The sequence below is a fragment of the Anabrus simplex genome, chromosome 13 (assembly GCF_040414725.1).
Source record: "Anabrus simplex isolate iqAnaSimp1 chromosome 13, ASM4041472v1, whole genome shotgun sequence".
NCBI lineage: Eukaryota > Metazoa > Arthropoda > Insecta > Orthoptera > Tettigoniidae > Anabrus > Anabrus simplex.
Genome location: NC_090277.1, coordinates 77,843,114 through 77,987,292, shown reverse-complemented (window position 1 = coordinate 77,987,292; position 144,179 = coordinate 77,843,114). Strand labels below are relative to the sequence as shown.

At 39.3% G+C, this 144,179-nt stretch overlaps 2 long non-coding RNA genes across 2 annotated transcripts; one reads left to right on the top strand and one right to left on the bottom strand.

Moving 5' to 3' along the window:
- The first annotated feature begins 40,868 nt into the window (after positions 1–40,868).
- Positions 40,869–100,430, top strand: LOC137502895 (uncharacterized). Its single transcript, XR_011018905.1, has 4 exons — positions 40,869–40,992; positions 43,362–43,433; positions 47,107–47,228; positions 100,078–100,430. It is a non-coding gene; the product is annotated as an uncharacterized lncRNA (long non-coding RNA).
- Positions 100,431–100,435: 5 nt separating this feature from the next.
- LOC137502894 (uncharacterized) lies at positions 100,436–142,333 on the bottom strand. Its single transcript, XR_011018904.1, has 3 exons — positions 142,257–142,333; positions 124,973–125,187; positions 100,436–101,742 (listed from the first exon to the last, which is right to left on the bottom strand). It is a non-coding gene; the product is annotated as an uncharacterized lncRNA (long non-coding RNA).
- Positions 142,334–144,179: the final 1,846 nt, after the last annotated feature.

Below are 144,179 nucleotides of genomic sequence, written 5' to 3'. Positions count from 1 at the left end.
AGCCTGTGTAGCACATAATTGAATCATATGTATCTACGGGCTTATACTGAATACAATATTTTGAACAGTATTTAAAAATATGCAAACAAACTCTATTTTACGGCATCACTCTGATTATAACCCTTATTATAGTAACAATTCACAAGACTACATACAGTAGTGAAACAAGAACTGTTAACCTTTCCTCCCTTCACTTTGAAACTTCTCGTCAATACCACGCAGTCGAAATTCGTAAATGGAGCTTGTCATCCGCGACTTCCCGGTTTGCTTTCGTACGTGACCGGTAATGAATTCACACCCGAGAAACAGCGAGGCTTCGCCGGTTTTCCAATCACTAGAAGGTCCCAGCATCACAGTAACTCTTTCTGTACTTGTTAACTGTTCCTCACGAACCACAAATTCTGTATTGCTCAGTTAATGTTGCACAAAATTCCAAAATTCCAAAATGTTTTTGCTTCAAGAGAGAAATATTTGCTTCGAGAAACCAACAAAATTTGTAACAGGACAAATGGCCGGGAAATTTAAGTTACTTCGAGATACTGAAAATGCAGACTAGCACAAGCAAGGAAGAAATTTGCTCACTTCGAATACCGATATAGGAATTAGAAAGACGTTTTTGAAGACTTTCGTCTGGAGCCTGGCATTGTATGGAAGTGCAACATGGACGATAACTAGCTCAGAAATAAAGGGAGCAAAAGCTTTTGAAATGTGGTGTTACAGAAAAATACTGAAGGTGTGTTGGGTAGATCGAATCATGAACGAAGAGATACTGAATCTAATTGGTGAGTGGAGATCGATTTGGCTTAATGTGACGAGAAGAAAATATAGAGTGATAAAACACATCTTAAGACACCCAGGATTTGTTCAGTTGGTTTTTGAGCGAATGGTAAGGATATGAATATGATATACAGATTACAGCGGAAGTAATAGTGACGTAGAAATGAAAAGATTAGCATAGGATAGGGAGCTGCATCAAACCAGTCTATGGGCTGATGACTCAAACAACAACATACAGAGATAAAAAATTATTTATATTTACCTAACTTTCGATGCCCCCTCTCCCCATCCTTCCTTGTCATGGGCCCCTGTACCTGGACTCAATTTGCTGCTGCTGCTGATGCTGATGATGATGATGATGATGATGAAAATGATCGTCAAATAAAACAATCAGTTGATCCAATTCGCAATTCCTTCATTACCGAGATGATGCTTATTGTCTAAAGGAGTCCAAAATCCAGGTCACTGGCCCCTCGTATTGGAACTAATCACTAGTAAAGCAGAACCATGGTGTTCCTCCCACACTGGTATGAAGCACAAAATAACGTAGTATCATGGTGTTTCTCGCATGGTGCTACTAATCACAGATAATGTAGACCTATGGTACGTCACACACAACGGCAGCACTCAGAAGTAACACAAACCTATGGTGTTTCGCAAATAAGGGTACTACTCACAATCAACGCAGTCCCGTGGTGTTCCTCACGTAGTGGAACAAATCAATGGCCACAGATACTCATGGTGTTGCTCACATAGTGCAACTAATCATATGCAATGTTGTCCCACGGTGTATCACACATTATGGCAATGCCCACAGGCAACACAAACCCATGGTGTTTCTTACATAATGGTACTACTACTTTCACGCAACGTAGACCTATGGTGTTCCTCATAAAGTGGTACTATTCATAGGTAACGCAGACCCATTCTGAACACAGTGGAACCGACCGGTGGATTGTACACGACAGGGTGCGAAATCGCGGGGGAGAAGGGAGGGATTCCCCCACCCCCACCGACGATTTTATCTCAAAGGTTCCCCTCCACTAAAATTGCCCGGGGGGATACTTTCATTATAAAATAATGAGGAAAATGTAGAACACATACACTTTATTACTGAAATTAATGATTTTACTGCCCATATTTTCATAAAAACATCAGCAGTAATTCAAGTGACTGCTAGACCTTGAGCAATAAAACAAGGCAGCTGTGGCAACTCCGCACCTGCAGCCTATTCTTCATGTTTCGCTCTGGCAAGTCCATCTGAAATCCGGGCAAAAATGTAACTTGAAGCTTTCCTCCCTTGTCATTGCTCGAGCTTACACCACTCTTGTACTTCTTGGAGAGGGTGTGATTCCGGTAGGTATCAATAGGACAATATTCACTTCAGGTGTGTACAAACCGACAAATTTGTTCAGTCAAGACTTAGCCCTGGTAGAGAAGGATTCTACTAATAAAGCAATAAATCAGAACAAATCTCGCCTCGCCTGGCCCTTCTTAAGAAAGGGACAGTCTGTCGTAAACTTCTCAGCTGATTGGAATAACTTTCTAATATTTATCAGTCTTGTTATAACAACAAAATTCAAACAAAAACATCTAAAATTTACATTTTTCTGAGGATTGGGGTAATTTACTTGCAGGGGATTGTTATACCCCCTCCCCCGCCGGATACTGCCCGAAATAGACACTAGTATTTAAGTCCTATGTTCCTTCCCCCCCCCCTATTTTTTCTGATTTCGCACCCTGGTACACGATGACATCACAAACGACGTCCAGGCCCGTAATGTTTCTCGGACAATGGTACTGCTCCTATGCAACGTAGACCCATGGTTTTTATCCCAAGGTGGTTCTAGTCACAAGTAGCATCGACCCACATTGTTCCGCAAGGAATGGTACTCTTCTAATTTCATCATCCCTTGGTCGCCCCTTTAGTCGCCTCTTACAACAGGCAGCAGATAACGCGGGTGTATTCTTCGTCCGCGTCTCCCACCCACAGGGGTCCCAATTTGGACAAGCATATTCCAGTAATTTTCAAACACAAAATAAATTTCCATTCCTGCAGAGTTGTTGGAAGATGTAGCACAGTTCCCTGGACTGTTCCTCTTAGTTTTATCACAGGCTGCGTCAGTTAGGAAGAAGCTCTTCTCCCCGAACGATAATCGCACATCTGTTTTACATGGCGAAGGGTAACCAAGAGCTTATAACTCCCCAACTTTCAACATCATCACAAGTTTACATGCGTCTTAAAACTTCGCTCCTGCCTGTAATAACTTGATAGAACAGAATGAACTTCACTGGATTTTAAAAATCCTCTCATTATAATCTGTAACATGAAAGAGTTACACTTCAGATTCATTAATGTGTACTCATTCACATGAAATAAAGGCCTGACTTGCTTGACGTAAAACAGATGTGTCTAGACCGTCCGTGTTAAATAGGGTCTGGTTTTTAATGGTAAAATCATTTCTTAGAAACTCTGCATTGACCCACATTAGCGCTCGTAGTTGTAGAAAAATGAATAATACTAATCTAATCAGCCAGATAACGATGATTAAGAAAAGGATTGTATTTTTAGGAGATGCTCGGAGAAGGTGAGGGAGTTGGCGGCCGTGGCCTATACGAGGAACTGTCCCGATATTCGCTCGCCTTAGTTCAGGAGAATGGAAAACCACGGAAAACCATTCTCAGGACAGCCGACAGTTGGGGCCAGCCGGGAGGTCCAGCACTGTCCCGTCTCCCGAATGCAGAGGCGTAGAGCTATCATATTCGCAAAGACACACACACACGAGATGCAGTCAATCGTGTGCAACGATTTTATTCACAAATTATATACACACATTAATGAACAGCCATCTTGACAAACACTTGACTGCTACATTAGCATGTCAACCGATTACCAACACAACAGAATCATAACGTGAATTCACACACTCGACTAACGACTTCCACTAACAAGTCAACTAACTACCCAAGACAGTCTCTTTATATACCTTGCCTGGCCAGGCTTCTAGAAAAGTATGACACAACATGTTTTCTTGTATTTTGTCGGGTCTCCAATAACCTATGTACGAATGAATAGAACAGTCTATAAAGCTCTAGTGACAAAGATGTGTTGTTCTGGACTATTACCCTGTGTTTCACAACACTACATTGGATTTACACATCATATTTACAGGTAATAATAAATTATATACTATTAATTACGTGCTCTTACATCAAATAAAGTCTCATTAATATATGTACATACAGCAGATATATCGTGACATAACCTCACATGTTTTGTTACACAAGACAGATCATACAACGCATAAATAATAAATGATACGACAACGATTTTTACCAAATAAAGTCTGTACAGAAGTACGCAAATAATAATAATAAAAATAATAATAATAATAATAATAATAATAATAATAATAATAATAATAATAATAATAATAATAATAATAACACCTACTTATCGAGTTCGATATTTTTACTATTTACCCATGGGTTTAGAGAATTGTTTCCGAGTTATACTAGTCTATTACACTTGCATCACAGCCACGGTAGAGCCGTGACCACCGCTCCTCTGCTGGTTGGTCGGTTAGAGTGCAGAGGTTTTGGACCACGGACCAGCCGTAGCCACTTATGGCCCGAGAAAGAAGTAGTAGAAATAATAATAATAAAAATAATAATAATAATAATAATAATAATAATAATAATAATAAAAACAAGAAAATGAAGGAATAGCGGCGCCAAATAAAACTGAAATCATAAGGAGTTACTAACGTGGTGCAAAGTTGGCCAAAATCGATTATGAATGAATAATAATAATATGCCAAGATCGTCATAAATCGATCATAGTTGACAGTGTTTACTTATAGAGTATCGCATGGTAATAGACATGAAAGCTGTCCGCTTGCTTGAGATATTGCCCTTGCAATCTTATCGTACTCTGCCATTGTACTCTACAGAGTGCACTGTATATAGGCAGGGGTGTGCCTCATACTTAGCAAACAATACAAACACACAACACCGCTCGGTCATGAAGACTAAGAAGAAGCCATTTTTGTTGTTTTGATTCCCGCCCGTCCCAGCATGCCTAGTGGCATAGCGCGCACCATTAATACTCGAATTCCATGGGTGAATTCTGTCAAAGACTTGTCAATTCTTTGATCGATTATAACATGTTCTTCTTCACTTTCTAGAACTTTGAGGACTTCTCAAGACTTGTCAAGTATTGCAAGCGATTTGACAAGTAAATTTGTGAAGTCTTCAACATTACAGAAATGTCTTTGTATACAAGAGGCTTTAGATGTTTCAAGAGGAAGTACCGTACAACTGGGCAACTATCCTTTATTAACAGTAATCAGAAAAGAAGAACTCCGATATTTCCCCAAGATTGAAGGTATCTGCTAAAGAAGAATTAAAGGGCCACGGAGGCTTCGCAACCTAATACCATCGGTATCGGAAAAGAACAAGAGTTGGCTATAATTTCTCAATCATTATCTGTCACCAATGATTTGCAAGAAAGACTTCCAAGAATATGTAGTAACTACTTAACGTGGTCTCTAGTCTGACAACCCTAAACATATTTTGAAATATACCAGAAAAAAATTCTTTTTCTTTTACACTATCAGCCGGAAGTAACACAGAAAGAGAAATGCTAGAAATTACACTGTTCTACAAAAAACTGTCCTATTTCTGGAGGAAACTGTGTGATACTTATGGACGTTTTAACGCTGAATTCAAATCTGGTTTTAGTTTTCATACATCAGGGATAGATTAAGAGTAATCCGATTTTTAATTTATTTTAATACGTTCATATCATTATGTATTGCACCCGCTCACTCACCCGGGTACAGTATATATGTTGAAATGAAGAAGTTAGCAAGGATAGGGTGGCATGGGATGCTGTATCAAACCCGTCTATGAACTGATGACTCAAACACACACCAACCAAAAATGCTATTTTTCATTTTATATTCTTCATTTGAAATTGAACTTTTTATTTATTTTTTAATAAAAGTACCAAATTTGCCGCAAACAATGATACCACACATGATATATCAGGTGCCAGGTTTTGTGTTAAAGATAACAAGTTATTTTCAAGGGAAATTCCTTGTTTGTTTTTTTTTTTGTTTTTTTTTTTAATATTGGCCATCGGCTTCTACACACTTCGTCCATCTTTCAGGTAAGTTATGAATACCATGCCAGAAAAACTGCTTGTCTTTTGCAGCAGAGCCATTTTCCAACTTCCTCGAAATTGCTGAAGTGCTGCTCTGCGAGCGCTTGCCTCATTGTTGCAAAGAGGTGACAGTCACATGGCGCCAGGTCGTCGAAGCAGGCAGGTGCGGAGGATGTCCCATCCAAACAATTTTAAGATGTCTTTCACTGGTTTTGCTGTGTGTAACGGCGCATTGTCGTGTAACAAAATCACTTTGCCATGTCTTCTGGCTCATTAAGGTCGTCTTTTGATCAATGCGTGATTTAAATTAATCATTTGTTGGTGATAGCGTTGTGCATTACCGGGTTCGCCGGGCTTCAGGAGTTCATAATACACAATACCGCTCTGGTCCCACTAGACACAAAGCATGGTCTTCTTGCCGAAGCGATTTGGCTTTGGTGTTGAAGGACCGGCTTCGCCAGGTGACAGCCACAATTTTCTCTGCTTCGGATTTTCAAAATAAATCCATTTTTCTTCACCCATCACAATTCGGTACAGAAATGAGTTTCTTTCGCAACATTGAAGCAGCATTTCACAATTGACTTTGCGATTTTCCATTTGCCGGTCATTCGGGATTCATTTACCGAGTTTATTGATCTTCACCATTGCTCGTGAACGTCTGCTGATTGTTTCTTGTGACACATTTAATGCTTGTGCCAATCGCTGTTGAGTTTGAGTTGGGTCATCATCCAGTAATGCCACGTTGAAATCACCACATTTAAACTGTCGAAACCATGTCTCACATGTTCTAATCGATGGAGTGTGTTCACCACATGTTCCTACCAGCAAACGATGACTTTCCACAGCCTTTTTCTTTTGATTAAATAGGAAAAGCAATGCGTGCAGCAAATGTTCTTTTCCTGGCACAAACGCCGACATGATCACTGAACGATACAACACAAGCGCTAGTGTCTGGCGGACTCGACTTGTGTGTGTTGGTAGGTTAATGTTAGGCGAACAATCTGACGTAATGTATGTGTCAAATTCATACACTGCGTACTGTTCGCTGGCGCCATCTCTTACTGAAACTGGAAAAGACTAATGCATACACCTAGTATGTGTTCAGATCGTTGCCTACGCTATAATACAAGGCCTTGAAATGCACTCGTGGAAACGGGTTGCTTCCTAGTTCACCATTCAGCCGCTAGGATCGCGGTGTTGCCCCCTTGTATTCGCATGGCCGTATATGTCAATAAGTAAAGTACAGCCTATCCTAAATAAAAAAAAACTGAATGGTTTTGCGAGTATTGACAGTATTTTATTTATAGAGCGGTGCTGCATTGGTTTGGATATGTCATTGAAGTTTCAAAACTTTCCTTCTGAGGAGCTTCTTATCAAGTTTCAAAACTTTCTCTCTTCTACTTGAGTGGCTCAAAGCAATGTTGTCTAACAGAGGTCTCAGAAATGTTCATAGTAGAAAAAGAGGTGGTTTGTCGCCTTTACACTTTCCACACTTAATTTCACTGTTGAACATGTCTTTCGAAAAAATAAACGTACACCTTTTAATAACTTTCTTTGCGACAAGTACTGCGTAGCGGAAGTGACAAATTCCGTCGTTCACTGCAGAAGTGCCACAGACGATGATTTTTGGTATCTGAGGGCTCCTCGATCTTGAAAACGAATAAGAGACAATGTTGGACTTTGAGTAGCTGGAGAACAGATATGTTCTAAACAGCCTTTACAGTCTGTTTTTTTCTTTTGCCACACGAACCATAATGTCATTGTATTCTGCTTGGCGTCTTAGGTAGCTGAAGAAGAGTTCGATGTCATAGCTCGTTAGGTTCCTCGTCAATGCATAATGCAAATGTATACTTACGAGGTATTTTACGCAGGCCACAGTGGCCTGGGTAGTCAAGATCTATGCCTTATACATTTCTCTCATGATTATTTTTTACTTACTCTGAATGCATTTTAAGTTTCTTAATATATGACAGGAAATCATTCATTAACCAACTGAGGAGTTCATCTTCAGTACTAAAATATATATATTTTTTTTTTTTGCTAGTGGCTTTGCATCGCACCGACACAGTTAGGTATTATGGCGACGATGGGATAGGCAAGGCCTAGGAGTTGGTCGTGGCCTTAATTAAGGTACAGCCCCAGCATTTGCCTGGTGTCAAAATGGGAAAGCACGGAAAACCATCTTCAGGGCTGCCGACAGTGGGATTCGAACCCACTATCTCCCTGATGGAAGCTCACAGCCGCGCGCCCCTAACCGTACGACCAACTCGCCCGGTTAAAAGATGCTCGTTTGTTCTCGTTCCTGAATATGTCCCATGTGAGGTGTTGCAGACGTTATGCGCATTGAACAATTTAATAAAATGCTCCATAAAACAAATGGCTTATTTTAAACTGTATTTTATGCTCTCGGGACAAAACTACCTCCATACTTTTCAAACCAGAGATTGTTTCAGGGGAAAATACAATATTTTTAGCTCTTGCTACATTCATTTTCGTGAAATTTGTTGAGCAAATTATTTTCCTCGTTGGTTTCCTAATTTAAGATTTCTGAGTTTGAAGCAGTGGCGGTTCGTGCATGAAGGGCTTTCGGGCGCCGCCCCGCCGCCTTTACTAAAACACGTAACATAATTTCACTCCGTAGCTGATTATATAAAGAGATGGACAATGTAGCAAAGTCTAACTTATGGTACTGTGTTATTCAGTTATTCAATGTTATCTTTATTGTTTTGGCTGTAAACGTTTCACTTTTTTTATTTTCAAAGACAAGGCAAAGGCTGTCTGACCGTGGCATCCGTTCAGCAAGCACGATGTTTTCTCTTTGGTCCAGCACAATGTTTTCTCTTTAGACATTAGGCGGTCGGGTGCTGGCAGGAGAGCCCCCAGTAAGCTCCTAGAGTTTAACAAGAGTGAGGGGTGCGGGAGGAGCCTTGGAAGACGATTTGGGCTTGTCAGGGGAAGGAAGAGTGCAGGCGGGGTGTATGCTTAGAGCATTTAATACTTGAAGGTTATATGGGCTGTCCGGCAGAGCCCGTAGCAATGTCGCCAACCACTTTACAATGTACCTAGGCCTTTTCCCACACGTCTTACGTTAACTGTTGTTAGAGGTTAATTCCAAAACTGCTTACAAAACAATGGATTCCATTAGACTGACTATTTAAACAATTCAGCTCTAAAAATAAGCTAAAATAAATATTTAAAATCTAATCATAAGGCGACGGCACTATTTGTATGTTAGTCACATTTCTTTGAGATTTGAGGAAGCCGAAAGGAATTCTGGCGTGCATTGTTTATTTGTTCTCGTGAATGTCATTGTCGTTTGTGATCAGTGAAACAGGAGTAGCCGTGATTGCAGTAGCTGTTAGCCGGCTAATGTGTGTGTGTTTAAATGCCATTGTAGTGTAGTGTTGCTGTGCAAGTGTCCAGTAGATAAAACTACGGTACCATAATAGTTTAAATAACATTGTAAATTCTTCCTTCAGTTTTAAGTGTCGTTTTAATATCTTCATTCGTGTGTTTAGTACTTACCTGCCCATTTGAAAACTAAATGTTACAGTCTTAATTTAGGAAGACAAGGAAGATGAATTCTGAAAATAGTATTTTAAGTAGTGATGGGAATTTAAGTTTTGAACATAGGATAGAATTGAAGAAATTAGGGTCTTCTCGGCCGAATTTAAATATTGCACAAGAACAAAAATGCATATAGGCCTACTAGGAAGTTCAGTCCGTCACTTTATAAGCAGGCTGACTGGCTGTGCGGATGTCAGATAAAGAATGCGTTCTTCTGTTACTCTTGTTTAGCAATGAATGTCGTTGACGCTCCATGGACATCATTCGGGGTATCAGACATAAAACACCTAGGTGAAAAAGTGAAAAAGCATAAAATGAGCGAGAAACATATAAACGCTAGTATTGAATTTGCTATGCTTGGTAGAGTAGATATTCGATGCGAATTAGACAGCGCATACAGATTTAAAATTAAACAATCAAATGAACAGGTTTCGAAGAATCGATACATTCTTAGTAAATTAATTGATGCTATTAAGTTCTGTGGGAAGTTTGAACTAGCGCTCAGGGACCACGTCTGTCTGATAAACCGGGCATTTTTCGAGGTTTAGTCAATTTAATGTCAGAGCTAGATAGCACACTGAAAGAACATATCGAAAGAGCAAATAACAGAGTATTTGTTGGGTCATCTGATACCATACAGAACGAGCTTCTGAATTCAATCTATGCCGTGTGCCATCAAACGATTTCGGAAGAAATCTCTCAGACAAATTTTGTGGCAATTCAAGTTGATGAAACCACCGATTGTTCCACCTTATCTTAACTCGTTTTTGTTGTACGGTACGAGCTGGGTAGCAAAATAAATGAAAAATTCATAAGTTTTGTGTTGCCTGATAATCACTCAGCAGAAGTATTCTGCAGTATTCCAGGAGTTGGAAAAACTTAAGCTGGACCAAACTCCGGACAAAGTCATTGCGTAGACGTACGACGGCCATTCAGTAATGAGTGGAAGGCAGACTGGCGTTCAAGCAAGGGTCAAGGTCGTTTACAAAAACGCTCATTTTGTGCACTGCTACGCGCATCAATTAAATTTAATTGTTGAGCGATGCGCTACTCAGAATAAGCAGGTCAGGATCCTTTTTTAGTAATTTAGAAGGGTTTTCATAATTTTTTTCAAAATCTGCGAAACGAACTGCTGTTTTGGACGAAGTGGTAAAAAGGCGCATCCCAAGAAATGCCACCAGAAGGTGGAACTTCAAGGCACGATGTGTAAGTACGGTTTTTATGTACAGAAATCTGATTTTCGCTACGTGATCGTTCTGCATCGGAAGAAGATACATACAGTGTTTAGCCAGTGTCATCGGATTATTATTATTATTATTATTATCATTATTATTATTATATTTCATCTACTACTATCGTGGTGCTGGACAGTGAAAACTGGGCCGTTGGAAAGGGGGGGGGGGGAGATGACGGCACAGCCCTGCCAGAGTAAAATGTCACGAACCGCCACTGGTTTGAAGATGCCTCTCAAATGATTGCCGGTCACGGTAGCATAGTTTAAAAAAGGTCAAGTGACAAATTTTGGGATCGCCCGATTCTTATGACGTAACTCGGATTAAAACTTAGGAACAGAGGCCTACTTCGATCAGCTTGAATTCGTATCTCATGCGTAATACTTCCTCTGTATAATGTTTCGAACATTGAACATTCACTGGGAATTGTGAAACGAAATTCCACTACCTTTAATTTCTCGTGAATAAACCATGACTGGAACTGCGAATGCTCAACATCAGACAAATACATAATACATTCACAACCAACTCAGTTAATGAACACGTTTAAAGGCGCGAGCCTGGTAGACAGGGGGCAAGATAGCGATCCTAGCGGCCCAGCATTGAACTTCAGTGTAACCACTTCCATAGCGTTTTACGGGCTCTAAATTTCCAGGCCTTGTTTTATAACGTAGGCAACGGTTCAGATTAATGGAAAACTATCCCTGATAGCACATTTCTGATTTCAGATTTGAATTTAGCAATGTAAATTCCTTTATAATCACGTATTTTCATCCCAGAGATAGAACTTTTGTAGAACAGTATTATATTAAAAAACCAAACCAAATATTATTGTATACATTTCTGTGATAAATTGCAGAAAGAACAATATCTCCCAGTAATGACAGGAAATCGATAAAGTAAATTGAAACTAGATAAACAGTACAGAGGCAATCGAAGAGTTTAAAGAAGTTGAATCAACAGTGCTTGAGGAAGTAGGCCAAGACAGGGAAGACGTATCAGATATCCGGCTGGTGGGATGAGATGGCTCCTACTGCTACAGTCACTAATAAGGAACGAAACCGAGTTTCAACAACTGAACAAAATTATATTAGGCAGGTTTCTCCCTAAAATCCCATGTCTAAATGATTTCTAACTAGTCAAATCTCTATATGAGTGAAGTACAGGATAACTCAAAATTCCCTTAACATTTAATAATACTTTTATTGCAGCCAAATGGCCAGACAAAAAGAATAACGCACAAATATAAATTATTCAAGTAATTTCAAGTTTGCCCTCTGGCGCCTTGGTTTGCATAGTCTTTAATTGATTTATTTATTTTGCTGCACAGTTCTATGTTGTAACGTTCACATGTTTTTCTCAGCTGGCTCATGGTATGATGTGTTCTTACAGATGAGATGATGAAAACCGTGCACCGCCAGTCTAGTAAACACGTGCCTCATCTCAAAATTCGATGTCGTCCATGTCCGGTCTATCATGGGCCCCGCTCCATAGAACTCTTGAGGTTTTTCTTCTCTTTTTGCTTTTAAAGTTGATAGAAGATTTTTCCGAGGCTCTAGTGTTGGGTAGAGTCAAAAGTGTCCTTAAATCCTCGATAAGGAATGTTTCTCTTGCGAGGAGGTAGGCGAGTCTTTGACACTCCTAGTGCTCTTTTGATGTATACTACTTTTACCCTTTCTAGTACGGAGAGGTTCTTTCCGGTGCGATGTGACCATATAACTTCTATCCCATACGTTAGTATTGGCATTATTTTAGCTCTCAATAGCATCATTGCTGTCCTTAAGTTGAGGGTTCTAATGTTGCCTATCTCGTGCATCGCCCTTGTTGCTCGCGTTGCTTTCTCAGTTATATGCTTAGTGAGACATTTAGCGCTTGTTTGCAGCGTGATGCCTAGATATGTGACGTATTTTTAGATTGTAGTTATTGTTCATCATCATCATCATCATCTGTTTACCCTCCAGGTTCGGTTTTTCCCTCGGACTTAGCGAGGGATCCCACCTCTACCGCCTCAAGGGCAGTGTCCTGGAGCTTCAGACTCTTGGTCGGGGGATACAACTGGGGAGTATGACCAGTACCTCGCCCAGGCGGCCTCACCTGCTATGCTGAACAGGGGCCTTGTGGAGGGATGGGAAGATTGGAAGGGATAGGCAAGGAAGAGGGAAGGAAGCGGGCCGTGGCCTTAAGTTAGGTACCATCCCGGCATTCGCCTGGAGGAGAAGTGGGAAACCACGGAAAACCACTTCCAGGATGGCTGAGGTGGGAATCGAACCCACCTCTACTCAGTTGACCTCCCGAGGCTGAGTGGACCCCGTTCCAGCCCTCGTACCACTTTTCAAATTTCGTGGCAGAGCCGGAAATCGAACCCGGTCCTCCGGGGGTGGCAGCTAATCACGCTAACCACTACACCACAGAGGCGGACTGTAGTTATTGTTGATATACAAAAAATAAGGCTTATGGTCGATTACACTTGCTCACAATTATGTACTCAGATAAGTAAAAATTGAAATAACAATTTAGAATAGAATTATACTCCAAAATTGAGACACCAGTCTGACTAGTGTAGTTGGCAAAGGCGATATGAGCAAAGAACTGCAGTTTGGCGATGTAAACAGTAAAAGACCGTAGACACCTCTACACTGTGAGTGACCAGCATTTAACAAGATGCTTCATTAACAGAAGACTAATCAAGTTTCAAATTCCAAATCGCATCTAGTGAGCAGAGTTTTGCGCGAAGCGTTCTGCTGAGACCTTTCCAGAAGTCTTGCGTGGTAAATACAGATTGGCAAGAGAACAGGGAAAGGTGAAACGACAATCAGGAAAATATAACCACTTGAATTTGCACACCACTTGTATATTAAAAATACCAATAAAAATATGGTTACAAACCAAGAAACTAGAAATGAAATGTCGTATGGCTTTTAGTGCCGGGATATCCCAGGGCGGGTTCGGCTCGCCAAGGTGCAGGTCTTTCTATTTGACGCCTGTAGGCGTCGTGATGAGGATGAAATGATGATGAAGACAACACATACACCCAGCCCCCGCGCCGTAGAAATTAACCAATTAAGGTTAAAATCCCCGACCCGGCCGGGAATCGAACCCGGGACCCTCTGAACCGAAGGCCAGTACGCTGAAATTTTAACACCATAAAAAGGGGCAGTCCGCCTCTGTGGTGTAGTGGTTAGCGTGATTAGCTGCCACCCCCGGAGGTCCGGGTTCGATTCCCGGCTCTGCCACGAAATTTGAAAAGTAGTACGAGGGCTGGAACGGGGTCCACTCAGCCTCGGGAGGTCAACTGAGTAGAGGTGGGTTCGATTCCCACCTCAGCCATCCTGGAAGTGGCTTTCCGTGGTTTCCCACTTCTCCTCCAGGCGAATGCCGGGATGGTACCTAACTCAAGGCCACGGCCGCTTCCTTCCCTCTTCCTTGCCTATCCCTTCCAATCTTCCCATCCCTCCACAAGGCCCCTGTTCCGCATAGCAGGTGAGGCCGCCTGGGCGAGGTACTGGTCATACTCCCCAGTTGTATCCCCGACCAAGAGTCTGAAGCTCCAGGACACTGCCCTTGAGGCGGTAGAGGTGGGATCCCTCGCTAAGTCCGAGGGAAAAACCGAACCTGGAGGGTAAACAGATGATGATGATGATGATGATGATGATGAAAAAGGGGCAAATTCGTAACAGTATAGATTCAATCTGGAAGAGAAGGGAATAATAACTAACACTATTTTAAGAAAAAAAAAGCACTATATTTAGAAGGATATATAAAACATGAAAGCCACAGTACAATAAGAAAACCCGCAGGGTCACCTAGAAAGAGAATAAGGAGCAATAGGGTGTAACGGTGTAATCTACAGCCACATTAAAAAGCAGTGGCCTGGCCATTTTCACACCAGGCAAATGCCGGGGCTGTACCTTAAGGCCACGGCCGCTTCCTTCCAATTCCTAGGCCTTTCCAATCCCATCGTCGCCATAAGATATATCTGTGTCGGTGCGACGTAAAGCAAATAGCAACACAAAAAAACAGCAGTGGACCGAGCTCGATAGCTGCAGTCGCTTAAGTGCGGTCAGTATCCAGTATTCGGGAGATAGTGGGTTCGAACCCCACTGTCGGCAGATTGCCTGAGGCCTGTATTTATTGTAAAAGCATTTGACATTTCTTCCATGAACTTTACTTTTAAAATTGTGTTGATTAAAGTTAGTTCAATAATTTCCGTTAATTTAGGATGAAGGCCATAATGATCTGAGGATTTTTAAAAGTGGGTCTGTGTATACTATCATAAGCCTTTTTGAAATATACGAATGAAATAAACTGCTGTTTATATCTGTATTTGTAACATTCCATTATTAGTCTCAGGTATTTGATTATTACTACAGTAAATAGCATTTATTTTGTCCCAGACGTTAACAATGCTATATATTCTAGGACAGCAAATATCTTCCCCTTCCTTAGCTTATTTAATGCTTACATTTGTGTCACAAGTCTTTTGGAGTTATCCTACCATTAATATCATGCCTTATGACTGAATTGAATGAGTGGATGACTGCATGAATTTCCCTGACTGCCTAAATAAATGAATACGTGGATGAATGACTGAGTGCATGAATGAATGGACTGAATTCCAAGTCCCTTCTACCAGTCGCGGGTAACTACACCTGCCGAGAGAGTTTCATGAATGCATGAATTAATGAATTAATAGAGGAAGGGAAGTTCTCATTCAATTCACCTGTACTTAACGAGTGAATTAAGAATAGAAGATAATGACATGACAATACAACAAATTTATATATTACTACATTTGATGTAATATTTAACCCACTAGTAATTACATTAATTATTCTAGGACAAGCGGGCCACTTATCCTTCATTGTTCTCATTTGTATTTGTTGAACAAAAGTACATAACACTTCAACAATCAACACTTCTGTTATAGTTTAGTAGGACTACAGCAACATGAAAATGAAAACCTACAACCTGTTTTCCAGTCAGTGACCGGGTCGGGGATGGAATAAATGAAGCCCCATCTTACGGCGAGGATAGGAATTGTGCCGGCTGCCGAAGCCTGTCGCACTCCTCTGGGGCAATGATTAATGACTGACAGATGAAATGATAGTGGAGAGTGTTGCCGGAATGAAAGATGACAGGGAAAACCGGAGTACCCGGAGAAAAACCTGGCCCGGCTCCGCTTTGTCCAGCACAAATCTCACATGGAGTAACCGGGATTTGAACCACGGAACCCAGCGGTGAGAGGCCAACACGCTGCCGTCTGAGCCACGGAGTCTCTGCAACAACATACAGTAGTATAGTGAAATGTCTAACAGTCGAACACTCAAACACAATTCTGAAATGGACTAGAAACAGAGTACAGTGTAATCTTCTAGGGCGTCACGTTGCCTTAAGATCACTCAGCCAATGCCAACTATAAAACTAGAACGAACAAAATCAATGATATTATCAACCATCTGCGTTAGAAATGACCATCGATATATTTCAATGGCTGCCTGGTGAGTCGCATAGCAACAGCAGTTAAGACGTTATCGGAGTTGGAAAGTGTTCTAATGCGTCGAGTTAAATGATAAACAACCTGAGAGATTAGAGGATAGGAGACCCAGACACGAACACGGATAAAACATATCAATAAACAAGGGATACGATATCCAAAGAATTCCCTTACCAACCAAACTAAGAAAAACTTTTAGTACTCAGAATAACATTTCTCGTGCATAGAGGATCGTTGTCTACTTGTAGTTCTTCTTAAAACAGTAATTACCACCACCACTGTCGTAAATTTTTCTTTCTTTCTTAATCCGTTTATCCTCCAGGGCTGGTCTTTCCCTCGGAGTCAGTGAGGTATCCCATCTCTACCGCCTCAAGGGCAGTAACTTGGAGCCTGAGACTTTGCACTTCGCCCAGGCTGTCTCACCTGCTATGCTGAACGGTGGGGGAGGGGGCGGGGGGGGAGAAGATTGGAGTGGATAGACAAGGAAGGGGGAAGGAAGTGGCCACGACCTTAAGTTAGGTAGCATCCCGGCATTTGCCTGGATGAGAAGTGGGGAAACAATGGGAAACTACTTGGAGTATGACTGAGTAGGGAATCGAACCCACCTCTACTCAGTTGACCTCCCGGGGGTGAATGAACCCCGTTCGAGTCATCGTACCACATTTCAAATTTCGTGACAGAGCCTGCACGGTTGCTAGGTAATATTTTCTGGTCATCCATCCATATTTTACTTCACAGCCTGCACGGTTGCTAGGTAACATTGTCTGGTCATCCATCCATACCTTACATCACAGCCTGCACGGTTGCTTGGTAACATTGTCTGGTCATCCATCCATACCTTACATCACAGCCTGCACGGTTGCTAGGTAACATTGTCTGGTCATCCATCCATACTTCACATCACAGCTTGCACGATTGCTGGGTAATATTGTCTGGTCATCCATCCACACTTTACTTCACAGCCTGCACGGTTGCTGGGTAATATTGTCTGGTCATCCATCCATACTTTACTTCACAGCCTGCACGGTTGCTAGGTAACATTGTCTGGTCATCCATCCATACCTTAGTTCACCGCCTGTATGGTTGCTAGGTAACATTGTCTGGTCATCCATCCATACTTTACTTCACAGCCTGCTCGGTTGCTAGGTAACATTGTCTGGTCATCCATCCATACTTTACTTCACAGCCTGCACGGTTGCTAGGTAATATTGTCTGGTCATCCGTCCATACCTTAGTTTACAGCCTGTGCGGCTGCTTGGTAACATTGTCTGGTCATCCATCCATCCCTTACATCACAGCCTGCACGGTTGGTAACATTTTCTGACCATCCATCCATAGCTTACATCACAGCCTGCACTGTTGGTAACATTGTCTGACCATCCGTCCATAGCTTACATCACATCCATACTTTACTTGACAGCCTGTACAGTTGCTAGGTAATATTGTCTGGTCATCCATCCATACCTTGGTTCACAGCCTGCACGGTTGCTAGGTAATATTGTCTGGTCCTCCATCCGTACCGTACCTTAGTACACAGCCTGCACTGTTGGTAATATCGTCTGGTCATCCATCCATACCTTAGTTCACAGCCTGCACGGTTGCTAGGTAATATTGTCTGGTCAACCGTCCATACTTCACTTCACAGCCTGCACGGTTGCTAGGTAATATTTTCTGGTCATCCATGCATATCTTAGTTCACAGCCTGCACGGTTGCTTGGTAACATTGTCTGGTCATCCATCCATACCTTACATCACAGCTTGCACGGTTGCTGGGTAATATTGTCTGGTCATCCATCCATACCTTACATCACAGCCTGCACGGTTGCTAGGTAACATTGTCTGGTCATCCATCCATACTTTACATCACAGCCTCCACGGTTGCTAGGTAACATTGTCTGGTCATCCATCCATACCTTACATCACAGCCTGCACGGTTGCTAGGTAACATTGTCTGGCCATCCATCCATACTTTACATCACAGTCTGCACGGTTGCTTCGTAACATTGTCTGGTCATCCATCCATACTTTACATCACAGCCTGCACGGTTGCTTCGTAACATTGTCTGGTCATCCATCCATACTTTACATCACAGCCTGCACGGTTGCTTCGTAACATTGTCTGGTCATCCATCTATACTTTACATCACAGCCTGTACGGTTGCTTCGTAACATTGTCTGGTCATCCATCCATACTTTACATCACAGCCTCCACGGTTGCTAGGTAACATTGTCTGGTCATCCATCCATACCTTACATCACAGCCTGCACGGTTGCTAGGTAACATTGTCTGGTCATCCATCCATACCTTACATCACAGCCTGGAGGGTTGCTAGGTAACATTGTCTGGCCATCCTTCCATACCTTACATCACAGCCTGCACTGTTGCTATGGTAACAGTTCCGTCGCAAATTTTGTGACGCTAACTTCCGTAAAGCAAATTTTAGAGATATGAAGTCAGGGTACATCCAATATCCATCAGACAGTTATGGCATAACACAGAACAGGGCACTGCCCACGTTTTTACTTGTATTAATTAATGAATGTGGTGGTAGTGGTAATGTCGTGGGTTTAACACCTAACACAACCTAGACTTAACGCCTAATGCTCTGGAACGGTCCAACTATTTATTTAAATTTAGAACAGACATGCGGGTGGGAGCCCACTTCCAAACTCTCCTCCTTTTAGGCCTTAAAGTGGTCACAGGACTGTGATGGGTGGGAGAACGTTGGACTACTTCCAGTAGCATCATGTACTTGCTATCATATGATAATAAACACGACAGTGCCATTACCAGGGTGAATGACAAGATTGAATGGATCGAATAAAGGGAGAAGTGCCTAGTTCCGGGTGTACAACAAAAATATTATTGTTGTTTTTTTTCTTACCATTTCTGTATTCTCTATACGTAAACGAGCCACACTATGAAAGACTCGCAAAGCTGGCTTTACATTTTTCGAGTAACTATGATACGAGCTTACCAACCCACACATATAAGGAGCACACATTCGAAATTCCGAACAACATCTCATTCGAAGAAGGAACCGACACCGGCGTAATTCAAAATTCCAGCCCATATCCTTGCATGTGCTATCTACAAAATGTCAGGTTTTACATGTAGGCATCTTTCTATTTCCGCCTATGTGGTTTTGTCCTGACCCTTATTGCCCGATTACACCGGTATTTGATACCCATCACCACATCTGGCCTGGTTCCATGCTGAGCATGGGGACAGGCAGATACTCCTGTAATATCACACTCCCACTCCTCCCTGCTATCTTTCTCTTCTTAGAACTAATAGCATGTCGGAGGCAAAGTAGAATAGGACGATTGCCACGCGGGGGGAGCGGGCTTCGGCACCCACCCCCACCTCCCGAAAAAGTTTATCTTTTTCTTGCCCCTATCAAGCAACAGAAAACTACCTCACTCCGCATTTCCCTAGTACACCTCGAGTACTATGATACGAGCGTACCAACCCACACATATAAGGAGCACACATTCGAAATTCCGAACAACGTCTCATTCGAAGAATGATGCCTAGGTCATTTATGACAGCTGATTGCAGAGCTGTTGAGGATCCAACCAGCCTTAGGGCTGAAGACTGAGCATATCAACCATCATCTGATGCGGTAAGCGGGTAAGCCATTGGATGTTCATGATGATAGCGTAAGCAACGATGATGACATAGCATGAACGGCCTTTGGCCACAGGGGTCCCGGATTCGATTCCCGGCACGGTCGGGAATTTTATCCATCATTGGTTAAATTCGCTGGCACGGGGGCTGCGTGTATGTGTTGTCTTCATCATCATTTCATCCTCATCACGTCGCGCAGGTCGCCTACGGGTGTCAATTCAAAAGACCTGCACCTGGCGAGCCGAACATGTCCTCAGGCACTCCCGGCACCAGAAGCCATACTCCATTTCATTTCACTTCATGAACGAACTACTTGAATTTGAACGATTCACAGAAAAGAGTGAAGTAGTTCATACGAATGAACTGGTTCGACAACGAGCTAGGTGTGATACACACACACACACACACACACAAAAGAAGTAACTTGAATGAAATTACAAAAGAGTTAAAATGATGCAAATCTTACGAGCAATTTATTTTAAAGAAGAGATAGCCAGGAACTCACCAGCTCGCCCGTTATTACAAGTACAGTACGTAAAATAATTTGGAACAACTTGTGGGTAGGGAAATGTAATTACGTTATTCCTATTGCGATGCTTGTTTGTTTTGATTTGATGATGTTGGTATCCTTGGTGGTAATATTTACATCGTGACCTAGCGGTACTGGAAATTTGTGATCTGTTTACACACGTGTATTACAGTTTATTTATTTAGAAAAAGGTGTTAATATCGTTGGTATGATTATTTAGTAATGAATGTGAGTAGTATTCTTAACCCTAAATACTCCTGCGGGCTGAAGACTTATGGGAGTTATGGGATATGACTTTGTGCATGCAAGAAACATCAAGCATCCGCTATGGACTTTCTTGCATCGAATAATAATTGCTGCTGTAAGTACCCGTGCTATGTTACAATATATTTTACTAATGAATAACCATGCGTGCGTCATTAAGCATTTTTATTTATCATTCTCTTGTAAACAAAGTATGAGATCACTGGTAAGCTTAATGGTGAAGGAAAGCGACTTTAGATATAACGATGCAGTATTAAAGATCGCATATGATTTATTTTACAACTGCTTCTCACTTGAGGTAGCTGTAAGAATTCGGCATACTCCTCCATAATGTTGCTCTAATTATATGTTATGTATAGTTTTGAGGTTACACTTAATTCCGGTTTATATGTAGGCCTACATTTAAATTTCACCATAAGTCGAGGTGGATAGTTTCCAGTGAATGACAGTGACATCGGTAAAACGCTACAGAAGTGCTACAATGGCACCGAACTGTTCAAGAGTTTTAATGTAGTATCTAAATACAGTATGTGAGAAATGAAGAGTGTATAGGTCAGCAACCTGTTGCTTATGAGAAAGCTGGTCAGAATTTTATGAGGCTCTCATCAGTATGAATAACGTAATAATTATGGCTGGCGCCAGTAGACTCTGCCATTGGCTGAAAATTTGCCCAACTTAATGTCACTCATATAATTCAACCACTGCCGTCTCAATCCTATATACTGCCTGCACTATGCTATGCGATTAACATGCTTCTCAGCGTGAGCTCTTATTGTCACGAACCTCCGCTAGGGGCGCCAGCTAACGCACCCAACTTATCTCAGTAACAACGTTATTGTGTTCCAGTGTGTTCCATTTATGTGTGTGTCTCTGTTTGTAAAATGATGAATTTGTGTTCCGCTCTTTATATCAAAGCAGAAAATCGAAATTCTTCAGGTGTGAGGATTCCTGTTATCCCCCCAAGTAAAGAACTTTGGGAAAATTGGCTTAACGATATATCAAGGCAGGGATCCTCCAAGGGTAATCAATGGATTTCATTTGATTATACTTGTGTTTGTAGCCTGAATGTTAGAGATGGAGATAAAAGATAAAACTGAAAGAAAAATATATTGAAGCCAGAGAGCGTGGCTAGCCGGTCTTCGAATTATCCCCATTACCTTCAAACCAGAAAAATAGCTCCACGAAAGACCAGACAGCGACAAGATATTTCTTCGGAAGAAATCTGTGATGAAACAAGCTCTTCAACCGCATTGGATGACGAGTACAAAATTCATTTGAACAACGATGTATCAATCCAAGTCAATATTCCAACGAGTAAGAATGACGGCTGTGATCAGAAAATCAGACATTAGAAATTCCGACCAAGAATTCTGAGATTGCGATAATAGCTGATGACTACCGGGCGAGTTGGCTGTGTGCGTAGAGGCACGCGGCTATGAGCTTGCATCCGAGAGATAGTAGGTTCGAATCCCACTGTTGGCAGCCCTGAAGATGGTTTTTCGTGGTTTCCCATTTTCACACCAGGCAAATGCTGGGGCTGTACCTTAATTAAGGCCACGGCCGCTTCCTTCTGACTCCTAGGCCTTTCCTATTCCATCGTCGCCATAAGACCTATCTGTGTCGGTGCGACGTAAAGCCCCTAGCAAAAACAATAGCTGATGACTAAACATAATGAAGTTAAAAGACTACAGAGGCAATTCGAAGGAAACCCAGAAATTGATCGTCTGAATAAAATAAAGGAAGCAGCCAAATATGAAGGTAAACAACCGTTTTTAAAAATCAAATCCATAATTTTCGCATGAAATAAACCGGGCAGTCAGAACAAATCACGCGGTACTATGTGGCGTGGGGAATAGTATCCCAAATGGTCACGAATATGGCAGGACTCCTGGTCTAGTGTCAGTCCGTCACAAAGTACACTGGACAGGTAGCCTAAATGGAAAGTGTTGATAGTGTTTGTCGAGATTTCCCAATTAGTGAAGGAAAGACTTAGAGCTGAAGGAACAGAAAACTCTCAGACCAACAGAGAGGAGTGTAACAGTGATCGCCCATTAAGTGCCTAATTACGTACGGCTCCTCTATGACCGAACCAGTGACAAGTTCGTTTGCGTGGTCAATGTTGAAGGTGTATGCGGCACAGATATAGTAAAATCTCCTGCTCTCGCGAATAAACTATTGTGTTTTCTTGTAATCTGCCTTTCAAAGAAGTTCTCTTGTCCTGCTGCCTACTTCCCCGTTAAAGGCTTAGAAGCTTTGATCTAACCCTTTTAGTTCAGAAATGATTACTGTAATGCCTTTCGGCAAAACAATCCAAATTGTGTACATTTCTATTCACCAGCAGATAAAATACTTACAATGGTTGAACAATGATTTCATCGAGTACGTTAAAATAAATTGGTTGGACTCAAAACGTGAAAAACTGAAGTGTCTGACTAATGAGACGGCAGATGCTGTCTCGCTAACTGTGAAATCTATAGTGGAATGTGTGTCTTATCTGTTACAAAATCGGTTCTTTTATGTTCTCACTAGATTATTTTCTGGAGACGCAATAGAAGCTCTATTTAGTTCAGTGAGATTGGGTGGTGGATTTAAAGGCATGACAAATGCACGCATTGCGTTATGTGCCATAAAACATATTATGAAAACTGGTCATGAACGAAGGGTCAGCGAAATAGTGATAGAAATATTTTTGCGTCCACTGCTGGTAAATAACAGTAAGAAAAGGACTGAAAAGGTGCTCCGTTACTCGGGCCGAGAAAATTCTGAAATTTGTATGTAGGGCCTACCTTGCAGCATGGGGTGATCCTATAATATATCTGCTGTAGGCCTAACTGATATATTTTACGTTTCTATATCGTAAGCCAAGCTCAAATGTGCACATACATACATACATACATACATACATACATACATGTAAGTTTATTTATGTGCATTATCTTCTCAGTTGGTAATATGTTAAGGATTATTTTTCATTTTATATAGGTGTTACCAACGAACTCTCATTTAACCAACGTGTGCTCTGGGTGCGGTAAGTGCTGCCATCTGCAATGTCGCTGTAAACACAATTCTCGCAGCACAAAGCAGGCAGTATATAGAGATTGAGACGACGGTGAATTCAACACATCGAGATGTTATCACCAACTGCGGCACAATAAAAAGTCCTAAACCAATCAGGCTATATGGCTGACATACTCATCATTTGTGACAGGAAAAAATACAATCAAATGAATTATTATACAAGTAGAGATAAAATGTGTGGATTACTGTAGTCATGACCTAGTTCGTAACCATGGGCAACGGCTGAGTGGCCTAGTAAGTGGTCCTGAGAATCAGTAAAAATAAAAATGTTATTTTCTTTACATCCCACTAACTACTTTACGGTTTTCGGAGACGCCGATGTGCCGGAATTTAGTCCCGCAGGAGTTATTTTACGAGCCAGTTAATCTTCCGACACGAGGCTGACGTATTTGAGCACCTTCAAATACCACCAGACTGAGCGAGGATCGACTCTGTCACTTTGGGGTTAGAAGGGCAGCGCTCTACCATCTGAGCCACTCAGCCTGGCACGGTCCTGAGAATCAGAATACCAGTTGCTATGGAATTATAAGAAATACAAATACAATTGTGCTCAGGTGGCTAGGACTATACAATCCATTGTAATCCTTAACACATTAGAGGAGAGATCCTCACTGGGACTACGTGTGAGTAAATTAGCATCCTACTTCACAGAATTTACTGAGTTTAGAAAGTTTCAGGCAAGCCTTGGACCTATGGGAGTAACAAGATCCTACTTCCATTTGACAGTCGAGGGACTCCTTCAAAACATCTTGGCAAACAAAATTAAATTCGATGGGGGGTTGGGACTATCAGTATTAATGGGGCTTATGGGAGAAAGAAAGTAGAACTGGTTATGTCAGCAAAGAGGATGCGACGGGATGTGTTAGGAGTTAATGATATTTGGGTAAGGAGAGTAACGAGGAAGAGATAGAAGATCATAAAGTGTTCTTGGTGGGTGTAAGAAAGGGAACAGCAGAGTTCATCAGGAATACTATTGCATACAAGATAGTTTCTGTTAGGCATGTAAATGAGTGAAGGATGTGGATAGTTTTGGCATTAATGTATTCACCATGTTATGGTGCAGATAAGGTGGAAGTTGATCAGTTTTATTATTTACTGAATGACATCGTCGTCAGGGTCACAGCAAGGATAGGATGGGTAGAGCTAATGGGCGATTTCAATGCGAGTCTTGAAAATAGAACTGAAGGATATGAGGTGATGAGTAAATGTGGAGACAATATGGAAGCTAATAGGAATGGGAAGTGTTTACTGGATTTCTGTGCTAGTATGGTATTAGCAGTTACAAATACATTCTTCAAGCATGAGGCTGTTCCCTGCTACACATCAGAGGGTAGGGGCGCTAGGTCCATAATGGACTCTATCCTAACTGATCTTGAATTCAGGAAATCTGTTAAGAATGTGTGGGTATTCACGGAGTGGTTGCGTGAATGATGTTGATCCACGAAATATCACTGTAATATTTGTCTCAAGTGGAAGATAGTAATTGGTTTTTCTCAAATAAAGTCTCAAATCCCAGGTTGATTAAGAAATAATACGAAATATTTTATTTTAGAGAATACATACTTTACTGCCTTACAACAACTATTTCTGCTACGACGCAGTATTTCCGTAAGTGTTTTGTTTGTCCAACACTGTCGTCTGTGATGTCTTTGCTCACTGAATTCCTTTGGTATCGTTTTATTGATTTTTCTCATTCGATGTAATTTGATGGGCTGTCACTTCATATGCATTAACTGATTCATTAAACGATTTATTGGTCCAGGGATCATGCTATTTTTCCTTTTTAATATATATATGTTAATTACTTGCTTAGCCTTCGCAGATGACCTCACGCTCTTAGCTTCAAGTATGGAAGAAGCTACGTACCAGCTATCCTCCCTAGAACGCATAGCAGCTAAAGCAGGGCTAAAGATCGCTGTCAGTAAAACAGAATTTCTGACCAACATCAGAGAAGCACCCAACTTCATTTCTTTGGGGGACAAAATAATACACAAGGCCAACTCATTCAAATATCTTGGAGAGTGGATAACCCCAAATGTTAATGAGGATCTTGCAATGAAGAGTAGATGCACTAAATTAGAAAGAGCTTATCATCTTTGTAAGAACATATACAAGTCTAAATCCCTCTCCTTGAATCTTAAACTTTGACACTACAACACCATAGTAAGACCATCTGTACTGTACGCCTCAGAATGCCTAAACATGACCCGGAAAGGACAACTCAGAAAACTAGAACTGAAAGAGCTAAAGATCCTCAGAAGGATTATGGGTCCCATTAAAGAAGGAGATGGCTACAGAATCAGGCACAACAAGGAACTGTGCAGTAAAATAGAGAGCATTACAACAGCTATGAGAAGAGAAGACTAATCTTCTGTGGTCACGTAGTCAGGATAGACAGCCAGAGACTCACTTCAAGAATCTTCAACACTGTATCTAGAGGGAAAGCAACAAATGCCAAATGGACATATTTAGTGTGGAAAGACCTACAATACCTAAACATTGATCACATTGACATTTACAACTGAGATAAATTGAGAAAGTTAGTCAAGACATCTGACTCTCTCCAGTCACTAACAACTAAATCACTGCGTCCAGGAGGAGTGAAATGGATTCAAGAAAGAAAAGACATCCATAGCGCTAGAATGAAGGAATACTGGGCTAAGAGGAAGAAAAGAGCTCACCAGAGTTAAGAACCACGTGGTCCATCGTAGGCCTAAACGAAGAAGAAGAAGAAGAAGAAGAAGAAAGAATCTTAGGAAGGGAGGGAAAAAGGTAATGAATAGTTTTATGGTAAATCAGGTGAACTCATAATAGATCCCATGGAATCATTGGAGAGGTGTCCGGCTCCATGGCTAAATGGTTAGCGTGCTGGCCTTTGGTCACAGGGGTCCCGGGTTCGATTTCTGGCAGGGTCAGAAATTTTAACCACTATTGGTTAATTTCCCTGGCACGTGGGCTGGGTGTATGTGTTGTCTTCATCATCATTCCATCCTCATCACAACGCACAGGTCGCCTACGGGTGTCAGATCAAAAGACCTGCACCTGGTGAGCCGAACCCGTCCTGGGATCTTCCGGCACTAAAAGTTATACACCATTTCAATTTCATTGGAGAGGTGAAAGTAATATGTTGAAAATCTTCTCAATGTAAAAGTAAATATTTCTGCTAATGTCGCTAACAACTGAGCTCATGGGGAGGAGGGCAATGATGTAGGTGAAATTAAGCTCGAGGAAGAGGAAACGATGGTAAATAAATTCCATTTTCATAAAGCAGCAGGAATAGATAAACTAGATGTGAAATGGTGAAATAAAGTGGAAAGACAGGAATGAAATGGCTTCACAGGGTAATAAAATTACCGTATAATTCTGAATACCACCCGCACTTTTTCCCCAAAACATCTAAATCTTGGGTGCGGGTCGTATTCAAGCCGTTCATTCTTGTATTTACTATGTTTACATGGAGTATTGAAATAGATTTGAATACGGTTACCATACTCAATATACCACATGTAAATGGGCATTCAGGTCTTATTGTGTTTTAGTTGCGTTCTAGAAAATAAGATTGATTTTTTCTCAATACGGTTACAGTGGCATGTAAACGCAAAATGTAAAGTATTGAAGTACCGTAAATCAAAGAATATGGGTAAATATGAAAGCCGCTGCTGTGAATGTTCGATCATTATTTGTTTCACAAGAGTTGCTGGCATGCTGGGTGCGCGAATAGCTGATCTCACTTGATATCGTACTCTGTGAGAGTCGAGACTGTTGGTTACGGAAGTCTACCTCACTCACATTCGAGTTCCGTATCTGTTACAAGTTACTATTCTCATTTTGGTTCCGTATTGAAGATGACGTATATTACAAATATTATTATTATATTTTATATTGAACAGGTGGATCTATAAATATTATAATAATATTTGTGATATTCCGTATCTCTCCCGTGAAAGTGCTGTCTCGATAGTAAGCGATGGATTCAAAACTGCGTCTACGGTCATTTACTGTGCGTGAGAAACTTAAAGTTGTAAGCGAAGCTGAAATATACGGAAATCGTGCCGTTAGCAGAAAGTACGATATTGATGAATCGTGTATTCGTGATTGGCGAAAGAAGAAGAAAAACTTCTAAAAAGTAGCAGCGATCACAGAGCATTCCGTGGGCGGAGTACAATGTTTCTGGAAGTTGAAGAACGACTCTACAAATTTGTGATAGAAAAACTTGAGTTTGGATATGGTGTTTCTAGTGAAATGTGTCAGTTGAAGGCACTAGAGATCTCAAAAGAACTCAAAACACAGGGTTTTACTGCAAGCCGCGGATGGATCCGAAACTTTTATCGGAGAAAGGGATTGTGCATTCGGAGACGTACATGTATTTCACGTCTCCCTGGGGCATATGAAGAAAAATTAAGGGCCTTTCAGCGTCACATTATTCATTTGAGGAAGCAAAAATCTTTTTTGCTGTCACAAATTGGGAATGCTGACCAGACACCCGTCTATTTTGAAATGCCATTGGAAAATACAGTGGATACAAAGGATTCTAAAAGTGTAACCATCAGAACAGGTGGTAACGAATAGCAGTGATGCATGATAATATTGTGCATATTAGCAGATGGAACCAAACTCCCTCCATATGTGGTTCTGAAAAGGAAAACACTTCCAAAAGGAAACTTGCCGTCTGGTGTTATTGTTAGAACACATGAGTCCGACTGGACGGACAGTGCGTTAGTTCGGCAATGTCGCCCGGGAGCTTTGTTACAAAAACGAAACATGCTTGTGTTGGACAGTTACAACTGACACTCTAAAAGATGTGATGAGGAAAGGAAAAAAACGATCTTGCGATAATTCCCGGAGGACTTGCTTCTATTCTACAGCCGTTGGATGTGTGCGTGAACTGGCCTTTCAAAACGGCAATAAAACAGTTGTACACCGAATGGATGTCTGATGGTGATCACGCGTTAACACCAACCGGATGAGTGAAGAGGCCTGAAGTGGAACTAATATGCAGCATGGGCGCACATTCCCAACAATCTAGTGTCCAAAAGCTTTAAGAAATGTGGAATTTCAAATTCAGTGGACGGTAGTGAGGACAACTATTTGTGGAAAGATGCCAGCGACGAAAGTTCCTATGGTGGAACTTCAGATGACGACGGTAAATTGTAAATGATCTGAGTATTGGACCAATTTTATTTATAATTTTTGTGATGATTTTATTAATTGTAGGCTGTTTGAATTTATATTTGTGGTATATTTGAAGAAAATTAAATAGCTATGTAAGTTATTTTATTTTTTATTTTTTTCCGTATTTTGCCGTCTGAAATTTAGGATGCGGGTCTTATTTCGGTGGCAGGTGGTATTCGTGAGAAGAGCCATGGGTAGTTAAGGGCAGAGTAGCAGGACTGGCGGAATCTGGAACTATTTTTCGATAATGAGATATTGCATACAATTACGAACGAGACAAATCACTATGCCAATGACTTTCTGAATTCAAATTCAAATAATGATGACCTAACACTGTGGTCCAGAGTTCATGACTGGAAAAACGTGGATATTGATGAACTGTATGTTTATTTTGGATTACACATGCTCATGGGAATTATTCAGAAGCACTGATAACTAGATTTTTTTATTTTGTTGATAATTCACAACTTGAAAACTATGAAGGCAACAAATATAATTTTATGGAAGGCTTCTGAATAATGTGTTGGTTTATTTCCTAGGTTTAGTATTATCAGATCTGATCTAATAATAAACTCTAGTAAAGACTCATCCCTTGCATTGCAAGCTTACCTTACCTCCAGATTCCGCCAGTCCTGCTACTCTGCCTTTAACTACCCATGGTTCTTGTATAAGAGCCATGTCAATAGCTTCGGACTTGAACTTCCTGACGAAATTGGCAACAGCTGCTTTTTTAATGTTGAAATTTGGCCTGAAGAACTTTCAGCACCATCCTTGGCAACACTAGGTTTTGTTTTTCTCTTAATTACTTGAAATCTGATCTGCTCAAGTCCAAGCTTGGCCTTAAGGCCTCTCTTCTCGAGCTCTTCAAAATCTCTTTCAATAATGGCCAAAACAATTGTCCTTCTTGTGTCATCGGTAGTTAATGGTTATGAATTTCATGTTTTTGGTCCGTATTGAACTGAGAATAATATATAAGTAATAATAATAACAACGTAAACGTTTCCACCTTTTCAATACTAAAATATATTCACAAAATTATAAATTACACGGTACTAGTTTCGACCCATCTAGGGGTCATCATCAGCCATATTGAAGCAAAGATCACTTTTGGCGAAATCCTAAGAAAATGTTATTTTAAAGAATAACAAGTGAATGTGGTAGATGAAATGAGATGTTATTATGGTAATCTATATATATAAAATAAGAGTTTTGTCTGTACATTGCTCAGAATTTGAAAATAATGGTATTTCTGTATCGGTCATGTCCATAGTAACAAGAAAATGCACTTTTTACTTTTCCGTAATGTCTGTCTGTCTGTCTGTCTGTCTGTATGTACACGCATCACGAGAAAACGGTTGAAGAGAATTTAATGAAAATCGGTATGTGAAGTCGGAAGATGAGCCTCTACAATCTAGGCTATAAATCATTTTACTCACGCTGAGTGAAATGGTAGTTTAGGGGAAGGCCTAAAATTGAATTCTCAACTATTTATGTTATTAGTGGTCTAATGAAAATCGGTATGTGAAGTCGGGGGATGAGCCGCTATAATCTAGGCTATAAATCATTTTACTCACGCTGAGTGAAATGGTAGTTTAGGGGAAGGCCTAAAATTGAATTCTCAACTATTTATGTTATTAGTGGTCGTATTTTAAAGAAAATGGGTATGCAAAGTTGGGGAATAAATTGCTAAAATCTAGGCTATCAATAATTGCATTCACGCTGAGAAAAATTGTAGTTTAGGGGAAGGCCTAAAATGTATTTCTCAAATATTTCTTATTAGAAGTGTAGTCGATGAATGCTAGATAACTAAGGTTATATAGTATTAAATTTCCTATTATTCATGTCTTATACATTGTTACCGTACTGGCTATGATCACAAAGATATTCATGAATTTGAATTTTTGTTACTAAGTCCATATCAGCGCCGAGTAACGAGAAAATGGGTAATCAGTATTTAATGAAAATCGGTATGTAAAGTCGGAGAATAAGAAACTACAGTTTACGGTATTAAATATTTTACAAATCACAGAGTCGAAACAAAACTAAATGTGTAGGCCTACAATATAGAAAGCTCATAACACTCATCAACAATAACATTACATTGACCATTGTTTGTCGTGATGTGCTTTGTGTCTTCTGTTGCCCCTCATCTCCGGTAGATAGGATTACTGCTGCGTACAGAGTATTTTTATTTGATTTCCGTCGCACCGACATAGATAGGTTTTATGGCGACGATGGGATAGGAAAGGGCTAGGAGTGACTTAGGACTTAATTAAGGTACACACCCGACATTTGACTGATGTGAAAGTGGGAAACCACGGAATACCATCTTCAGCGCTGCCGACAATGGGGTTCGAATCCCCTATCTCTCGGATGCAAGCTCACAGCTGCACACCGCTAACCACACGGTCAACTCGCCCAGTCGGACAGAGTGTAACAGCCTGCCTGAATATTGATGGGAAGTAGCTGGTGAGTTAGATAACTTTCTTCTTTAGCATGCCATTCGCCTGGTTTATAAATTTTCTGATACTACTGGTACGTAACACACTGGATCATCATAGCATTCGGGCTATTCAATCCCTACTCTGAGATACTGATTGGAATGAACAGTGTGCATATTTAGCGGAATAATGACAGATGAGTGTTCATGGCAATCTGTGGCCTGGTCTTCCCAGCTCTGGAACTTTGGACTATTAGATTGGCACCGCAATCTAACCGCAGCCCTGTTCGTTAAAAGTGATAAAACGTGCGGCTTTCCATTTGATCGAGTATTTTATATGATAGCACTGCTTTTAATCGCTACATTCATACTTACGTTTTTGTAATGACCTATGTTGATTTCTGTTAGGAAAACCCACAAAGTCAGTCTTTCTGAGAATCCCGTAGCGAAGCACGGGTACATCAGCTAGTAGTTAATAATACAAGGAATATACATACTAAGAGGTTTTTAACAAAGAATAAAGTATAAATGGGGTGTTGTAAAAATTATAATCATGGAAATCAGTAAGTTCTTGTATTGAAATGACATATATAAAATTATATATGGCTTAGGAAGAGGGCTTAAGGTGGGGCTGAAGGGTGCGGGAGAAAGTGTAATTGTCTCGGAAAAGTACCTTTGATTAAATTTAGGATTGAGTTTAGGTTGGCTGCATTATTGTTTCTGAGGAAAGTGATAAATAGATCGAAGAGTATGTTGGGTTTCTCTGAGATTTCATTGAGATTGTGACTGGTGTTAAAGTATTGGTCTAGGTGTATGTAGTAATTTTCCATTATGTTGAGTAAAGGGCCCTTGTTTGCTAATACGAGGATGTCAGTGTCTTGTTCAATATTGGTGAAATTATGGTTATAATCTTGCATGTGTTGGCCGATGGCTGAAAACCTGTTGTATTTTATTGCGTTAGTGTGCTCGTGGTATCTGATAATGAAGTTTCTTCCGGTTTGCCCGATGTAGGTTTTTTTACAGGTGGTACATTTGATCCTATAAACTCCTGATTTTAAAAAACTGCTGGTCTTGTTGATGTGTGAAGTATTGTATAAAACTTTCATGTTCTTATTGTTGGTTTTGAAGGCTATTTTAACGCCTTGTTTCTTAAAGATGTTGGTTAACTTGTGGATATCATTGTTGAACGTGAAGGTGGAAAATGTTAGAGGTTTGGTTATTTCTTTTTTGAGGGTAGTTTTTGCGTGATGTTTGTGTTTATTGATTATCCTTTCTATAAAATGATTGCTGAAGCCGTTGAATTTTGCGATTCCGCGGATTGTGTTGAGTTCGTTTTTTAGATCTTTATTGGACATAGATATGCTGAAGGCTCGGTGAACTAGGCTGTTGTATGTGGCTCGTTTGTGGGACTGGGGGTGCACTGAATCTTGGCGAATGGTGGAGGCTGTTTGATTGGGTTTTCTGAAAATTTTATAACTGAAAGAATCTGAGTTTCTAGTGAAGGTTAAATCTAGAAAGTTGATTTTTTGATTTGATTCGGATTCTAGTGTGAATCTGATATGAGGATCAATATTGTTGAGTCTTAAGAGGGTGGTGGGTGCGTTAATTGATTTCTCATTCATGATTACAAAGACATCGTCAACATATCTGGCCCAAAAGAGAATGTTTTCGAATTCGTTGTCAATTCTGGTGTAGGCCTATTCGAGGAAGTCCAGGTATATTTCTGCTAAGATACCTGAGGCCGGTGACCCCATTGCCAAACCATTTTGTTGATATATGACATTGTCAAAAGTGAAGAAGTTATTGTCGATGATAAGTTTTAATATTGTGATAAAGTCTTGTATCTCTAGTTTGCTTAAGTGGCTGTTTTTGTTTAAATTGTTTATAATTATCGGAATTAATTTTGATACTTGTATGCTTGAGTACATGTTTACAATATCGAAAGAGTCGATGGAGTGATCCGGTTGCAAATTGAACTTGTTTAGTTTTTCTACTAGCTCAGATGTGTTTTTAATAGACTTTTTGGATAAAAATTGATAATTTTTTCTTAAGAAACATTGGATGAATTGTGATATTTTGTATAAGGGGCTCGGTCTATAGTTGATAATTGGGCGGATGGGAATTCCGGTTTTGTGAATTTTGGGAAGAGCTTTAGCAGTGGGGAGTCCTGGGTTCATATGTATGAGTTTGGATTTTTCCTGTTCGGTAAAAAAAATGAAGTGTTTTTAAGAGTTTGTTTAAGTAGTTTTTGAATTTTTTGGGTGGGGTCTTTTTTGATTATGGAAAATGAGCTGTCTGTGAAAAAGTTTTTTGTTTTTTCAATATATACTTTTTTATCCATGATAACTGTTGCATTGCCTTTGTCAGCTTTGGTTACGATGAGTTCGTTGTCTTTAATTTTCTTCTTGAGGGCGTATATGCGCTTTTGTTCAGCAAAATATCACAATTCATCCAATGTTTCTTAAGAAAAAAAATTATCAATTTTTATCCAAAAAGTCTATTAAAAACACATCTGAGCTAGTAGAAAAACTAAACAAGTTCAATTTGCAACCGGATCACTCCATCGACTCTTTCGATATTGTAAACATGTACCCAAGCATACAAGTATCAAAATTAATTCCGATAATTATAAACAATTTAAACAAAAACAGCCACTTAAGCAAACTAGAGATACAAGACTTTATCACAATATTAAAACTTATCATCGACAGTAACTTCTTCACTTTTGACAATGTCATATATCAACAAAATGGTTTGGCAATGGGGTCACCGGCCTCAGGTATCTTAGCAGAAATATACCTGGACTTCCTCGAATAGGCCTACACCAGAATTGACAACGAATTCGAAAACATTCTCTTTTGGGCCAGATATGTTGACGATGTCTTTGTAATCATGAATGAGAAATCAATTAACGCACCCACCACCCTCTTAAGACTCAACAATATTGATCCTCATATCAGATTCACACTAGAATCCAAATCAAATCAAAAAAATCAACTTTCTAGATTTAACCTTCACTAGAAACTCAGATTCTTTCAGTTATAAAATTTTCAGAAAACCCACTCAAACAGCCTCCACCATTCGCCAAGATTCAGTGCACCCCCAGTCCCACAAACGAGCCACATACAACAGCCTAGTTCACCGAGCCTTCAGCATACCTATGTCCAATAAAGATTTAAAAAACGAACTCAACACAATCCGCGGAATCGCAAAATTCAACGGCTTCAGCAATCATTTTATAGAAAGGATAATCAATAAACACAAACATCGCCCAAAAACTACCCTCAAAAAAGAAATAACCAAACCTCTAACATTTTCCACCTTCACGTTCAACAATGATATCTACAAGTTAACCAACATCTTTAAGAAACAAGGCGTTAAAATAGCCTTCAAAACCAACAATAAGAACATGAAAGTTTTATACAATACTTCACACATCAACAAGACCAGCAGTTTTTTAAAATCAGGAGTTTATAGGATCAAATGTACCACCTGTAAAAAAACCTACATCGGGCAAACCGGAAGAAACTTCATTATCAGATACCACGAGCACACTAACGCAATAAAATACAACAGGTTTTCAGCCATTGGCCAACACATGCAAGATTAAAACCATAATTTCACCAATATTGAACAAGACATGGTCATCCTTGTATTAGCAAACAAGGGCCCTTTACTCAACATAATGGAAAATTACTACATACACCTAGACCAATACTTTAACACCAGTCACAATCTCAATGAAATCTCAGAGAAACCCAACATACTCTTCGATCTATTTATCACTTTCCTCAGAAACAATAATGCAGCCAACCTAAACTCAATCCTAAATTTAATCAAAGGTACTTTTCCGAGACAATTACACTTTCTCCCGTACCCTTCAGCCCCTCCTTAAGCCCTCTTCCTAAGCCATATATAATTTTATATATGTCATTTCAATACAAGAACTTACTGATTTCCATGATTATAATTTTTACAACACCCCATTTATACTTTATTCTTTGTTAAAAACCTCTTAGTATGTATATTCCTTGTATTATTAACTATTACCATAATAACATCTCATTTCATCTACCACATTCACTTGTTATTCTTTAAAATAACATTTTCTTAGGATTTCGCCAAAAGTGATCTTTGCTTCAATACAGCTGATGATGACCCCTAGATGGGTCGAAACTAGTACCGTGTAATTTATAATTTTGTGAATATATTTTAGTATTGAAAAGGTGGAAACGTTTACGTTGTTATTGTTATTACTTATATATCATCGGTAGTTGTCGCATTCAGCACTCTCCACTCTTTCGTCGGAAGTTTGGTGTCATGCTGATGTATTCTGACAAGAAGTATAGTAGTATAGTAAGAGAGATTGAAGCAAGGTGCAGTAAAGGTAATGCAGGTGAGAACAATGGCAGGAGGGTACTCAGAGTAAGGAGATAAAGACCAAGTTAGGAATAAACTCAATTGATGAAGCTGTACGCATAAACTTGCTTCAATGATGTCCTTAAATTCTGTTTAAATCCTTAAAAACTTGGAATATGAATCTTATCTTAGTGAAGTACTCACTTCTCTCCACTCTAGCATTCTTGATTGAGAATCTATAGGGTCGATGCATAAGTTCGTGCAGTATTCTTTTGGGTTTGCAACAATGCGGCGTGAAGGGATTGCTTATCGTTTTCCATTGTTCTAGCTGAGTTTGGAGTTTGTGTGCTGTGAAACACAGGTTTCCTTGATTGTGAATGTATTATTTGTGTATATTTCAAACGAACAGATATGGAATGTCGAGTTGAGAAAAGTGAGCATTTTCGACACATTCACATAGGACTTACCTGTCTCGGTGCAGCGTAAAGTAAATTGTATAAAAAATAATATAATAATAAAAGTTCCTTACATCAATTTTTTTCATAACTATTTTTATTTTATTATAGGAGAGCAGATCTTCTCTCAGGTGCCAGGAGAATGGACTTGGAAGCTCCGGATCGGTAACTTTTAATATTATCGTGAGTACTTGTAAGTAGTATTTTATAAAACACTAGCTGTAGTACCCAGCTTTTAGTAGAGTGTAACCAAGGATCCAGTGCAGCAGGAGCTGCGAGAACAATTTGTGGAAGTGTACGGGAATGAAGCGATTGCTGAAAAAGAAGAGCACAAAAATGGTTTCCCCCGCTTTCGAGCAGGGCGGTTTGACTTGTCTGATGATCCGTGTTCTGGAAGACCATCAGATTTAGACGAAAATAGCTTGAATGAGTTGCTTCATGAGAATCCTCGTGAAACAGTGTGGGAAATGGCGCAAGTTTTTTTAATATGATCAGTCACCTATTGTACGCCATTTGTATTCGATGGGTAAGGTACAGATTGGGTATATGGGTACCGCATGTGCTAACTGACAGTAACAGAAATCAACGAGTAAACATCTGTTTGTCATTGCTTGCCCAGCACCGATTGGCTTGTAATAGGCACGAAGCATTCCTTTCGAACATTGCCACCAATGACGAGAAATGGTGCCTGTGTGTCAACATGAAGAAGAGGAAAGAGTGGCTCAGCCTATCAAAGAAAAGCAACTCCCCGTGCCAAGGATAGTGGCCATCCACAGAAAATCATGCTACGTGTTCGGTGGAACAAAGATGTGTCACCTTGAAATTCTTCCAAAGAACATAACGATTACCTCTGCTGTGTATAGTGACCAGCCAAAGACGACTTGCCGTTGCTATTGACAACAAAAGACAAAGACAACAACCAGTCTTATTGCTCCATGATAACGCTCGTCCACATACAGCGCAGTTGACGGTCTTTCTTTCTTTCTTTATTCGAGTCAGAAGCACTAGATGGCAGTTGACGGTGTGAATGCTGAACTTGGTTGAAAACCTCTTCCTCATCCTGCGTATTGCCTTGACCTTGCCCCCTGAGATTTCCATCTTTTTCGCCCTCTTTCTAACCACATTCAGGGGCACGTGTTTCCTGACAAAGCTTCTCTTGACCAATGGCTAACAGATTTCTTCCGGTTAAAACCAAAACCGTTCTACAGGCAAGGCATTCAACTGCTACCTGAACGTTGGCAGAAGGTCATAGAGAGTGGAGGTGAATACATCACTGAGTGATTGTCATATGACACTGAGATTACGCAAGAGGTTGTTTCTTGTTCTTATCTTTTCTGCAGTCATATGAAGATGTTGTTTATACGCCAGTGTCTGGTCCATTGTGATGCCCAGATATCTTGGGCAAGGATTATATTTTAATCGTTGGCCTTTGAATTCCACTTGAGGTGTGTAGTTGGCTCTCTTTTATTGTCTAGATGGAAACAGCTAACTTCAGTTTTATTCAGGTTAGGTTTAAGTTGCCACATATTGAAATATTTGTCCAATGTATGGAGTTCCTCCCTAAGTACAATTTCTGATGTTTTGAAATCATTGGATTGGGTATCTGCATATATGAATATAAGAATTTCCTAGAAGTAATTTCTGGGAGATCTGCAGTGTAGATGTTGAACGGTAATAGAGCAAGAACTGAGCATTGTGGTAAGCCATCATTCAGTACATGAGGCATGCTCACGCTGCCATATAAAAGTACCTCAAATTCTCAATTGTATACCATGTTGTTGAGAAGTGTCGCAAGGGTCTTACAGGGAATCATCTTCAAGAATTTCAAAATCATTCCTTGTTGCCAAACTGTATCACAGGCTGTTGTCAAGTCAACAAATACTACAAATGGTCTTCTTCTTGTTTTGAAACCCATTCTCAGTGTGGCTGGTGAGCGCCAATATTTGTTCACAGCAGCTTTGTTTGGTCGGAATCTGGCTTGTTCAATTGGTATGTGTTGGAAGGCTGTAGTTTTGATTGTGTTATAGATCATTATTTCAATTAGCTTATAGCATATGCTTAAGAGTGCGACTGGACGATAATCCTTGGACATTTTCCATTTTTCCCAGGCTTTAGAATGGCAACTATTTTGGTTCTCTTGAGCAGGGGTAGAATTCTACCATTTCTTAAGATGTCATTAAAGAATTTAACCAGCCAGTGTAGAGTTCTAGGACCACAATGTTTTAGGAACTCTGGATATAAACCGTCCAGTCCAGCTGATTTGCCTGGTTTAATTTCTTTCAGAATGGGGAGTTGGCCGTGCGGTAGGAGCGCGCGGCTGTGAGCTTGCATCCGGGAGATAGTGGGTTCGAATCCCACTGTCGGCAGCGCTGAAGATGGTTTTCCATGGTTTTCCATTTTCACACCAAGCGAGTGCTGGGGCTGTACCTCAATTAAGGCCACGGCCGCTTCCTTCCAACTCCTAGGCCTTTCCTCTCCCATCGTCGCCATAAGACCTATCTGTGTTGGTGCGACGTAAAGGCACTAGCAAAAAAAAAAAAATCTTTCAGAGCTGTTGAAAATTCTACAACAGTGAATTCTCCTGAGAATTGGGAGGTTATGTTAGCCAGAGATAGTCTGGTTCTTGGCTCGTTTTTGAGTTTTTGAGTTTCATTTTTATTGACATCTGGTCTCTTGGAAAGACTGACAATTCTATTGGCTACATCTCCTGGAGTTACTTCTGAACTCTTATTAATATATCTAGGTGTGCTACTTCCAAGTTTTCTCAGAAGAGTCCATGCTTTTCTACTTGAATGTTGGAAATTTATACTAGCCAACATTGAATTCCATTTCTCTTTTCTGGAAGAATCCAAGCAGTGCAATAGTTCCGTCGGCAGTTGCAGTTCTATTGCTAACTTGTATTCTTTATATAACTCATCATATCTTCTATTCCAACCAGGGATATATTATTTCCAAAATCCTCTAGGAATGTGCTTCTTTGTTATGGAGCATGTTAAACCAACAAATCACTTATAATAGTCAAGTATTGTTGGAATCCACTGAATGTTATAGTCCAATTCATTAGTAAAAGCTTCCCAGTGTGCTTTATCAAAGTTCCAGCTGGGTAGAGGTGTTGATCTTATTATTGGATACACTACCGTGACTACGATGTTAAACTCATCCTCATCTGCACCATCACATGGGGAATACACTGAGACAGTTCTCGTCCTAATTCCTCCAACTGCCCTCATCATTCGCTCATTTACATGCCTAACAGAAACTATGTTGCATGCGGTAGTATTCCTGATGAACACCTATCAAGTGCACTTTATCTCCCATCTCTTCTTCGTTATCTCCCCTTATCCAAATAATACTTACTCCTAGCACATCCAGATGCATCCTCTTTGCAGACTCAGCCACTTCTGCTTTCTTTCTTCCGCAAGCCCCATTAATATTGATAGCTCCCCATCGAATTCCATGTCGCTGGCCAAGTTGTTTCCAAGCAGTCCCTCGCCTGTCAAATGGGAGTGGTACTCCGTTACTGCCGTAGGCGCGGTGCTTGCTTAAAATGTTCTGAACTCTGTAAATTTGTCAAGCAGGATGCTGCCCTTTTTACATACAGCCTCAGTGAGGATCTCTCCTCTAATGGGTTAGGGACCATCGGTAGATTGTATAGTCCTAGCCGCGTGAGCACAAGGAGGGCCATGGCTCAGAATATGTTCGAGATGCCCACTTCCATTCCGTAGCAACTGGTATCCCGACTCTCTTGACCACTTACTAGGCCTCTCAGCCGATGCCCATGGTTCACGAACTAGCACGTGACTACAGTAACCCACACCGTGAATCTCTTTTTAAATTCCTCTGCTCAAACTTCATCTGCTGCAACAGCCTCTCCTGTCATTTTAATGTTGTGAAAGCCAAAACGATGCTTGAAGTGAACAAACCGTGAGCTCGCAGAGAAAAGTGTTGGATCGTCCTCTTATTTCGATAAGTCTGTATACAAGCTCTTGGCTTTAGCTTGAATAGCAGCTCCAGAGAGAGGCATGTGTTGTTGGTTATGATGCTCAGTCCAGTGGCTTAGCATTCTTTCCATCACTTCCGAGCAAGATTTGGTCACTCTAGTCCCACTTAAGTCAGTAGAAAATTGAGCAGTTTTTCGAATTGATTCTGCATTGTCAAGAATACTTCGTACGGTAGATTCCCGAAGTCCCAAAGCACGCTGAATTTCAACAATACACTCACTTTTCTCATGATATAGATGTTAATTCTCCTAGGGAACCTGAAATGTCCAAAAACGGACCATTAATATTGGCTTTTCTCATAGCGATCCAAAACTTCTAACTTTGTTTCTAACGACTTTCATACATGCTGCCTTTCTTTTACCCAACATTTTAAATACTAAGTGTAACATCACAGCTCTACTGACCGGAACTGACGATGCACATCTCGACAGACATGACAGAAGATGCGCGTAGAGATGTGCCTGCTCTGTACCTTGGCGTGCAACGTTGTGTACATTACAGTGTTTGGCACGTATGTGTGTACTCACCTGAAGGCATTACATCTTCCACGTACTGTTAACAGATGGCAGCACTAGACTTAAAACTGAAACTGCTGATAACAACTCCTCTTATAACCGGGTTTACCTGTATTAAGAACCTTCTGTAGTGGGCAGTACTTTGACATTCCTAGAAATAGAACAAACATCTGATTAATGGTGTAAAGATCCCTTACGTGGATTTTTTATCATAATTAATATTTTTTGGTTTATTATAGGTCAGCAGTCATCTTTCAGGTGCCAGCAGAATGGACTTGGAACCTCCAGCTTGGTGAATTTTTAATTTTTAGGTGAGTACTTGTAAATTGTATTTTATTAAACCGTTTGGAACCTCCAGGTTGGTGGTTTAATATTTTGGAGTGTACGGGGTGAGTGAGAAATACAGCTGTATATTTGATCGATTCCTTATGTCGAATTATAACTCTTACAAATGAAAGAATGATCCCGTTATAAAGTCAAGGCCTGACACTATCAACATACAACAATGCAATAAAAAGCATCAACAATACCGAGTCGCATAATTGCCTCAAACTGTTTGCCGTTAACATCACAGCATAGTCGACAGCACTTTGGAAAATCGCTCATTGCTTTCTGATACACGGTGGCACGAATTTCTTCCAAAGTACTGTTTTCAGCATGTCGATGTCTCATGGTTTTCGAGCATAAACTTTCTCATTCAAATGCCCCCCCCCCGCCAGTAATCACAGGCTGTGAAATTGGGAGAGCAAGCTGGCCATTCTGTCGGCCCTCTCCTTCCCACCCACCTGTTTGGTAATTCACAACTCAAATTTCCCTTGCCGCAATAGCCTAGTTGTGTCAATTAACATTCCCATTCACCTGGAACACAGCTTCGTCTGAAAAATACAAACCAAGATTCGTCAGTTTCACATTCCATTATGACAAATTCACACAGTTGCAACCGCCTGTCAGAGTCATCGTCACTCAGTTCATGAACACAAATCGGCTTGAAAGTCCTGTACTTCTCACGTCTCAAAACACGAGAGACACTGGACTCACTTATGTCAAGTTCATGTGCACCTTGGCGTGTTGATTTCCTACAGTCAGCAGTACCAATGTTGTGTTAGAATCACGTCTCACGCGTCTCGCAGCTTCATGATCGTTCTGAAAAGCAGTCTCCTATGCAGCTACAGTAACTTGCTGCTGCATATTCTGTGCCATTTTGGTTAACAATGTAACCGATTTTGTTGTTGCATTATTGTGTGTCGATCGTAAGGAGCCTTTTAAATCTAAGAATTACATTTTTTGTCCGTATTGAACTGAGAAAGTAAGATAGGTAACTTAAAGGGTCCACCTATTCAATACAAATAAATGCTATAATGTTTATTTACAACATATTTTTACTTGGAACTAGTTTCAACGCTCTTTAGTGTCATCTTCAGCCAAAATGGAGCCTTGGCGCTCTGACGGTGCCGTTCTTCAATCTGTAAGTTATAATCAAACATCAGCAATCGATCAGACGTATAGCCGTATTTCTGACTCACCTTCACTTGTAAATTGTATTTTATAAAACATTAAGAACCTTCAGTAGTTGGCAGTTCTTAACTCTCTCCCTCGGATCTTTGAGGCTACTCAAATGCAGCTTTCCAGACATCTTTTTTCTCTTAACCACTCCAGATCTGTAGAGCCAACATTTGAACAGTGATAAATATAAAACTACTACTCCTGTATACCTGTAATTTATGCATGTAACAATGTGGCAAAGGAAAATTAAAATTTCACTAACCGAAATTGGGCATATTAAAATAATTTTGAAAATTTATAGCGGGCGATTAGAACAGCCAGAGAGACGTAACTCATTGTTCAAATATACCAGTTCTTTTTTTATTTCTAAGGGCATATTTCATTTTGAAAAATTCATTTTTACTATAATACAAATTATGTACTTGTAGGTCCCCATTTTCAATCCTCTTTATTTTGTTGCTTTATTTTCGCATACTTGTTTGTATTGTCTGCCGAATGTTGAAAAAAGTCCTCACCAAAATACAATGAATACTAGTCGAACACACTTGATCCTACCTGTAAGTTGTGTAAAACACCTGGATATTCAGTGTGTATATCGAGTATGATATAACCCAAATTATTAGACCATTGTACAGGCGTAGGCGTAATTTGTCTTCGCCAATGGAGGTCCGTCATCTTCCTGCACTTAACACTCCTCATCTTCAAATCCTTCGATTTCTATTTCAAAATCACTACCACCACTCAACACATTTGTCCTGCAAAGCTATGGTATTTCCTCATCAGTAACAGCGAGCCGTCATTTCAGTTTACCTCAAGTGCGGCCTTGCCCTGATACATGCGTCACATATTTCCAAAGGCATTTAAACTACTATGCAAAGATGAATAAACATTATGATACATAGCAATCTTTTCTAAATCCTCCGTGCTAAGAGTGCCAGTAGTTAACTCTAAAATTCACCAAAAGATGGCAGAGGTACCCGCTCCTAAAACTCAGGTATGACATGTACGACATGTGACGGGCTGTGATTCCTTTTTCACTACCGCATAAGTTAGTACAGTATGTTAGGGAGAGGGTTTAAGACATTCCTATAATAAATGAAAATACATCTGATATGTGGTGTAAAAAACCCTTACATGGATCTTCTTATCATAACTAATATTTTTTGGTTTATTATAGGTCAGGAAGTCATCTATCAGTTGCCAGCAGAATGGACTTGGAACCTCCAGATGGCTGAAATTTAATTTTTAGGTGAGTACTTGTAAATTGCATTTTATTAATATGTTAGCTGCCGTGGGGATCCAATCAGACAGGCATTATAGATATTTATTAATACCTAAACCAGGTCGACAACAGCTGGTTGCTAGTTAATGTGAAATGGAATTCTTATTCTAAATGCATGTATTCTAGCGTGGAAAAATATTAACCACGGTATATCTTGAGACTCTTTGGTAATCTGATAATGTAACGCTGTCACCGACTCGGTCTGCTACAAAGCATAGAACACTTACAAAATTATGCCATATGCGATGTTACTGATTGGGTCAACATATGATTTTACATAGCTACGACAAAGATGAAATTAAGAATTAGAACGAACTATTTGACATTACAATTTTTTTCAGCGGGGAGATGTAATGATGGATGGCGAAGGGACCCATTCGCTGTGGAAGGCTTAGTGGCCAGGTAAGAGCCTGCATTTGGCAGCATAAGAAATTTTAGTTGGCGACCACTCTTGGCGGGCTACGACGTTCAGTTTCGGATCTCAAGCCAGCGAGCTCCCTGGTTGCATGTACATAATCACTGATGGACTTTGATATTGTGAAAATAAGCAAACCGTGTGGCTCTAAGTTCTCGCGCCAAATCTCCCATTTATTATAGTGATGGATGAAATCATAAAACAGAGTATCAGTAGTGATGAAGTGAATGCTTTGGTATTTGCAGATGATGTGGTGATTTCGGAAAAGGGAGAAAAGGGAGTACAAAGGAGACTGGACATTTGGAATGAAAATCTTAAGGAGTTTGGAATGGTAATTAGTAAAAAGAAAACTGTAGTACCGGTAATGCACTGTGAAAAAGAGAAAAAGAAGCCAAGTGAACATAGATGGAGAACAGTTAGAGAATGTGGAACAGTTTACGTATCTGGGTAGCATTATTAATGGAACTTATGAAATCAACCCTGAAATTAATAACAGACTAAGTAAAGGTACAATATTTTATCATCAAGTCAGAGAGCTTTTATGGGATGACTAAGTACCCAAGAGAACAAAATTTACATTATATAAACAGTATTTCATACCAAATGTGCATATGGACTAGAAACGCTGGTAATTAACAAGATACAAGATAGTAAGATCCAAGCAGTAGAATTGAAATTTTTAAGAATATTGGTTAAAAAGATAAGAAGACATAGATACAATACAAAATATTAAAATCAGAGAAGAGCTAAAATAGAACTGTTAGTACAGAAGATACAGAAAGCACGACTGAGATGGTTCGGACATGTAAAAAAATATGGGAAAGGAACTGGTAGCAAGAAGGGAATTGATAAGAGAATTAAGGGAAAGAGACCAGTTGGAAGACCGAGAAGATGGTGAATGGATCAGATTTGGAAGGACATTAGAGAAGCTGGATTGGATGTGGTAGAAGTAGTGGAGAAGGAAACGTGGAAGGACAGAAAGGAGTGGAGGAGGCTTGTTAACCACACCCAGGCGACTGGAGTGGGACAATGATGATGATGTTTGAGTGCCATTACTGTATTGTTTGTAAACAAACCTTCACGGGCTCTACTTTGCTTTCTTTTTCATTTTATTTCATAGATTCTCGTTCGCTGTGAGTTACTGACATCTGTGTATGTCTTGTCATTTGCTTGATTGTATACATTTTTAGTACAATGTGTGTCTAAATATTGGCGCCTTCATTAAGGAAAATTAGTGATGAAGTATGGCAAAAAGATGAAAGTGATGAATCTGATTTTGAGGATGTGGGGAATGAACCAACAGATTCCGAGTCCAATTCAGAATATGCATAAGCTATTTCTTTGCATCAAATATCGTAAAGTGAAAGTGAAGACGAGCCAGCCTTTACAGCAGCCTGTCGTAAGAACTTGGTCTAAGGTCAGGCCTCCTGAGCAGGACATGCCAATACATTTCCCTAATATTTTCAAGAATATACCTCTCAGAGTGTTGAAACGTTTGCTAATGCATTACAGGTATATCTCAGTTTGTTTTTGACATTTTTTAGTTTTGTGTACATATGATCAAAATTTTATTATTATTTTGAATTTAGGAACAGACTGTACTTTTTCCTAGTGAAAACACGACAATCCTCAATGTATTAGCTTTACGTAGTTATATAAAACTCATATTTTATTTAGACAAGTAGCAGCTGCTACCACAAGATTTAACATTGCAAATTCTAGCGTTAAGTAAATGTGCCAACCTGATCGGTTTATGGTTTGTTATCAGTACACATTCACAGTAAAAATAGGAAATACTGTAAGGAGAAACCATGTTTCATTCAAAATGGCACCTTAGTGGGCGTCGCCAAATGTAGCATGGCAGCTAACATGTCGAACACTGAGAAAAGAGAGAGAGGGCAGTACTTAGATATTCCTAGCAATAGAAGTGCTCACATCTATTTATAAATAAAATAACATGTCCTATCTCACTCACTCACTGATTCGTCATCATCGAGCCAAAACTACTGGACACAAAGGAATGAAATTTTGAGGATACATTTATATTACAGTGTAGGGGCTGACTAAGGGAGGATTTTTTAATATTCCATCACAAAGGGGTGAAAGAGGGGGAGGGGGGTGTAGGGGCTGACTAAGGGAGGATTTTTTAATATTCCGTCACTAAGGGGTGAAAGAGGGGGGGAGTGTCTAAATGAGTATGTCTATATCTCAAAAACTTAACAGTTTACAGATTTAAAATTGGCATTTGAAATCTCCCTTAAAAGCAAAGAAAAATTAACTTAGGCAGGGTTGCGGGGTGAAAAAAGTGAAAAACGGGTTAATTTTTAAAATTAGTATATCTCACTTAACGAAGTGTCACTAAAAGTTTCGCAGATAGTACATTTCCTCTAAGGCAACACCTTAATGGTTTTGTGAGGAAGGTGTAGTGTCAATGGATCAACTAAGTTTAATTCAATAGACCGGTTGAAACCAGCTTTCCTATTGGAAGAAAATATCAATACCTTCACTGGCCCCTCAACGTACCAAACCTGCCAAAACATCACCAGATCAGGATGCATGGTTCTTTTTCCTGGTAACAACTAGTCTGAAATATAGTACGGAACACCCTTAAGGCCGCCACACACAGATAAGCTACTTTAAGCTATGCTATGGTAGGTCGCCCGTTAAAGATGGCTTCTTTATAGGCCGCTGCCATCAAGGACAAAGAAAGAGGAAAAGATTCCATGTACATGAAATTGGAGGAAGATATTCGTGGTGAATTCAATCATTTGATTCAAGCATTGCAGGGAAATGATGAAAAATTAAAAATTACTTTTGTCTAAATCAGGAACTGTTTCGTGAACTTCGCTCTGTTAAGAAAAAATGAATATGAGTGCCCAAGTTATAGAATGAAGGTTAAAATGTAGGTAAAAGCAATATTCTTGTATCTTTTCAAATGGTGTTTTATCCTTTGCCTTCCATGATGCTTAACAAACACAGAAACAGTTTATGCAATATAATAGCTGCTGTATTGAGGTAATTCACGAAAGCCACACATATAAAAATGACTGTTTACTAGACGCCAGGTAAGAAAGTGATCGTACGTGAAGCCAGCTGCAGCTATGAAAGTCGCCTCCTGTAAAATTTAGCTTGGCATTGCTTAGGTTAGCTTTCTGTGTGTAGTGGCCCTTACATGGATATTTTTAAAACCATATCTGATAAACCTAACTTTTTTTTAAATTATAGGTTAGCCAGTCACCACACCCGGGAAGCTGGAGCTGGAACAGGATGATGACGTCAGCCAGTCTTCTCTCTCTTGACAACAGAATGGACTTGGAATCTCCAGATTGGTGAAGTTTCAAATTATGGTGAGTACTTGTTTTCATTAAACTTCCTGTTAATGACCTGTGATTCTTGTAACAGTGTTGAGGAAATTATTGTTTGCATATAAACAGTGGTTGGTTGTTATTGATGTTTGCACCTGGTTAGGAATTATGTTGACTATTCTTGTCACAAATTGAGACAGATGATGTGTAAAAATTGGCTCATTAATGTAAAAGCATTGTCGGTGAACCTTCGCTGTGATCTCATGGATGCGAAAAAGTTCTCCCAGAACTAGAGTGTTTATCGTAGAGATGGGAGAGATTGGGAGTTTGCATACTGGTGAAAGAAGAATTTTTAAACTGAAAAATTAAGAATAAGAAATATGAAATTCTAGGTGTAAGGTTCATCTGTAAAATGAATAAGCAAGTTTGTATTTCAGGTATTCACAAAATAGTTTTTAACGGTATTTATGGCTAGACTAAACAAACTATATGAATAAAGAATCACAATAAAGCATTTTGCAGATGATGTAATACTATATAGACTAATAAATAGGATACAGGTTTGTTAGCAACTGCAAAAGGACCTCGGCAGTGTTATGATGGCAAACTGGGGGAAAAGGCAGATTGTAAGTTTCACCCACCAAAAGTAAAAGTCCTCTTGGTTTTAATTACAGTGTTGATGGGATGAAAGTTCCTTCTGGGGATCTCTGTAAGTACCTACGTTTTAATATAAGGAAAGATCTCTGTTAGGGTATTCACAGTAATGGGATTGTAAATAAAGGGTACAGATTTCTTCATATGGTAGTGAGGGTATTTAGAGGTTGTAGCAAGGGTGTATAAGTCTTGTTACATCCCAAATTAGAGTATGGTTGTAGTGTACGTGACACTCACCAGGATTACTTGATTCTTTGTCTTAGAGCAATTCAGTCCAGTGACTGATTTGCCCCTGCGATGAGTCTTCTCCAACTGCATCCTGAGTTCACTAGAAATGTCATCATGAATGTCTTTCTTTCTCCTGGTAATTTACCTTCCAAAATTTCGATCAACATATTCCTATGTCGAGGCTTATCTCCCATCCAACAAAGTTGTCTCTTCCTAATCTGACTAAACAGCTGTCTCTTTTCTTGGACATTGTTCAATACCTCAGTGCTGGTCTTCTCGACCTAACTTACCCAAGCAGCCGATGCCAACACATCTCAAAGTCTTCCTTCTCTCTTTCCTAGCGTTTATCCCAAAGTATGGGGTCGGCTGTTTTGCTACATCTCCTCCATTTCGTCCTATTGTGGACATCCTCAGGTTTTAAACCAACGTTGTTCATGTCGGCCTTGATATTGTCAGTCCACCGCATTAAAGGCCTTCCACGTGATCGTATTCCTCCCGGATCAACTTGGAGAGCTGTTTTAGCAACTGAGCCCTCACTTTCTCCACAATTGGATTGACGCCAAGCGTTTGTCGAACATCTTCATTTCTTATGTGGTCACATCGAGTCAGTCCAAGAGTCCATCGAAGCATCTCAAAGTCTTCTAGCCTCTTAATATCACTCTTGGTTAACGTCCAGGTCTCAGCGCAATATAGCGCAACAGACCAAACATAAGATTTCATTATTCCTTTACATAACATGAGGGACATTTTTTTCTGGCATAGAAGCTACTGTTTATCTCTGAAGGCTCGCTTTGCTATTGCTGTTCGTGTTTTTATTTCTGTGTGACACAAGTTTTTCTGTTATGACCTGGCCAAGGTATTTGAACTGTGCTACTTGTTGTACAGACTCACCACTGATCATTATGTGCAATGCATGTGGGTTCCTTCTAAACATCATGAATTTTGCTTTATTAATATTCATTTTCATACCAAATTACTTAGCTTTTTAATTCAGCCTTAGCAAGATTTTGGATAAAATTGTACTACCCGCAACTACAGCTTGGTCGTTGGCAAATTTGATGGTCTGCATTAGTGTCCCTCCTGTTTTCACCCCAAGCTTGGTTTTTGTTATGGATTCATTAATGATTTTCTCAGCGAAGACATTAAACAGGATTAGTAAGAGCAGACAGCCTTGCCTCACTCCTTTCAGTATCTGTTCAGGGGCTGTTAGTTTGTTGCCAAACCTGGTAACTGTATTTTGATGTTTAAATAAATTGTATAACGGCTGTATCTTGCGGTGTGGGCAACCTATCTCAGTGAGAAGTGGAAACAGTTTGTTCCATGGCACTTTATCAAACGCTTACGTGAGAACTGGAAAAAATCAAAAGGAAAGCAGCACAATTTATTCTGAGTGATTTCCAACGAAAGAGTAATGTTAGGAAAATGTTGCAAACTTTAGGCTGGGAAGATTTAGGAATAAGGAGACAAGCTGCCTGACTAAGCAGGAGTTCCAAGCTGTCAGTGGTGAGATGGCATGCAGTGACATGAGTAGACGATTAACCCTTACCCCTGGAATTAAAGTTCTGTGTGTTGTCTCTACTACTCTTATTTTAATGTGTCTTTCTATCTTATATGATTTTAGAGATAGCACTTACTTTTAAATGATATATTTAGGCCTATAAATGTTTACAGCAAGCTATACGCGAGCCAATAAAAGCAATATGTACAATTAATGGCAAATTATTTTACATTATTATTATTACTATCGTTACCGTATACTGATTGGTTTCGTTAGTAATTTCACTGAACAAATTATCGGTCAAAAACAATTGAAAAACTCTAATCCAATCTCTGGTTTCATAATTTGCGGTGGTTCATATTTGGAAACCACTGTAAACGGCGATTTCTTGAAACCGAGAGCTCTTTATTTATGATTGCGCCAACCATCAGCATCAGCTGAATGTTGGTTTACGGTACCCAAGCCGCCCATCGCCAGTTCACTTGTAGGCACTGTCAAATGCGACGCGTGTAGTTGGCTCTCTTTTATTGTCTAGATGGAAACAGCTAACTTCAGTTTTATTCAGGTTAGGTTTAAGTTGCCACATATTGAAATATTTGTCCAATGTATGGAGTTCCTCCCTAAGTACAATTTCTGATGTTATGAAGTCATTGGATTGGGTATCTGCATATATGAATATAAGAATTTCCTAGAAGTAGTTTCTGGGAGATCTGCAGTGTAGATGTTGAACGGTAATAGAGCAAGAACTGAGCATTGTGGTAAGCCATCATTCAGTACATAAGGCGTGCTCACGCTGCCATATAAAAGTACCTCAAATTCTCAATTGTATACCATGTTGTTGAGAAGTGTCGCAAGGGTCTTACAGGGAATCATCTTCAAGAATTTCAGAATCATTCCTTGTCGCCAAACTGTATCACAGGTTTTTGTCAAGTCAACAAATACTGCAATGGTCTTCTTCTTGTTCTGAAACCCGTTCTCATTGTGGCTCTTGAGCGCCAATATTTGTTCACAGCAGCTTTGTTTTGGTCGGAATCTGGCTTGTTCAATTGGTATGTGTTGGAAGGCTGTAGTTGTGATTGTGTTATAGGTTAATTATTTCAATTAGCTTATAGCATATGCTTAAGAGTGCGACTGGACGATAATCCTCTGGACATTTTCCATTTTTCCCAGGCTTTAGAATGGCTACTATTTTGGTTCTCTTGAGCAGGGGTAGAAATCTACCATTTCTTAAGATGTCATTAAAGAATTTAACCAGCCAGTGTAGAGTTCTAGGACCACGATGTTTTAGGAACTCTGGATATATTCCATCCAGTCCAGGTGATTGGCCTGGTTTAATTTCTTTCAGACCGGGGAGTTGGCCGTGCGGTAGGAGCGCGCAGCTGTGAGCTTGCATCCGGGAGATAGTGGGTTCGAATCCCACTGTCGGCAGCCCTGAAGATGGTTTTCTGTGGTTTTCCATTTTCACACCAAGCGAATGCTGGGGCTGTACCTTAATTAAGGCCACGGCCGCTCCCTTCCAGCCGCCTGAGCACAAGGAGGGCCATGACGTTGCCCATGATTCACAAACTAGCGCGTTACTACAGTAATGCACACCATAAATCTCTTTTTAAATTCCTCTGCTCAAACTTCATCTGCTGCAACAGCCTCTCCTGTCATTTTAATGTTGTGAAAGCCAAAACGATGCATGAAGTGATCAAACCGTGAGCTCGCAGAGAAAGGTGTTGGATCGTCCTCTTTTTTTCGTTAAGTCTCCATACAAGCTCTTGGCTTTAGCTTGAATAGCAGCTCCAGAGAGAGGCATGTGTTGTTGGTTATGATGCTCAGTCAATGGCTTAGCATTCTTTCCATCACTTCCGAGCAAGATTTGGTCACTCTAGTCCCACTTAAGTCAGTAGAAAATTGAGCAGTTTTTCGAATTGATTCTGCATTGTCAAGAATACTTCGTACGGTTGATTCCCGAAGTCCCAAAGCACGCTGAATGTCAACAATACGCTCACTTTTCTCATGACATAGATGTTAATTCTCCTAGGAGACCTGAAATGTCCAATAACAAACCATTTATATTGGCTTTTCTCATGGCAATCCAAAATTTCTAACTTTGTTTCTAACGACTTTCATGCATGCTGCTTTCCTTTTTACAACATTTTAAATACTAAGTGTAACTTCACAGCTCTACTGACTGGAACTGATGATTCACATCTCGACAGACACGACAGAAGATGCGCGTAGAGATGCGCCTGCTCTGTACCTTGGCGTGCGACATTGTGTACATTACAGTGTGTGTACATGTGCGTACTCGCCTTACGGCATTACATCTTCCACATAGTGTTAACAGATTGCAGCACTAGACTTAAAACGGAAATTGTGGATAACAAATCCGCTTATAACCGGATTTACCTGTATTAAGAACCTTCTGTAGTGGGCAGTACTTTTACATTCCTAGAAATACAACAACATTTTATTAATAGTGTAAAGATACCTTACGTGGATTTTTTTATCATAATTAATATTTTTTGGTTTATTATAGGTCAGCAGTCATCTTTCAGATGCCAGTAGAATGGACTTGGAACCTCCAGATTGATGAAGTTTTAATTTTTAGGTGAGTACTTGTAAATTGTATTTTATTAAACCATTTGGAACCTCCAGGTTGGTGGTTTAATATTTTGGAGTGTACGGGGTGAGTCAGAAATACAGCTGTATGTTTGATCGATTCCTTATGTCGAATTATAACTCTTACAAATAAAAGAATGATCCCGTTATAAAGTCAAGGCCTGACACTATCAACATACAACAATGCAATAAAAAGCATCAACAATACCGAGTCGCATAATTGCCTCAAACTGTTTGCCGTTAACATCACAGCATAGTCGACAGCACTTTGGAAAATCGCTCATTGCTTTCTGATACACGGTGACACGAATTTCTTCCAAATTACTGTTTTCAGCATGTCGATGTCTCATGGTTTTCGAGCATAAACTTTCTCCTTCAAATGCCCCCCCCGCCAGTAATCACAGGCTGTGAAATCGGGAGAGCAAGCTGGCCATTCTGTCGGCCCTCTCCTTCCCACCCACCTGTTTGGTAATTCGCAATTCAAATTTCCCTTGCCGCAATAGCCTAGTTGTGTCGATTAACATTCCCATTCACAGCTTCGTCTGAAAAATACAAACCAAGATTCGTCAGTTTCACATTCCGTTATGAAAAATTCACACGGTTGCACCCGCCTGTCAGAGTCATCGTCACTCAGTTCATGAACACGAATCGGCTTGAAAGTCCTGTACTTCTCATGCCTCAAAACACGAGAGACACTGGACTCACTTATGTCAAGTTCATGTGCACCTTGGCGTGTTGATTTCCCACAGTCAGCAGTACCAATGTTGTGTTAAAATCACGTCTCACGCGTCTCACAGCTTCATGATCGTTCTGAAAAGCAGTCTCCTATGCAGGTACAGTAACTTGCGCTGCATATTCTGTGCCATTTTGGTTTACAATGTAATCGGTTTTGTTGTTGCATTGTTGTGTGTCGATAGTAAGGAGCCTTTTAAATCTAGAATTTCATTTTTTGTCCGTGTTGAACTGAGAACGTAAGATAGTTAACTTAATGGCTCCACCTTTTCAATACAAATAAATGTTATAATGTTTATTTACAACATATTTTTACTTGGAACTAGTTTCAACGCTATTTAGCGTCATCTTCAGCCAAAATGGAGCCTTGGCGCTCTGACGGTGCCATTCTTCAATCTGTTGGTTATAATCAAACATCAGCGATCGATCATCCATATAGCCGTATTTCTGACTCACCCTGCACTTGTAAATTGTATTTTATAAAACATTAAGCACCTTCAATAGTTGGCAGTCTTAATCCTCTCCCTCGGATCTTTGAGGCTACTCAAATGCAGCTTTCCATACATCTTTTTTCTCTTTACAACTCCAGATCTGTAGAGCCAACATTTGAACAGTGATAAATATAAAACTACTACTCCTGTATACCTGTAATTTTTGCATGTAACAATGTGGCAAAGGAAAATTAAAATTTCACTAACCGAAATTGGGCAGATTAAAATAATTTGAAAAATTTATAGCGAGCGATTAGAACAGCCAGAGAGATGTAACTCATTGTTCAAATATACCAGTTCTGTTTTTATTTCTAAGGGTATATTTAATTTTGAAAAATTTATTTTTACTATAATACAAATTATGTACTTGTAGGTTCCCATTTTCAATCCTCTTTATTTTGTTGCTTTATTTTTGCATACTGGTTTGTATTCTCTGCCGAATGTTGAAAAAAGTCCTCACCAAAATACAATGTAAAACTAGTCAAACACACTTGATCCTACCTGTTTGTGTAAAACACCTTGATATTCCGTGCGTATATCGAATGCGATATAATGCAAATTATTAGACCATTGTACAGGGGTAGGCCTAATTTGTTGAGATATCTTCGCCGGCTGAGGTCAATCATCTTCCCGCATTTAACACTTCTCACCTTCAAATCCTTCTATTTCTATTTCAAAATCACTACCACCACTGCTGTAGCTATCACCTCCTAACTCAACACATTTGTCCTGCAAAACTACGGTATTTCCTCATCAGTAACACCGAGCCGTCATTTCAGTTTACATCAAGTGCGGCCTTGCCGTGATACGTGCGTCACATATTTCCAAAGACATTTAAACTACTGTGCAAAGATGAATAAACATTATGATACATAGCAATCTTTTGTAAATCCTCCGTGCTAAGAGTGTGAGTAGTTAACTCTAAAATTCACCAAAAGATGGCAGAGGTACCCGCTCCTAAAACTCAGGTATGACCTAGTACGATATGTGACGGACTGTGATCCTTTTTTCACTACCGCTTAGTACAATATATTAGGGAGAGGGTTAAGACATTCTTATAATAAATGAAAATACATCTGATATGTGGTGTAAAAAACCCTTACATGGATCTTTTTATCATAACTAATATTTTTTGGTTTATTATAGGTCAGGAAGTCATCTATCAGTTGCCAGCAGAATGGACTTGGAACCTACAGATTGCTGAAATTTAATTTTTAAGTGAGTACTTCTAAATTGCATTTTACTAATATGTTAGCTGCCGTTGGAGTCCAATCAGACAGGCATTATAGATATTTATTAATACCTAAACCAGGTCGACAACAGCTGGTTGCTAGTTAATGTGAAATGGAATTCTTATTCTAACTGCATGTATTCTAGCGTGGAAGAAATTAACCGTGGTATATGTTGAGACTCTTTGGTAATCTGATAATGTAAACGCTGTCACCCGACTCGGTCTGCTACAAAGCATAGAACACTTACAAAATGATGCCATATGTGATGTTACTGATTGAATCAACATATGATTTTACATAGCAACAACAAAGATGAAATTAAGAATTAGAACGAACTATTTGACATTACAATTTTTTTCAGCGGGGAGATGTAATGATGGATGGCGAAGGGACCCATTCGCTGTGGAAGGCTTAGTGGCCAGGTAAGAGCCTGCATTTGGCAGCATAAGAAATTTTAGTTGGCGACCACTCTTGGTGGGCTACGACGTTCAGTTTCGGATCTCAAGCCAGCGAGCTCCCTGGTTGCATGTACATAATCACTGATGGACTTTGATATTGTGAAAATAAGCAAACCGTGTGGCTCTAAGTTCTCGCGCCAAATCTCCCATTTATTATAGTGATGGATGAAATCATAAAACAGAGTATCAGTAGTGATGAAGTGAATGCTTTGGTATTTGCAGATGATGTGGTGATTTCGGAAAAGGGAGAAAAGGGAGTACAAAGGAGACTGGACATTTGGAATGAAAATCTTAAGGAGTTTGGAATGGTAATTAGTAAAAAGAAAACTGTAGTACCGGTAATGCACTGTGAAAAAGAGAAAAAGAAGCCAAGTGAACATAGATGGAGAACAGTTAGAGAATGTGGAACAGTTTACGTATCTGGGTAGCATTATTAATGGAACTTATGAAATCAACCCTGAAATTAATAACAGACTAAGTAAAGGTACAATATTTTATCATCAAGTCAGAGAGCTTTTATGGGATGACTAAGTACCCAAGAGAACAAAATTTACATTATATAAACAGTATTTCATACCAAATGTGCATATGGACTAGAAACGCTGGTAATTAACAAGATACAAGATAGTAAGATCCAAGCAGTAGAATTGAAATTTTTAAGAATATTGGTTAAAAAGATAAGAAGACATAGATACAATACAAAATATTAAAATCAGAGAAGAGCTAAAATAGAACTGTTAGTACAGAAGATACAGAAAGCACGACTGAGATGGTTCGGACATGTAAAAAAATATGGGAAAGGAACTGGTAGCAAGAAGGGAATTGATAAGAGAATTAAGGGAAAGAGACCAGTTGGAAGACCGAGAAGATGGTGAATGGATCAGATTTGGAAGGACATTAGAGAAGCTGGATTGGATGTGGTAGAAGTAGTGGAGAAGGAAACGTGGAAGGACAGAAAGGAGTGGAGGAGGCTTGTTAACCACACCCAGGCGACTGGAGTGGGACAATGATGATGATGTTTGAGTGCCATTACTGTATTGTTTGTAAACAAACCTTCAGGGGCTCTACTTTGCTTTCTTTTTCATTTTATTTCATAGATTCTCGTTCGCTGTGAGTTACTGACATCTGTGTATGTCTTGTCATTTGCTTGATTGTATACATTTTTAGTACAATGTGTGTCTAAATATTGGCGCCTTCATTAAGGAAAATTAGTGATGAAGTATGGCAAAAAGATGAAAGTGATGAATCTGATTTTGAGGATGTGGGGAATGAACCAACAGATTCCGAGTCCAATTCAGAATATGCATAAGCTATTTCTTTGCATCAAATATCGTAAAGTGAAAGTGAAGACGAGCCAGCCTTTACAGCAGCCTGTCGTAAGAACTTGGTCTAAGGTCAGGCCTCCTGAGCAGGACATGCCAATACATTTCCCTAATATTTTCAAGAATATACCTCTCAGAGTGATGAAACGTTTGCTAATGCATTACAGGTATATCTCAGTTTGTTTTTGACATTTTTTAGTTTTGTGTACATATGATCAAAATTTTATTATTATTTTGAATTTAGGAACAGACTGTACTTTTTCCTAGTGAAAACACGACAATCCTCAATGTATTAGCTTTACGTAGTTATATAAAACTCATCGTCGCCATAAGACCTATCTGTGTCGGTGCGACGTAAAGCCCCTAGCAAAAAAAAAAAATATATATATAAAACTCATATTTTATTTAGACAAGTAGCAGCTGCTACCACAAGATTTAACATTGCAAATTCTAGCGTTAAGTAAATGTGCCGACCTGATCGGTTTATGGTTTGTTATCAGTACACTTTCACAGTAAAAATAGGAAATACTGTAAGGAGAAACCATGTTTCATTCAAAATGGTACCTTAGTGGGCGTCGCCAAATGTAGCATGGCAGCTAACATGTCGAACACTGAGAAAAGAGAGAGAGGGCAGTACTTAGATATTCCTAGCAATAGAAGTGCTCACATCTATTTATAAATAAAATAACATGTCCTATCTCACTCACTCACTGATTCGTCATCATCGAGCCAAAACTACTGGACACAAAGGAATGAAATTTTGAGGATACATTTATATTACAGTGTAGGGGCTGACTAAGGGAGGATTTTTTAATATTCCGTCACTAAGGGGTGAAAGAGGGGGAGGGGGTTGTAGGGGCTGACTAAGGAAGGATTTTTTAATATTCCGTCACTAAGGGGTGAAAGAGGGGGGGGTGTCTAAATGAGTATGTCTATATCTCAAAAACTTAACAGTTTACAGATTTAAAATTGGCATTTGAAATCTCCCTTAAAAGCAAAGAAAAATCAACTTAGGCAGGGTTGCGGGGTGAAAAAAGTGAAAAACGGGTTAATTTTTAAAATTAGTATATCTCACTTAACGAAGTGTCACTAAAAGTTTCGCAGATAGTACATTTCCTCTAAGGCAACACCTTAATGGTTTTGTGAGGAAGGTGTAGTGTCAATGGATCAACTAAGTTTAATTCAATAGACCGGTTGAAACCAGCTTTCCTATTGGAAGAAAATATCAATACCTTCACTGGCCCCTCAACGTACCAAACCTGCCAGGACATCACCAGATCAGGATGCATGGTTCTTTTTCCTGGTAACAACTAGTCTGAAATATAGTACGGAACACCCTTAAGGCCGCCACACACAGATAAGCTACTTTAAGCTATGCTATGGTAGGCCGCCCGTTAAAGATGGCTTCTTTATAGGCCGCTGCCATCAAGGACAAAGAAAGAGGAAAAGATTCCATGTACATGAAATTGGAGGAAGATATTCGTGGTGAATTCAATCATTTGATTCAAGCATTGCAGGGAAATGATGAAAAATTAAAAATTACTTTTGTCTAAATCAGGAACTGTTTCATGAACTTCGCTCTGTTAAGAAAAAATGAATATGAGTGCCCAAGTTATAGAATGAAGGTTAAAATGTAGGTAAAAGCAATATTCTTGTATCTTTTCAAATGGTTTTTTATCCTTTGCCTTCCATGATGCTTAACAAACACAAAAACAGTTTATGCAATATAATAGCTGCTGTACTGAGGTAATTCACGAAAGCCACACATATAAAAATGACTGTTTACTAGACGCCAGGTAAGAAAGTGATCGTACGTGAAGCCAGCTGCAGCTATGAAAGTCGCCTCCTGTAAAATTTAGCTTGGCATTGCTTAGGTTAGCTTTCTGTGTGTAGTGGCCTTACATGGATATTTTTAAAACCATATCTGATAAACCTAACTTTTTTTAAAATTATAGGTTAGCCAGTCACCACACCCGGGAAGCTGGAGCTGGAACAGGATGATGATGTCAGCCAGTCTTCTCTCACTTGCCAACACAATGGACTTGGAATCTCCAGATTGGTGAAGTTTCAAATTATGGTGAGTACTTGTTTTCATTAAACTTCCTGTTAATGACCTGCGATTCTTGTAACAGTGTTGAGGAAACTATTGTTTGCATATAAACAGTGGTTGGTTGTTATTGATGTTTGCACCTGGTTAGGAATTATGTTGACTATTCTTGTCACAAATGGAGACAGATGATGTGTAAAAATTGGCTCATTAATGTAAAAGCATTGACGGTGAACCTTCGCTGTGATCTCATGGATGCGAAAAATGTTCTCCCAGAACTAGAGTGTTTATCGTAGAGATGGGAGAGATTGGGAGTTTGCATACTGGTGAAAGAAGAATTTTTAAATTGAAAAATTAAGAATAAGAAATATGAAATTCTAGGTGTAAGGTTCATCTGTAAAATGAATAAGCAAGTTTGTATTTCAGGTATTCACAAAATAGTTTTTAACGGTATTTATGGCTAGACTAAACAAACTATATGAATAAAGAATCACAATAAAGCATTTTGCAGATGATGTAATACTATATAGACTAATAAATAGGATACAGGATTGTTAGCAACTGCAAAAGGACCTTGACAGTGTTATGATGGCAAACTGGGGGAAAAGGCAGATTGTAAGTTTCACCCACCAAAAGTAAAAGTCCTCTTGGTTTTAATTACAGTGTTGATGGGATGAAAGTTCCTTCTGGGGATCGCTGTAAGTACCTACGTTTTAATATAAGGAAAGATCTCTGTTAGGGTATTCACAGTAATGGGATTGTAAATAAAGGGTACAGATTTCTTCATATGGTAGTGAGGGTATTTAGAGGTTGTAGCAAGGGTGTATAAGTCTTGTTACATCCCAAATTAGAGTATGGTTGTAGTGTACGTGACACTCACCAGGATTACTTGATTCTTTGTCTTAGAGCAATTCAGTCCAGTGACTGATTTGCCCCTGCGATGAGTCTTCTCCAACTGCATCCTGAGTTCACTAGAAATGTCATCATGAATGTCTTTCTTTCTCCTGGTAATTTACCTTCCAAAATTTCGATCAACATATTCCTATGTCGAGGCTTATCTCCCATCCAACAAAGTTGTCTCTTCCTAATCTGACTAAACAGCTGTCTCTTTTCTTGGACATTGTTCAATACCTCAGTGCTGGTCTTCTCGACCTAACTTACCCAAGCAGCCGATGCCAACACATCTCAAAGTCTTCCTTCTCTCTTTCCTAGCGTTTATCCCAAAGTATGGGGTCGGCTGTTTTGCTACATCTCCTCCATTTCGTCCTATTGTGGACATCCTCAGGTTTTAAACCAACGTTGTTCATGTCGGCCTTGATATTGTCAGTCCACCGCATTAAAGGCCTTCCACGTGATCGTATTCCTCCCGGATCAACTTGGAGAGCTGTTTTAGCAACTGAGCCCTCACTTTCTCCACAATTGGATTGACGCCAAGCGTTTGTCGAACATCTTCATTTCTTATGTGGTCACATCGAGTCAGTCCAAGAGTCCATCGAAGCATCTCAAAGTCTTCTAGCCTCTTAATATCACTCTTGGTTAACGTCCAGGTCTCAGCGCAATATAGCGCAACAGACCAAACATAAGATTTCATTATTCCTTTACATAACATGAGGGACATTTTTTTCTGGCATAGAAGCTACTGTTTATCTCTGAAGGCTCGCTTTGCTATTGCTGTTCGTGTTTTTATTTCTGTGTGACACAAGTTTTTCTGTTATGACCTGGCCAAGGTATTTGAACTGTGCTACTTGTTGTACAGACTCACCACTGATCATTATGTGCAATGCATGTGGGTTCCTTCTAAACATCATGAATTTTGCTTTATTAATATTCATTTTCATACCAAATTACTTAGCTTTTTAATTCAGCCTTAGCAAGATTTTGGATAAAATTGTACTACCCGCAACTACAGCTTGGTCGTTGGCAAATTTGATGGTCTGCATTAGTGTCCCTCCTGTTTTCACCCCAAGCTTGGTTTTTGTTATGGATTCATTAATGATTTTCTCAGCGAAGACATTAAACAGGATTAGTAAGAGCAGACAGCCTTGCCTCACTCCTTTCAGTATCTGTTCAGGGGCTGTTAGTTTGTTGCCAAACCTGGTAACTGTATTTTGATGTTTAAATAAATTGTATAACGGCTGTATCTTGCGGTGTGGGCAACCTATCTCAGTGAGAAGTGGAAACAGTTTGTTCCATGGCACTTTATCAAACGCTTACGTGAGAACTGGAAAAAATCAAAAGGAAAGCAGCACAATTTATTCTGAGTGATTTCCAACGAAAGAGTAATGTTAGGAAAATGTTGCAAACTTTAGGCTGGGAAGATTTAGGAATAAGGAGACAAGCTGCCTGACTAAGCAGGAGTTCCAAGCTGTCAGTGGTGAGATGGCATGCAGTGACATGAGTAGACGATTAACCCTTACCCCTGGAATTAAAGTTCTGTGTGTTGTCTCTACTACTCTTATTTTAATGTGTCTTTCTATCTTATATGATTTTAGAGATAGCACTTACTTTTAAATGATATATTTAGGCCTATAAATGTTTACAGCAAGCTATACGCGAGCCAATAAAAGCAATATGTACAATTAATGGCAAATTATTTTACATTATTATTATTACTATCGTTACCGTATACTGATTGGTTTCGTTAGTAATTTCACTGAACAAATTATCGGTCAAAAACAATTGAAAAACTCTAATCCAATCTCTGGTTTCATAATTTGCGGTGGTTCATATTTGGAAACCACTGTAAACGGCGATTTCTTGAAACCGAGAGCTCTTTATTTATGATTGCGCCAACCATCAGCATCAGCTGAATGTTGGTTTACGGTACCCAAGCCGCCCATCGCCAGTTCACTTGTAGGCACTGTCAAATGCGACGCGTGTAGTTGGCTCTCTTTTATTGTCTAGATGGAAACAGCTAACTTCAGTTTTATTCAGGTTAGGTTTAAGTTGCCACATATTGAAATATTTGTCCAATGTATGGAGTTCCTCCCTAAGTACAATTTCTGATGTTATGAAGTCATTGGATTGGGTATCTGCATATATGAATATAAGAATTTCCTAGAAGTAGTTTCTGGGAGATCTGCAGTGTAGATGTTGAACGGTAATAGAGCAAGAACTGAGCATTGTGGTAAGCCATCATTCAGTACATAAGGCGTGCTCACGCTGCCATATAAAAGTACCTCAAATTCTCAATTGTATACCATGTTGTTGAGAAGTGTCGCAAGGGTCTTACAGGGAATCATCTTCAAGAATTTCAGAATCATTCCTTGTCGCCAAACTGTATCACAGGTTTTTGTCAAGTCAACAAATACTGCAATGGTCTTCTTCTTGTTCTGAAACCCGTTCTCATTGTGGCTCTTGAGCGCCAATATTTGTTCACAGCAGCTTTGTTTTGGTCGGAATCTGGCTTGTTCAATTGGTATGTGTTGGAAGGCTGTAGTTGTGATTGTGTTATAGGTTAATTATTTCAATTAGCTTATAGCATATGCTTAAGAGTGCGACTGGACGATAATCCTCTGGACATTTTCCATTTTTCCCAGGCTTTAGAATGGCTACTATTTTGGTTCTCTTGAGCAGGGGTAGAAATCTACCATTTCTTAAGATGTCATTAAAGAATTTAACCAGCCAGTGTAGAGTTCTAGGACCACGATGTTTTAGGAACTCTGGATATATTCCATCCAGTCCAGGTGATTGGCCTGGTTTAATTTCTTTCAGACCGGGGAGTTGGCCGTGCGGTAGGAGCGCGCAGCTGTGAGCTTGCATCCGGGAGATAGTGGGTTCGAATCCCACTGTCGGCAGCCCTGAAGATGGTTTTCTGTGGTTTTCCATTTTCACACCAAGCGAATGCTGGGGCTGTACCTTAATTAAGGCCACGGCCGCTCCCTTCCAGCCGCCTGAGCACAAGGAGGGCCATGACGTTGCCCATGATTCACAAACTAGCGCGTTACTACAGTAATGCACACCATAAATCTCTTTTTAAATTCCTCTGCTCAAACTTCATCTGCTGCAACAGCCTCTCCTGTCATTTTAATGTTGTGAAAGCCAAAACGATGCATGAAGTGATCAAACCGTGAGCTCGCAGAGAAAGGTGTTGGATCGTCCTCTTTTTTTCGTTAAGTCTCCATACAAGCTCTTGGCTTTAGCTTGAATAGCAGCTCCAGAGAGAGGCATGTGTTGTTGGTTATGATGCTCAGTCAATGGCTTAGCATTCTTTCCATCACTTCCGAGCAAGATTTGGTCACTCTAGTCCCACTTAAGTCAGTAGAAAATTGAGCAGTTTTTCGAATTGATTCTGCATTGTCAAGAATACTTCGTACGGTTGATTCCCGAAGTCCCAAAGCACGCTGAATGTCAACAATACGCTCACTTTTCTCATGACATAGATGTTAATTCTCCTAGGAGACCTGAAATGTCCAATAACAAACCATTTATATTGGCTTTTCTCATGGCAATCCAAAATTTCTAACTTTGTTTCTAACGACTTTCATGCATGCTGCTTTCCTTTTTACAACATTTTAAATACTAAGTGTAACTTCACAGCTCTACTGACTGGAACTGATGATTCACATCTCGACAGACACGACAGAAGATGCGCGTAGAGATGCGCCTGCTCTGTACCTTGGCGTGCGACATTGTGTACATTACAGTGTGTGTACATGTGCGTACTCGCCTTACGGCATTACATCTTCCACATAGTGTTAACAGATTGCAGCACTAGACTTAAAACGGAAATTGTGGATAACAAATCCGCTTATAACCGGATTTACCTGTATTAAGAACCTTCTGTAGTGGGCAGTACTTTTACATTCCTAGAAATACAACAACATTTTATTAATAGTGTAAAGATACCTTACGTGGATTTTTTTATCATAATTAATATTTTTTGGTTTATTATAGGTCAGCAGTCATCTTTCAGATGCCAGTAGAATGGACTTGGAACCTCCAGATTGATGAAGTTTTAATTTTTAGGTGAGTACTTGTAAATTGTATTTTATTAAACCATTTGGAACCTCCAGGTTGGTGGTTTAATATTTTGGAGTGTACGGGGTGAGTCAGAAATACAGCTGTATGTTTGATCGATTCCTTATGTCGAATTATAACTCTTACAAATAAAAGAATGATCCCGTTATAAAGTCAAGGCCTGACACTATCAACATACAACAATGCAATAAAAAGCATCAACAATACCGAGTCGCATAATTGCCTCAAACTGTTTGCCGTTAACATCACAGCATAGTCGACAGCACTTTGGAAAATCGCTCATTGCTTTCTGATACACGGTGACACGAATTTCTTCCAAATTACTGTTTTCAGCATGTCGATGTCTCATGGTTTTCGAGCATAAACTTTCTCCTTCAAATGCCCCCCCCGCCAGTAATCACAGGCTGTGAAATCGGGAGAGCAAGCTGGCCATTCTGTCGGCCCTCTCCTTCCCACCCACCTGTTTGGTAATTCGCAATTCAAATTTCCCTTGCCGCAATAGCCTAGTTGTGTCGATTAACATTCCCATTCACAGCTTCGTCTGAAAAATACAAACCAAGATTCGTCAGTTTCACATTCCGTTATGAAAAATTCACACGGTTGCACCCGCCTGTCAGAGTCATCGTCACTCAGTTCATGAACACGAATCGGCTTGAAAGTCCTGTACTTCTCATGCCTCAAAACACGAGAGACACTGGACTCACTTATGTCAAGTTCATGTGCACCTTGGCGTGTTGATTTCCCACAGTCAGCAGTACCAATGTTGTGTTAAAATCACGTCTCACGCGTCTCACAGCTTCATGATCGTTCTGAAAAGCAGTCTCCTATGCAGGTACAGTAACTTGCGCTGCATATTCTGTGCCATTTTGGTTTACAATGTAATCGGTTTTGTTGTTGCATTGTTGTGTGTCGATAGTAAGGAGCCTTTTAAATCTAGAATTTCATTTTTTGTCCGTGTTGAACTGAGAACGTAAGATAGTTAACTTAATGGCTCCACCTTTTCAATACAAATAAATGTTATAATGTTTATTTACAACATATTTTTACTTGGAACTAGTTTCAACGCTATTTAGCGTCATCTTCAGCCAAAATGGAGCCTTGGCGCTCTGACGGTGCCATTCTTCAATCTGTTGGTTATAATCAAACATCAGCGATCGATCATCCATATAGCCGTATTTCTGACTCACCCTGCACTTGTAAATTGTATTTTATAAAACATTAAGCACCTTCAATAGTTGGCAGTCTTAATCCTCTCCCTCGGATCTTTGAGGCTACTCAAATGCAGCTTTCCATACATCTTTTTTCTCTTTACAACTCCAGATCTGTAGAGCCAACATTTGAACAGTGATAAATATAAAACTACTACTCCTGTATACCTGTAATTTTTGCATGTAACAATGTGGCAAAGGAAAATTAAAATTTCACTAACCGAAATTGGGCAGATTAAAATAATTTGAAAAATTTATAGCGAGCGATTAGAACAGCCAGAGAGATGTAACTCATTGTTCAAATATACCAGTTCTGTTTTTATTTCTAAGGGTATATTTAATTTTGAAAAATTTATTTTTACTATAATACAAATTATGTACTTGTAGGTTCCCATTTTCAATCCTCTTTATTTTGTTGCTTTATTTTTGCATACTGGTTTGTATTCTCTGCCGAATGTTGAAAAAAGTCCTCACCAAAATACAATGTAAAACTAGTCAAACACACTTGATCCTACCTGTTTGTGTAAAACACCTTGATATTCCGTGCGTATATCGAATGCGATATAATGCAAATTATTAGACCATTGTACAGGGGTAGGCCTAATTTGTTGAGATATCTTCGCCGGCTGAGGTCAATCATCTTCCCGCATTTAACACTTCTCACCTTCAAATCCTTCTATTTCTATTTCAAAATCACTACCACCACTGCTGTAGCTATCACCTCCTAACTCAACACATTTGTCCTGCAAAACTACGGTATTTCCTCATCAGTAACACCGAGCCGTCATTTCAGTTTACATCAAGTGCGGCCTTGCCGTGATACGTGCGTCACATATTTCCAAAGACATTTAAACTACTGTGCAAAGATGAATAAACATTATGATACATAGCAATCTTTTGTAAATCCTCCGTGCTAAGAGTGTGAGTAGTTAACTCTAAAATTCACCAAAAGATGGCAGAGGTACCCGCTCCTAAAACTCAGGTATGACCTAGTACGATATGTGACGGACTGTGATCCTTTTTTCACTACCGCTTAGTACAATATATTAGGGAGAGGGTTAAGACATTCTTATAATAAATGAAAATACATCTGATATGTGGTGTAAAAAACCCTTACATGGATCTTTTTATCATAACTAATATTTTTTGGTTTATTATAGGTCAGGAAGTCATCTATCAGTTGCCAGCAGAATGGACTTGGAACCTACAGATTGCTGAAATTTAATTTTTAAGTGAGTACTTCTAAATTGCATTTTACTAATATGTTAGCTGCCGTTGGAGTCCAATCAGACAGGCATTATAGATATTTATTAATACCTAAACCAGGTCGACAACAGCTGGTTGCTAGTTAATGTGAAATGGAATTCTTATTCTAACTGCATGTATTCTAGCGTGGAAGAAATTAACCGTGGTATATGTTGAGACTCTTTGGTAATCTGATAATGTAAACGCTGTCACCCGACTCGGTCTGCTACAAAGCATAGAACACTTACAAAATGATGCCATATGTGATGTTACTGATTGAATCAACATATGATTTTACATAGCAACAACAAAGATGAAATTAAGAATTAGAACGAACTATTTGACATTACAATTTTTTTCAGCGGGGAGATGTAATGATGGATGGCGAAGGGACCCATTCGCTGTGGAAGGCTTAGTGGCCAGGTAAGAGCCTGCATTTGGCAGCATAAGAAATTTTAGTTGGCGACCACTCTTGGTGGGCTACGACGTTCAGTTTCGGATCTCAAGCCAGCGAGCTCCCTGGTTGCATGTACATAATCACTGATGGACTTTGATATTGTGAAAATAAGCAAACCGTGTGGCTCTAAGTTCTCGCGCCAAATCTCCCATTTATTATAGTGATGGATGAAATCATAAAACAGAGTATCAGTAGTGATGAAGTGAATGCTTTGGTATTTGCAGATGATGTGGTGATTTCGGAAAAGGGAGAAAAGGGAGTACAAAGGAGACTGGACATTTGGAATGAAAATCTTAAGGAGTTTGGAATGGTAATTAGTAAAAAGAAAACTGTAGTACCGGTAATGCACTGTGAAAAAGAGAAAAAGAAGCCAAGTGAACATAGATGGAGAACAGTTAGAGAATGTGGAACAGTTTACGTATCTGGGTAGCATTATTAATGGAACTTATGAAATCAACCCTGAAATTAATAACAGACTAAGTAAAGGTACAATATTTTATCATCAAGTCAGAGAGCTTTTATGGGATGACTAAGTACCCAAGAGAACAAAATTTACATTATATAAACAGTATTTCATACCAAATGTGCATATGGACTAGAAACGCTGGTAATTAACAAGATACAAGATAGTAAGATCCAAGCAGTAGAATTGAAATTTTTAAGAATATTGGTTAAAAAGATAAGAAGACATAGATACAATACAAAATATTAAAATCAGAGAAGAGCTAAAATAGAACTGTTAGTACAGAAGATACAGAAAGCACGACTGAGATGGTTCGGACATGTAAAAAAATATGGGAAAGGAACTGGTAGCAAGAAGGGAATTGATAAGAGAATTAAGGGAAAGAGACCAGTTGGAAGACCGAGAAGATGGTGAATGGATCAGATTTGGAAGGACATTAGAGAAGCTGGATTGGATGTGGTAGAAGTAGTGGAGAAGGAAACGTGGAAGGACAGAAAGGAGTGGAGGAGGCTTGTTAACCACACCCAGGCGACTGGAGTGGGACAATGATGATGATGTTTGAGTGCCATTACTGTATTGTTTGTAAACAAACCTTCAGGGGCTCTACTTTGCTTTCTTTTTCATTTTATTTCATAGATTCTCGTTCGCTGTGAGTTACTGACATCTGTGTATGTCTTGTCATTTGCTTGATTGTATACATTTTTAGTACAATGTGTGTCTAAATATTGGCGCCTTCATTAAGGAAAATTAGTGATGAAGTATGGCAAAAAGATGAAAGTGATGAATCTGATTTTGAGGATGTGGGGAATGAACCAACAGATTCCGAGTCCAATTCAGAATATGCATAAGCTATTTCTTTGCATCAAATATCGTAAAGTGAAAGTGAAGACGAGCCAGCCTTTACAGCAGCCTGTCGTAAGAACTTGGTCTAAGGTCAGGCCTCCTGAGCAGGACATGCCAATACATTTCCCTAATATTTTCAAGAATATACCTCTCAGAGTGATGAAACGTTTGCTAATGCATTACAGGTATATCTCAGTTTGTTTTTGACATTTTTTAGTTTTGTGTACATATGATCAAAATTTTATTATTATTTTGAATTTAGGAACAGACTGTACTTTTTCCTAGTGAAAACACGACAATCCTCAATGTATTAGCTTTACGTAGTTATATAAAACTCATCGTCGCCATAAGACCTATCTGTGTCGGTGCGACGTAAAGCCCCTAGCAAAAAAAAAAAATATATATATAAAACTCATATTTTATTTAGACAAGTAGCAGCTGCTACCACAAGATTTAACATTGCAAATTCTAGCGTTAAGTAAATGTGCCGACCTGATCGGTTTATGGTTTGTTATCAGTACACTTTCACAGTAAAAATAGGAAATACTGTAAGGAGAAACCATGTTTCATTCAAAATGGTACCTTAGTGGGCGTCGCCAAATGTAGCATGGCAGCTAACATGTCGAACACTGAGAAAAGAGAGAGAGGGCAGTACTTAGATATTCCTAGCAATAGAAGTGCTCACATCTATTTATAAATAAAATAACATGTCCTATCTCACTCACTCACTGATTCGTCATCATCGAGCCAAAACTACTGGACACAAAGGAATGAAATTTTGAGGATACATTTATATTACAGTGTAGGGGCTGACTAAGGGAGGATTTTTTAATATTCCGTCACTAAGGGGTGAAAGAGGGGGAGGGGGTTGTAGGGGCTGACTAAGGAAGGATTTTTTAATATTCCGTCACTAAGGGGTGAAAGAGGGGGGGGTGTCTAAATGAGTATGTCTATATCTCAAAAACTTAACAGTTTACAGATTTAAAATTGGCATTTGAAATCTCCCTTAAAAGCAAAGAAAAATCAACTTAGGCAGGGTTGCGGGGTGAAAAAAGTGAAAAACGGGTTAATTTTTAAAATTAGTATATCTCACTTAACGAAGTGTCACTAAAAGTTTCGCAGATAGTACATTTCCTCTAAGGCAACACCTTAATGGTTTTGTGAGGAAGGTGTAGTGTCAATGGATCAACTAAGTTTAATTCAATAGACCGGTTGAAACCAGCTTTCCTATTGGAAGAAAATATCAATACCTTCACTGGCCCCTCAACGTACCAAACCTGCCAGGACATCACCAGATCAGGATGCATGGTTCTTTTTCCTGGTAACAACTAGTCTGAAATATAGTACGGAACACCCTTAAGGCCGCCACACACAGATAAGCTACTTTAAGCTATGCTATGGTAGGCCGCCCGTTAAAGATGGCTTCTTTATAGGCCGCTGCCATCAAGGACAAAGAAAGAGGAAAAGATTCCATGTACATGAAATTGGAGGAAGATATTCGTGGTGAATTCAATCATTTGATTCAAGCATTGCAGGGAAATGATGAAAAATTAAAAATTACTTTTGTCTAAATCAGGAACTGTTTCATGAACTTCGCTCTGTTAAGAAAAAATGAATATGAGTGCCCAAGTTATAGAATGAAGGTTAAAATGTAGGTAAAAGCAATATTCTTGTATCTTTTCAAATGGTTTTTTATCCTTTGCCTTCCATGATGCTTAACAAACACAAAAACAGTTTATGCAATATAATAGCTGCTGTACTGAGGTAATTCACGAAAGCCACACATATAAAAATGACTGTTTACTAGACGCCAGGTAAGAAAGTGATCGTACGTGAAGCCAGCTGCAGCTATGAAAGTCGCCTCCTGTAAAATTTAGCTTGGCATTGCTTAGGTTAGCTTTCTGTGTGTAGTGGCCTTACATGGATATTTTTAAAACCATATCTGATAAACCTAACTTTTTTTAAAATTATAGGTTAGCCAGTCACCACACCCGGGAAGCTGGAGCTGGAACAGGATGATGATGTCAGCCAGTCTTCTCTCACTTGCCAACACAATGGACTTGGAATCTCCAGATTGGTGAAGTTTCAAATTATGGTGAGTACTTGTTTTCATTAAACTTCCTGTTAATGACCTGCGATTCTTGTAACAGTGTTGAGGAAACTATTGTTTGCATATAAACAGTGGTTGGTTGTTATTGATGTTTGCACCTGGTTAGGAATTATGTTGACTATTCTTGTCACAAATGGAGACAGATGATGTGTAAAAATTGGCTCATTAATGTAAAAGCATTGACGGTGAACCTTCGCTGTGATCTCATGGATGCGAAAAATGTTCTCCCAGAACTAGAGTGTTTATCGTAGAGATGGGAGAGATTGGGAGTTTGCATACTGGTGAAAGAAGAATTTTTAAATTGAAAAATTAAGAATAAGAAATATGAAATTCTAGGTGTAAGGTTCATCTGTAAAATGAATAAGCAAGTTTGTATTTCAGGTATTCACAAAATAGTTTTTAACGGTATTTATGGCTAGACTAAACAAACTATATGAATAAAGAATCACAATAAAGCATTTTGCAGATGATGTAATACTATATAGACTAATAAATAGGATACAGGATTGTTAGCAACTGCAAAAGGACCTTGACAGTGTTATGATGGCAAACTGGGGGAAAAGGCAGATTGTAAGTTTCACCCACCAAAAGTAAAAGTCCTCTTGGTTTTAATTACAGTGTTGATGGGATGAAAGTTCCTTCTGGGGATCGCTGTAAGTACCTACGTTTTAATATAAGGAAAGATCTCTGTTAGGGTATTCACAGTAATGGGATTGTAAATAAAGGGTACAGATTTCTTCATATGGTAGTGAGGGTATTTAGAGGTTGTAGCAAGGGTGTATAAGTCTTGTTACATCCCAAATTAGAGTATGGTTGTAGTGTACGTGACACTCACCAGGATTACTTGATTCTTTGTCTTAGAGCAATTCAGTCCAGTGACTGATTTGCCCCTGCGATGAGTCTTCTCCAACTGCATCCTGAGTTCACTAGAAATGTCATCATGAATGTCTTTCTTTCTCCTGGTAATTTACCTTCCAAAATTTCGATCAACATATTCCTATGTCGAGGCTTATCTCCCATCCAACAAAGTTGTCTCTTCCTAATCTGACTAAACAGCTGTCTCTTTTCTTGGACATTGTTCAATACCTCAGTGCTGGTCTTCTCGACCCAACTTACCCAAGCAGCCGATGCCAACACTTCTCAAAGTCATCTCTCCCTCTTTCCTAGCGTTTATCCCAAAGTATGGGGTTGGCTGTTTTGCTACATCTCCTCCCTTTCGTCCTATTGTGAACATCCTCAGGTTTTAAACCAACGTTGTTCATGTCGGCCTTGATATTGTCAGTCCACCGCATTAAAGGCCTTCCACGTGATCGTATTCCTCCCGGATCAACTTGGAGAGCTGTTTTAGCAACTGAGCCCTCACTTTCTCCACAATTGGATTGACGCCAAGCGTTTGTCGAACATCTTCATTTCTTATGTGGTCACATCGAGTCAGTCCAAGAGTTCATTGAAGCATTTCAAAGTCTTCTAGCCTCTTAACACATTGCGGACCGGTCCCGAGAAAACTCGTGTTTGCCTGGCCGAGTGTTGCGGACCGGTCCCAAGTTCTCTCGTGTTAGCAGCAGACTGAATTTAGTGCTATCTTTTGGGATATATCTGAACTATTTGGTGGTCAAGGGTGATAGAACTCTGTTATGTATGGTTCTACACAATCGATAGGCGCATTTCTTTTCGATTTTCTTCATATCATAGCTATTCTTTGCATTTCCTGACAACATGTTTACAAAGTTTAAAGAGCCATGCAGTGTGCAGGATGGCGGCACCCACCGATCACACGTGTTTAAACAGGGATGAAATTATTTGTGAATTGTGTGCTGATACAGGTTCCGAATGTCCAAGTGATGCTGAACATTTAGAGTTCGATGATGAAATATCCTCTAACAGAAATGTTCCAAGTGATGACGAGGATATAGACTTATCTTGAAGGTGTGGAAATCACGTAGTACAAAACGAATTTGATAATTGTGTTACAGGTGTAAATATTTAAAATATTGTAAATAATGTAGTGTTTCCTGACATCTGGGTTATGGATAACAGTGAACCTAAGCTGGAAGATTTTGAAGGTGGTCCAGGTATTAAGGTATGGCCTAATGAATCTGCAAACATAGGACAAGTAGCAGGGGATTTCTTCAGTATGTAGCTGAGCAGACAAACTTATACTATGAGCAGAATTCACATTCTCATAACGTATCCCCTAAAACACTAAAGTGGACAAATGTCACTAGCAGGGAAATTAAGCAATTTTTTGCTTTGTGTATATTGATGAGGCAGGTGAAGAAATAATGTCTGAAGGATTACTGGTCAACCGATCCCCTAATAGAAACCCCCATATTTCCGAAAACTATGAGCCGAAATAGATTTCAACAAATACTTACCTACCTGCATTTCAATGATAATAGTCAGACAACAGATGTGAGCTATAGAATACAGAAAGTTCAGCCTTTGTTAGATTACTTTTTACCCAAGTTTCAGTCTGTTTACAAACCGAAGCAGCAGCTGCCCCTCCATGGAAATTTAGAATTTTCCATTCAGAATTGCTAGGCGGGCAATAACTCCATTGTGGAGATTTATCTCCCATATGCAGTTATCAGACTGTGCCTCTTATAAGGGCTTCTGATAAGTTCACCTGCATACACCCCAGCGTCAGTGGATAGGGTCTGACACATCCCACTCTGATGAGTGTAGTGTCAGACCTAAGATGAAACGCTGGTTAATAGAGCAAAAGCCTTACATTTGATATGTTTTTGACATTTTTGACATGCTCTATTGGTGAAAAATATCTAATTCCCTCCATGGGAATTTAGAATTTTCTATTCAGAAGCAAAAGGAGCTATCAGTATTTGAGAGAAGGAACTAGAAATAGTAGAACACTTCAAATACTTGGGAAGCGAACTGACAAAAATGGAACACTGGATATGGAAGTTAGTAGAAAGAGGCAACTAGGGTGTGCCTTTTACCACCAGGTATGGAGATTAATATGGAATAATGATATACCAGTGAAGGCTAAAGAAGGGCTATTACTTACATATAATAACATGTGCAGCAGAAACCTGGGCAATGACTCGGGGAGATGAGAGCAGAGTACAGCCAGGAATGAAATGAAGTCATATGGTAAGAATTAAATGTGCAAAAACTAAATGATAAACTGAAACAGAACAGATTGAGAAAGAGTGCCAAGACAAGCACTGGAAAGACAGACGACAGGGAGGAGGACGAGGAAGACCAACGTTACGATGGATGGACTCTGTGAAGAACAGCATAGGACAACAGAACATGGACTGAAACGCAGTGTTGGATGAGGAATGTTGGGAAACAGGACGAAGTGGAGAGGAACCTTATTTGCCCCCACCCAGCATCAGCTGGAAAAGGGGAATTTTATTTATTTTATTTATTCGTGACTTACATTTGTGACGAAGTTAGGGCTCACGGCCCTCTCTTACACTTAACCACTATAAACAATAAAATTTAAAATGTAAACATAAAAGTAAAACGATGACGAAAGTACGGTTTCCCTTGTGTTTGGTCCACCTTGCCAATACACTTTTTTATAATTGAAAATTATTCATACACATTTCAGGAACATAGCACATTCCCTTCATCAGTGAAGTCCAATCAAAAGTCCGACTCGTTGGCTGAACGGTCAGCGTACTGGCCTTCGGTTCAGAGGATCCCGGGTTCGATTCCCGGCCGGGTCGGGGATTTTAACCTTAATTGGTTAATTCCAATGGCACGGGGGCTGGGTGTATGTGTTGTCTTCATCATCATTTCATCCTCATCACGACGCGCAGGTCGCCTACCGGAGTCAAATGGACTGACCTGCACCTGGCGAGCCGAACCCGTCCTGGGATATCCCGGCACTAAAAGCCATACGACATTTCATTTTTTCCAATCAAAAAATAAAAACAGTATAACACTATCTTTTGTTTGGCCAGAATTTAAAGAAGTATCATATCATAATTCAACATATCAAGGAATAAACAAACTTTGGTGAAATATTATGGATATTATCATTACATAAAATTTGAATAATTGATGTTGCTAAATGAGAATACCTAAATAAATTTAAGATCTTCAAGTTTTACCTTTTCCTTCTTTTCTTCCTTAAATGATTAACCACTAGTACTTCTTTTATTTAAACTTCAACGTGATCTTTTTGAGCAAGATAAATATCTAAATTTTCTAAAACATTCATGAATTCTCCCCTTTTTGGCTGAATGTATTAATTCCATGTCATTAGAAATGTCTGTAAATTTATGATTCTTCTCAACAAGTCGGTACAGGATCAAATCAAATACCTATTATGGTTAAGTTTATCAACAGTTTCCCTTGTGTCGACCATGAAAATGACAAATTTAGGCCTCTTGCTTTTATATTTTTTGGAATAATAAGGGACATTCAGATTGTGCACTCTCTTTTTCTCTTTGTCCAGTTCCATAGGTTGATTGGTGTGGAATTTGAATGAGTGAAGTTGTTCTTGTGGGACTGTAAATACAGTTTTGTTTTTTCACTAGTTCATTTGCGGCTAGCCACCTACCATTGGCGGCACATGGGGGTTCACATTCATTGTTACTTGATGTTTAGATAGATGTGCAGCAAAATAGTGACATCGTATGATTAGCAACGCAACTTTCCTTTTAAGGCTCACGGCTGCAGCTCCAAGATGTTACCAAAACAGTGAAAATAGGTCTCATGGCGACGATAGCATAGTAAAGGGCTAGGAGTGGGAAGGAAGCAGTCGAGGACTTAATTAAGGTACAGTCCCAGCATTTGCCTGGTGTAAAAACGGGAAACCACAGAAAACCGCCTTCAGGGCTGCCGACAATGTGGTTCGAACCCACTCTTCTGAATGCAAGTTCACAGCTGTGTGCCCCTAACCGCACGGCCAACTCGCTCGGTCAGTGAGGAATGAAAGACAGATAATATGAGGTGCAATTATTTTAAGCTGATCCAGTTTCCTCTGATTTTGTAGATGTTCTTGCATAGGAATAATTGCTTCAAAAATGTGTTAGGCAGGCTACTTCCAATATCACATATTACTAATTAAAAGTTTCTTTAATTGAAGCGTGCAACCGAATAAGGGTCTGTGTTACACCCGGCATGTTTCGGGTTATGAGCTTGAAAAGATTGGAGAGCTTCAGTATGCCTGGCGATAGGTAAGTGCGCACATAGACTCTTATTCCGCACAAGCTAATTTTCTAGCATAAGTTGTGGAAATCATGTAGGAGAGAGTCCATAGACCTTTACTCTGCCAAATACTCAAATACTTATTTGGCCACCTGCTTCAATTATATATACTTAGGTTATGTACGCCTATTGATAATCTACAAACTGTAATTACGAAAATATTCTGGTTCATTGCAGTTAATTACATCAGATAAACAATTATTTTCATGTTAAGGCCCATATTGATGGATATGACTTTATTAGCAGAAATAAGAGTTATAGATCCACCTAATCAATACATCAGAATTGAGAAAATAAAAATTAACTTATGTATTCCTTCAAAGTTCTCATCATCTTAGTACTAGTTTCGATCGAGTATCTGATCATCTTTTTTACTATTTGCTTTACGTCGCACCGACACAGATAGTTCTTATGGCGATGGTGGGATGGGCGAGGCCTAAGAGTGGGAAGGAAGCGGCCGTGGCCTTAATAAAGGTACAGCTCCAGCCTTTGTCTGGTGTGAAAATGGGAAACTTTAGAGCTGCCACCCGTTATTTGGACATCGACCTCCACCCAGAAGACTGAAGTCCAGGAAAAGTTTCCTCAATGTCTCCAAGGCTCTGGATAAACCAGCAAGAACAGCACGTTGTGATATGTGGCGAGCAAAAATGGAGCACCTTTCTGATTGGATGGTGCCTTCTGAATCTCCACCCCCTGGTCATCATTTGGAATGGACAACCTGGAAGGCACTTAATCGTTTGAGGAGTGGAGTAGGTAAATCCAAGGATAACCTTAAAAAATGGGGTTATCTGAAAGATCAGTCAGACTTCTGCGATTGTGGGGAGCAACAAACTACCCAACACCTGTATGACTGTCAGTCCTGCCCTATTCGTTGTACACTTCAAGACTTGATTCAAGCCACTGAAGAGGGAATTTCTGTTGCCCATTTCTGGGCAGACATTGTGTGAAACATGTTTTGTGACATAAAATGTATTCTGTTTTATTTGTATATAATACCTTATTTATATTTTTAAGTTTCTCAACACTCTGACACGAAATAAAAAGTGGGGTTCGAACCAACTATCTCCCAGATGCAAGCTCACAGCTGCACAATCCTAACCGCACAGCCAGCTCACCCGGTCTCTGATCATCTTCAGCTAAGCCAGGGCCTCTGAAACGCTCAAAATCTCACGCATGCAAATCGAAGTGCAGAGGTCCAAAACGGCGTCGTTTGGGCCAGCATTTTGTCTTGGGGAAACTCGGCTAAGCTCGGCTAAACTCTGCTCGGATGGTGGAGCGCTGCAGAGCAAGTGCGGAAGGGGGAGACAGGTGCAGGGAAATAGAGAGACAATGTTAATGCTAGTAGTGGAAGTGTGCACTTTGGTCAATATATCAAAGTCGTCCTTTGCACCTTGCGCCACACAGTGCACTGGTGCATTCATCCTGGGAGGTCCTGAGCTAAACAAATCAAATAATAGGATAAAACACATCCAAGAATTGAGTGCATAACATTGTATAAAACTGGAAGGTGAATTGTGTAGTTAAAACAAGTCACAAGGGACTGTCAGAAAAAAGAACACAATGAACAAGAAAATGCGTATAACATTACGATCAGTGGAGTTGAAAGATAAAAGGTTGAATATAGAGTCCATAATGTTACTAGCAATATGTTAGCTTGAGATCTTAATGTTTAAGATTAAAATAATGTGGTGGCGACACTTCAACTTAAAAATAACACATTGAGCATCTATTAGTTCCAGTAGGATCATGTAGAAATATAAAACACCTCAAGGAACAGTGTCATTGCTATCCTTAATAATGTTCATGTAAGATCAATGGATTAAACATGTAGATGAAAACATATAGATAATGGATGTGAATGCAAAAACAACGTTGCAATTAAATAACAATATAATTATGTACACTGAATAATTGTGATGGTAATAACGAGTTGCTCTTCCGCAAGCCCTCGAAACGGCAGCAGTACGGCAAGGCATCAACTTTACAAGGTGTTGGAATCGTTCTGGAGGAATCTGGACTCACGAGTCTTGCACTGCTCCCCACAATTGATCTTGTGTTGTTGGAGCAGGGTTCATGGAGCGTGCACCAGCATCGACAGCATTCCATAAATGCTCGATTGGATTAAGATCGGAGGATCTGGAGGGCCAGTCCAAGATCAAAACTTTAGTGGAGTGATCCTCCAACCACCTGAGTGCCACCACAGAGTGAAACATGGCATCTCCATCAGGGTACTCTAGCACCAGAAAGGAATGCAGATGGTTTGAAAGAACGTCCACATAACATGCACCTGTCAGCGCTCCTTGCAGCCAGACAGTGGGCCCTAATTTCGACCATGCGAACGCCGCCTAGACCAGAACTGAGTCACCTCCCGCCTGGACACAACCTTGTTGACACGCAGGATTCATAGCTTCATGAGGCATACGCCACACTCTCACGCGCCCATCAGCTCGATACAACTGGAACCGGGATTCATCGGACCATACCACGCGGTGCCACTGTTCCATGGTCCGTTGCCGATGTTCGGTGGGCCCATGTACGTCATTGAGCTCTGTGTCGAGGTGTCAGCAAAGGGACGCGAGTTGGTTGTCGGCTGGAGAAGCATACCAGTATAATTAGTCCGTTATTGGGCATTATAAATTTTCCAGCTAACTCATTCCTGGTTGCCAGCGTTTCTCATAGTGCATTGGCACTGCCGGTGGCTCCAAGTAGCCTACACAGTGGCCTCCACGGTATGCACTAGCCATGCGTCTTGACAGGTATGCTATTTACCAACCGATGAGCCCAATTTAGCACACTGGGGCTAAACGCTGGCAACAAGGAATGAGTTAGGTGGAAAATTTATAATGTCCAATAAGGGACCAACTATATTGGTATTATAAATGTACTCATTCGGGACGGGTATTTCAGGTTCCCTATGGGAATTAACATCTACATCATGGAGAAGCATATGCGGTGCAGTTGCGTCCTTACAGTCCTGGTAGAAATGGGTTCCTGACTCCCAACATTCAACTGGGCGCCCGTTGAGCGCATAGTATGGTTCTGCAGAGGTGACGTGATGTCCGTTCGTTAAACACCTGTGGTCCTTCCATGCGGCGATTTACACTGGTGGTAACATTCTCTCTGCAATATCGAAGATCCACCCTGTTGATCTCAGAAACCTGAATTCGCGAGTAATCTCCGCAATGCTATGACCCATACGCCGTGCTGTGGTGATCATTCCACGTCAGTTAATTCGCAACATGTTACCATCTTAACAACACTGGTGTGCTAGCCACAACGCTCAGGGGTCATACGTGGCAACCCTTCCTGTGTCTTTTGGCCACTCATTATATAAGAAAAACCTGAGGATCGTGTGTTGAGCTTGACAATAGTTGATTATGCAAACTTCTGTGTTGGCTGTTAGGTGGTCTTTAACGTTAAGAATTTCATTCTTTGGGTTCCGTATTGAATCAAGATTCACAATAAACAAAAAAAATAATAATATCCACCTTTTCAATACTATATATTACGTGAAAATTTCTACATTTCTGTTAAATCATCATGTTTATGAACTTTTGGTACCGGTTTCGACAAAACTATATGCCATCATCAGCCTAGGACAAATTATACAAAGACAATAAAATATATAGACCGTGACTCTTAATAATATCATAATAGTAATTTAGAAAATATACATATACATGTTAAAACTAAAATAATATTTACATATATAAGCTGATAGTCATTAATACAATAGTGGTCGGTTTTTATAAGGTGTACACCTTAGTAATTATAATTAAAAAGAATGTCGTTAAAAGAAAATTCGGTTTTTGTACTAGCCTATATATTTGTGGTAAAAAGACTAAATGAACAGGAGTTAGAAAACAGAGAGAACAGAAGGCAGAATGATAGTGAAAAACCCGAGTGTAAGTATCTTTCCCCTTGATGTACCGAGCTCGATAGCTGCAGTCGCTTAAGTGCGGCCAGTATCCAGTAATCGGGAGATAGTGGGTTCAAGCCCCACTGTCCGCAACCCTGAAGATGGTGTTCCGTGGTTTCCCATTTTCACACCAGCCAAATGCTGGGGCTGTACCTTAATTAAGGCCACGGCTGCTTCCTTCCACTTCCTAGGCCCTTCCTATCCCATCATCGCCATAAGACATATCTGTGTCAGTGCGACGTAATACAAATAGCAAAAAAAACCAAAAAACTTTGATGTTCCGGTGGGAGTTTGTGCGGTGAGTTAATGGGGGTTAATGGCTGGTAGTGTTGTGAGAGCTTGCTGGAGGTTTAGGCTCGAGGCAACGGGAGGAAGTGGGAAGCGGAGGGGAAGAGGAGTGGAGGAAGTTACGAGAAGCATGTAGGTAATTGTTAATGTTGTCCTTGTTGAATTTCTTATTGTAGTGGTTGGCAATTTTGCTCTCAAAAAGAATGTTGTTGTTCTCAGATATTTCATTGATATTAAAAGTTGGATTAGTCAACTGGTCATGGGATACGAAGTACTCCTTAGTACTGTTAAGGAGGAGCCTTTCTGATTGAGGCTAATTATGTCTAAGAGATGATAAAACTCTACCCTGGGCTATCTTCATCTCTGTGTTTTGCCATGTAGACATATTATCTCCCTCTGACACATTGTCCACTGAGATAGGAACGTACCCAGCATAGTACTGTAGATCATTAGAAAATTACAATTTTTAATTTGGGTAGTAAAATGTCTCTGTCTACGCACTAAAGCTGGGAAGAATTAGAATAGTTATTTGTCCGTTGTCCATTGCTAGCTGAATGTCGTTTCTTACTTTTACTAAGGTTGTGGTAGTATTATAATATAGTCCAAACCCTGAATGATAACTGTCAAATAAATTATGATGTAAAAGATAGCCGGTCATTTGTTTGTGTACTAGTTTCTCTAGTATGTTTCCTAGTACAGGGAGGATATTAATTATGCGGTAATCGTCGAGGGTTGTGGGTATACTATTTTTCGGCCAGGGTCAGGTGATGGCATTTGTCCAGCTCTCAGGAAAGCTCCCCGTGATAAGAGAGGTGTTAATAATGTGTGTTATTGTAGGGAGTATAACATCTAGCATTTTTCTTAAGAGGCACAAGTTTATTCCATCGTGTCCAGTAGATCCCGATTTTATGTCATTGAGGGCACTCTTTACATCAGCTGGAGTCACAAGTAGAATTTTTCTCTGCCATGCTTTCCCTTTGAATATATTCTGTCAATAATGGCTCTGATTTTAACATTGATGCTTACATGGCCCGTACTTGTAGACATGCCTTGTCAAGATACGTTTCGCAGAGAACTTTGCTCTGCAACTTCAGAAGATAATCTCGACTGTTCACGAGGAAGTCTGTTACAATAATGAAAGTTTGAATTTAGCCGTTAGTAATAGAAGTGTAAGTCACCAGATGGCTCACCGTACGCGGTACAACGCTAGCAGTCGAAGCGGAAAACAGCATAACAAGACTTTGGGGAAGCTTTTTCGTAACATCAAGAAGACAGCAATCAGCTTCAGAGGATCCCGCAATAAACAAAAATTCAAGAGACTCGTGTTCTCCAAATTAAATCAAACAGCAGTTCTCACTTCGGAGAAGAAGAGCAGCTGAAGAGAACATTTTTTTTATTAAGACGTAACATCGACATGAAAAGCCCTTGTCAAAAACTTTTAAATAATGAACTATTAAGAAAAAACATACACATCACATGTGAACAAAATTACTGTATACTGTCAACTTTAACATCTAGGTATTTAAGTGAATAGGAATTTGTTTTAAATTAGGTTAGAACACAAGTAGATCCATCTTCCCTTCCCACTTCTTTGCCCCATTCAACGTTCGCCACATATTTTAAGTATTTTTAAAAATTAGTTTTCTTTTAAGCATAGCAAAGGTACTATTTAAAGATGATTTTTATTTTTAGTGCAATGAGTATGGCATACCTGCCAAGTATTCTGGTTTTTCTGTAAAATGTACGGATTTTGAGCGTGTTTTACGGTTGTATAGATGAACAACGTTATTGTACAGATTTTGAATATCCGCGCTTGGTTTCTCTTTCTTCGGTCAAATCGTATTTGTTTGACTTTCGATGGTAGCTGGTAATACGAGATGCAGTGTTAGAAATTCCACCGGTAAATGTATCGATAATCACATTATCGATTATCATGATCACCTGTTCTACCTCAACTGCTACTTCATTCAATGAGGTGTTCCCAAACAAGTAACAGGCTGCGATTTTGAAGAAAAGAAATCTGTGAAAAGTAGCAGGCTGTGAATTTATACAAAACAACTTTAGTAACTGCGTTGTGCTTCGTAGCAGCTGAAAGGCGTTTATGTGCATGTGTAATATTGGTGGTAGTTCTGAAACTCGTGGAATTGTGTGACGAATTTGTAAGCGATTTAGTATGTTTAGTGGTGTTCGTGATGAGTTCAACTAAGAACGATATTATCAGTCTTTTCGGGAGGAATATTCTGCTTAATTTCCTTGTTTTATACGATTACGGAAAGTGTTCCCAGTGTTAAGTGAAAATAGATGAGCACTCATCACCATGTAACTTTGTGTAAGTATTTAATTTCAGGGGTGATCATAACATAAGTTATACAGTAAAACCTCGATGTATCGTTTTTCAGGGGGCATTGGGAAAATGACAATGGATGCAGGAAAACTATAAATGCAGGCAACATAAAAAAATAGAGGGAAAGCAAAATAATAAAATACGGGTACTGTATTGGGACATCTTCCGTTATGTAAATATATTATTATTATTCTTTCTTTGTTTCGGCCAACTAGGGACCACGTTAGTTCAACTGTCTCCTTTTTTGAGCTTTAACTGCCACCCAGTACTCCTGCATTAGTCTCTCATGTATTATTATTATTATTATTATTATTATTATTATTATTATTATTATTATTATTATTCGTGAATGGTCCCTTTCAGAACATACGAAGCTTTATTTATGGTTTTGTTTGCGGAGGATCCAGGATGCTTTCATCTGTTGACTAAAGATCCTCTTCCTTTCTTCCGTCCACTTGGTACCTGCTCTTTTTGGTACTTCATTCTCTTGAGTAACTTCCCACTTGTCAATTTTCTTTCAATATATATATTTTGAATCAAAATTTCTTCAGGTTGAATTTGTGCGTTCTTCATGTCCGCTTTTGTTTGTTGTATCCAAGGAAACTTCTTCAGTTTGTCAACTCTTTCAAGAACTTTGTGGGTTAGTCTGGTTTCTGGAAGCCTCTTAACATGTCCATAAAATTTTAGCCTTCTTTTCCTGAGATCTGCCACAATATTAGATAATTTTTCTTTGGATTTCCAGGTTTGGAGGCGGTACCCTTCTTCTGTGTGCCTTGGTCCTAAACTTTTCCCCTTGATTTTTCGCTCTTCTTTTAGGATATTTTCCAGCTCGCCCTTTCTATGAAGCATTATAGTTTCCCCTGCATATAATGCCTCAGGTTTGATTACAGTTTTGTAATGTTCAATCTTAATGTGGAGAGACATACATTTTTTGTTGTAGATTTCTCTTGTTCTCCCATATGCTCTTCTGAGTTGTTGAACACGGTTGTTTTGGGCTATTTTCTCTTGTCCGGTTGGTTCGAGGATTTCGCCCAGGTGTTTGAAGTGAGGGACTCTGTTGATTTGACCGTATTTTGTATTGAGATTATGGATGTCTAGTTTTGCACAGAAAAATTCATTTTTCTGGAAGGAGATATGAAGTTCAACCTTTCTGGCACATTCTTGGAGAATTTCAACGTGCTTTATTGCTGTGACTTCATCGCTGGACAAAAGGGCCAGATCATCCGCGAAGGCTAAGCATGGAATTTCAAGCTTGTTTTTTTGTGTCCCAATCTTTACTGGATTCCAGCAATTTTGTGCTTTCAGTTCTTTTTCCCATTCCCTCATCACCTTATCTAGGACAAGGTTGAAGAGGAGGGGTGACAGTCCATCTCCTTGCCAGACCCCAGTTTTTATCAGGAATTTGTCTGAGATTTCTCCCATGAATTTCACTCTTGACTTTGTGTCAGTGAGGGTATGTTTGGTCAAGTTTAGCATTGTAGAGTCTAGTCCCTGTTCTTTCAGGATGCTGAACAGAGAATGACGATCAATTGAATCATAAGCCTTCTTGAAATCTATGAAGGTACAGATGATTGGAAGGTTTCTGAGGGCCCTGAATTTTAGAGCGGTTTTGAGGTTGAAGATCTGTTCAGTGCACAGTCTGTGAGGGCGGAACCCACCTTGATTTTCACCAGTCTTATGCTCGAGTTGTTCTTGTATTCTTTTCAACAAGCATGCAGAGAAAATTTTGTAGCCGACTTCAAGGAGGAAGATTCCCCTATAGTTGTTGACATCAGTTTTGTCTCTTTTTGTGAAGTGGGTGAATCAAGGCACATTTCCAGTCTTCTGGGAGATTTTTGTTTTTCCAGATTTTCTGTATCATTTCTGTAAGTTCCTTGAGTGAGTTTGGACCAAGATTCTTAAGGAATTCTGCGACAATCCAGTCTCTTCTGTTGTTCTTTAGTCGTTTAATGTGGCTCTGAATTTCTTTCTGGTTTGGTGGGGGTGATTCTGGGTGAGTGAAACTGGATGCTTCTTCAAGAAATCTTTCAGTGGGTTCGGTGCAGTTAAGAAGTTCTGAGAAGTACCGTGCAAGGTCTTGGCAGTTTTCTTTATTAGTAAGCGCCAATTTTCCATCTTGTTTCCTGAAACATAAGTTCTGTGGAATGTATCCTCGGATTTTTTTCTGTGAATGTTGTGTAGAAATCCCTTGTGTTGTGGTTTCTAAAGTTTTCTTCAATTGAGTCCAGTTGTTCTTTCAGGTGCTTTCTTTTTTCTTGCCTGATATGTTTTGGATACTTGTTTTCTGGTCTCATAAAATTCTCGTCGAGTTTTCTGGGATTTTCTACTGTTGTATTTCTGAAATGCAGATTTTCTTATCTCTAGGGCTTGGTTGCATGTTGAGTTCCACCAGGGGTGTTTTGTATTCCTTTTTAAGGGTACCATTTCTTATGCCTTCTGTACGATTTTCGGTGGTTTATTTTTCCCATGCTTCTTTTAGATCCTTAACAGGAATCATTTTTATGTCAAATTTCTGTTGTTGGATTTTCTTGGAGTAAATTTTGCTTTAACTCTTGTGGGTCAGTGATCAGTGTTGATGTTTGCTCCTCTTCTCACTTGTACATTGTGTACCTCTTTCTGTAGCGGATATGAGATAGCTACATGATCAATCTGAAATTCGCCAATGGATTTATTGGGGGACCTCCAGGGTTTTTGTTTCTTGGGATGCTTTCTTAGGGATGTGGACATGATTTTAAGGTTGCACTGTTGACATAGTTCAATGAGTCTTGAACGATTTTTGTTGGTAAATTTGTGCGCCGGGTAGAGTCCGACAGTTTTCCTGTGTTCCTTTTCTCGGCCGATTTGTGCATATTATTATTATTATTATTATTATTATTATTATTATTATTATAAAAACAACAGTAATGGCGCATGGTCTCCGGAGCCGGGTGCAGGTCTTTCGAGTTGTCGCATGATAGGCGATGTACGCCCATATGAAAATGCGGCCCTACCTAAGATGAATTCTAATGTTTAATTCAGCAGATAGACAGCCCCGAACCGTTGGAATTAACCAAGGAAAGTTAAAATCGTCGACCCAATCGAGACCCCTTGAACCAAAGGCCAGCACGTGCTAACCATTCAGCTCATACTATACATACCGGTATCAAAATATTGCAACCATGATGTAGGCCTACGAGATGAAAATTAAAAGCGTGACTTTTACGCCGTTTCGTTTCACATTTTGCAATAATTGAAAACCTTTCAGTTCTCTTATTGCAAATAAAAGATATACATGGATATTACGGCAATAACCTATTTTTAGGAAAAGATTCTGTACACCCTTTGCGAACGATAGGTTAGATAACCAACACGGCGCGGCTCCCGCAGCTCAGCTCAACGATGTCACAGAGGCTAGAAATTCAATGCGGCGCATCTCGAACGATGTCACAGCAGCTTGTGCAAAGCTGCCAACTTAGGAACTAGTTACAAGACTAGGCTATGAGAAAAGATTATTGGTCTGGCTTGATTAGGTACGGCTTGTATCAAGACTATTGGGCAGAGGACAACAAAGCAGTCAACAGGTCTCTAGCATCCCACACACTCCATAAGGTACGACGCGATTAATTACCCTGTGACTAATTTAAACTTATCTGGCACACTGCGCAATTTTTTCTTTTTTCAACGAAGTTGGCAGCCCTAGCCAGCCTGCACTTACACAGAAAATGGTTTTACGCTGCTCTACATTTTTTTTCTTGTAAATAAGAATACTTCTAGGGGTCAGTTAGTGGGCCGAGGAGAAACCTTGGCACCAGGATGTTCATGAGCATTAATAACCTGCGCACAACACTCCAACCTGCAAGATCCTTGTTCAAGACTAGCAATTCCGAATCGCTCGTACATTCTCGCGTAACAGGTTGCCGCTATTATATGTTAAGAGTATTGAGCAGTCCCTCTAAATTTAAAAAAAAAAATGTTTTGCATATATTTTTCTTCTGCACGATCGATCAGTGCAGGAAAATTGTGACCGAGGACAAATAATTTTTCAACGGTCGATGTGATAAAACGGTAGTTCAAGAAATGATGGATGTGGGGAAATTTAACATTGGTTTATATGGAACATTTTTGGGACCGAATAAATTCAACGATGAATATGGGAAAACAACAGTTTGGGGAACAATGCATGGAGGTTCTACTGTATTTGACTTCTATTAGTATTGTTTATAATTCCCCCCCTCCTTGCTGTCCTTTTTCATTATGTCTTGAGGCTGTTACGCATGCGGGTGTTGTTAAAAAATTTCCGCTTAAGGATCTTCCGGATTTCTCTTTTTGAAAGTTGGCAGGTATGAGTATGGTATGAAAATTAGCCTTTCGAAGACTAAATTGATCTCAGTAGGTAAGAAATTCAACAGAATTAGGTTGTGTGTTCTCCCAGGACAGGGGCTGCCTGGCCGAGGCGGTAAAGGCGTGCTCGGTTCGCCCGGAAGGACGTGGGTTCAAATCCCCGTCAGGAAGTTGTAAAATGTAAGAAACGTGATTTCCACTTCCGGAGGTGCATATGGCCCTGAGGTTAACTCAGCCTAAACCAAAAATGAGTACCAGGTCAATTCCTGGGGGCAAAGGCGGCCGGGTGTAGAGCTAACCACTCTACCCCATCACGTGCTGAGGTTAATGGTGGAAGCCTTTACCTTCCACTCCTCCAAGGGCCTTCATGGCCTGTACGGATGTGACTTTGCTTTGCTTTTGTTCTCCCAGGATGGTAATATAGTGAGTGAGTTTGAATCAAGGTGTAGTAAAGCTAATACAGTGAGCTCGCAGTTGCGATCAACAGTATTTTGTAAGAAGGAAGTCAGCTCCCAGACGAAACTATCTTTACATCGGTTTGTTTTCAAACCAACTTTGCTTTACGGGAGCGAAAGCTGGGTGGACTCAGGATATCTTATTCATAAGTTAGAAGTAACAGAAATGAAGTAGCGAGAATGATTGCTGGTACAAACAGGTGGGAACAGTGGCAAGAGGGAACTTGGAATGAGGAGATAAAGGAATGAACTCAATGGATGAAGCTGTACACATAAACCGGCTTTGGTGGTGGGGTCATGTGACGCGAATGAAGAGGATAGGTTATCTTGGAGAATAATGGACTCTGTTATGGAGGGTAAGAGAAGTAGAGGGAGACCAAGATGACGATGGTTAGACTCGGTTTCTAACAATTTAAAGATAAGAGGTATAGAACTAAATAAGGTCACAGCACTAATTGCAAATAGAGGATTGTGGCATCGTTTAGTAAATTCACAGAGGCTTGCAGACTGAACGCTGAAAGGCATAATGGTCTATAATGATAATGTATGTATCTACGTATTTTTTTCAGAAGAAATCAAGGAAGCAGTGTAATGCAGCTGAAGATGTTCCTAACGAATGAAACATGTTCTACAAATAATTAATTTGCTTAGAGCAAATATTATGATATCAAACAGAGGGAAGTTTACTTTTATTGATTTAGTGTAAATTACATTTGATACGGAAAATGAAGCTACATACCATATAGTCGAACAGCTCGTCTCCTTTCTCCCAAGTCTTTCCTGCCCAAATTTTGCGACATTTTCGTAACGCTACTCTTTTGTCGGAAATCACCCACAACAAATCAACCTGCTTTCCTTTGGATCTTTTTTCAATTCTCGAATCAAGTAATCCTGGTGGGGGTCCCATGCACTGGAACCGTACTCTAGTTGGGGTCTTACCAGAGACTTTTATGGTCTCTCCTTTACACCCCTACTACAGCCCCTAAATACTTTCAACCATGTGCAGAGATCTGTACTCTTTATTTACAATCCCATTTATAAGATTACCCCCAATGAAGATACTTCCTTATATTATAACAGTGATCCTCATAAGGAACGTAAACCCCCATCAACGCAGTAATTAAAGCTGAAAGGACTTTTCCTTTCAGTGAAACTCACAGCCTGACTTTCTACTGACTTTATCATCATACCATTGAGCATCTCACAACATTGCCGAGGTCTTTTCTGCAAATGCTCACAATTTTTATATACAGCAGATAAATTGAAGTTGGATTACATTATGAGTGTATGAAATATTAGCTTAGAAATTATAATTTGAAGTGACATAAAATGATTTTTAACTTTATTTTCACAAAAGACATACAATGATTCTAAATTAATTATCAATATGAGAATTAACAATAAAATATCCCTTCCAAGGAAGGAGAGGAAGCGAACGTTCCCCTGACACTTACAGCATTCACTGTCTGTACAGAAATGCTGATGTGCTGCCGGAGACACTCAATATCTCGGGAATCATGTCCTGTAGCATTTTCACAATTTCAGAGGCGAGGTTCTTTTGCTTCAGAACACCAAGGTCCAAACATTTCAGTGACAAACACGACTAAAAATTTAATTATTGACAATGGATCGATCTTTATTTCTCCTTAAAAGAAAGGTGGTTGGTAAAGTGTGTACCTGCAACAGTATCCGCGCAAGTTGCATCTCACATTAAGGATTTTCCATTGGGTCGCTTGGTCCCAAAATAGATGGAATGCCTGCGGATGTCAAGACTCTTTTCGTTAGGTTTTGATGTTTTAACTGAAGGTGTACAGTAAATGGGAGATAGCTTTCTGGAGGAATATTTTGAAGTGATAGATTTGCAGACCATTTCTGGGAAGCTAAATGATGATCTTTTTCTCATACAACAATGTAGTTTAACTTGATAGGATGAGTCTCTTGTTCATTGTGCAACATACAATCCTATTTTCATCATTTGATCACTTAACAAGTGGTAATGAAAGCACTGTTTTAAGGTATCACAGGTCTGTTGTATTATTTGTCCAAATCATAGTTTGAAACAAAAGGGGTATTTCTAAATTCCACATAATGTTCCTGGATCAAAGGGATACTAGCTTAATATTCCTTTTAGTAAAGAATAAAAGTGATGTTTTTTCATTTCCCCCTCTATTTTGCTGGTAGGCTGGCAAATAATAAGAAAATATGATTTGGAAATAATGTTGTTGTTTTTTTTTTTTTGTTTTTTTTTTTTGACAATTTTAAATTGATTTTCTGTAGTTAAAACCTGGTTGGAAGAAAAACTTGAGAAATCTCCTTTGTGCTATATGGTGACTGGTTTCAGATTTTCTTTCAGTTTTTCTTCCAGCCTGTCAAGTTCTCTTGATTTATTTGTTCATTATAATGGTGTGTCTAAAATGTTCTCATGTTCCTACATTGTAATGAAGATACTCAGGAGAATTTGTCATTGTAAAACAAGTATGGTCAACCTTCTTGAAGCAGGTGTGGATATAGAATTTTAAACGTGTTCTTAAACTGAAGATATATTTTTGTACCAAAGCAATCCATAGACATTTGATAAAGTCTTTGGCTAATTCACTCGTCTCAGGGAATAACAAGATAAGTAAAATAAAATTAAAGTTCTCAGGGGAAGCATTTTCTTGTTTTGAAACGGTAAGAAATTACAGATTGACCAAATGATGTAAACCATTCTGCGTTATATGGAACAGCTTTTTAAATAATGGTTTTGGTTGGATTCTGTTTAATTCAAAAAATGAATGAAGTCTCTGCTTCGGATTTTGAAAGAAACTGACTTGCCCTGTGTTGACCAGACATTAGTTTCTTATCTGGAGCAGTAAAAACTAAGTGCGTAAGTCACATTTGTGTATTGTTAGCTGGTATAGATCTCTGTAACAGAAGCAGCTGTGTAATCATTCATTTACAAGATAATACTGTGCACTTTCACATTAGCAACAGGAAACACATATGACAAACCGACTTATCTGGTTGAAGCCACTTTTATTAACAATATTCAAAATCTTGAACGAGATAACTCAACTTATCTGCTTCTTACCATGGGCTGTTGTTGTGTATTCTTGAATAACCTTGAAGAAAAACTTGGCTATTTCTTCAATATTATGACGAAATGACTTATCTTGTTAGTGTCAAAGGATGGAGAGCATTGACTTTAGTGGGTTGCTGCAAAAATTAAAAAGTAAGAAACAAAAAAATTGACTTATCTGGTTTCTTCCTGGGATGAGTGAATTTATTTATTTATTTTCTGTCTTATTCAGCTCTTTGATTAGAGTTTATATTATTTTACAGATGATATTGCCTCAATCTTATCTCAGGTATTGAGGTTTACTGTAAAATAACCTTTCTTTTTGGTTTTGTAGTAGTCAGAGTAATTCAGCTTACTTTTGGATGTGGCCAACATTATCACTAGTTTTGATCTTCAAGTGGAACTTGTTACATTTTAGTCCACCTTGTGCCTAAATTATAATGGAAATATAGGTTTAAAATATATATATATATTCCGTCCATTACATATTGCGAAATTATGAAAGAGACTGGCTGATTTTGAATCCAATCATAACAGTCGACAGAATACGTCAGGATGAAAGGAAATGCAGTTTGTTTGAATAGTTTTCAGTACAGGTGTACATTCAGTTAGGTTTTACAAAGTGTTTGTGTAAATGCATGCAAGAATTAAACAGTCAATAGGGGAAGCTCTACTGGATAGAAAACCTAGGGTCTGGGAAGAAAGCATAAGGAGATGTGGAGTAAAATATGTTTTACTGTTACTGTTTTCTGGATCATTTACAGCTGCATTTCACGTGTTATTTAGTTCTCCTTCTGAATTGGACCATTTTGCTGTTTTCTGTACCTTCCATGCGGTTTGCTGACGTTTCAAATACATTTCGGTGTTCTTTGTGAAGGCGGCTGAAATACTCCTACTTGATCCAAGGTAATCAGTCTCCCAGGCAGCTAAATCAACTACGAGAATGATTATTGTGCTTCGCCTTTAATTTCTCTCTCTGTCTCTCTCCTGCCAAGTAGCTGGGAATTGCCAGTACAGTTGCGTAACTCGAGGATCAGTCCTGGATGTATGAAAAATCTGTCACACCAAGAACCAAGCTGCAGCCAGCCATTCCTGTGAGACTTCTTTCTTTCTTAATCCTTTTACCCTCCAGGGTTAGTTTTCCCCTCGTACTCAGGAAGGGATCCCACCTCTACCACCTCAAGGGCAGTGTTCTGGAGTGTGAGACTTTGGGTCGGGGATACAACCTGGGAGGAGGACCAGTACCTCTCCCAGGCGGCTTCACCTGCTCTGCTGAATGGGGGCCTTGTCCGGGGGATGGGAAGTTTGGAAGGGATAGACAAGGAAGAGGGATGGAAATGGCCATTTGCCATTTGCCTGGAGGAGAAGTGGGAAACCACGGAAAACCACTTTGAGGATTGCTGAGGTGGGGATCAAACCCACCTCTACTCAGTTGACCTTCCGTGGCTGAGTGGACCCCATTCCAGCCCTCGTACCACTTTTCAAATTTCGTGGCAGAGATGGGAATCAAACCCCGGCCTCCGGGTGTGGCAGCTAATCACACTAACCACTACACCACAGAGGCGAATTCCTGTGAGACAAGACATGGAATTTCATTTGGCAGAACCAAGATCTTTAAAGCTACATCCTGAAATTTCTAAAATAAAAAAGTCTGAGGGGCTATCAAAATTAAGAAACACCCTAATAATATGAATTTATAGGAAGGATACAAAATCAGCATTTCTTGGATGTTTATTACACATAGATTACAATATACAGGTCACAACACGAACATACAGGCTGAACCCTCGTTACATAATAGCACCGGCAATTCCCAGCTACCTGGCAAGTCACACTCACGTGGATATTTAGAAATTTCATGATCCGTATTGAAGTGGGATTACAATATCTTAACAGACTTTTCATCATGGGGTTTACATCGGCGAGAAAGAGAGAAGGCTATTTAAATCCGAAGTACCATAACCACTCTCGTAGTTGCTTTAGCTGTCTGAGAGACTGATGACCTCGGATCGAGTAGGGGTATTTTAGTCACCTTGACAAAGAATACTGCAATGTATTCAAAAATATCGGCAAATTGTACGGAAGGTACAGAAAAGAAAAAAAAACAAGCCGGTTCAACTCGGAAGAAGAACTAATTATCTCAACAGGCCGTGGAAGCTTCACATCTAAGATACATTTTACGTATATTTATTTACATTTAGCTTTATATTATCTACAGTAGCATATCATTACCAAACCTGAGTTAACTTACCATTTTGTACCTTACATCAGTTGCTCAATATGACTGCAACCAACCTCAGTGCAAGCATGGCATTGGCCTATGAGATTCTTCTGCACTTTCAGATATCCCCGGTGTGTTTTGAATCACATCACAGGTGACTACAGTCATAGCGTGACCACTGGGGTCTTACACACAAGTGATTTTAGATATCCTCATACCAAATAATTGAATGGATTCACATTGGTTGACCTCGCAGGCGAAGGAATAGGGCCTCCCCTTCCAGTCCTGCGACCAGGAGATGTAACATGCAGATCGTTGCAGACACCCTCACTGAAATGAGGTGGGGCACCATCACGCTGCAGCCACATCATCTCACAAACAGCCAGCCAACAACTTAGGCAAAGCTCATTGCATGAACCACAAGCAGGTTGTTGAGATAATGACAGCCCAGATCTTCACAGCAGAACGTACTTGGTGGTGTGACTTGACCATAGCGTTTTCCTCATACCACGCACACACTGCTATTCGGGCTGTTCCAGGTACTATTACGAATGAATCAGCTCTCGTCAATTAACAGCACGAATTGTAGGGGATCTTGTCGATCAATCTATTGCTGAAGCAACCACTGACACTGTTCGACCGTTGGTGTGAAGTCAGTCCAATGCAGTGCATAGACGTGTGGGTGGTAGAGTTTTAATCGCTCTCCGTGAATCACTTGCCAGGGTCCATTGCACGTGTAACACGACACGTAGTGGTGTTCGCTGCAATACATTCCAGCTCCTCCTCCAAAGCTGGGCGTGAGATGGCTCCTCATTTTGGTTACAACAAACCATTCTCCCGCATTCACCAATCTACAGAAATCAACACTCACCGTGATGGATGATGTGTGTTGGGAAATCGTTCACTGTACAGACTTTCTGCTGTGAGAACATTGCTACATACTTTCCCATACACAAGGAGAATGTCTGTCTGCTCTGTGAAACTCTACCACCACTACATAGCATGTTCTGTCATATGACAATACAAATATGATAAGACAAGGCCATCGGTGGTGGTGATTATTATTTTAAGAGGAAGTACAACTAGGCAAGCATCCTCCATTAACTGTAATCAGAGAGAGAGAATGGAAGGGATCCGACACTTCAAAATATGAGGGTATCAGCCAAAGGAAGACAAGGGCCATGAAGGGCATGAAAATGAAAGACTCCCTAAGGCTCAACACCTAGTACCTCCGGGGTCAGAAAAGAATAAGAGTTGACCAAGGGAGGTAGGATAGATGAAAGTGAGAAACCTGGCAAAAGTAAGGAACCATTGCCAGGACTCAGCTAAGGGCCCTGTGGTCGCCACTCCATGCTTCCAAGTTAAGATCCCCTGGGGCCCTTTTAGTCGCCTCTTACGAAAAGCAGGGCATACCGTGGGTACTATTTATTTATGACAATACAGTAGGTAACCAAAAAATGCAATGTGAATTGCCTCGTCTTCAGGCTGACCCCCATACGGTATCTCCTTAAGCTGCATTCGCAGACAAGGAGCTCAAATCATCAGTCCTGTTTAATTTCATGCGGTATCAAGACCCCAATGGGGACAGGATTGTAGTCACCTCGGATTTGAAAAGGTGCGGCAGTATCTTGTACGTCTTGCATTGAATTGTTAAGAAGGAAGCCATAGTTTCCAGTGTCGGCTCATTTAAATGTAACTTGAAAGCTTCTCTTTTTTTTTTAAGTTAAAAACTTCATGATCGTTCCGTATTGAATAGAGAAATAAGAAGATGTACAATATTAGAAGGATCCACCTTTCAATACTCCGTTGTAAGTTGAACTAAAAAGAAGTCACAACTTGTTTATTGGGACCGGTTTCGACACATTACAAGTGTCATCATCGGCCAAATAGTAAAATAGGGCAAGATATAAAGATCTTAAAACAACTAATACATTGAACACAGGCAAAAAATTAACATTGATTCATATCGTAGCAATTCAGTTAATGTCCAAAACACAATGATCGCAGTCAAGAGAGTAAACAGAACATCATTGTCTTGCTCCAAAAACAAATATAGTTGAAGTTCACAAGCAGGTCAAGTATGCACTTATGTAGAGTCGTTGCTAGGCAGGTCTTGTAGGCATTTGTTTCTCAGGCCGAAGAGTAAAAGGTGACGTAATTGAAGTCTTAGGAAAACAGTGTAGGATTTAATTTTGTCAAATTCAAAGTAGTATAAGTTTGAAAATAATTTAAAACATTAAAAAGAATAAAGTCAAATAAAAATATATTAAAAATAGGAAGAAATAATAAAAGAAAATTGCAATGTGAGGTTCAACTCGAAACAACTTGCCGTAGTAATTGATAGATGAATGGGAGATGATAAATAGAGAAAAGGTTGGGGAACGTTTATTAGAGGGTGGTGGTGGTGGTGGTGGTGGTGGTGGTGATTATTGCTATTAGAGGAAGTACAAATGGATAAATATCTTCTATATAACACTAAACCGAGGAAAAAAGAGGAAACTTCGAAAAATGAAGATATCGGTAAAAGGAAGACAAGGGCCACGAAGGGCGTGAAAATGAAAGACTCCCTAGCCCTCGCAAACCTAATAGCGTCAGGGTCGGAAAAGCACAAGAGTTGACCAAGGGAGGTCGGACAGGATAGATGAAAGTGAGGAGCCTGGCACAAGTAAGTGGAAGCAATGCCAGGATTCAGCTAAGGGTCCCGTGGTCGCCAACCCTCGCTCCGAAGTTTTCCTTGGTTTAGTGTTATATAGAAGACATTTACCCATTTGTACTTCCTCTAATAGCAATAATCACCACCACCACCACCACCACCACCACCCTCTAATAAACGTTCCCCAACATCTCCCATTCATCTATCAATTACTACGGCAAGTTGTTTCGAGTTGAACCTCACATTGCAATTTTCTTTTATTATTTCTTCCTATTTTTAATATATTTTTATTTGACTTTATTCTTTTTAATGTTTTAAATTATTTTCAAACTTATATACCTACTTTGAATTTGACGAAATTAAATCCTACACTGTTTTCCTAAGACTTCAATTACGTCACCTTTTACTCTTCGGCCTGAGAAACAAATGCCTACAAGACCTGCCTAGCAACGACTCTACATAAGTGCATACTTGACCTGCTTGTGAACTTCAACTATATTTGTTTTTGGCGCAAGACAATGATGTTCTGTTTACTCTCTTGACTGCGATCATTGTGTTTTGGACATTAACTGAATTGCTACGATATGAATCAATGTTAATTTTTTGCCTGTGTTCAATGTATTAGTTGTTTTAAGATCTTTATATCTTGCCCTATTTTACTATTTGGCTGATGATGACACTTGTAATGTGTCGAAACCAGTCCCAATAAACAAGTTGTGACTTCTTTTTAGTTCAACTTACAACAGAGTATTGAAAGGTGGATCCTTCTAATATTGTACATCTTCTTGCTTCTCAGTCTGTCGAACACACAAGTTCATCGTAAATAGAACACCATAACATACTTGTAAAAAAGCCTACTAAGCAGATCTGGCCAACAGCTGATGATGAAGGAAACACTCTATTAAAAAAGGAATAGTGTGTATTTTTATTCCTTTATTTCTTCTTCTTTCGTTTTGGTCGTCTGTGGACCACAGTAATTCGAATTCAGCTTCATCTGTTTCTGGGCTTTAATCCTCGTCCAGTTCTTCTTCATCCTTTCACTCTGCAGTCTCCTCCTTTCTTCTGTCCATGGCGGTGGGGGTGCTGGATCTAACTTTTTTCTTGAAACCTTTTTGTGGCCTGGATCCTCGACTTGTAAGCATCCTTGTTGCTGACTTACGTTCCTTGTATTCCCATTTCTTCCAGGTCCCTCTTCACCTCCTGGTACCAGCGCACAGTAGTTTTTCTGATCTCAAAAAAAATCTTATTATCTGATTGGTCAGTCTTCCCGGGTTCATTCTGAAGAACATGGCTCTCCTCTTCCGGATGGTATGTGCAATCTTTTCTATCTTGAGGTATAATTCTTGGTTTCCTTTCTTTCTGTATGATCCATCCTCCGTTCTTTGGGGTCCCAGCATCTTCCTCAGAATCTTTCTCTTCACTAGTTCCAACTTCTTGACCAATCCTGTTTTTATCAGGTTCAAACTTTCAGCTGCATATAAAGCCTCTGGGAGATCACTGTCTTGAGTTCTGCCTTGATCGAGATACTCGTATTCTTCTTGATGTAAGTGTTCATAGTTAGTTTATATCCCAGGTTCATCTGTTGGTTCTCGATAACTTTGCCCCCAGATATTTGAATTTCCCCACTTTCTGAATCCACTTGAGTGCTGTTTTGATGTTGGTGTTGTATTGTGTCTTGTTTAACAATGTGGTTTCTTTATTTACACTTACATTTTAGTATATTATTTTTATGGAACTTGTGTGAAATACACTTTGTGTGAAAAGCTTTTAAGTTACATTTAAGTGTTTGCATTGAAGTTAGTGGCCATCATTGTATTGTGAGGTGAAAAATTATACATTAACTCAGGTTTGTCACTGCTATGGTACTGTAGAGTAATAAATGTAAATGTAAAAACTACATAACAGTATTTAATGTGAAAACTAAATGTGAATAACCTTGAAAATAGTGGCATGTCACACCCTACCCCAAAATGTTTAGTATAGCATCTCCTATTTTGTGTTTAATTTTTGCATGCTTTTACTGAAATAGATCTTGTATCTATATTGACTGTGGTAGGAAAGTGTCATAATCACTGGCAGGTGTAGTTTGAATCGTGGCCAATGCATGTAGGATAATTTGAATTTCTGCCATGCCATTATCAACAGTAGCAAAGTACAGTTGACTCCCTGTAGTTCGGCCACCTCAGGACCGGACCCTAGGCCGGACTAACCAACAATATGCTATAAATACATGACTAAAGAACCAATTACGAGGCATCTTTTTACTCGAAATGAGTTGATGTTATCTTTACGATGTCTCCATACACTATGGAAGTTTCACTCCCAATGAGAGATGAACACTCGTGGTGGAAAATTAAATGCAGAAAAAAGTATTACAAGAACTCAGAATTTAATTTGTAAAGGTACACTAACACTTCCTATAAACATCACAGAGTATCGTAAACGAAAGGAACTTGCATTGCAGTATAGTACTGTCATAACCTCTGCAGAATTCAAAAATTAAAAGAAATCATTATCTTTTTCTGTTTTTTTGTGTCATTTGCTTTATAAACTGCTGTTGCTTCTGTCTGCTGCTCGATATAAGTCACTGCCGATTGTAGAGCTGCACTTCTCTCAGCGTAACTCATTTATCCCTCTTCATTCAATACAGATGCCAGCCGAACTAGAGAGAGTCTACTGTACTGTACATTCCCTGTTAAAACTTCACGATCAGGTTTCAATTTTCAAAGTTTCTGTTAAAGAAAAGCTATTTATTGCCGAACTTTCACCCTAGTTATTTGGACCCTTACGGTAGAAAATCCAAAAGGAAAATCTGAATATAATGTACAGGGCCTACCAATTTAAGTTGTGCAAGCCAATGATCAGAAAGTTGTCCATACTTGTCAGAAATGGTTAGCGATTATTTTTACCTAGTAGTAGTGTCAACTCTTGGAAGTGCTTGTAAATGGTACCAATAATCTGAACCTTAAGTTCAGCTTAAGAACTTGCCAATCTTGGTTAACTTTTGGAGAAATTATTATAAAATCTTTAAGCGTATAATACTGATGAAACCAATTACTCTAGCAAAAGATGAAATCCCAACACTAAGAATACATTAGGTTGAAGGATTGCAATTATGGCTAAGCAATTTTCTAGGCAACCTGGTCACAGGTTCAAGTAGGCGCGAGAAGACATGTGACGTGGTACGTTAATAACCACTGTACTCGCCACATTTTTTAATGCAAGCGTGCATACACCAAAGCACGTGGAGTTCCACGCCTGTTGCACTTGGTCAGTCATATCAGCAACTATATTAATGCCGGTATTGGATGACTGTGTATTCGTCGTCCCGTACATGCTCTGGTGATCTCGCAGACCAAGGCAACATCGACACACTGTAGAGCACGTTGGGTGACGGCAGCAGTATGATGACGAGCTTTATCCTCTTGGAAAACATCCCCTTGAATACTGCAAATGAACGACAGCACATCTGGGTCGGTCACCAGTCTGATGTTCAAATCTGCTCCACAGACCGTAATTCCCGGTGTAGGTCCAGTGTGCTGACACTGCAGACAGCTTGGTTCAAAGCATTCACCTTGCCTCCTCCTTACTAAAAACTACGGCCATTACTGGCACCAAGATAGAAACGGCTCTCATCTGACAACTCGATAGATCTCCACTCCGCCCTCCAATGAGCCTGGCTTGACACCACTGAAGTCGCAGGTGGCAGTGATTCGGATTTAGTGGCGTGAACGCTACTGGACATCTGGCTCACAGCTGTCTCTCAAGTATCGATTTGTGACAGTTCTTGTGTCACTCCAGTGCCGACTGAAGCTCTGATGCCTGCTGCAGATGCAGTGCGATTCAGCGAATAAGACTGTCTCCCCTCTCTGTAGTGGCCTCAGTCTTCTTGAGAAAGTGCCTCCCTGTGACCGTTGTTGCCAACATTGATGCACTGTGGATATATCCCTGCCAAGGCTTTCTGCAGTATCCACCTTCTTGTAGCCCTATTACACAGCCTCGTAAGCTGCTTTAATTAATTCCGTGTGGCTATTTCTAGCCGAGTGCAGCCCTTGTAAGGCAGACCCTCCGATGAGGGTGGGCGGCATCTGCCATGTGTAGGTAACTGCGTGTTATTGTGGTGGAGTATACTGTTATGTGTGGTGTGTGAGTAGCAGGGATGTTGGAGACTGCACAAACACCCATCCCCTGGGTCACTGGAATTAACCCGGCCGGGAATCGAACCTGTGAACCGAAGGCCAGTACGCTGACCCTTCAGCCAACGAGTCGGACCATTGATATATTGCCTTATTGATCTCTTTAAAGACATGTTTGACTCACACCTACCTCATAACGTCAACATTGGATGATGGCTAATGCTCAAAAAGTGTACAGCACGAGTTTAAAGGAAACTTGCTTTGCTACTAGCACCACTCTTCCTCAATTAGCGCACAAATTTCAATACGCGTCATCTTTCAGATGTGCAAACATGCGTCCCGAATTTTGTTTATCTAGCACAACTCCTTGCTGGTGTTGGGATTTCATTTTCTGCCAGTGTACTAGCCTTTGGACCCCCCCAGGAAAACGTGACTGAACAGTGCAGTAAGTGTCTTACGATGAAGGGATGATAAACACATGCCCTATCAACATACAGGGTCTCTCATAACTCCAGACCAACTGCTCTGTGTTTGTACTCTACGCTACGGCAGCTGCCTCATCGCGTGGCCACCCTGCTTTTAAGTGTGTACTCGGTCTTATATAAAGTGTCGTCCTTCCTTCGTTATGTATGCATTGTAGCTGGTGCGAGCGAGTTCTCCCACTGTAATGTTTTTGATTTCATTCTTAATGTTTTCTTTCAGTTTGCCCCCCAAATAAAAATCACACACTGTTAGATATAGAGAACAAGGGATAAATAGACCAGCACTGATCACTGTCTGCAAACACTTTTGATATTGTAAGAAGGGAATCTTTTGCTGCATGGGCAGGGGCTGAATCTTGTTGAAACCAAAACCAAACCAAACCAAACCCCATGGCACTACAGCCCTTGAAGGGCTTTGGCCTACCAAGCGACCGCTGCTCAGCCCGGAGGCCTGGAGATTAAGAGGTGTCGCGTGGTCAACACGATTAATCCTCTCGGCCGTTATTCTTGGCTTTCTAGACCGGGGCCGCGATATCACCATCAGATAGCTCCTCAATTCTAATCACCAGCCCTCAGGTCCAGGTAAAAATCCCTGACCTGGCCGGGAATCGAACCCGGAACGCTACCCCTACACCACGGGGCCAGCATTAAGATGAAACCAGAACTTTTAAATATGGTGTTAACAGGTGAGATTCAATCTAGCGACTGGCACTTGCCAGGTCGAACACGTGCCGCCTGCTTGTAAGGTCAAGAACTATGCGCGCACCTCCCATACTGGAGCTGCCCTAACCCAGAGTACAAACACAGAGGGTTCGGTCTGGGTTTATAAAAGAGACTACTTTGCCAACAAAATTAGGCCGGTTTATAAATATTTGGAAAGATTATTTTGTCACTAGTAGGTAATTGTGTGCATCATATTTACACACACGCACTTCCAGTTGTTGACAGTACCGTGTTTAAGGTCTTAAAACGGCAACAGCCTATCGTTGCACCTGCGGATACCCCTGTGTGAATGTTTTAACAGATAACAAAACCCTATTGACCAAAATCTCTAAGGATCAATGTAGTGAGGGACCCTCAAAGAATTCTTATATCACACAGTGCTTTTTTGCAGGTGCTTCGATGATGTGCATCAAGTACTGCTATTGCACAAGAGGGGGAGCACTTTTACTCCCCCTTTTGTGCAATAGCAGTATTGTATTATGTGTACCTACTAATATTAATTTTTCTGTAATTCTTTTTTTCTTCAACAGGAAAGTCCGTGATTCATAAAAGTTTCGACGCTAAACCTGGACACTTGAAATGAGGTGTTGGACTTAGGGTATATTTTAAAGCTGTTTTTTTGCTCAAAATGTGAAATTTTCAACAAATTTTCCAAAATTTTGAAGAAATTTTCCAATATTTTAAGTTTTTTTTGCTTTTTAAGCTTCATTTTTATTAGTTTTTGCTGTTTTTTGAAAATTAAGAAAAAAAACTAAGTCCAAATTTCTGAAATATTGCTGAAAAGCCTTTGTAAAATTTATATTTTTAATACGATAATGAAAAAATAAATAGAAAGAAAAAAAAACTATGTCCAAACTTTTGTAATTTTGGTTTACATAGTATGGAAAATGGAAAGGTTTAAAATCCATATGGTATTTTATTAAAGGAAAATTCAAGGAAATATATATTAACAAGTCCTCTCTCTGTTTTCATCCTTTATTACATAATTTTCTCAACATTACATTAATACATTTCATTCACCATATCCTTTGGTAATCTCCAGTGATTAAACACAAATTGTACTTGAAATGAGAACCCTACACCTATTCAGTAGCTAGTAAGAAGCAGTTACCAACTTGAAATTAACAGGTCACAATATTAAACAGAAAAACCAACAAATGCCCTGTGCATTATGAATATGAACACAAGCCATGTATATGAAAAGTACTGGGATGCTATAAATTTGGATCACTTCTCAAATTTCAAATGTGTTAGTTTCTGTATATGCCAAACATGTGATGATTAATTTCCAATTATAACAATATGTAGCAACATATTTGTACATTAAGTACCTATAAGAACTGTTTTAAAACATGTTTTATTTATATAACAAGTTTCCCACTAACTTTTGAGGCAAACAATCACATTCCTATATGACTGCAATAAGATAGCAAAGTTAAAATTCCAAGTTTAGCCAGCCATTTTTAATGATGCCATGCCATACAGCTATTGTTTCAGAGAACATGTGATCAAAAAACAAAACATTCTATAACTTCATTGTCCATAAGAACTATTAAAAACATTTAAAAATAAAAATGGCCAGCTCAAACCCACATTAAATTCAATTATGTAGTTAATTTTATATAGATTTTGCTCTACAGAAATAAAAGTATCAGTGAATTTCTTCAAAATTAATATTTTATTTCAATAAAAAATGAAGTTACTCTGAATTTTATTAGATAAGTCACTTCAAAGAATTCTTCATTCTTTCCCATATTGCAGTTCAAGAAACCAATGTTTCTTCAAGAGTCATTGGAAAAATATTAATAAATTTTAAATAGTCCATTACAGAAAGTTCCAAAATATACCTGAAGAATTTCATTATATTTAAATAGAAGTTTAATTTACACTTCACCTTCCTATTTTTATCAATGTACTTCATTACTTGATTAATAACAAAGTTTTGCCAGAAATTTTTATATGCATTTCCTTCACTGAAATAATGAAAGTATTAGTAATGTCCACCTTGCAATGATTCACTTCAATAAAAAACAAAAGTTCCTATGCAAAATTCAAAATTAAGCCACTAGATGTTTTCTTATCTTGGTTGCTGAAAAAACTTGTTGGTAACCGCCATAGCAAATCATCTCCAAGGAATACAGCAAATCTTCATCTCCAAGGAATACAGGATACAGGAAAATACAGCTTTCACCAAACTGCAAAGAAAAAAGAGAATCTATTTACAGTTTTGCTTTAAATCACAAAAAAATTAAAATTTGAAAGAACTGTAGCAATCTGAGACTTTGCTTAAGAGACCAACCTCACCTCCAGGGATTAATCTCTTACTGTACTATTTATATTACTTGGTATACAGCATGTATCAATAGCAGAATTTGAAACAGCTCTAAGTATGCAATACTCAAAGCACTAAAGTTTTAGTAAACCTGGGTCTGTAAACAAGCTGTTCAACACAAATTTCTAATTTTCTCAGAAGCAGCTCATTCATGGACCCATGCTTACCAAGACTTTTTGCTTCTGGTATAATATACTTCCAGCTGTTTCAGTTTGTACTATTAATGATACACCTAATATTATTCATCAGTATACATCCAAACAATCACACCACTCAAACCTATCAAGATTGTTGGAATTCAAGGAAAAATTGGGGCAAATATTCATTTATAGGAAGGAGAGTTAGGGATTGGATTAACTTGCTAAGGGAGATTTTCAATAAATTTCCAATTTCTTTGCAATCATTTCAGAAAATGCTAGGAAAACAACATAAGGAATCTGCCACCTGGGCAACTGACCTAAATGCAAATCAGTAGTGATTGATGCATTTAGACAAGTGGCACATGCAATGAGATAACAATTATCATTCACATTAAGAGTCCAGATTTTAACATAAGTGCAAAAAATGACCCAAAAACACACAATTCAAAGAATTAGGGGAACATGTTTTGTAACATCTGTTATGTGAACATTAATTTGGTAGATGGGGTTCCAATAGTCATACAGCATACCTTGAGACCTTAACTATACACCTAGCCATGCATTAAACTGTCAGGTGACCCCTCAAAACAAAGTGAATAGCAGTGCAATCCATGTCTCATGAGATAGAGACTACTGCAGCCATGTGAGCACATTGTACATAAACCAGCACATCCCATGAGAAATCTGATGCTTGTTTTAAGGGGTCTAACATCTAGGTCATCAGCCCTTGATGAGAAATCTTAACTAGGTTCAAGTCACAAGGGCCATCACTTCATTCCAGGAAGGATGGACTTTTCATTGTGTTGCTGTGGATCTCACATGTCTCTCCACTTGTGGAATTGCTGGTGAGACAGGTCAGTTCACAAGTAGGGTTGGACAAGGTCATGGATGTATGACAACCCCACAGTATGATTGATATCTGACCATTACAACATCATTCAGCAACTGCCAGAGAACTGCAAGACCTTAGGGTCACTGGAGTCAGTGTGACCAGACAGTAAGAAACAGGTTAGAAGTGTCCTTACAACCCAGGCATCCTGTTCCAGTGTCCCATTTAACAGAACATCACGCAGCTCACCTTCTGTTCGCTCGTACCCACGTCAACTGGCAACTTCGCTAGTGGAGACCTGTGTTGTTCACAGACAAGTCCACTATTAGCACATAATGGACATTAACATGTATAGAGATGCCATGTCAAATGTTGTCCAGGAAGGCAACCAATTCAGACAAGGTTCTGTGATGGTGTGGGGTGACATCAGTATTGATGGCCGTATGGATCTTGTCAGTGGTAATCTTACCGCTGCAGGGTATATCGAGCAGATACTGCTAGTGTGTGGGTTGCTGCATACAGTATTGGCCCTAAATTCATACTCTTGCACAACAATGCCAGGGCTCATAGCACACAACACCAGGCTGTCTTGCAAGAACTGGACATCCAAGAGATGGAATGGCCAGCAGTGAGTCCCAACCTTAATCCCATCAAGCATGTGTAGGATAGGCTTGACAGAAGTGTGTTTGAGTGTCCTGTTCCAGACTCATTGAAGAATGGACCTCAACTTATACAGAGCAGGCCACTTAGGTGCCAAGCTGTGATAAATGCTCATGGAGGACTTATCACTTTGTTTTCACCCCTATTTGGACATTTCCGTTTGTGTTCTGAAAATGAACGCAAATCCATCAATGTTCTTTTATATACTTCAATGGTAAAGAATAAAGGTTTAGTGGGTGTGAGGTATTGTTTTGTGCAGCATGGCATATGTTCAAAAAAATGTTCCCCTAATTTTTTTTGAAGTGAGTATTAATGAAAATATGTATTTACCAAAAAATGTAGGTAAGTATATTCTCTACATTACCTTTTACCCTTAATTGTATTCACTCCATTAATAATTATAATTATAATAATAATAATAATAATAATCTGGCCATGCATTTACAGTTACACAGCTGTAAGCTTGGATTCAGTATAGTGGGTTCAAGCCACCAATACTGGCAGCCCTTATGTTGGTTTCCCATGGTTTGACACCAGGCAAATGCTGGAGCTGTACCTTAAAGCTACAGCTGCTTCCTTCCCACTCCTAACCCTTTCCTATCCAGTCATCATAAAATTTATCTGTCAGCAAGATATTAAGCAAATTTTAAAAAATACAGAACACCCAAAAGAAAAATACTTCAGTGCTTTTTTAAATTCAGTTCTTACAAATCAAGCATATTATACATCATTAGGATATTATGCAATCTGTTGTTCTGGATACCACAAGCTCATCACAACTCACATTGCTGAATGGTAAATATTTTATCTGCTGCCCCTTTCACTTCACATGTTGGTAAAAATATTCTCACCAAAATTGTGAAATAATTTTCCTTCAATGGGTAGGTTTAGACGACTATCAGTCATTGAGTGGTTAGATAATTTAGAAATGGAGTTGACTGAATTTCAAGAAAGCAGTGCATGAGTAAACAAATTCATATACACCTTGGTGAAGCAATGCTGAAAATAAGTGCTGTTAATGGCAAATATTCTCTCAGAAACCAAAGAACATATACTTGAACAGTGGAACAGCCTGCCACAAATGTTTCCAGCCATGAAGAAACTTGCTAGTTATCTTGTTTGGGTCAGCATACACCTGCAAGTAGCTGTTTTCTACAATGAACATTGTGAAGTCAGTTAGAAACCATTTTGCTTCAGATCTAAGTGCTTCTCATATGTTATTGAAGACAAGAAGTGAACCTAACAAATGACATGGCTACTAAGTATTTTTGCAGTACTGGCAAAATACAACCACAAAACACACAATAAAATGTATTTTACAATGTGTATATGTATAAGTTTTATTTAGCATATGGCTTTACAGATACAACACACAATGATTTTGAAGAACTATATATTTATATCCAGGTTATTTATATAGCTGTCTCTGGAAGCACATGAGCAAAGTCACCAAAATTGTCACTGTACTTTTTGGACATTCACTGATAATGTGCAGAATGGTCTGCTTAGAGGCACCAGTCACAGTTAGGCATAGGAATTCTTTTCCACTTGTAGTGAAAATCTGCAGTTACCATGGCCCGATCGTATTCTGTTAAGAGTAGACCAGGTTTTCCAAGGAAGCTCAAATCCAGGTGGCAAAGTTGACTCAGGCCTAATATCTTGTCTTTCCTGCCATTCCTTAGTAATATTGTTGCTCACATCCATAGGTTTAACCTTAAAGTACCCTACACATGATCCCCAGGTGGTGCTAAGCAAGCAACAGCAAACAGGCAACCAGACATTTTTCTCTCTTGGTCAAGAAACAACATTAATGAACATGTATAAGTAATAACTAGAGCCCAGATTTCCATGCAAATGCATGTTTTTAAATAACCTAGCTACACTTCTCAGTCTTTGCAAATATTCATTTTATGGCTTAACAATTCCAAATAACCGTTCTTTTTTCGTGCATGTTTTTGCCCTTTTAGAAGAAAAGTCATGCATAATGCATATTTTGAAGATTTTGGATATAATAGCAAATATTTGGACATTTATATTGCATAGTATGACATTCCTTCTGACTTTGGCACATACATAATCATAAGTTGCATGATAATGCCTTTTATGAATGTTGCTTTGCAGAATTTGGGACCATTTTTGTACATTATACAGTATGTCTATTACTGAGAGACAGGGAGAATGTATTCCTGGCATCCTATCTGACAACCAAAGTCAGTACATGACAGAGGTCCTATAATCCAATTACCAAAGCACTTTCTTATCTGTTGCTTGAGTACACATTGACATAAGCCAGAAGTCCCTACGTCAATCTTTGTAATTCTTAGGAATAAAGGTGTCCCAGTAATACACTGCTATAAACTGAACCTTAAATTGTGCATTACTCATTGATGGCTCATGTGTTGTATCTCTTGTATCACTTCTATGACTCCACATTACAGTACTGAGGTAGTAGCTCACAAACCTTGATTTTGCACTGAACCCTCTTCTGTTGTGATCATGGAATATCCTACTCGGAACTCTTACCCCTCACACGTCTTCATTATCGCAGCAGGCAATCGTTACCAGTTATTGAGGACATTCAAAAGTGTCTGCATTCATCGCACGGATAAGTAGCTGCGAACAAAGTGATCCGTACAAATCCTGACTTTGAATTCGTCAAGATTGTATAAGACAGATTGTGGTAAAAATGCAAAATACATACAATTTGACCACAATTTATCCCTAATGTTTTCATTTAAGTGTGCAGCTGTCACTTCTGCTGACATAGAAAGATCATTTTCTGTGTTTAAGAATATGCTGACAGATAAAAGGATGAGCTTAAATTAAGACCATTGGCAGAAATTACAGTAGTTGTACAAAGTTTCAAGAGAAACTGAATTTTGATAGTGCATATTTTCCAGTTTATTGTGCATGTTTTGCCATGTTATAGTGCATTAATGCATGCATATTTTTAGATTTGATAGTGCATGGAAATCCAGGCTCTAGTAATAACATTATGAAACAATTTTGAATTAGGGATGGAAGTTATCACAGATATTTTCATGTATTTAAAAAATTGTATAACAAGAAACTTCTAATTACGCTCTCAGACTCAAAAGACTCTTACAGACACTTAAGTGCACCTGCACTATGAGTTGTGTGCATTTTCTGTTTCAACATTGGTTGTTTCCCCTTCTGTCCCTTCCCCTTCCCTTCTCAAGCAGTCTTCACGGTTGGTTGTATCCAGCATTTAATTCTCATTATTTGTCACTCTAGAGCATCTACTTGGGGGTTCATTTCAAACCCAAAGCTTCTGGGCTGCAAACATCAGAGCATGTTGCATGTGTATATTGAGTGAAAGGTTAATGCTTGTGGCCAGCAAATGGGTGTGTAATTGGGTTAGAGTTGTGCTTCTGTGTTGTGTGGATGTGCCAGGTTCATAGTCCAGGGGTCAATGGCCAGCTGAAGGCAGTTTCTTTTGTAATATGTATTTTTCAAATGTTACATTCTAGTACTACTTGTATTTCTGTTATATTACCTGTGGGGTAATAGATATGTTCTCAGTTGTATGTACAAGGCCAACAAAAGTTTATTGGTTTACTTTGAAAAGGTTCTTCAGTTATGGTATTGTAAATATTTTGTTACCATTGAATAAATGACAGATGAATTTACAGATGGAAAGCTTCCTCTCTGGGCATGTTCACGTTTCCCTAGTCCCTAATTCTATGGGGGTGGGGAAGGTGGCCATTACAAACTAACATAACAAGTGACACAGAGAGTTGAGAATAATGAACCAGACTTCAAATGGCACACTAATATTACATGGAGTTAAGGTGGATAAGCTGTGATGGTTTAGGTTTAAATTATCTGATAAACTGTCCAACAATCCAATCATGCTGACCAGGAATAAATTTAGTGAGGTTATTTGAAAGCATACCATACATTCCTCTGGTAGATAACATTTACATTATTGCTGTACTTTAATCTTGGATAGTAAATATCCATGTCCTCACTTGTGATGAAACTCCCTCTTGCCATTTAGAGGCTAGACTCCTGTTAAGTTTTAAATACTATTTTCAGAAATTCAGTGAACAGGGGAAGTCACACAACAGCAGAATACTGTGCAAAATCATTGTTGCATTATGTAATGACTTTTTTGCTTAATGAATAACAGGAATATTACATTTTAAAAAATTGAAATACTGTCTTTCCCATCCAAGGAATTTTAAATCGTACCTTATACGCTTAAACCCTGTACCTTTGTAGACTGACACAAACATAACTAGGGCTCAGATGTTTAAGAAAAGTCATTTGTCTATTTTCTTGCCTGACTTTGGTGCATAATTTTGTCATAAATGCATATTTTGGCTATTTTTTTTTCATAAGGTCATTTTGAGCTATTTTCATACAAAAGTCATTTCAGCATTTTGACAATAGCTGTAGTGGTGAAAAATCATCTTCAACTTACCAAATGTGCACTAGTATTCACAAAACATTCTCTGTATCACCCCCTGTAAGCATCAACCCAGTCTCCCAGGTAGAGATTGAAATAATCCTGAAAATTCCACCCCAGCAATGAGAATTACTTCTGGCAATTGCTCATTTGTCTGTTCAGATATTAGAACCTCAACCTCCTTTCACTTACACACACATCAGTTTACAGTGAATCATATCCCAGCACACATTCCAGTATGCCTAAGGAAAAGTCTTCTACCAGTGTTAGTTACAAAGCTTTGTTAAGGAATTTGGAGAAGAATATTTCTATACAGACTGTTTAGTTCTATCATGCAAGTTGTATGAAGTGAAAGTTGTGGCTGAAGAGTTCTATCATGCAAGTTGTATGAAGTGAACGTTGTGGCTGAAGAGTTCTATCATGCAAGTTGTATGAAGTGAAAGTTGTGGCTGAAGAACATTTGAATGTACAACATTGTAACATGGCAAAATACAGGAGCAATGTCAAACAACAACACATCAATAAGAAAGAGGCAGGAACTGATATTCAATAAGGCTGTCATATCCTCAGCAATGGACAGGTTCAGATTATTCAGAGCAGGCAAAATTGAAAAAATTACCAGAGAGTTAAAAAAAAAAATCACAAAACATGACCAAATTTTCCAGCAAATCACAGGACAGCTGTTAAACTGAAATCATTTAAGCTACAGACCCCTGCAGTCCCTACAGAAAGTTCAGTACAAAATAGTCTTACTGTTTTACATCATAATCTTCAACATTAGTGTTTTTTGTTGGTCAAGTATTACATATACGACTCAAAACTTTAATTGAAGCATGGATGACCAAAAAATACCTAAATGAAAATATTTCCTATAAATGTGAGGGAAATTTGGCTGGATCACTATGTGGCACTGCTAGTCCCAGCAGAACACTTACAATAAGAACACAGGAGTCCTTGGGGACCTACAAATGTTGTCAGAAAAGTATACTTTTCTTTCCATTTATGCACATTTATATTTTAGCCCCCAGTTTTCTACAGTTGGGAAGAAATGAATAAAGCACACACTGTCCAACAGGAGTGTTAAAAATTTACAAGAATATAGAAAGAAGCAAAATGTGCTAATAATGGATGCCTTTACATAAAAGGATATTTTTGCAGTAATGAACAAAATCCTTATGTGGTAACATTCTGTCATTTCAACCACTCTTGGAACATTGGCATTGTAAAAATCACAATAGCACTAAATATAGGTCATACACAGAAATGCCAACCCAAAACAGTGATTACATAAGAGCACAAGATGGTATATGACAAAATGAACATGTCAACACAGATGCTGTATTGCCAATTCCTGAAGCACAAATGACCCAAAAATATGTAAATAATATTGGCTTTACATCCAACATTTTAGTCTTGCAGGAATTTTTACATGCCAGTAAATCTATCAATATGAGGCAGACATATCTGAGCACCTGCAGATACCACCAACTGAGGCAGGATCAAACCTGCCAAGTTAGGGTCAGAAGCCCAGCACCTCAACTGTCTGAGCCACTCAGCCCAGCAACCTAGTCTCAGAAAAGTACTCAATGGAAATATCCCCTGAGAAAACTTAAGATAATGGCTTTCAAATACCTCTGATCCAAACAGTCTTTCTTTGAAGAACTGTATATACCCAAGAAAATCTCCAAATTCAGATGTTTGAGAATCAAAGTTTTTAGACCATTAGTCCAAAAACACACCCATACAAGAATCTACAAAACCTTGTCAAGACCTGTACTTTGCTATGGAAGTGAATCATGGACCGTGAGGAAATGCAACGAAAGAAGAATAACTACAGGAGGGAACACAAAAGAAATACCTAAGTGCTGAATGATCTTAAAAGCAGACCTGTATTGGAACATCAACACACTTAATAAAATTAGGTAAGGCTCATGGATCTTGTGGCCCAAGCTCAAATTAACAGCATTGTTAAATTAAATCTCACTTTGCACACTTAAATTGCTTTTCAAGGACTGTTCTAATTCATAAAGGTGGAGATACACTCAATATTAAGAACTGGAGACCTATCACAATCTGTTCAGTAATAAGGAGAATAATTGAGCAGGTCCTTGACAGGCATCTTCATGAACATGTTGTCTTAAACCCCAATCAACGAGGATTTACTAACTCCTCTAGAACGCATGTCAACACTGCGATACTCGACTCTTCTCCGTGAAACCAAAAACAAACAAGCTAATCTGACTGCTATATTCCTAGATATCCAGAAAGCCTTTGACAACGTTGGTCATGCCCATTTAAATGAGACACTAAAGTCATTACCAATTCCAACAAACTTACGAATTTAATCATGAATCCGCAAACAGGAAATTTCACACAAATTCAGACGCAGGGAAGCAAAACAAGACCTCTCTTAAAATCACAGGAATAGATGAGTCCAAATGGCACGTCTGGACGAAACTCTGCATAATGCACACGGCCTAACCACCCAAAAGCTGGTTCTATTCCTGTGATTTTAAGATCTGCGGCTGTGAAAGCCTTTTTTGAAAAAGACCTCTCTTGATAAGCAGGGGAGTTATGCAAGGTTCTCCTCTGTCACCAATCCTGTTCAATCTCGCCATCAATCATATTCTGGATGACCTTAGCGAAACGTCTATATCTACCCAGTACGGCTTTCAGTTGAGTCCAGATCGTGAAGCTCTAACAGTATTAAGTTTTGCTGATGTAGTTATTGTTGGAAAAGATTTTGAGTCAGCTTTAGTACTTGCTCATGCAGCCATACATCAACTACAAGAAATTGGACTTAGCATCAATATTGGAAAATGTAAAGGAATATGCATCAAACATGGTCACTTATCAGAAGAAAAACTATTCACAGCAGATGAAAAACAGATACCATGTCTGAAGAAAGGAGAATCTATCAAATATTTGGGTGTAAATTTTTCCAATGAAATTACTTTCCAGTCCGTCGAGGTCCTAAATAAGCTCAAAAACACCCTAGAGCTCTTCATTTCTTCACCCCTTTTGCATTCCGATCAAAAATTTGTAATCGTAAACACTTCAATCTGCCCCAGTTTGGTATATCAATTTCAGACAGTACCACCACAAAAGATTCCAGTCAAATTTACAAATGACTCCAATATTATGATTAGGGGGGCATTAAAGGAAATTTTGCAACTTCCCATGGATGTCCCGAATGATATGATATACTCTGAAATGAAATTTAAAGGTCTAGGTTTATTTTGTGTATCATGGGAAATATATCTGCAACATATTAATGCATGCAAAATTTTGAAATCTTCCAATAATAATTTTCTACATTCAACAAGAAACTTATGTCAAGAAATAAGCACAAGCCTCGCCGCATTGAATGTAGCAGAAACAGAATCTATTAGAGACAAAAGACGTGGTTTTGTAGATACAAAGAAAGTCCGACTCGATTTGAGAAGAAGAGCTTTTGACAACTGGAGCAAGAAAGAGCATAAAGGCAAAGGTGTAGTCCTATTTAAACAGTATACTCCAGCGAATACATGGATTCGTGATCATAAAGGATTGTCTTGCAGTGAATGGCGTGATGCAATAAAAATGAACGCCAATGTCTCTGCTGTGCGTACTGTACCTGGCAGATCCCAGGGCAACAGCCTCTGTCGGCATTGCCACAGAGAGTTCGAAACTCTTTCACACGTCCTGGGAGCCTGTCCACATGGTGAATTATTACGCACCTCAGTCATAATTTAGCCAGATCAATGATAGCTAATGCTCTTAGAGGACAAGGTTATAATGTCTATGAAGAAGTACACGGTCTCTCCAGAGGAAGCAACCGACGCATTGACATTATTGCTTTTAAGCCATCCTGTTCTGAAGGTTTCATCATTGATCCAACAATTAGATTTGAGACCAACAAAAACCAGCCGGAAGAGGTCGATGCAGAAAAAAGAATTTATGAAGAAACTGAGTTCTACAAGGAAAAATATAAGCTCTCATCCATTTCTGTAATCGGCTTGATGTTAGGTGCTCGAGGAACAATACGTACATTTTTTGTCAACTTCTGCAATACCTTTGGGCTAAATAGAGATTTTATCTATCACATCGCCATTACCACACTCGAGAAGTCCATCATGATCTTCAAAAACCTTGCTTGTGGACCTCAAATGTTTGACATGCCTCACTCGACTGCCTACATTTAACATCCATACGATCACATTATCTATTGTATCCACATCCATTATTGTTGTGAAGGTACTCTTTCTTTGGGCAACCTGCAGCTGTTGCAGGAAGATTGTATAATAAACTTTCAAAGAATTCCAATTTTTCTATAACAGTAAAAAGCAGTTTGCAACAGCACACTAGCTAACAAGTTTCAGCTTGGTGTCAGAAACTTTATTCTTGTTCCAACCTGGCTCAAACTCATTTGAATCTCAGTTTGTTCAATCATCCAACATGCTAGAGTCAGTTTATCTGAGCAAACAGAGGTTGGTTAGGCTCATTGGGTTCGGAGCCCATTCATAACTGTCGCCAGAGTTCACAGTAGGCTGACGAGCTTTCTTGGTTAGGGAAATTGTGAGCCGTGACTTAATGATAGGCAACAGAGAACAATGCACACTTCAGTACCAGCACACGCATACTTTCCAGCCACTCTCAATTTTTAAGCAAGGAATTTAAGTTTTCACCCCTTTCTGGCTTTATAATACTGGAACCAAACACAAGACAGTTTTCTATAAACATCACCTACAATGGCATCAATATTTGGCAGCAGCAGAGATTGCTACTCGCATATTATTGTTTCACTTTTCTTTAAACATAAGTTGTTGTTGAATATTAGCACTGGTACACTTTGTTCTCTGTATTATGTTGAGTTTCATTGTCCTTATGCAAACACAAATATGGCTCAATTATTAAAAAATTGTGTACATAATGTGCTAAAAGATTAATAAACTTTATGTTAAATGTTTGTTGTATTTTTAGTCCAGGGATCCCTCACTCAAAATCACCCTGCATGATTTAGATACAGGCCAATAGATAATTTTGTCCAAAGAAAACTTTCATGAGAGCAGCAACAAGGGTGGGGCTCCCTGATAACCTGAGCAAGGGACAACCATGAGCATGAGCAAAACTGGTCATCAGAAGACAACCTTTCGAGGAATTAGACGAGACCAACAACTTTAGTTGTGTGATAAGGATGATCTAATTCGACTCCTGCCAAAGAGTTTGATCCTGTGCTAAATGTGTTGGCCCAGTAGATGCCACTTCAACACAAAGTATTATTCAGAAAAACAGACATTTGAAGTCAAAACTGATTTCAGAACCTCACTTGGCAAGAACACTACTCGTAATTGAGGGAAGTCACCTAGAGATTGAAATTCATTTATTTCTGCTGCCCACATATGGAGGGGTGCCAAAAAGACAAAGCTTACATGAAGTGTTGACAACTCTCTTAATGTACATAGTGTAAAATATATTATCTATAAAGGAGTATTATACCTATTACTCATTAAAAATATATGTATTTGGGAAGTATGATCAGAGATATGTATTGCACAACAGAAATTAAGATAAGAATTGCCATAGCAAAAGAAGGCTTTAAGAAAAATCAAAATTACTTTGTAGACAACTGAACAAAGATTTGAGGAAAAGATTTGCTAAGTGTTATATTTGGAGCATAGCACTGTATGGTGCAGACTTGGACATTGAGAAAGGAAGATGAGAAGATTGGAGGCACTAGAGATGTGGGTATGGAGGAGAATAGAACAAGTGAAATGGGAAGACCAGATCAGACATTGAGGGACTGTTTACTGAAAGAAGGAATGGTGAAAGGCAAACAAGGAAGAGGAAGGAAAAAAATATCAAATGTTGGACAATATCCAAGGAAATAAATATTCGGACATGAAAAACTTGGCGCAGGACAAGCAGTGGAAGAGGCTCATCCCATGACAAGACCTGCCATAAGGCAGAATACCTAGTTGATACAGACACTATAGTAGATACTATGGATAAAAAGTTTTGTCCTCCCATCGAGAAGGTACAGGGAAGATTTAAGGAATATTTCAGGGTTGGACAGTGTCCAAACTTCGATAAGAGTACATCAGCACATTTCAGTATGCATTAACTGCAAACATACAGAGAAAACCAGTAAAGTTTGGACATTAAGTCATCTGAACATTCCTGATGGCTACCTTGTAAATTGACATGTACCAGGATTAAAAGCAAATCAGACTATGAGAAAGCAATTACTTCATTACTAATGATTCACAATTTACCTACAGAACTCCTCTTCAGTGTTCTATATTAATTCCAACATCGTATTTACTAGTTTTGGCCTCTTAAGCCATTTGAAGACCCACAGTAATGATGCCAACAGGAACTATTGGAGAGAATAGGATGCCAAAGACTGTCCCCTCAGTTCTGTGAAACAAAAAGACAGCTAGAGAGACTAAGCAATGCAGAGGACTATAGATGAGGGAATAATTATCTGCTGAATGGACAACTCTTCGTCATCATTGCTGCATCTTTTAATCATGTCCCATCAACTTCCATAGTATTCTGAAGCACAAACATCAATGTGACATGGCCAATGATTTTCACAGAATACATGGAACTGATCGTATGGATAGGGAATCAATCTCGGCACTGTTACCATATGAGGAAAGAAGTGGTGGCAATCCGTTTTCACACCCACTTGCCGCTGCATAACATCTTCAGAGGGGAAAACATTGCAAATGGATCCCAACTGCCATGTGCAACTTGGTCCAGACTGAACAGGATCAGGACAGGTCATGGAAGGTGCAGGGATTCTCTCTACACATAGAACTTTGTACCATCTCCAGAATGTGACTGGAGCCCCTCGCCAGACTATTCCCAACATTGTAAGAGTGTCAACTACAGGCTTATCCAGGTATATTGGAAGACTTCCTATCTCCAACAGCGGAAGCACCACAGTGGATTGAAAAGTTGGACATTTAGATATAACAGATTACAATGCCTGAAGTGAATCAATGTTTTGTGTTACTGTTATGTATTATGTACAAATTTCCTTGCCATACACTAATAATAATATACATAAATATCAGTCATGACAAACAGAGTGAGCAAATGTGCTGAGTAGAGTGCTGAATATGAACAATTCACTAGTGCAGTACAGGCCAGCTATAGGAAAGTGGAATGCAGGAGTGAAATGTAAATGTAAAAAAGTGATAGAGATGAAAAATGGGCAGCAAATGGGTGTACTGGCAACCTTGATGGTTGGCAGTGATAGCAATCCGATTGTAAATTGGTGGAGTTGAGCTAAACCCGGGGCCTGGACCAGTTTGTGTAATCGGATGGGAAGAATTAGAAATGATTAAGAAACTTATCAAAGAAGCACGTCAGGATGAGCAAACAGACATAATTAGGGAACAAGCCAAGGAAATACAAGAGTTAAAACAGTGTGTTAAAAAGGAGATGAATGTGATAGAGTGGCTCATAACAGGAAGTAGAACTGGAGACCAAAGCCAGGGATTTAGAGGAGGAACTGAAGCAAGTAAAGTGGTCTGAAAACAGGACAAACCAAGAGCTCAGGAGGAAAACCCTTTTTATTTATGGTGTGCCAGAAGACAATGAAAGCAAGGTGGAAATAGTATTTAAAGTGGTAGAAGTGATACAAAGTAAAATGAAGATTAACTTTAGTGAGGCGGACATAGACGATGTATATAGAGTGGGGAAAGTGAAGGGTAGGAGACCGATCAAGGTTAAGTTAATATCAACCCTGATGGCAGAAATAGTGTTGAGAAATACCAGCAACTTAACAGGTGAGAAAATTTGGACAATGGTGTCATCAAGGAACAAACATTTTACGCAGGCACCTAGGCAAAGCAAGATATCAAGGTCTAAAGGCCTACATTAAAGGGCAGCATCTGATCGTTTGAGACAGTCGCTGGTGGGGCAAGTGGACACCAGCTCAGCTACAGGATATAGACTAAAAACAACATCAGCAGAGTCTAACATGTGAGGAAGGAGCAGAAGTGAGCAAGGTAACGCTGACTTGACGTAGGTGGGAGCGATACGGTAGAAGAAAGGAGCAGATACAGGAGACAAGCAGTCAGCGACGCATGCGGGAGCAGAGGGCAATGCACTGGAAGACAGCCCTATAGAGCAACACCCAGGTGTCAGCAAGGGGATTGAAAAGACAAGACAATGGTAAAGGGTAAAAACCCAAGTATAAAAGATTTATGGGCAAAGAGAAATAAGCCACAGACTGATAAGGGGAGGAAAGAATGGCAAAACGCCTAAAAGTCCAGAAGAGTACAAGGTAGAAATAGAACAAATGGAAAGATCTGGAATGACCAGAAGTAAGTCAGGGATTTCAAATATAGAAGTAAAAAATAGAGTTAAAAGTATCATGTGTTAATATTGAAGGAATATGGACAAAATAGGTAATGAATACTTCAAAGAGCTACTGGAAGAAATGGATATCCTTGGACTTTTAGAAACTTGGGATGATTACAAGAAAGACTTAAGATAGAAGGGTGTATTGTATGGAGTCAATATGGATCAAAGAGAACCAATAGAGGAAGGATATCAGGAGGAATTTTAGTGGTAATCAAAAACTTAAAAGATAGGATACAGCTCTTAGAATCTGAGTTGAAGGAATTAATGTAGAGAATATTAGATAGGGTCAATAGGAGGAATGAAATATGTATAGCTTTATATAATCCACCTTTGAGCTCCCCATTTTCACAGAATGAATTTGAGAATTTAGCAACAGAAATTAAACGAATGAGAAGTACGCATGATCAGGCAAGCATTATTATTATTATTATTATTATTATTATTGATCTTAACACAAGGATAGGGGACAAGAAGCCAGGTTACAGTCAACATAAGGAAGAGGTATTAATAGTTAACAGAAATATTCAGGATAAAGAATGTAACAAATTGAGAAAAACTATGAGAATTATGCACGGTAGAGGAGCTTTATATATTGAATGGATGGTGGTACGGAGATGAGTGGAAAACTAACCTATATAGTAGAAAATGGGGGCAGTACAATTGACCTAGTTGCATGCTGTAGGGATAGTCTGCAACTTATGAAAGATATGCATTAGGGATTGGGCGGAGACAAACCACATGCCAGTATCTATAAAATTATTAAGAGTGCAGGAGATCGTTTACAATAGCGTAAATCAGAGGAAAATACCTAGGCATCAGAGAGAAGTAGGGAATGAATTCAGAGAGTACTTCAATGGAGAGAATTTTGAAATTTGGAAAATAGGTATTGTAAAATTGATAGAAGAGATTAGAGTTGAAGCCCTAACCAGGATAGAAAATTTAGCTGGAATGGCAGGAAAATATATGAGGCAAAATCCAGGTAGAACGCAGATAAAATGTGGATGGTATAATACAGAATGTGCAAAGAAAAAGTCACTAGTTATGATGGCATTTAAAGAGATACAGGGAGGATGGGGGTCAAGTAGCTAGAAACAAATTTTGTGCAAAGAGGAAAGAATACAGAGAATTGGTAAGGAAGACAAAGTCAGAATACCAATAAGAGATGGCTACAGACAAATGTAAGGAAAATGACAGTAGGAAAGTATGGGATAAAATAAATCAGATGACCAAGAAGAAATCAGGTTCTGGGGGGGACCAGTATAAGTCAGTACATAAATATGAATAATGCATCTAACATAGAGATCTGCATTAACTGGACTTTAGATGTTCTGTGGTTCAAACGTACACAATACAGTACAAGATTCCTCCGAATGTACCAAATGTGTATTCGATCTTCTGGCAGCAGAATTTAATGTCTCAGATAGTAAACAATGCACACTGATCCAGCCACAAATGCTATTTGTATTCTTAACCCAGAGATAATATTTTGATTTATTCATTAGTGTATCAGATTACATCTGCTACAATGGACTGGAACATTGTTTTTGGGTCAACAAAGCAAAGATTCTAGTGTGCAGGAAAGCCATGTTCAATCCATACATGTACCCCATAAAATATAATTTTGGGCCCTGCACTATTGCTTTATTTTCACGTTAACTGGAAAGAAGCGAGGAATAGTTTATTACTGGAGTAATATTATTGTAAATAAAATATCACAAATCCTTAATAAAATCTATACAAAAACCACAACTCAGAACTCATTGTTGATCAATCTATACACTCCTTGTAATTGAGCAATAGTCTACTGCTATGTTTATGAAGTTTTTTTTCCCAGATTAAGTAATTCTGTAAGGCACCATCCTGAAAGTAGTACTTCCTCGGTTGTGCTACAGTAATTTGGTAAACCCATTTAGTAGTTGGTCTAGAAGGGTTCATTACATTATGGTAAATTCAGCCAAATCTTTCAAACTTTGAATTCTGGCTAAATTCTGGTTAATATGAAAATGAATTATTCAGATCTGTGCCCCTACCAAAGATCCTGAGGGTACAAAAAGACAGCTTTTCTTTATAGATCTTTCAGTGGTTACTGAAGCTTGAGAACGATGATCGATATTGAGAAATCAGATACAAAAAGGTCAGAACATGATAAATTTGCAAATGGAGAATGACTATGAATTTACTTATCGTATGGCTGTTCGTGCCAGAAGTGTCGAAGGACTTGTTTGGCTCGCCTGGTGTAGGCCTCTATTTGACACCCATGGGCAATCGGCGCGTTTGGACATGGAATGTTTAGGGAGAGGGTGAAACCCGACGTTGGCACATAGCCTACTCCTGGTGAATAACACAAAGGGGTGTGCTCAAAGCTTGAGTTCATCTGACATCACCATTGCATGTTATAAAACTCATTCCATATTGATGGCTATCACTTTACAAATTTACTGTTTTTTTGGTTTGTTTTTTTGCTAGTGGCTTTACATCTCACCGACAGATAGGTCTTATGGAGACGATGAGATAGGAAAGGCCTAGGAGTAGGAAAGAAGCAGCCGTGGGCTTAAGGTACAGCCCCAGCATTTGCCTGATATGAAAATGGGAAACCATGGAAAACCATCTTCAGGGCTGCCGACAGCGAGATTCAAACCCACTGTCTCCCAGATGCAAGCTGACAGCTGCGCGACTAACTGCACTGCCAACTCGCCCGGTATATACTGTATGTTACCTTATACTGAAGATGGCCTTTAGATAGGCCGAAACATGTTTAGACATTATCCCATCTAATATACCTAGGTAGATGGATTTTTGTATTGAAAAGGACAGAAATCACCAGTCATATGCCCTCATTCCATGTGAATACTGCAGGAGTGTTTGGAATTGAATACTCCCACCTCTCCTACCCTGCCAGCCAACATTCTGATGGTGAAAATCTTGACGAACGGGACTCAAATCAGCTAACCACTGTCAGATCATATAGACTTGACTAACAATCATGGTGACTGGGTGGGCTTGAAGACAAACCCTACAGATACACACAAAGATATCTGTATGTTCTATTGTTTGATGAAAGTATCTGAGGAACTCATCATGCACTTATCCCTTTTTTAAACAACTGTACAAATATAGAATTATAACAATGTTATTTTCAAATCCCACTAACTTTGATGGTTTACATGGACACCAGGTTGCCAGAATTTTGTCCTGCGGGAGTTCTATGTGCCAGTAAATTTACCAATACAAGGCTGACTAATTTGAGCACCTTCAAATAACACCGGACTGAGCCAGGATCGAACCTGTCAAGTTGGAGTCGAAGGCCAGCGCCTCAACCATCTGAATCACTTAACCCAGCTACAAATATGGACAGACTGGGTTGAACACTAAAGTTTCTTATGAAGACAATGTTCAGATTACCATATCAAAAGAAGCCAAAACTGCATAAAAGAATTGAAGGAACATAGACGTGATGAGGACAGTTTAAGGAAAGTTCCAAGAGATCTGGCTAAAAAGAACTTTTGAAAGGCAAGAATGACTGATATGAACATCATAAGTTCTGTTAAATTAACGCATTGACAGTAGCTTATTGTTTTCAGAGGTTATTCAATGGGAACAAATTAAAAATTCAGGGATATGAATGGATATATTAGATACTATTATATATCTAAAGTACAGCCTTGGGGCATTAAGGTGCCTTGTGTGCTGAGACCACCCAGTGAATCTCATTACCACAAGTAATGCATGGGATTGGCGCAAAATCTGTGACCCGCCAACAACCTCACTGATATTGGCTGTATTTATGCAGTATTAGAGCTTTATTTTTTGCATTTGCAATAAATGCAAAATATGTCTAAACTTTGTCCGTGTATGTGCCTTCATCTTATGACCCATACAAGTGGTTTTTAGCAATTTTGAATTAGCAATAAAATGCAAAGTTGGTTCATAATGCAAAATGGATGCAAAACTCAGTTTTATACGAAATAAACATATCTTTTCAAAAACTATGCATTTTTCTTTATGTTATTTCAGGAGAAAGAATGATTACGGCCCCTTAAATCATTCAATGTGTAGAATATCTTTAACTGGCCAAAGCACTGCAAAGAACAATCAAACAGGAAACACTTTCACACACACACGTTCATTCTCTTTGTGTTGACCCTTGATCAGTCAACTATTCTTGACATTGGTGTTGAGTAGTACTGTTTTGAAGTACAGTAGCGATTTATTTTACTGTCTGGTAGCCATGGGTAGAAGCGAAGTGACTATCAAACAACATGCCGATAGTCACAAATCGGGATATTTTTATGCAAGAGATACAGATAGGCTTATATTGATCTGCTCACTTTGCAATCAAAGTCTTGAAAAATGTTTTGCAGTCCTTCCTTCGCCTCTGCAGCACTGCTGTGCATTTGGGCCTCCATGAACAGTGTCGATGTCTACTTTTTTTTAGCAACTACAACATAATTGTAACTGATAGGCGGTCTTGAATGAAGGACACCGTTTAAACAATTGGCATGTTGTACTTAAATTATTGAAATTACTCTTCCTTGTAGGTGTGTGGTACTGTGATAAATACGTTCAGAATAGTATTTTTCACTTTCAAATTGTGTTTGTAAATAGGCATATTCATGTGTGTGCGTTAATACTTCGTCCAGTCTTTTGTTGATGTTTGTCTATTTTTCATAGTGAATTCAAAACTGCATGACAAGCAATGTGTGATTAAACAATATGATTTTACTCCAAACAGTTGTGTGCAATTTAGCAAAATATGCCTATTTTTAACCAATTTGGTACAAAATGCTAAATTTGGAAATCAAAATGCTGAATCTGATATTTAAATGCTATAAACCATGAACTTTAAATCTGATTTGATCAGAGGTAGTGTTGTGAAGATACTCAAAGCTTAATTAGTTATGAAATCATTTATTTGATGGTGGAAACCAACTGCAATGGAAGAAATGCCAAACCAAATAAATGGACACATGTAACCAAGACCAAGTTGTGGAACTTTCTTGTAGCTAGTTAGGTACCCTAAAATATCTGCTTCTAGTCTAAGCATTTCTTGTACCGCTTCTATTTTTACATAAAAGGCTTTAAGTCAGGGAATATGAATACTGAATATTTACTCAATTATCCTACCTCACCAGGATTACTTGATTCAAGAACTGGAAAATCCAAAGAAAAGCAGCTAGGTTTGCTCTGGGCGATTTTCAACAAAGGAGCAGTGTTACAAAAATGTTGCAAAGTTTGGGCTGGGAAGACTTGGGAGAAAGGAGACGAGCTGCTCGACTAAGTGGTATTTACAAGCAAAAATAAGTAGCAAAAAAGTCAATATTTACTGTTATCGATTCAATGTAAATAAGATTTGATACAGGAAATGAAGCTGATATCTTGCAATAAGTGGTATGTTCCGAGCTGTAAATGGAGAGATGGCGTGGAATGACGTGGTTACATGGTGTTTCTAAAAGTAGGAAAGATCACAATATGAAGATAAAGTTGGAATTCAAGAGGACAAATTGGGGCAAATATTCATTTATAGAAAGGGGAGTTAGGGATTGGAATAACGTACCAAGGGAGATGTTCAATAAATTTCCAATTACTTTGAAATAATTCAAAAAGAGGCTAGGAGAACAGATAGTCCTGCCACCTGGGCAACTGCCCTAAACACAGATCAGTAGCGATTTGATACCTTTTATGTATCCCTTACACGTCTCACATAATTTGCCTTCTGTACAGAAGAACCAGAAGATGCGAAAGCATAATCTGTGAATGGTGTGAGGTGCAGGTCAATTACATACAATGCATTATGACGCCCACCAATATATCTCAGTCACGTACGTGTTAAAATAAATGTGAAAACCCCCTGACAAACCATCAAACTATCTTCATTAGACAAACCATTATGAACCATCAGCTGTATTGCTAGAGAAAACAAAATTACATTGAACTCTGTTAGAAATAAGGATTACAGTAAACTATATGGTGAAATTAAGAACAGAAGAAAGGAAGCCTGGATATTCAAGGAATTAAAGCAAATAATGAAGCCAGGTAACGCAGACACGACAGTTCAACTGGTTCATACATTTTCTAGTAGATTGAAACAAGACCAACAAGTCTTCTGTGTTCAACATACACAGAGCAGTATTTTAAAACCAGAACCAAGAACTTTCTTAAAATGCCAAGCGTTCTGGTCAATGTACATCATTTGTCATTAGGTTTTATTTAAACTGGTTCACATGTTTTCAAGTTGATTGTAACAAGACTGACAAGTCTTTTCCGTGTTCTACAAACGCACGGTAATATACTTTTAACCCAGATCAAAGATCTTTCTTAAAGGGCCAAGTGTTTCATGTCATTGTGTACATAATTTGTCATGTTTTAGGACAACCTATTGGTAAGTATTAAGCAATCCCCATGATGATTATCAGATTCCCATTGATTTAATTATCTACAAGAACTGATGATCACTCCAAGGGAGTCAAAACTAGTCTTCACTTAATAAATTTCAAATACTTTACATTGTGTTGAATGGTGGAACATCCCTCAAACTTTGTTAATCAGTTCTGGGAGGGATATACACTATGAAATGTAATACTCAGAAAATATTAGAAACATTAGTAACCAGAATGGAAGGATTAAAACTGAATGTACTGAACCTGGCATGGTTTGAAGAAATATTGAAATAAAAATTATAGAATTTGAGAATATTGTTTTAAGTCGTACCGACACACAGGTCTTATGGCGACAATGGGATTGTAAAGGCCTAGGAGTGGGAAGGAAGCAGCTGTGGCCTTAAGGTACAGCCCTAGCATTTGCCTGGTGTGAAAATGGGAAACCATGGAAAACCATCTTTAGGGCTGCCAACTGTGGGGTTCAATCATAGAAATTACAAAACTGAACTCCCAAGATTATAAACATTTTAGAACACAAAGGAATAGCAACTGCTTTGAAATAAAGGAGCAATCAAATTTAAGTTTTCCCAACCAGGAAGCCACATCCAGACTTTGGTGTTAAAAAACAGCCTTAAATACCAATGAGCCAAAATAGTTTCAAGAACACAATCCCAGTTGCAAACAAGTCCAGTGTTGTCAGAACTGGAAAGAAGTTTCACTGCCTTTCTTGACCCAAGATACCAGAAAGTTCAACATTCTGAGTTAATTTAAGCTCATTCCAAATCATGCAGCAGAAGAGAACTGGAAAAGCTGTGATTAAAAATAGGGAAACTAGACTCATCTGCATTCTAGCAGTGTATATGAATCAACATGGATGGAAGGCTGCTGCCAGCTGGCAGATTCCCTACCAATTATGCACTCAGCCTTTTCTTAAATGTTTTCAAAACCCTTTGAAATTTATTGCACAAGGCATTTGTATACAAAATAACTGTTTCCTTACCATAATATTAAGTAGTGAATAGAATGAGATATTAAACACAATAAAACTTAAAAAATTAAATCTCTTTAGATACATGCCCCTTCACTAGTTACAGCTGTAACTCTGCTCCTTGAGCTGAACCAGACTAAGAGGTTAATTTATTCAAAAAACTGAAGGTTTCATTCCTAATACTTCTATCATTATCAAATGCCCGGCTCCATGGCTAAATGGTTAGCATGATTGCCTTCGGTCACAGGGGTCCCAGCTTCGATTCCTGGCAGGGTCGGGAATTTTAACCATCGCTGGTTAATTTTGCTAGCACAGAGGCTGCGTGTATGTCCATTTCATGCTCAGCACGATGTGCAGGTCGCCTACGGGAGTCTAATCAAAAGACCTGCACCTAGCAAACCAAAAATGTCCTTAAACATTTCTGGCACAGAAAGCCATACGCCATTTCATTTATTATCGATACTGAATGTCTCGTGTAATACTATATGTGTGATTAAGAAATCCATCCCTTATTGCACACTTCCAAATTATTATTATTTTTATTATTATTATTGACTAAATTTAAGCAGGCTTTTACAGTATTTCATCCCATGCTGTGGTTTTTCATATTAAAATGCTTTTTTTTCTTCCACAACACTTTGCCATTTGTAGCAAGTAGTATTCATAGCTCTTTCTAAATCAGGATATACTCCATTTCATTAGCAAATATAAAGTTTTATCTAGCCAAGAAATGTTACTTTTACAATCTGCTTTATATTGCACCAACACAGATGGGACTTATGGCGGCGATAGGATAGGAAAGGGCTACGAGTGGAAAGGAAGCAACCGTGGATTTAATTAAGGTACAGCCCCAGCATTTTCCTGGTGTGAAAATGGGAAACCACAGAAAACCATGTTCAGGTCTGCCAACAATGGGGTTCGAACCACTATCTCCCAAATAGTGGATACTAGCTGCACTTACACAACTGCAGCTATCGAGCCAGGTACTCTGTCATTAATACAAGTTTTTTATGTACAATATATTAGAAACAGAAAGAATCTATCCAAGGTATTAAAACGAAAGTGCTACCAACAGAAATCTATATCCTTTGCAAAAATCAAATGATCATAAATATGTCTCCTGGTCATGGCCATCCATCAACTGCTGCTAATTTCAGATGGCAACCAGCCTGCACGGTTGCTAGGTAACAATACCTTACATCACTCATTTTGTTGAGTTATGTTACACAAATTTACAGATGACCCCAATAAGACACATTTATGTCAAAAACTACTAAATTATAAAACAAAATGGAGTAACACAGACCTGTTTCTGTACAGAGGAATGATTTCCCAGGTAACATGTGAACAGCGCAGATGACTTGAGACTACGGTGAATGTGCTTGTCGACTCTGCAGTACGGATGGAAAGTTTGTTCACACCAGGGCGTCTAGTCTTCTCCGAGCTGCTTGTTCTACCAGAAATAGACAGCTGATTCCATCTTCAATGCCTTGTTTCCAGTTCTGGATATGTTGAGTATACCTGGAAAATAGAAGAAACTGAATTTAGACAACCAGTCATACCTATAAAGCTGATGAATACATGGCATGCAGTAACAAGAAACCCCTCCCAAAAGAAAAAATCTAGAAAGAAAACTAACAAAATTGTGGGAAAAAGTTGTTCAAAGAAAGACTAGGAAATCACAATAGTCAGACCAGTATGCTATCTAAACAGTGCAGTCTGCATTTCATTCTACAAAACTGGGAACTATCAAACCCACACAAATGTTAAGCAAATTCTTAATCTGCACCAGTCTCTCAGTAGCAGCTTGTGATCAATTATGTTGGTGGTTCTGCACTGTGATGCCCAGCCCACTGTAGTAAATGTAACAGACAAGTATAAATTAGTATTATGAGGGGCATTCAATATATAATCAACATTTTATTTCTTGGCCAATTACAATTTTTAAAAATTGGAATTTTATTTGGGACATCTGAATATTCCTGCTTCGTCTTAGAGTTTCACTGTTTATGAACTTAACCATAATAGGTATTTTAGACAAGATCAAATAAATCTATAAAAAATTTATTTAAAATAGTTTATGTTGGGTCCACCTTGTCAATACACTTAATGACAATAATTTATTCCATCATACATGTTTCAGGAACAATATGCATTCCCTTCATTAGTGAAGTCAAATCAAGGAATAAAGCTATTTTCATTTTCAAGACCAACTTTGAAGAATTGGAAACATCTTGATTACTTGTAGAATGTTACACACACAGTCACTACTGATCTGCATTTAAAGCACTCACAAAGGTGGCAGATTCCCTATCTCTTTTCCTAGCCTTTTCTTAAATGATTGCAAAGAAATTGGAAATTTATTGAACATCTCCCTTGGTAAGGTATTCCAATCCCTAACTCCCCTTCCTATAAATGAATATTTGCCCCAATTTGTCCTCTTGAATTTCAACTTTGCCTTCATATTGTGATCTTTCCTACTTTTAAAGACGCCACTCGAACTTATTCGTCTACTAATGTCATTTCACGCCATCCCTCTGCTGACAGCTTGGAACATACCACTTAGTCAAGCAGCTCATATCCTTTCTCCCAAGTCTTCCCAGCCCAAACTTTGAAACATTTTTGTAATAATACTATTGTCGGAAATCACCCAGAACAAATCGAGCCGCTTTTCTTTGGATCTTTTCCGGTTCTTGAATCAAGTAATCCTGGTGAGGGTCTCATACACTGGAACCATCCTCTAGTTGGGGTCTTACCAGAGACTTTACACCCTTACTACAACCGCTAAACACCCTGATAACGATGTGCAGACATATGTACCCTTTATTTACAATAATATTTATGTGATAACCCCAACAAAGATCTTTCCTTATGTTAACACAGATACTTGCAATGATCCCCAAAAGGAACTTTCACCCCATCAATGCAGTAATTAAAACTGAGAGGACTTCGTATTTCTGAAACTCACAACCTAACTTTCAACTCCATTTATCGTCATACCATTGCCTGCTGTCTGTCTCAACATTATCGAGGTCATCGAGTCTGTTTACATTTTTATTTACCGTTTTCCACCAATCATACTTTTTTTAAACTGCCTCATGCCTGCTTTATCAGCCATATGGTACTGCCTAATAGTCCTACTTTTAAGACCTTCCTTTCTATCACATTTATTTTTAATTACGACAAAAACAGCTTCACGATCACTAATGCCATCTATTACTTCGGTTTCTCTACAGAGCTCATCTGGTTTTACCAGCAACACATCCAGGATAATTTTCCTTCTACTTGGTTCCATCACTTTCTGAATCAGCTGTCCTTCCCACATTAGCTTATTTGCCATTTGTTGGTCATGCTTCCTTTCGTTTGTATTTCCTTCCCAATTGACATCTGGTAAATTCAAATCTCCCGCTACAATCTCATTCCTTTCCATGTCGTTTCCCCACATAGCTGATTACCTTATCAAATAATTCTGAATCCATGTGATCACTACCCTTTCCTGGTCTGTAAACCCAAAGATATCAAATTGCCTATTATCTTTAGAAATGAGCCTTTCACCTAGAATTTCATGTGTCATCTTTAACTTTTTCATAGCTTACAAATTCTTGTTTCAGCAGAATGAATACTCCCCCTCCCATCATTCCTATCCAATCTCTACGATACACACTCCAGTTCCGTGAGAAAATTTCTGCATCCATTATATCATTTCTCAGCCATGATTTAACTCCTATTACAATATCTGGTAAATATATATATTTATTAATTTACTTAATTCTATTCCTTTCTTTACTGTACTTCTACATTAACACTAACAATTTTATGTCATCCCTACTTTATTTCCAGTTCCCCGTTTCCTTATCACCGCTCCCTAGGCCACCCCATTTCGCTGAATGTACCTCCCTATTACCCTTTCAAACAAATTTCCTAACTTACACGTACCACTGCTGTTTAAGTGAAGGCCATCTGAGCACATATCCCTAACTCCTACCCACCCATTTCAAGTATTGACATAATTACTTTTACGGCTTCTCATCTTTCCAGCTGTATTACAAAGAATCAAAGACCACCTATTAAAACATCTGACAAAAGAATATCACTATCAACAAAGATAGGAAGGTCTACCTATTCAATACTGTATATTTTGATATTTATTACATATCAGGACTAGTTTCAACCATTGTATTGAGTCATCTTCAACCTTAATTCATAAACAGAAAAGACATTACATGCAAATTACAATCACCAACATCCTAATTTAGTACAATTGGTATGTCTTGACTTATTGACATAATGTTGTGATTCATCGTATTCTAAAGGCTAAGCCTTGTCACTGCAGCCACAGATGTCTATCTTGAGCCAGTCTTTTCAACTCAGCATAGGTCTTCCACTTCATCCTCAGAGCAGATTCTTGAAATAAGACTCTGGGTTTTTTTTGCAGCAATTCTTCCCTGTTGTGATTACACATGAATATTCAAATTGATATATGCAGATATATGGAACATGTTAATGCTGGTGGGTACAATCCTTTTTCAGCAATAGGACAACATATGGCAGACTCCAAGCATAATTTTACATCTATCAACCAAGATCTAACCATTCTAAAAACAGTAAAGGTCCAATGGTCAACATTTTGGAGAAACTAACAGTTCTCTGCTTTAACTCGTTTCCAAGTAATTAATTTCTTCCAATAAATTCACGTCTGTTTGTGGATGTACTTTTGATGGATGATCAGCCAATTCTAGCATGGAATAAGCATCCACACAGATTGCACAGAATTGTTCGAAGGCACGGTTGTGCTCCACGGAGATTTTGTGCTTTCCTCCGGGCCTCTTCACATCTGAGTCATTCCCCTTCAGATTGACAGCAGCAGGGATGGTCTGGTGCCCAATTGTACAGTCCTGAGCAAGCTTGTCCCAGGTTTGTGGATTGAGACCCGTCATCTTCAGTGTGCTTAAGCTGGTCCTCATAGCACCTCATAGGGGCTCCACAAGGTCTGGTGCTGGAACAAGTTCACCATACAGGAGACATGGAAATCTGTATCACTCATCTGATGGACGTCTAAAGTGATTACCAATGATGGACTATTCTATGCTCTTGGCATGCACTTTCTCAAGAACAGCAATGTTGTACTGTGATCTTCCCTTTAGATCCTAAGGATGGATCGAAGATTTTGTTGGTGGATATGCTCAAACTTTTTCAAGTTAAGTCAGTAAAGGGTCCAAGTTTTACAACCATACAGCAATGTTGTGATGACAGCATGGTACACCATGAGTTTCATCTTCACAGATAGGTCTTTATTCATGAAAAACCTGTGCGAGTGTTCCAAATGCTGCAGGACAGCACCAGTTCTCTTCGACATCTTGCTCACAGTTACAGCGTACAGATAAGATACTACCCAAGTACAAAAGTGGTCTAACAGCTCCAGCAGAGCATCTGAGATGGAGATGTTGAAAACTGGAAGGGTTGTGCCAGGACCTTTGTCTTTTGAACGTTAATGGTGAGACCACAACAATCTCATGCCCTCTTGTAGCAGTTAACCGACTATTGCAATTCTGGTGTGAGTAGGTGATTCAGCATCTGCATACAGCATTTTGGTTACCTTTGTTACCTAGGTGAGCCTCTGGAAGCAAAGTCTTGCTAGGTTGAAAAGCCCTCCATTCTGAACAGTACCTCAATCCTAATTAAAATATCAATGAACTTAAACTTAATATTATTTTTGAGATAATTTTTTCCTATTTATGTCAAAAGAAAACTGAAAAGTACAACATTAAACCCTCCAGCTCATATATCCCTACCCAACCGCCCTCCATCTGACTGTCCCCACTCACCGACATAACCCATTCCTTTAAACCCCACTAATGTTGGTTTTGTGTGTACAACTAATACACAATGCACCTGGGGTGAGTCTCATACAATTTCATGCTCATCTTCAATATTATTTTATTTCCCATTTAACAGTCTTTTCCAGACATTTACTTTATACAGAATAATTTGATTACTCCACCAGATCAGAAGGCCATACCCATACTGTGAATGCCCCCATAAGTATTACTAAAATGGAAGTTTGCATGTTCTTACCAATAGCCACATCTGTAAGACCATAGATGTCCATTACATAGAGACCAACCTTTTAACTCTTACACTAAGGCAAGGTTAGAGCTACAACAAAGGACATGGGAACAAATCTGTATATCAGAGGAACATTTTTAATGTGTTATTTTAATCCCCTGTTTTAACTGTGCAATGTTTACATCACAATGTACTGTTTTATATCAAAACCACATTTTTTCTTCAAGAAAAAGTGACTTGAAAACATACGCACGTGCAAGCAACATTAATTTGAATAGACTCGTATGTGATCACAACATTATACTATTAGTCTAGACATACCAATTGTACTGAATTAGGATGCTGTGATTGTAATTTACACTTGTCATCTATTTATGAATTAAGACAATACAAGGGTCAAAACTAGTCTTGATATGTAATAATACCAAAACATGCCGTACTGAATAGGTAGACCGGTCACAGGTTTTTCTCTGTGTACTCAGGTTTTCCCTGTCATCTAATTCCAGCAACACTCCACTATCATTTCATTTCATCACTCAGTCATTAATCATCACCCCAGAGGAGTGTGACAGGCTTCAGCAACTAGCACAATTCCTATCCTCACCACAAGATGGGGGCTTCATTCATTCCATCCCTGACCCGATCATTGACTGGAAAACAGGTTGTAGGTTTTTCACCAAGAGAGGAGAGCGTGTGATTTACAGTTCCACGTGAGGAGAAAGCGTCAACAATTCCAAGAATTGGTACATCTCAGGAAAACAGTTCCTCCAATACACATGATCAGGCCAGCTGTGCACACAATACAGAACATTATGGGCAACTTACTACAGTTCTTTTTTCTCCGATAGGCAGCTAAGTGTGTTCCCATGTGTGTCAAAGTGTTGTCGTTCAGATCCAAGCAAGGTTACCACATCACCAGCAAGTGGATTTGGTATTGATCTTTCGCTCAGTAATATGAAGGATGGGATTGCTAATTGCTGTATATCTTTCATTCTAGTGGTTCTGCAGCTGTGCCTCACCTCTTGGGAGAAACCAGCATTGTGTAATTTGTATGATACAGAAGAAACATCCAGTTTTATAAAGAATGTTATTCCCAAGAAAGCTGGCAATGACAAGTGTGAAAACTAGTGCATTAGCATCTCACATCTGCAAAGTTGCAAAATCTATGCCTATTAGTTACAGAAGAATGGAAAGAAAAATTGAAGCCAAGCTGGGAGATCAGTTGGCAAATTTAGGAACACAGGAAAATCCTGACTTTACACATCTGATCTTAGGGGATTGAATTAAGACAAGCCCAGGTACATGGCATTCATATATCAAGAAAAGGCTTTCAATATGTGATTGGACCAAGCTACGAGATTCTGAAGGCGATACTGAGGAAGAATTTTCTACAAACTGTACAAAAGTAAGTCTGCAGTGCTAAGAGTAAAGGGCTATGCAAAAGCAGCAGCAAACCAGAAAGGATTGAGGCAAGGCTGCAGTTTGCATCTTTTTACTGTTTATATGGGACAGACAGTACGGATAATAAGAAATATTTGGAAAAGAATCCTAATACAAGGACATTCAAAGAGGTCACCCAATGATATTTTATCTGAGTATACAAGATGTGGATAAGTTGCTGAATGCCATGGACTTTTTTTTTTGCAAGTTGTTTTACATCACACCAACAGACAATGGGATAGGAAAGGGCCAGGAGTGGGAAAGAAGCAGCAATGGCCTCAAGGTACAGCCCCAGCATTTGCTGTGTGTGAAAATCAGGAAAGGACCGAAAACCATCTTCAAAGCTGCCGGCAGTGGGGTTCAAACCTACTATCTACCGAATCCAAGCTCGCAGCTGCACACATCTAACCGCATGGCCAACTCACTCAGTATGGACAGTCTAAGGAGTACAGATGAAAATTCAGGAAAGTAGTACTAGAATGCAGTCAAATTCAAGTGATGCAGGAAATATTAGATTAGGAAAGGAAGTCTTAAAAAGGAAGAACAGTAGAATAACCAACAAATGCAGAAGAAAGGTCAACAGACTAGCACAAGAAGACCGTAAATTGTACATTTTTTGGAAGCGAAAGACTAGCTCAGAATGGTAGATTGAATCACTAATGAAAAGATAAATTATCGAAGAAAGAATGATATGGCAAAATTTTACCAGAAGAGACTGGTAGGATTCATCTTAAAAGACACTCAGAACTTGTTTAGTTACCATTTGATATAAGCAGGCCTATAAGCAGCAAGGTAATTATGATGACATTATCATTATTATTATTATTATTTAAATGGTCCTAATAGCTAGGTCATCAACCCCTAATGATACGAGGTGCAACTAAATTAAATGATAATTAAAACTTCAAAATGTATCCACTGACAAATATAAGACTAATGATGATAAAATGACCATGAATCCAAAACAGTCAGTGGATCCAATTCGCAATGCCTTATTTTCAGAAATCATGCTCTTTATAAAAAGGGGTTGAAAATCCAGGTCACCAGCCCCTCAATGGTATTAATCACTGGTAAAGCAGAACCATGGTGTTCCTCCTATAGTGGTACTAATCACAGGTAATGTAGACCCATGCTGCTCCTCAAATAGCGAGACTAATCATAGGCAATGCAAACCCATGGCGTAGCACACACGTTACCACCCACAGACACAGTGCTCCTCGCATAATGGTACTAATCACAGGCAACAGCCAAACTCGTGGTCTTCCTCGCATAGTCTTACTAATCAGAGGCAATGTAGACCCGTTTTGAACACAGGGGAACTAACACATTCCAGCTCAGTGTACGGCATCTTTTCTCACATGGTATATACATGATGGTACTAACCAGAGGCAATGCCCAGATCCGTGGTGTTCCTCACATAATGGTACTAATCGCAAGTAGTCTCATGGTTCAAATTTCATCATCTCTTGGTCGCTCCTTTTAGTTGCCTCCTAAAACGGGCAGGGGATACCGTCGGTATAAGCAGTAATAACAGTATGGGTACACAAGGTATGAATGACAAATTAGAGTACATGTAGAATGTAGAGGCTACGCAGAAATAGAAAGGTTAGCACATGGCACAGAAGGGGTCAATCAAACCAAGATATGGACTGATAACCCAAACCTCATTCCCATTAATATTAGGTTTCCTTTTTTCCGGAGGGGGGGGGGGGGCTCGAGACTGATGACCCAAACCTCATTCACATTAATATTAGGGTTTTTTTGTGGTGGTGGGGGGGGGCAGCTACGAAGTAGAATTTTTTGAGCTGTGTAGTGTTACAAATATGAACAGGAACACACAGTAGTGGTTAGGAAGTTAGAGTCCCGTTGGCCTGAAAAAATTTCACCATCAGTATGGTCGGCAGGGTAGAAGTGATGAAATACTATTTATCATTAGATTGCAGGCCAAAAGCCTGGATTAAATACCAAACATTACCCCAATGTTCATGTGGAGTGAAGGAATCTTGACACTTCATGGCGATTTGTCGATCTGATCGAAACATTAAGCCTTCAGCAGATACCTTTGTGCCATTCGTAGGAGTCTAAATGTACCGGCACCGGGTTTCACCCTCTCCCTACTATCCACTTCATCTCAACTCCTGTCAGGAAGAGCTTCTGGTTGTAAAACTTAGCTCCATATTAGACCCTTTCTGCTGGTAAAATCTCACCTCAATTTTTCTCACAAGAGACCGTACGGATCCTTTTACTGAAGTTTGAATGGGGCAGGAAAAAGTAAAAATGAATACAATTTACCCAACAGTGAATACAAACATGCATAGTACTTTTCAACTGTTTTTTTCCTCTCTGCAATTTGTAAGTATAACATCTACTTCACAATTTCACAGCTAAGGGAATTTGGACAGTATGGAATCGCACAGAAAGAGTGGTAATTCGACAGACATTTTCTCTACCAGGAGCTCCGAATTTTAGTGTGTTTGCCAATAGATTAATTAAAATATGTGGTGCATTATGGCACCCCATAATAAGAACTAGTCTGCAAATGTGTTCATTAAAAGGTCATTCTGTAATCCTAACAGGAGTGTACGCAAGTCTAACTTTTCCATGCAAATTATGAAACCAGTCTAATAGCTACAAAGTAACATCAACAGTCTGCACAGCCAACTGCCCACCTCAGTGGTATACACACACGATGGTACTAACTGCAAGGAGTCTCACGGTTCTAATTTCGTCATCACTTGGGCACCCCTTTCAGTCTCCTAAAACAGGTAGGGGATACCATGGGTGTATTTATCTGCATCCCCCACCCACAGGAGGTATAAGCAGTAATAACAGTATGGGTACACCAGGTATGAATATGACAAATTAGAGAACATGTAGAATGTAAAAGTTACGCAGAAATGGAAAGGTTAGCACATGGCATGGAAGGGGTCGATCAAACCAAAATATGGACTGATGTCGCAAGCCTCATTCCCATTAATGTTAGTTTTTTTTTTTTTGGGGGGGGGGGTATGAAGTAGAATTTTTCAAGCCGTGTACAGTTACAAATATGTATAGGAACACAACAGTGGTTAGCAAGTTCAAGTCCTGGTATCTATCGCATGGTCCTTCGTTACAAAGTAATGAATGTGATTCGGGCCCCCTCGAACAAAACGTAAAACCTATGAATAATGAATATAATTACAGCAGGTAGAGGTAATGCAATATATTATCAAGTTATATGAACGAAGGGATTAGTTAAGATAGAGTTTGAGGGATGTTCCACCATTCAACACATTGTAAAAATATATTCAATTATAAGACCGGTTTCGACTCCCTTGGAGTCATCAGTTCTTGGTGAAAATCAAAACAAGGGGAATCTCATAACCATAACAAAAAACCATGAACCTATAGGTGATTGCATGGAAACGCATAAACATGACAGGAATACTTATACGATATGATTAGTTATAAGATTAAATAATGTTTAATAGGTGTTATTTGACTGCCTCCGTATTTTAACGGCTAAGCTGGTGAACTGCCAACCATGAACCACTTAGATGTTCGCGCTTAACTTAAATTGCTTTCTTTTTTTTCAGTAACTACTATAGAGAACAATAATCTAACCGATGGCGAGGTCTATAACAATTTAATTTATTCAATTACAATGCAAACAAAATGAAATTTAAAAACTGTTCAAATAAAGTTTGAAAAATATCAAATGGTAATTCAAACTGTATTTTAACAATTGTGTTATTGTTAACTTCAGGCTAGGAGAGCTCATTCAAAACTTAGTTGACTATCTTACTGCACTAACTTATCAGCATACATTGTTGTCAAATGTGACAAATGTTCTGCAAAATTTGTGGATAATGGTGCACTACACAGCAAGAAAGTATTGTTTTGCAACTAAAATGATATTTTGGTATCAATTTTCATTGCTGTATTTATTTTTAAATAATTTGGTGCAGGTTTTTAACATCAAAAAATATCGTGGTGTTGTGAGAGATGGCAAGGGTAAGTATTTTTTTTTTACATCTGTGCTGTTTTACACTCAACACAAACTGCTGCTAGATGGAATCAAGTGGCAATTTCTCTACACAAACTGTAAAGAAAAAGAAAAAACAGGTTCGACTGATTCTAAAAAATAGCCCTGATCATTTCCATAAAGAGTGACATCAGGCTAGGTATATATATTTTTATTTCTTGGCAAGGAGATCACGGGGCCGGACCCAGCTTTATTTCAGGCCCTAATGTTACGCCCCTAAGCTACAAACTGTTTCATAATATATTAACTCCGGTATTTTAATTAAGGGCCTAAAACTTTTAGGAGGGAAAGATACGTACTCAGGATACGAAGTGAGTGATATTCTCTGATCTAACCATATAACTTCCCAATCATGTCTAACCAAAATCAGTTTCAGTACAGTAGTAATTAATACAGTCAATGGGTAAGTTACATATGATTAACAATATACGAATAGGTACACGTGTACAAGTGATATTTGTATCACCTATGACTGCAAGTAATCTCATGGTATCTATTGCATGGTCCTTCAGAGTTTAAAGTTGCACAGTTCATCTGTAGGTTTTGAAAGTTTATGACCTAAAGAAGTACAAAATATGCAAGCAAATATGACCTAAAAAGGGTAAAATATGACCTAAGATTATTAGGGACAGGTTGCAAGTATTACTAACATTAAACATGTTAAAAAGTGAAACTATAATACAGCACACACATTTTATCACGCAAACTGAGAACTACAGTACCGCACCACAGGTAAACTAAAACTTTATATTGCATTCTGTATGTTAGCCCCGAGGTCCAGTTTGCGCTCTATTTTCCTAAAAAGGAACCAAAAGTTAAGTATCAGCATGCATTTAGGTATCTGTCAGTATGCTCATGCAGCATCTCTTTCTTGGAATCATGTCTTCTAAACTTTCTACCTACTCTTTCGGGAAAAGAAAAAATATATCTACTGCAGTATTTTTGAAATGCTGTGTTTGAAAATTTTTTTTAAATCATTCGCAAAGGAGTGGTCACACATGCCACTGTTATATCTAAATACAAAGCAGTGAAACAAAGTTCAAACAAGAAATTTACGAGATTGGAAAGTAGACGTTACAATATTTAAACATGTAACTTCTACAAGTACACAAACCTTTTCTTGATACCTGAGCTCCATAGTGCTGAATCTTTAGACTTCTCTTATCTTTGAGATTCGTATTGACAATCTGACAATGCGACATCTGGTGTACACTTTACGAACTAATACTGTTTACACAGCAAAGCCAAACTATAGAATTCATGCTAGGAACAAGATTTGCATCAGGAAATGTTATATAATTGTGCATGTGTGTGTGTGTGTGTGTGACAAAGTTGTCTTAAGATAATGATTCTTGTTTAAAGGGGCCTAACATCTAGGTCATCAGTCCCTAATGGTACAAAATGAGAAAATGAAATGACAAATTAAAAACCAAAAATCCTCCACTGACCACAATTCAAAACGCGAGGACGAAGAATGAATGGATGGCTACGGATTTAAAACAATCAGTGGAACCAACCCAATCAGTGGAACCAACCCACAGTGCCTCACATGCACAGAAGCTGGTGTAAAATAGTATTACTGACCAAGGGACTGCTTCTATAGCACAATACTGAATCGATACTTGTAGTCGAAAGGAGTCAAATCCATGTCAGCGGCCCCTCATAATGGTACTTATTGCTAGAAAAGTAGAACCATGGTATTTGTCATGTTGTGGTACTAATCAAGAGTAGCGTAGACTCGCGGTATTCCGCACATTATGGTACTACTCACAGGTAATGACATTCGCACATGTATTAGAGACCTACTGTGTTTCGCACATTGCAGCGCCATTGATAGGCAATGCAAACCTATGGTGTTCACTAATCACAGGTACTGTATAAGCCGTCGCACTCTCGTTTGCTATTAATCATAAACCTATTTGGTACCGAACACAGTGGTACTACACGCAAGGAAAAGCGACCCATGGTGTTCCCCGCGTGGTGGTACTAATCACAAGGAGTTTCATGGTTCTAACATATCATCCCTTGGTTGCCCCTTTTAGTTGCCTCTTACGACAGGCAGGGGATACCGCGGGTTAATTCTTCATCTGCGTCCCCCACCCACAGGGGGTTGTGTGTTTGGTCAGCGAGACTTATTTTATTTCCCTCAAGTCCGCTGGCAAGCCGGTTAGGACCCCCTATCCGCCACCTGGGACGCGCCACGTGGAAGTATCACCTCTCCCCGTGCTACGCCAGCGTAGGTTTGTGGCTTAAAATAATAAAGGTTTAGAAAATTCATATCGATCCATCATATTATCGATTCAATTCAGATTTCATTTCCATTCAGTTGGCAGTATTACCAGAACTGGGAGAGCTCCCTCCTTACTCCCCACCTCTGTAAAACTTTGTATCAAGAAAAGGTTCGCATACTAGTAAGCGGACCCTATACTGATTGTGTGCAGATTGGAATGAGGCCAGAACTGAAGGAGATCTGATTTTCTGATCTCTGAGCATCAGTACTGTAGAGTGATTGGGATATTGAAGGTTATACCGACCGTGTGAGTGCGCTTTATCAGTATTTATGTCTGTATAACAGAACAGCCATGGACGACTCATGTGCTTCAAGCCCAAGTAAGGGTGCACGTGGAATTGCCAGGTTGATACGAGTTATTACAACAGTTTATTGAACTGTACGAAACACTGCCAGAATTGTGGGATGCTTCCAAACCAGAATATATGAACTGAAATAAACTGAATAGTGCGCTCGATAAACTGTTAGTTGTAACCATAACCAGTAGCAGTGATTGGGAATTAAAAGTGTGGGGGCAAAAAAGTATACAGACAAATAGTACCCGAGGACGAGGTGAGGGGGGAGGCGGCGGTTATACATCAAAACTGAAGCCGGGCTGAGTGTCTCAGACTGCTGAGGCACTGGCCTTCTGACCCCAACTTGGGAGGTTTGATCCCGACTCAGTCTGGTGATATTTGAAGGTGCTCAAAAATGTCAGCCTATTGTCGGTAGATTTACTGGCACATAAAAAAACTCCTGTGGGACTAAATTATGGCACCTCGGCATCTCCGTAAACCATAACAGTAGTTAGTGGACGTAAAGCCATAACATTATAATTCGAAACTGAAGAAAAAAATATACAAATTGGTGAATTTCTTATGCTCTCTGAACGAATTTTGACAGAGGAAAAGGTTTAACAGTTTACCAATTTAAGTGTGGTAATAATAGTTAGAGATTTTGATTCAATAGGGGAGAGAGGGGCAATTGCTCGCATCTAAGGCAAAACACCTGTATAAGGTACTATGCTGGATCCAAAATTTCTACAATACTCCAGTATGATAGGAAATATAGTTAGGAATACGGAGTGTGGAATACAAGCACACAAGTAGTGAAGTTCCCAAGTTTTCTACCAAAATATAGAAATTGGTTTTGCGTACCATTACCACGTGGGGCAATGGTTCACCACAGAAGAGACAAACATCGTTGGTGGTATTCCTCCATAGCAACCCAGACACCACAACTTCAGTGTAATCATGTTGACAAAGTTCATCGTCACATGTATCATCTGATGAATTGTTGTCTTGAAAAAGTACCTTTTTTCATTTTCTTGAATTTGCAACTCCAGTCTTCTTGACAATATGTATAATAGTTTCTTTCTCTTCTATTCCAACTCCTCTAATACTAACTTTCTGGATGTGGCTGTGAAAATTTCAGAGTGCTGCTTAGGCCTAGATCTTTGTGTTTTTGCACAAAATGTTAATGCTTTTGATAGGGATAGGAGAAGAATTGATTAAAACAATCGGTTTTCCTTGCAGAAATTAGAGGAAAGTGATGCGTGACTAGAAAAGTTGGATTGTTCACCGATTGTGTGTGCAGCGAAATGCGAAATTACGAGCACACGTAATTGCTTCCACGTGTTATTGCAGTGGACATTCTTACACCAGGATGTACAGTATAAACATGGGTGGTATAGAATTACCCGTAGGATTCATGGCGAAACATACAGTAAGCTGGTCGCTGTCCCCTACTTGCTTTTGACCTTTGCGGGCAATTATTGGAGGTGGCTTCTGGACGGTCGAAATGCTGGTTTCGTCAACGTTATAAATACGAGACGTAGGAAACTCGCGTTTTTCACTGACAGTCAAGGGATGTTAAAGTCTCAACTTCTGCTTTATAAATGATAGAATTCTGCTTACGCTAGTTGGTTCCTGTTTCCGCACACAGTTCTGAGTTTCTTGTCAAGAAACCTTGTGCCCAGTCCTTGCCGGCCAGCTAATTTAGTAGTGTTAAAATTGTCAGAAAGATTGTTCCTGTCCGCAAATTCATAGGGAACACGACGTAATTCAATCAGTCATGCCGTAAAATAGCCTAGCCAACGGAAGGTGGGAACAGAATTGTACGCACTGAAGGGGTAATGAGACGCAGAGCGCGTACAATTACCCTTCTAGACACCTTCACACCTGTGCTCCAATTCTATAACCGATGAAGGAAAAATGGAAATCACGTATCACAAGATATCGCATTTCACGTTAAGAAAACTGAAGACTTTCGAGAAAAAAAGTGGACAGTTTAGTAAGTACAGTAATATAAATTCAACTCTTCTGGTGTAAGATGATTTAACAAAAGGAATATTTCTGCACAGCACAAGAAACATACGCAACTCAGGCTGACATTCTGCTCACATCAACGTTATGGTGACTCCCCCAATAGATTGAAGCAGATTACAGAATGCTTGCTACCATGGGAGAGGTGCGTCCCATTACCCGACGCGTACCATTGCTACACAATAAAACGGCGAGATTATACAATTAAAAATAATTTAGTATTTGACTACACACTAAGAAACTAACACATTACAGGGAGTGCCAGACGAATGCGCGCGATAAGCGGGTGAATTAGACCTCAATGTCCACGACCTTAGCAAAAAAAAAAAAAAGTATCCCCTGCTGCCCTTCCTCACAGCACATGCAAAGTCTCCAGTAGCCTACTTGCTGTGGCCCTATACAAATCGGTTAGACGGGTCGAACGATATTTTGTTCGTAGTCCCGCTAATAATTTTGTTAATTAAAGAAAATAAAGGAAATAATTAACTGATAAGACAATAGGGCTTGTACAAATTGTTTTGTTTAATAATTCCCAGTTTCAAACTTTCTTCCAGTTTCAAGATACCTCAATGTCACCGCTCATGTCTGCCACACGAACAGGTCCGCATGTGTGTATTCTGCATTATTAGGAAAGGCTCTACCGGTACTATCCCAAGTAATTTCGGAGGTAATTATGATATGCATCGGTATATTTCATTTCTCTCAACTTATGAGAATACTCTTGTTTAAGCCAATCTTTAACCTCTCTTATGTTTAACACTGCATTTCGTGCATAGTGCTAATATGATAGCTACACATGCCAGCCTTTTACGATACATTTTGATGGAATGCCGCAATATTCAACAACTGCACAAGTACTGACCAGAATATTGACAGTAATAATGATCAGGTAAGGCCTCGACAATAACTTATTGATGTGTACTGTCAGTATTACTGACCATGTAGGGTCGCTAAGCCTAACTTATCACGTCACAATTTTACTCGCAATAGAACGTGCCGTACGAATCCTTTTTTATTAAGTTCACTCAATCATAGATCTGCATTTAGGACAGTCTCCCAGGTGGCCTGCTTTATTCCTAGCCTTTTTTTTAATGCCAAGAATTTGGAAATGTACTGAACATCTCTTGGTAAATTATTCCAATCCCTAACTCCCCTACCTATGAACGAATACGGTATTTGCTCCAATTTGTTCTCTTGAATTCTGTACCCTTTATTTACAATCCTATTTATGCGATTACCCCAGTGAAGATCTTTCCTTATACTAACACCTAGGTACTTAAGTGATCCCCACAAGGAACTTTCACCCCATCAACACAGTAATTAAAACTTGAATTTTCCTATTAATGAAATTCACCCAACTTTTAACCCCGTTCGTCATACAGTTGCCTGCTATCTATCTCAACATCGTTGGAGTCTTTTTGCAGTTGCTCACAAACTCTCATAACTTGTTTATTAGTCTACCGTGTACAATTATATCATCCGCAAAAAGCCTATATCTGATTCCAGTTTACTCATTTTTATATAGAAAACAAAAGGTCCAACAATATCGCATTGAGGAATTCCTCTCTTATTAGGCTACAGGGTCAGATAAAGCTTCGCCTACCGTACCGGTATTCGAATTCTCCGACATCTATTTTCTTGAAATATAGCCACCCATTCAGTCACTCTTATCTAGTCCAATTGCACTCATTTTTGCCAGTACCGTGGTCTCCCATGATCTACCCTATCAAATGTGATACAGTCCATTTGACCTCCAGAATCCAAGATATCTACTATATGGTAACTTGCTGGAATCCTACAAGCTGAGCTTCAGTGGAGTAACCTTTCATAAACCCGAACTACCTTCTATCGGAACCACTTAATTTCGCAAACATGTTTAATATAATTAGAAAGAATGTTTTCCCGATGCTTGCATGCAACACATATCAAACTTACTCGCCTGTAGTTTTCAACTTTATTTCTATCACCCTTTCCTTTATACACAAGGGCTACTACCGTATGGAAAGTCTATTCATTTGGAATAGCCCCTTCATGCAAAAAATTGTCAAATAAGTACTTCAGATATGGCACTATATCCCAACCCATTGTCTTCAGTACCGGTATATCCCCAGAAGTTCGAATGGGGAAGAATAAAACAGTAATAAATCGCCGAACACTGGATGCAAATACGTGTAGTACTTTTGAACTTGAGATATAATTTCTGTAGGACTACATATAACACTACCTACTCCACAGCTAAGGAATATTTCCTTAAGTTCTAATTACGTTTCATTGCTTGATGGTACCAATTTGATAGATACCGTACGTAGGACTATTAACTTACTGCTTTCAACCTCATAAATAAGCAATGTTTTAGCTCAAGTACATTAATTAATGTGCAGCGAAATTTCACAGCCTTCAACAGCTACCGTTATATTCAATTACCTGAAGACTTAAAAATATTGTTCATATGAGGTAATCGCCTTACCTGTCACTTCGTGTTACGGATACGCTGTGAACCGACCCCTGGCACTTGCCGAGTTAGACTGCGACGGTGCGACAGACTTACAGCAAGGACTGTGATCGTATGAAGAGCACCTAGAGCAAAGAAGACATACGGTATAGAGATAGTCCAATTCTTGCACCAAACTGAAATGGCGCATGCGCGAATTTTCTCCTCTCCTCCTGCGGTGACAATCCCCTTCTCCACTCCCATGACTACGCGCGAGAAATTTAAGTCAATTTAATTTGGATTGCATTTATACAAAATATGTTCCAATTAATGCATTTTTATAAGATCGATATAACTTCTAATTTCATAAATTATCTTAAGTGTATAATCTATATATATACTTCTTTGTTTAAATTTGTTTACACCGGGCGAGTTGGCCGTGCGTGTAGAGGCGCGCGGCTGTGAGCTTGCATCCGGGAGATAGTAGGTTCGAATCCCACTATCGGCAGCCCTGAAGATGGTTTTCCGTGGTTTCCCATTTTCACACCAGGCAAATGCTGGGGCTGTACCTTAATTAAGGCCACGGCCGCTTCCTTCCAACTCCTAGGCCTTTCCTATCCCATCGTCGCCATAAGACCTACCTGTGTCGGTGCGACGTAAAGCCCCTAGCAAAAAAAAAAAAAAATTGTTTACGTCACACCGACACAGATAGGTCTTATGGTGACGATGGGATGGGAAAGACCTAGGAGGGTTCGAACCCACTGTCTCCCGGATGCAAGCTCACAGCTGCGCGGCCCTAATCGCCCGGTATATATATATAATAATATGAAGAAGAAGAATAAAATAGTAAAGGAATGCATGCAGGCAGACTTACAAAACAAATAGTTGAATTCTACAGAAAAAAAAGGAGTAAAGTCAAAACAGACACAATGAAATGGATTAGCGAAATCGAAACCGTTTTGAAACTGGGAGGAATTACACCAGCAGTTTTCCAAAACAGGGTTATCCTCGGATCCAAAATTCACAAATGACAAGTTGACCAAGAGGAAAGACCAAAGAAGAAGACTGGAACAACCTGGTCTGAAGACAGAAAGGAAGCGTACAGTAAAAGAATGAAAGAAATGTGAGCACAAAGAAAGGTAAATGCTCGCCTGTAAGTACTTTGTGAAGTCCTAATGGGCATATTCGCACTAATAATAATAATACCGAGCTCGATAGCTGTAGCCATTTAAGTGCGGCCAGTATCCAGTAATCGGGAGATAGTGGGTTCGAGCCCCACTGTCGGCAGCCCTGAAGATGGTTTTCCGTGGTTTCCCATTTTCACACCAGGCAAATACCGGGGTTGTACCTTAATTAAGGCCACGGCCGCTTCCTTCCAATTCCTAGGCCTTTCCTATCTCATCGTCGCCATAAGACCTATCTGTGTCGGTGCGACGTAAAGCAAATAGCATAATAATAATAATAATAATAATAATAATAATAATAATAATAATAATAATAATAATAAAAGAGTCTCCTTGGCTCAGGCGGCAGCGCGCCGGGCTCTCACCGCTGGGTTTCGTGGTTCGAATCCCGGTCACTCCATGTGAGATTTGTGCTGGACAAAGCGGAGGCGGGACAGGTTTTTCTCCGGGTACTCCGGTTTTCACTGCCATAATTCATTCCAGCAACACTCTCCAATTTCATTTCATCTGTCATTCATTAATCATTGCCCCAGAGGAGTGCGACAGGCTTCGGCAGCCGGCACAGTTCCTATCCTCGCCGCTAGATGGGGCTTCATTCATTCCATTCCTGACTCGGTCGAATGACTGGAAACAGGCTGTCGATTTTCATTTTGAATAATCATAATCAATAAATCCAAGGGCTTTCGTGAAGAAGAACAGCGAGTGGACAGCAGAAAGGAGACAGGCTGCCAGAGAGAGAGAGAGAGAATGTAACGACACTGGGCTGAAAAGAAAA